Source organism: Buteo buteo, chromosome 13 (assembly GCF_964188355.1).
Source record: "Buteo buteo chromosome 13, bButBut1.hap1.1, whole genome shotgun sequence".
Taxonomy (NCBI): domain Eukaryota; kingdom Metazoa; phylum Chordata; class Aves; order Accipitriformes; family Accipitridae; genus Buteo; species Buteo buteo.
In genome coordinates this window covers 28753107-28893861 of record NC_134183.1, presented here as the reverse complement: position 1 = coordinate 28893861, position 140755 = coordinate 28753107, and the positions used below count along the sequence as shown (strand labels likewise).

Here is a 140755-nt window from a genome sequence, read left to right as displayed (position 1 = left end):
GCTTGACTCTCCCTTCCTGAGTGTAAAGTGTTCCCTTTCTACCACTACAGGCTTAAGTACTGTTGAGTTTCATTGGTGTTCTTAAAAAAAACCCCAAACAAACAAACAAAAGCCCCCAAAAACTTCATTTGCACAAGATGTGTTTTTAAGCTGCATTTTGTTTCCAGTTTCTAAGCTCTTCCCACCGCTTTCATCCAATCTCAAAAAAACTACCACACCACTTCAAAACAGTCCCTTGCCTAGGAGAGAGGGCAACCAGCCATGTCCTCCTCCCTACAGCCCTGTAACATACAAATTGATGTGGCTACGTAAACCTTCAGACACCATGCCCTGGAACATACACTGTGTCCCATCTCCCCAAGTGACCATTTTCTGCCATTGAGGAAGGGGCAGCTCCTTGTGGTAGGCTAGCTGCAGCTGTGCTACCTGCCAGAGGAGCAGGGGAGGAGGGATGGAAAAATTTGGAGGAACTAAGACACTGTCATGGAAAAAATTGTAGGAGTTTGCCAAAAGATGTAGCTTTATTGTACAGCTAATTAGCTCCCTCAGGAATGGTTCTGACAGGAGGAACTGGCAGAGAAATACATACTGTTCGTAGGGCTTGCTGCAACAGAGACCCGAACTGCCCATTCTGAAACATCCCATAGGAGTTACCTGGTCCTGCTCCTGAAATTTCCTTGTAAAAGTGCTCCAGACAGGCTCTTGGCCGACGGACCTGCATGATTACCTTCACTCCAGGTTGCCAGCAACATGAAGGTGCTCACAGTAGCTTTTCCACTTTAACACTGTTCTGTCTAAAAAGTTGATAAACCAGTAATGCTCACTTATACTCTAGAAGTCAACTATAGTTTCAACAAAAATGGTTATTGACATTACTGTACTCTGACACTTTCACAGCCATACCATTACAGAGGATTTTCTTCAATACAGGCTGTAGGCACTGGGACAGAAGCGTACTTCTCGAGCCTCCTTCCAGGGTGCTGAACCCCCAGCAGCACTTCTAGGGTAGACTGGAAGACAATTTCTCATGCTTCCTTGAGCACCTTGTATTAGGGAGTGCAGGCAAGCAGGCCTGCCTTCACAGTACAGCCAGCTGCACTACAGTAGCAGCTCTTTATCTTCCAGTGTACAAAGCATCAAAAAACAACAGTCTTTTTGCTGGCCATGTTTTTATTTGTTTTTCATTTTAAACAGGGGAGCCAATGATACATCCAGTATTCCAAAAAATCAGAAGGTAAAACAAATTTTCAGAAGACCGAGATGCTACATGCTATATTTAACCTAATTTTATTCATGCTTGCTTTTGAGGGGGGTTGGGATGTGGGACAGGAATCATTCAGTAAAAACATACAGTAAAAACAAAATGTCTCACCATATAGAACTTTAACCTACAGTAATGTTGTACCTTAATTATTTCCATGCACACAACTAACATTACAAAATTTTTTAAAAATGAACACAATTAAGACTTCTAGGAGCATTTGATAATAAAGCAATTCCTAATTTCTTTTGTAGAGATCAAGCACCTCCAATTACAAATTCCTATACACAGTGAGTGCTTTACTTGAAATGAAAACTAAAAAATAAAAATAAAAAAAATGTATTGGATAGCCTCAGAATAAGCCGATGTTAATATATATCCAGCTATGTAGGCAATAAAACCATAGTGCTAAACAAAAACTTTTATCTGAAAAGTAACTCAAAAAATTAAGTTGACTTTCTATAATTACAGAAATATACTTATTTGCTAAAATAAATAAAAGTGCTGCATATTAACACTTCACTATAAAGAATGCATACCAGAACATTTATAAATATTGAATGATTTTCAATAAGAATAGCTACTACAATAATGCTGGCTAAATAGAAGTGCATAATGAGAAGCACTATGGGTGGTTAATGTTTTGCCACATACTGCTGTTACCTTGAGGTAGATAACACATGCGTACCAAATTCTGCATTCATTTCAGTTGCTGCTGGTATCATGTGTCTAAGAAATGTGTACAGTATGAAAAACTCTAAAATACGCATGAATGAAAAAATGTTTTGGGAAAAATAGATATTTTCATGCAATTATGTACAGTCTCACTGTGTAAATTTCAAGGCAAGGTTCTTTTTCTGCAAAACATGGACACTGTTTTACTGAGAGAATGTTTTTTACTTGGTTTAGTGCATTTTTTGTTACCTCCTGCATTTTGCATTATTTTGCTCTATTCTTTAATTTTGTGTGCAAACGACATGCCAGTTTAAAAACAAAACTAACTCATGTATAGAAAGTAATTCTGGATTGTAAAAACAATGGTAAACAGAAAACTAATGAAATCCATACTAAAATTACACTGTCTGATTCAAGTAAAAAAATTACTTACACTAGTAATAAAAAAAGACAAACACATCTCATGAATATAAAAGAAATGTCTGCTGAGTGTTTTAATTTAGATGTTTCAGAATGCTGCTGTACGTTTTGTGGGGAATTTGGGGAGATGATTTCATGGCAGAAGGCGTTAACGTGGCCTGTATTGATTTCAGTGGCGAACCAACAGGGCTGTGAAACTGAGGAATACCTATAGCCTCAAGCTGCTTGTTGAAGAGGAGTTCTCCACTGTTACTGAGAAAGCTCTCTTCTCTTTCCTTCTCCCCAAGCTTCCCCTCTTCTACTGGCTCAGGTTCTAGCATTTCAGCATCTTCTTTCTTACTAAAAAATTTGTCCAAATAACTGGTGTAAGTATTTTCTTTTTCAACTTGTTCATCTTTCCTTACTTCGCAACAAAACTGGTCTATGAGGAAGCACTCCTCCCCACTACTCACAAACTGACTGTCCCACGAAGTTTGGTACAGAGCTTCTAACTGTGCCAAATTAGCCATTCCCTTCTCCTGCTTCTCTCTGCTTACTGACTTTGATATTAATCCTTTCAACTCTATTTGAGACACTGAGCTATTCAAGTCATTTAATTTATCAACATCAGTAGACTCGTGTTGTAAACTAAGCTGAATGGTTTCTGCTATAAATGAATCAAAGTCAAATCCTTGATTCTTCTCCCTTTCTTTTTCAACGAGTTGCTGTGATGCTTCCTCAAGTGCTATCTGAGCTTTCACCAACCCATTCTTTTCACATTTAGACTTGCCTTTCTTGTCAGACTTTTCCTTGCTCTGTTCCTTCCAGTTCGAAAGATCTATAATAAGCTTGGGCTCATAATAATGGTTAACTTCACTGTCTCGCCAAACTAAATTATCTAGGTATGAAGATGACCTCATTTTGTAATTACAAGTGTGACTACATTCCAGATCACAATACTTGTTTTCATGGTGATCTGAATACTGCCAGCAAGGCTCAGTAGAGAAGTGGGTGTCAAAGGCAGGATCCTCCAGATACTTTTCACGATCTCCATCCAAATATTTGCGAGGATCTACTTGCACTTCTTCCTCATCAGTAACATCAGAAAGAGCCCTTGGATCACGCTGAACTTCATCAGCTTCATAGTTATTATGAATAGGCCAGTCATGGTCTGAAAATTGACTTTCATGGTATCTGTAAAACAATTTCCTAAGTGTTAGCAGCTATAAAACAGTCTTCTAGCTTCCAAGACAGAGACAGTTATGTTTAGAAATTCCCTTACAAAATAATGACAATTCAACACAGATAAAGTTTTTCCTCAATCCAATTGGGTACCTTTTCTGGGTTTTTAATTTAACCTGGCATAAAGCAGTCCTAATATGCACATCTGAAAGACTTGAGTCCAGAATTATGTACAATAGCTCACTCCATTTACATAACTCTTCCTTAAAATGAGATGACTACAGTGAATCTCTTTACTATTATATGCACTAAGCATTGGACAAGACAATCACACTTAAAACTCTCTTCATTTAAAGTTTTTTTTTTTTGAGAAATATTTTGGGGAAAAAAGTAATGGAGAGATTAACTTTAGATTCTAGAGTCCTGAGTGCACTAGCATATCCAAGTCAGTCTAATGAATTACAAACCCAGTGACAATGCACTGCCTATAAGGTAAAATTTCATTCTCAGGTCAACTTAAGAAGAAGAAACAAACAGAAAAGAAAGTTATGCCCATGAAGCAACATCACTTCAAGCACACAACCGTTCAGTTATGTTACATGCCACAGTAAGTGATAAATTTACCTTTCCCAATTATAAATATGGCTGTGACTTTCATCCATCAGCAGAATATCATCAACCTCGTCTTCAATGTGAAAAGGATGACTTGAAATAGGCTCATCCGTTGGAAAGGAATAAATGCTCATATAAGGATGGGACAAAGCTTCTTCTGCTGTCAATCGATCCATGGGACTAAATGTCAAAATTTGTTCCAGAAAGTCCAGTGCTGTGGAGAAAAAGTTGTCATTTTTCTCCTATTTAATGATACTTCAGACATCTAGACTTTAAGATTAAGGTGCTTTGCTCTAGAGATATGCATTTGCTTAAAAGTAGCCACCTGTGAAGTATCAGCTACTCACAGTATACTGCCAAACATGCATTCTGTAGCCATAGGAAAGCTGGAAGAGTACAGGTCAAATCTAAGATCAACTTAAAGCAGGAAAAAATACTAAGAGACAGAATGCTTCAAGCTGAATCAGTATCCACCAACAGCTTGGCTGTCAGTTTGATTAGGGGACTTTCTTTTAAAAACATTTGAAAGACAGTTGTTTTACACTGACTCCATTCCAATGTTCCCTTATATTTAGAAGGCTAGTGTCTCAAAATAGAGCAATTCCAGTGCAAACAGGTCCAGCAAAGATTTACAATTCCAAATACTCCAAAGATGACCAAGTAGCTATCATGTAAGCACATTTTTTTATTACAGCAAAAGACAAACATTCTTCAGAGAATGCACAGATTCTTCTAAATGAAAATTGCTTTTAACGCACACATGCACTGTAAAGTTGTTCAGTATTTTATGATTTTGAAATACAGGAAGTATTTTTTCTGAATCACTTACCTTCAGGACTGATGCCTGGAAGCAACTGAGTTAAAGGTTTGTGTGGCTCAGTCATATCATTTCTAATGTAAACTGGAATTACATTGAGAAGCTCCTGACGGTCCTCCTCATGTACAACAGGAATTGATTCTAGAATCAACTGCATCTGTTCAAGTTCATGTGCACCTATGCACCAAGAGAAAATACAAGCTGCCATTTTAACTTCAAACAATTCTGAACCCTGTATGAAAGCATGTGAAAATTTTGTGCTCTGAGCAGCTATTTTCAGTAGAAGACTATTATCTCCTACAACAGAGGAAAGGCTGAAGTTCTAAATTTGAATGATAATAAATCTGAAGAGCTCTCAAAAATGCTGTAGTGTATGAAGACTTACAGAGCTGCTACACACAGATAAAGCAACCTAACCGTAAGCTTTTGCAAGGATGTTTTCACCATGAATGAGGTACTCTACAGCAACACCCTATTATTATTATTATTTTTTTTAATATGTACACTATATACTGCAATCCTCCCCTTTCAACTGATCCACCAAATTAATTCAATATTTGACCTCACTTTGAATTATATGTCCCTTATTAATAAAAACAGTAGTGGTTTAGCTCAGCAAGAGATCTTACAGGCCAGAACCACTTATTATTAATATTCTACTCTGAAACCCTGTAGTACTGTCAGGTTCAAGACAAAAATCACCTGCCAGTTAAGCAGTGTAATCTTGTTTAAAAAAATAATAATTAAAAAAAGAGTACTGTATTATGATTGAAATTATAGTACAGTTTTAGCACTACCTGAAGCTTCCCTGGGTAAGAACTACAAGGGCCTATACAGCAGGTCAATTTTGAATAATAAACAGCATCCATATTCAGTACCAGTCTAGCTGGAGTACGTAGAAATACAGCTTCTCTACCTCAATTTATTGTTCAGCTCCAAGAAGCATGTAGCACCCTACAGATTGAAGTAGCAGATGAAACTATATAGGATTATTTGCATAGTAGTGTTTCCCTCCTTCACCAAGCAGCTCTGGACAACCACCAGCAATACTGATGCATGTGACATTAAATACAAAAATAAATGGGGCTAGAAAAGAGATTGTATCATCTCAAATTCTATGTGCTCTCAGTTCACTTCAGCAGTTTGCATGGCAGCCTGCACTGGGCACCCTATCACACATCTGCCAGATGACTTAAAAGCTGAGGCAAAGTCACTACAGAAAATCTGACCAAGACCTACATTCTCCAAACGAATCAGCACTGCCTCATGTTAACATATTTGCTGGATTGAAAAAGCTGTTTTGTCCTCCTACTGTATCATTATTTCCATGCTAAAAATTAATCAGCTTTCTTTCCACTATAAGTGAAATGAGCATTTTAAAATATTCATTTAGAAGAAAGAATCAGCGAAGTTGTTTGGAACAGCTACTGAATTCCTCTGCCTCAACTTCCCTCCCTTGTACCAGGTATTCTGCAATTTTAACCTGCGTTCTTCCTTCCCATTCCTGTCAGCTTTCCAGACAGCAGGATTCCTAAGGGATGGTTCAGAAGTAGACAGGAAATTGCAAATTAACCAAATCAAGCCCTCCAAACAACTCTGCAAAAGAAATCTATTCAGAGTCTCAGAACAGGTTAACTTGTCATATCTCGAACCATTTTCCCTTTCCAAATGCACGACATAAGAAGTCCACTCTTTAAAATCAGAAAACTACAGCAGTGCCAAGTTTTCAGAGAGACACATCCACATCTAAAAAGAATTTTCTAAGTATCTACACAATGCAATTAGGGCACATAAATGAGCATACAAACTTAGGATTTTGGTTACTAAGACCAAGTTAAAAAAAAAAGTCTAACTCACTGCACAGCTATTAGACCAATAAAAACTTCTGGCAAATACCAATGCTACTCAAAAAAAGCCAAAATGCTACCAGTTGCAATCAATCTATGCTAAATGCTGAAATCTGCAGACCTTCTCCCATTATTTCACTATTTTCCAGCAGAAGTGCTCGATGCAATGGAAACCTAATAAATCTCTTATCAGCCGAGCATTTAATACACTGGGGACATTACTCCAATAGTTATTAACTCAAAGAGTTAGCAACTCACTGCAAGTTAAGAAAAGCCTCTTTGGATATTAATTGCTGATTTCTACAAAAGAATGGTTTCAGGGTGACAGTACTCCATTAACAGTACTTAAAGGGAAAAAGCTCTCAATTTCATTACCTTGATGTACAAACCCAAGAATTACTGCACAGGTGTGCTTTTAGTCCACATATATCTAAAGGAATGTCAACTTTGAAATGCAAGTTCTTAGTGGTTTTATCTGTATTACTCTAGTAATTTGGACAAACAGGAACAAATCCAAGAGCGAGTCTGAATGAGACAGCTGCTGCTGAGGCCCCAGGGTGCACACAAAATAAGCATTTCAGGGATTTACTCTGGACTAGCTCATCTGCTCCTATGGACTGAACGCCTATCAGCAGGTAGAACTCATTGGATGATCTCCTACAGTGCAAATGACAATTCCATTTTATCTAAAAAGACTGGTTTGTGCACTGAGCTAGATCAGCAATGTGGTACAGGATAACCATCAATAGATTTGCTTCAAAAATTTGCTCCTGATCCTAACCAAAGCACTAATGTAGATGCACCCAATGAGACCAGAGCATTGCTTCCTATCTTACCAGAAAGATTTGGAGGTTACACATCTCCTTGGTGTGCCACACTAAATTTTAAATCTTAAGAGTCGTCCCTATACCACTGAAACAAAGGTCAGGTCAAAACAGTCTGCAGATGACAAAAAAGTTTGGAATGGGGAAAAAAGGGCTACTCTTTCATAATTTAAAATATAAAGAAGTGAAAAGTGATTAGGTTGACTACATTAAAAAATCTTTATGAATATGATATTCAGGGAACGCATAATCCTCAAGTACTCCCTGGATACATCAATTCACTAAAATACATGTATTTAGAACACTTCTTAGGCATCCAATAAATTTAGCTTAACCTAATTACAGACAGATTTACCATATATAAGTACTAAATTAAATTGTGATATTTATCTAAATACACACTGGTATGAGTAATAAAAATTAAAACGTCTTCTGCTTTACAAATACATTGATTTATAGTTTGCTTATATATTTGCATAATAATATAGCATATCCTGATAGTCAATGACTATTGATAGTAACCACGAGAATCAACCTTTCTTTAGAAAGATAATTAAGCAGTCCCACTCCTTTTAGGAATATACACACACATTTTTTTTCTACCTACCTGCAAAGAGGGTTTTCCCAGTCAGCATTTCAGCAAAGATGCAACCTGCAGCCCACATGTCAATGGCTTTAGTGTAGTTGTTAGGAGAAAGCAAAAGACGGGGCGATCTGTACCATTTAGTAACTAATCCTTCAGAAAGATGGCCCTAATGAAATTAATTAAAAAAAAGAAAAAGAAAAAAGCTTACTTAGATTAAGACATACTTTTTAAAATTACTTGTTTCTTGTTTTTTTAATGCACTACTACAAGATGTTTTGGTCTCGGGGCCCTAGGGATAGTACCACATGCCCCCTACTAAGCCCTTCTACCTTTTAAAATGGAACAGCAATCTCTTTATGACTGAACAGCAACAATATAGAAGTATGACACTATTTATTAGTCAAATGAGGTACTGCAGCAAAACTTTCTTATTCCCAGATGTCAAATAAATGCAGAGATGATAACAAACCCTCTCGTGAAACACCATCTAAACCAGGAAGAGAGTATCTCTAAATCAATCCCAGTAAGTAGCCACACTTGCACAGTATGAATGCACCACTTACAAACTTATCTAAGGCTTCTATAGTTATGCCTCTAAACATGCTCTTAATCTCAGATTCTGTATTCACTGTTAAAAATCTGCTTTTCTGAACACATCTAGTAAAAAAAAAAATAATTATTTTATGCTTGCAGTAGTCCTATCTGAGACAAAACATATCATCCAGAGATCTGTTTTACTCTATTTGCAAGCATTCCAGTTCTACTATATGATCCCCAACATGATATCCCACCTGCTAACGAGGCCTTCCACAGACTATCTACCTCTGCAAAAGGGACAAAGATGCTATTTTAAGACGGCATGGTTGTCAGTGTATCACTTTAATATTCCCACTCTTCACATACCTTGTGGGAATAATGAGGATCCATGATTCGTGCAAGACCGAAGTCACCAATCTTCAGCACCAAGTCTTCAGTATTAATGAAAAGATTAGCTGGTTTGAGATCTCTATGCAGAACATTTGCAGAGTGAATATACTTGAGCCCACGTAGCAGCTGGTACATGAAAAGTCTGGCATGATCTTCCAGTAAAGGGCCTTGCTCTAGCAGATTAGCCAGATCTGTCTCCATGTATTCCTGGACAATGTAAACACAGTTCAATTCTGTAAGGGAGCCCACGTCATCTGTTAACTGGCTTCCACTAGGACCAAGAATTTCAAATACTTTGACAATGTTATCGTGGTCAAGTCTTCTAATAATTTTGATCTCACGTAGAGCATGTTTAACACTCTGGGGATCTGTAAGGACAATTTTCTTGACAGCCACTCTTTTGTCACAGTCATTATCGACAGCAGAAAAAACTAAGCCATTTCCACCACAGCCCAGTGGTTTTAAGTCCATATACCGAGAGCCCAGATCAAAACCATGAATGTTCATGAGACTTTCAAATTTTTCTGCCATTTTTAAATTCTTTACGTTTCTTTTTCCTCAAACTACTAAGCTTCTGTAAACACGCAGAGACACTTCCACTGGTATCTGAAGGAAAGGTCTTACAGAAAGGGAGAAGAAACACTTGGCTTTGACTGCAAGATGGTTTCTTGACACTCTCATTTCATTATGAGCCAGCCAGGCCTGTTGTGTCCCCTTGAATTTAGAGCCTGTAAGCTCTAAAACTCAAACCGAGCGTAAGATAGAAAGATTGCAGCATTCATAGTTCAAGAAAGGTGCAGCATTTCTGCAGACATTAAAGAAAATACTCACAAGAAACTCAAACGGAATGAAATGACATACTATGCACTCAGCTCTACTGTGCTAAACTGGTTAACATTTAACAAAAATGTGAATAAATATGCACATAATAGGCTTCTATTAACATCCTCCTCCTCACAGTGCAGATACATTCAGTGTTGGACTGGTCCTGAGCAGCGTCATTCTATGGTGCTGGTAAGCACTATTGTTTGTTTTTTTTTTTTCTCCTTCTTCCTCCTTTTTCTCTCTTTTGTTTACAGTCTAGTTAAACAGGAAACTGGCAGCTCTTGATTTACAAAAGATGCCTTCTGTTAATGATCAGGTGGCTCCAGCTCACCACAATCACAATCAAAGCTACCATCCATTTTACTCCGTGACAACCTGAAAAGGAGAGAAAAATACATCAGTATTTTGTACATACAGAAGTCTTCCTCCACACCCAACTCCTTAAGTTGTCCTAAATATATGACTTATTTAGTGTCCAGTTACAAAATAAGAAACCATCACAAAAGCTAAACTAACCAGAAATGACATATACCTTTCATACTTGTCGAGGAAAACTGGCAATAATCACCAATCACCATTTCTAAACATGTATTTAGAAAGTTTTAGATATAACCTACTGAGAATACAAGGCACACAATAAAAAATCCTACTGAATTTTAATAAAGAAGGGAATATCACAGAAAACTTGGTAATTCCTCAATACAGCTGTTAAAGAGACAAGTCAGAAACAATAATATCCTGCACTTCAGCCACTAAATTTTGGAGTAATTCTTTCCACAAAACTTTTACTCCAAGACAAAATCAGGGTTTTAACTATTTCACCGTAATAAGAGATAACTGGGTGCCGTTCACAGGAAAAGGGTGACATTCGTGCACTCCCAGTATTTATTACTTTCCAGAATATACAGCACACATCCAACACCACTTACAAAGCTTAAATCCTTGTGATTTTGGATAAAGTTTACTAACATCTCAAATCATAATTTTGCCTCTATAGATTCATTGTTACTGGAATCACAGGGGTAGTTCCTACACATTAGGCAAATATTATTACTTAATCAATTACTTCTACACTTATCCAACCTAGATTACAGAGAAAAACTAATGGCGAATACATTTTGCACAGTAACCGATATATTCTACAACTGTTTCCCCTAACATATGGGCACTTTCAGACACCATTTATTTTTTAATAGTCTAATGAATGCAACTACTATTTATGGAAACAAAAGTGGTAATTTTGTCAGTAAGTTTCCCTGTCTGCAGCAACAGAATGTCGTCATAAAGACAACATGTTGCATTTTTGCACAACATCCTCATTTCTTTTAAAAGCTCAAAGATGCCACAAAGAGAAGAGTCAAAGGTGTACCTTACATGCTGTGGTAAGGTTTGGGCAATTCCATTACAAGTCACTTGTATGTTTTTCCCCAACAACTATAGGTCACATCAAACCACTAAATATCTTCTCTTCAATCTTAGATTAACACATTTCAGCTCTTCACCCAGCTCTCTAAATAAATGTAAAGTTCTCCAAACTACCCCAACACTTCAGAATTAATTGTACGAGTGTTTTCCTTTAAAATTGTGCTAGCACTTCAGCGGGACAACCAGGACCAAACAAACCAAGTCTCCCCACTCCTCACAGGGCAGCAAGAGCAGCTGACAAATTATTAACATATTCTAAATAATGGCCTCAATTCACTAAAGTAATCAGAATTGCACACAGGGGAAAAAAAAAAAAAAAAAAAAAAAGGCAGGCACACTGGCAAACAGAAGCAAGACTGTTTCAACACATTTCAAGTGTTCCTTAGGCTCAAGCCTGACTGCCACCAAGGCACACAGCCCCAGTGCCCTGGCTCGCTCCCTCCCGCCACACACCACCTGGCTCCAGGTATTTGTACAGCCACATGACAGACACAGGGAAGAAGGGAACATGTGTTATCCTCTGCTGGATTTTTCTTTTTAAAGCAAGATCAGCAAAAGTAGTATTTCTAAACTGAAAAGCATTGAGCTGCCCTCCACCAATGTGGTACAGTACCCTCCCAGAAGGGCGATCTTCAGAACTTTCTTTACTTGGCATGCATAACTATTGCCTTGAGATTCCTTTCGTCACATACTGCCAAGAGTCCTAATTTTAGACAGTGTTTTACATGGGTTATTATAACCTTAGTACAAGCACAATGGGGTAACACTGTTACTTTTCCCCAAACTCTCTTGAATTTATATCAGTATTAAGACATCAGCGTGAGGACCCTTCTTATAATACCCATGAATTTACTTAAAGAACAAATAAGAAATTTCATCCTAGAGTTAATGAGGATAGCATCAGTTGACTATCCAAGTCTTTGTTCACAATTATAAAAAACAGAAGTCTAGGCTCTTGATTTTTAACTTTTCTTTAAAAGTTTTAAAATATTTTCTCATTCACATGCACCACTTTCAGGTTCCCTCATTCTGAGCTGCTGCCTGTAAAAAAGTTTACACCACCCCAGACCATTTTCCTTTCATCCCCCCCATTGTTATGGAAATTATTTTTTCTAGCTTATACTAACACTTGAAATTTCATGTTAACTCAAGGTCTAAGGCCTCTGTTCAAAGACCCTGCAATAAGCGGTATTTTATATCCTTGGGACTATCTAAACTCAGTTGTATTCTTCCCCATAATTAGTCTTATTGTTTCACATTGCTGATGTCTTCAATATGTGGCCATACGGAATCGGTTTGCACCAGCTGGGTGACACATCTGGAACCTCTCTTTTAGCTAGTTCCATTAAACAGCACAGGAACAGATTAGAAAAGATGCCCATCAGTAGCAAGGAGTAAGATCTGCTGATCTCTTCACCGTAACTCAGATCTTACCCCTTACCACCATGAGTAAACAAAGGCAGCAGCAGAACTACAACATGCAAGCAGTAATGACATTACTGCTTCAAGGAGAAAGGGAGTTAATGGCCCACTTGCTTACTGAACTAGAACTCCTAAAACTTTCATTCTGTATCTCTGAAATGATGCATTTTTAATCATCAGCTTATACTATACCCTTCCACTAGGTGACCACTAATTATAAAGTTTTCAGAAGGTATGCAATGATTTTCAGTAATTTAGCTAAGAAAACAAACGTTGACAAGAGAAGCAATCCACTGCAGCCTTCAATTTGACCTGATCCTGCTACAAACTTCCTATATAACTATCAGCAAATGACTTAATCCCAAAGCCACAAAAAGCAGGGCCCAGCTATCATTCAGAATAGGATCTAGACCTAGGAAGCTGACCAGGAGGCAGCCTATCTACCAAACAGATACAATACCTCACATGAGTATGGTGAGAACAATTAGAGATTGTCCTAGCAAAAATGCCCCACTATTAAAAGAAATTAAATTAAGATTCCATAATTGAACGTGATCTTTCATTTACTGCCGCTGAAAATTCTACTTTGGAAATGTAACAGATGACAATTCTGTACCAGGTTCATACATTCTTGTCTAAACAAAAAAATATACTTCTAAACTAACCCCACGCATTAACTACACTTACCTCCTCTTTCACATTAAAGGCATACTTCTTTCACTATGCCAATCTGATCTCTCACCTAGCATAGCCCTTTGCTCACATGTGACAGCTCCTTCACTGCCCTTGCCTGTGAGCTGGCCCCTCCGCCAGGACTGCAGCTCCCGGAGCACAGCTAGTGCCAGGGGCCAGGGAAGCAGCTAAACTCGTTTCCCCATCCAGGAGTTAATAGCAAACAGACTATTTAAGGCAAATAGTCCTGTGGACCAGAAGCAGATAGGAGGGGGATGGAAAATAAAAAGTTAACCCCAAGCTTTCTTCCACTCTAGAGATAATTACTTAAAGGGTAATCAACTAGAAGAAATTAAGGCTTTTCTCAAGCTGAAATGAGCTCTAAGTAACAAATCTTCTTCTTTGCATTTTATAATAGTTTTTAACTTTGGAAAAAGATGAGGTGGGTTTTTTAAAACACTAATACTTACAAAGAGTGACACCAACACCCATTAAGTTTATACATTTTGAGTTCCAATGAAAATCATAACCATCAGTCCAACTGTCTATCTTGAAAAAACACACTAAATAAACAAAAATGACAAATTCCTCTTCAGTTGTGTAACATGCTCTAACCACCTGAAACACATGATGGACTATAGTATTAAAAAAAGGGGGTGGTTTATCACCCCAATTTGTGCCAAACAGGCTATTCACACAGGCACTGATGTTTTCATTTAGGCTGTCACCTTTTCGAGACTACCTGTTTCTTTAAGCAGTACTTTTATTCCTTCCTCCCACAAAGTTTAGAGAGGGAAACACAAAGATACTAGTTTCTCAAGTGTTTTACAGCTATGCTTTTAAAACAGATGAGCTCTCAGGAGAGGGCAACTGAAGTGACCCACAGAAGGGCTGTCGTCTTTGAAATTATTCCTAGTGCTGACAGACAACATCACACATGACCAGCTTCATGCATTATGCAAGGAGCCCCTTCAATTCGTGCTCAACTTCTGCACGTGGATTTATCACAGTTTTCAGGAAACAGGATGTACGCTAAAACACAGTTAAGTATGAGACATTTACTTTTTCAGAAATACAAATAAGACAGAAAGACACCAGTTAATTTGATTATGCAGACCACATAATGATCAAATCATTACTCACAAGAGAAAGACCAAGAGTGACTAATGACATATTATACAACCTGCTAAGTACTACCCCTTTGACTATAAAAATACAGGGCACAGAAGTATTTTTTTTTAGATCAGCCACGTTGCAGTCAGTAGGCAGAGTGAGTCATCGTCCAACTCACGAAACTGCCGCTCTTCTAAAGCCTCCTACTTGCTCCCCACACTGTTTAGGGAACTCTGTGCTGGCAGTCAGCAAATGTTACTATTAGTTTATAAATCTTCTGAAGGATCTGTAAAAGCACACAAAAATCCGCTGCGTTTTTCTGTATCATAAATAAAAATGGTTCGGTCGGTCCTCCCTTTGGATAAGTCAATGAAAACTCACCACTGAAGAAGCCTATCATCAGCTAACCACAGCCTTCTGCACCTCGGCAGATCTGCTACCGTCTGCTGTTCCACTGAACAGTTAACCAGTCAAGAGTGACTTAAAGATAACAACTGCACAAGCAAGGACTGAGCCTGAGCGAGAGATTGAAATGAAAGTTCCCATTTTAGCTTTACAGCACACATTTTTCTGAACCCGATTACCAGACTAAAACCTGCCTCTATTTTAAGCCACGACTTTCCGGAATTTGTAACTTGTTTATAAACACATCATGCTATCAAACGTTATTTTTATGCACACACACATACATATATATATTTATATATATATATTAAAAAAAGGTGCTTGTTGGCAACAGCGGTTTTATCGACGTTTGTACTGGCCATAGGACAACATGCCAAACAACATCACCGTTTCTTTCTCCACAACACAATTAACTTAGCCATTGTCAAGCTGATCCAAAATGGCACTGAATTAGCCAGAGAAAGAGATGCTCATCGTACAGAAGCCAAGCGTGCGCATCCTGCCTGCCTAGCCAAGGGTACCTGTTCTTCCAAGTCCTGAAACTCGACGGCCTCTCTTCAAGCTACGTTCATCGGGCGTTTCGAGCTACTTCGCAAAGTACTAAGTCGCTTTTCCCACAAAAGATGTTACAGGGCAGCCTGCGGGCGCCCTGGCAGCAGGGGCGAGCGGTACCTGTCCCCACGTCTCCCGGCACGGCACCTGGAGCGCGGCGCCGAATCCCCCGCGGGCAGCCGCCGGCGAGGCCCCGCCGGCACCGAATTCGGCAGCAAAACTTCCGCTGACTTCGGGGAGGCCGGGCTCCCCCGCCACCCCCACCCGCCGCGCCGGCCGGCAGCCGCCAGCCCGGAGCCCTCCCGGCAGAGAACATCCTTCCTTCCTCCCGCCGCCCCTCCGGCAGCCGGGCCGGCCCGCGGCCGCGCCGCACCGCGGCCCCCGGCCCCGTCGCCCCGCGGGGCCGCCGCAGCGCGGAGGAGCCCTACCTTCAAACGCCCTTCAGGGCGCCGCCGCCACCGCCACCGCCGCCCCCGGCCCCGCTCCGGCGGGAGGCGACCCGCAGGGCCCGGCGCGGCGCCGCCCGGGCCGCAGCCGTTGAGCGGCTGGCAGCGCCCCCCTCGCGGCGCCGCGCGGCCGCCGCCGCCCCCGCCCGCCCCGTCAGCGCCCGCTCGCCCCCCTCAGCCCCAGGGCCGCCGCCGTCCTCGGGCCGCAGCCGCCGCAGTGCGGAGGGGCCGGGCCCCGGCGGAGAGGGGCGGCGGGGAGCGGAGCGCAGCGGGCCGGGCCGGGGGGCGCCGCCGCCGTCCGGCGGGAGGGAACAAAGCGCCTTTGTGCGGCGGGGCCGGGGCCGCGCGTGCGGCGGCCCGAGACCCCCCCCCTCCACTTTTCCTCCCTCCCCGCCCCCCCCCCAGCGCCTCGCCGGCCGCCCACGCCGCACTCACGGGCCTTCCCAGGCTCATCGGGGGCTGCGCTGCTCACACGGCCGGGCCCCGCGGCCCCGCCACCGGCTCCCGCCCGGCGCCCGCCCGCCTCGCCGCAGTTGCCGCTGCCGCAGCCGCCGCCATGTAACCCGGCGCGGAGGGCAGGGAGGGGCGGGGCCGCCGCCGGCTCCGCCTTCGAGGGGGCGGGGCGCGGCGGGGCCCGGGCGGGGCGGGGCCGGGGGCGGCCCTCAGGGAAGGAAGGCGGGAAGGAGGGAAGGAGGGAAGGAGGGGGGGTGGAAGGGTCGCCGGCCGCGCTCGGGCGAGCGCCGGCCGGGTCTCCGTGCGGGAGGCTCGGGCGAGCGCCGGCCGGGTCTCCGTGCGGGAGGCTCGGGCGAGCGCCGGCCGGGTCTCCGTGCGGGAGGCACGGCCGCCCCCGCCGGCGTGCCGCGCCCTCGAGTCCGGAGGAGCATGCGGGCCCCTTTCCCCCGGCAGGGTTGGGCCGGGGGTCCGCGGCGGGACACCCTCGGCGCGCCATCACCTCACAGCCCAGCCTGTCTTCATGGGACGTGGCGGCTCCCAGTAGCCCCTATGTGCGGTTAGCCGGAGTAATCTAGCAGAGTCTCAAAAGTCCAGCTGAGTCAAACACCTCAAAGAAAGGGCTTGGTGGAGCTGCGTGCCACCGCAGCGAGCACACACGAGAGGCCTACAGGCGCTAATGGTGGCTCTCTAGTGCTGCGTTAACACTCACAGCTTCAATTAGGATTGCTGCTTCCTCCTCCTGTTTGTTTGATCTCCACTGCCTCCTGACAGATTCCCTGGAGTCAGGCTTCTGCTTTTGAAACCTGCGTTCGGCCCGGGCCCTAGGGCTCGGTTTCTTCAGCATTTCCCTTGGCTACAACACAGCACGCCAAAAGAAACCCCAGGGGCGGAGAAGGGAGCAGGAATGCGGGTTTTCCACAGCTGGGGGGATGGATGCGGGGAGGAGAGCCGGGCTATGCCTCCGTGCCCAGGTCACAGGCCCTGCAACGGCTGCGGGGAAGAAGGGGAGAAGAGGAATGGGGCACGGAGGCCCAGCATCGGTCGCCACTGGGCAAGCACTGCTGCTGCTGCGGGTGCCGGCGTGTGGGAGTCCGAGCGACGGCAGGCGGGGAAGTGGTTGCGTGGGCCCGGTTCAACCCTCCTGGCTTTAAACATCCCTTGTGGTAGAGAAACAAAAACACGGTTGGAAGGCAGCAGGCGGGGAGTGATGGAGGCAGGCTCTCCTTCTCCAAAGGTGACATCTGGGCGCAGATGTTCTGCAGTCTTAGTGTCACGGGGGACCTGCATGTTCTCCCCACGAGCATCTACAAACTACTTGCCATTGCTGTCACCTCTGCAGATGTCAGAAAGGATTTCTCTCTTGCTATTGTACCTCCCTTAACGGACATAGGCAGGGACAGTAAAAGTCTGCTTTTCCCTGAAAATCACGACTAATACAACAAAATAAAGCAAAAGAATTAAAACTTTAAATCTTTTCCCCATGAGACTTTTATACAGCAGTCTTAGTGGGGAGAGAGAGGCATGAAAACACCAGGCCTGTAGGTATCAGAAGAGCCTTACGTTTCCACTAACACGGTTTCAGTACAACTCTCAAGACAGGGTGTGGTTTCCCTAGGTCCCTCACATGCCTTTTCAGTGTAGGATGACTCAAAAGAAGATAAAACAATTAATACTCACTGGTTAAACAGAGATTATTTACAGTTAGTATTAGGATAGAAGTCACTGACATTGCATAGGGCTCTACAGCTTGCTCTGCTGCCATCTGGACAGAAGGATCCAATTGACCCTTGCACTCTTAAATCACATAACTTTATTTTTTTAATAAATGACTCATACATCAACATCCAAGGAGCTCCCTACCCAGCTTCTCTGAAGCTATTTAAATAGCTTTTATAGCTTTTAAAACCCCTTCAATTATGAAGCCAAGCATTAACTGTCTTAATTTAGTCAGATGCGTTGCTAACTCTGACATTGCCCCCACTAGCAAGAGAGGTGACTTGGGCATTTGGTAATACAGCACTGTACTAACAGCACACGTACAGGAGTCAGTAACTAAACTGGCATTTTACATCACAATATTTGCTAATTTATCAGCAGCTAACCATGCTGCCAACAGTGGAGAAAAGTCAGAAACAAAGTTGCAGTTCTTCTGCCCACCCAGCAAAAGAGAGTTGGAAGATTACAGCACTGACTGCTCCAGACGGCCTGTATTTAAATACAGCCTATAAAAAAAAACTGCAGGAGTGCATATTTGGAAGAGGTGATGTTAGGACGGCAACCAGAGCCAAGCCACAGAGGAGTATTTACTTGCATTAAAGGAAGAGATTCGGGACTTAAAAAAGGCAGGAGCAGCAGTGGTTGTATGTCTAAATCCAGAGCTATTTAGTTAATTAAAGAATCCTTTCACCCATACAAAGTATTTTCATTATGAGGGACAAAAGAGCAAGCTGATCCTGGGGTACTGCAGTAAGAAAAAATTTATATTACAGCCTTGCAACAGCACCTGGGGAGCCTATCATCATACTGTGTCCATTGGGACTATTTGCCAATACCCACATTGCCATTTCAGTCAGGTGGAGAAGTTGCACATCCATGGGGTTTGCTCTGCAGCAGCCCAGACAGTTTGAAAAGTAGTTTACCAAACACAGAGCATACTTGCAGCAAGTGGCAAGCTTCCTTGCCTGGGTAGCACACGCTCACTCATAAATCTCTCATAGTCCAGAAGTACCACCATTTTTCTGCGTTCCTAATTAATAAATCAGGAGCTACTCCCCACCCCGCCCTGCACCCAAATTCTTTTCTGCCTAAGAGCATAGTCTGTGGTAGGATCTAGTGAATGAGATCCTTCAATCTAGAAGAAAAACACGCAACAAGGAAAAGCATGGTGCGGGAATGTTACTTGTCTTCAGCCTCACTATTTATAGAATTACAATGCATGTGAGAGAGAGTTGCTCAGAATTTAATTGTGTGTCACATGGCAATTTATAGCTATCTAATCCTGCAAATTGCTAATCTGTTCTCAGATTTTTAATATCCTATTGATTAGGCTATAAATTACTGTGTCAAATTGTTTCCCTATTCCCCACAAGAATGCAAATACATAGCATGTAGGTGATATGCTATATGATACGAACCCATTCTAAAACATCTGCAGATATTAACTGTCAGTAAAATGCAGAGTAAGAAAAGAACCGGACTTCAAAGGTCATAAAGCTCAGCAATTAAAAAATAATTAGAACTGAAGCAATGATTCATTTATTATATCCAAGTTCAAAAAGATCAAACAGTAAATTCCATCTTTCGGTCCTGTATGTGAATCATTACTTGTGGCGTAAAAGTGAATGAAGTATTTTTAAGTGTCCACACCCATTATGATTGGCAAGGGAAGAAAGATTTGGAGACGATTTGAAAAGGTTGCCCAAGGTGACTTGGCAGCTCCAGGCTTTTGTTTCAGTTTCACTGCTTCACTGGGGTTTTCTGTGGGAAATCTTTGTTTTCTGGCTTTATGCAGCTCGCTCTAATGATTCCAGGTATTTTCAGAAGAGGCTCAACCTAAGTGTGTACCTCACATCAAGCAGCCTACACCCCCAGTGAAGATTAAAGTGTTGAAGGTGATACCTGTTTTTTGGCCTGTCCTGCAGCATCAGTCCCCTGGGCAGTCAAATTTGATAAGACACACAGGGGAAGACTGACAGCAGAGAGTACCCGGGGCGCCTGCCGGACTGCTCCTGCTCGACTTACATGTCCTCCTAGAGGAAGGGAAATGTGTCCTAGGATACATATTTAAGGACTGATTGTGCTTCTTACCAGAGTCTAGGATTCATTTTGCATGGGGATAGGGACGAGTTTAGAGACAAAATCCAACATATGAAAAGGAGATGGGGAGAGATTCAGGGAACACACAATTTCTGCTGCCTCCTTGGCCAGTTCCTGCTTACCTGTGTTCTGCAGGGTGATCTGGGCCCTGAAGTATGATTTGGTTTTCCTGGCACAGCTCCCAAGAGTTTTTAATAGTCTGTTCTGATCTCCTTTAACTGCTGCCTTCTCCAGTTAGCCTAGTTCTCTGCAGGTGTTAAGCAAAGCCTTTACAAATCACTTGCTCTTCCAGCTTACAGTTTCATAGTGCTGACGTTCAGCACGAATAGTCCAGATAAATTTGAGTTTCACTGACAACCCAACAACTCAGGTAGCTTCACTTCTTGTGCAGCTCCATTTCCTGGAAAAGGTCAGACTATACCTTTCCATACTGGACGTAGGGTTTTTTTTATTTGTTCTTTTAAACACAAACACATTTTCCTAACGAATGCTGTCTGGGTTTGCAGACTTTAAAGTCTTCCCAATAAATCTTAAAGTATACTTCGTGCCAGCATTATTAGAAGGTAACCACACAGAAGTTGCCCTCTTAAAAACTTTTAACAATTTTTTGCATCAAAATCCCTTTTTAGTTAAAGTCTACTTGGCGGTAGCCAAAGCTACCTGGGCACAGGCAGCATGGTATCACCTCATTTCACTCACTTGTGGAACTGACTTTGCTAGAGCAAGCTTTGTACCGGCTATGTTCTGATCAGGAAAGAAGCTATGGAAATATTAGGGGACTTAGAAGAAAGGAAAAAGGCAAACCCTAAGATCTTCATCCCTGTGTGAAACAATAGAAAGACCGGAAAAGCACAGGCCATTAACAGAGACCAATTCAAGCCAAAGGCAGCAAAGTACAAAGGGCAAATGAAGGTGGAAAAAGACAGTCACAGAAGATCTTCAACTTTGAGGTTAGAAATAAATGGGTTCTGTGACATACTTTGGAAATTCTTTGAATCTGCAGGAAAAAAAGTCATTAAACACTTAAAACAGAACAAGTCATTCTTCCCCCTTGGTAGATCACCAGCAATCTAGGACACTTCGGTACAGCTAGCTGCATGCAGGCTCCCCGCTTAATATCACACACTTTTATTAAGTCAGGCAATTCCATTGCCTACTTTTTCTATGTCTTAACCAAGACTTAGCACAGGGGACAAAGCAGCTGCCTAAAGCAGGAGTTGGCAAAGCCATGGCAATACTGGAAGAAGAGGAAAGCTTAGAAAACTTGCCTTGTAGCTGGGTCATCGTTGAAAGCGTCAGCCCTCTGTGTGAAATACACTTGCAGGGTTGGAGCTCTCCCAGATTTCGCAGCTTTTCATTAATTCCTCATTAGTTGACCTTGCAGAGAGGTAGCTATCAGTATTTCATGGACAGAATAGCAAACATGTAGAAAAATTTACCAAGGCAGGCAATTGAGGCAGTATGTGTTAGGTTTAGTAGCCTTTTAAAGGATAACTAGTACCAACATTTTCACACTCGGGTGCTCTAGGTGACCCAAGTTGCTTCTAACTTCCAAGCGCGGGACACAGGACGTGTGATGGAGCTAGGCTGTAGATCCAGTCAGTGGATGAATCTACAGCTGAAAAATGTTCTACAGAGAGGAACAGGGCTGTTGTGACACGGCAAAGCGTAGGATGAAGTGGAAACAAGAAGCACCAAATGTTTTTTTCCCAGCACTTCAGGTACAAGAGAATTCTGTGTGTGACAGTTCTCCCCCGTTCAGACCTGCAGGAAGGCACCACTTTCATCCCCACCTCCAAAACCTCAAGTGAAGTAGTTAGGAGAACACATCTGCCCACTGAAGTGGCACCAGAGCAATTGTCTAAGGCATCTCTGCGCGCTGCAGTGCTGCTAGAGTTGTAAGGCAGCGTATTACTGTACAGATATTATTTAAATATCTGTAATCCCTTGAGTACTCCAATGTGGGGAGATGCCCTGGAAGCAGGGTGGGGTGCTGTCAGCAAAAAATGCATTTGGTTTTGGATTCCTACTGGAAAATACGTCAGCTCTTAAGCAGAAGTTATGAAGGCCTGATGATGGATTTATGTAGAACAATTATATGTTTTTGTAGAACTATTGCATTTAATTGCAGAACTATACATATTGCTATGTAGAACTGTTCTTATTCATTCCTATAGAGCAGTAAACCTTCCTACATGCAGCATTTTGATTGCTATTGCATTATAGAGATAAAGCCTCTGCTGTGCAATTGTAAACACAGCTGGTGCTGCAGAGCTTGTCATTTACAGAGAAAAAAAAATATTGGACTAACATTCGCTAACATTTTCACCAACACCAGAATCCTCTTGAAATACGTTTACAGGGGGCAAAGCTCAATACAAATACATGGGCATCAGCTAATACACTGGTTTAACAGCCTGAGGCTACATAGCTTTTACATATCAAATAGCAACAAATGTTATCTACAAGCTTACAAGGGGAGGAGGAAGGTGCAGTGAGTTGAGGCATCTCAAACACTTTCAAATATTATTTTGCAATAAACTACATACAAATGGCATGGCCAGAAGCAAATCTGTCAGCCATCAAGAAGATGATCTGTTGCTGCCACGAGAAACTTGGGGCTTGGAAAAGCAGTACTAATTGGTCGTAGTGGAAGAGTCTCAGACCTCTGCTGCTACTTAGACTTGTACCCTGCAGAGCCCTTCATGAGCGGGACACGGACTCCAATCCCGGCTAGGCCACCTGCGGCTCTGTGGTACTTCTCACGGTGGTGTGTGAAAACAGGATGAAACAAGCTGGACTGGGAGACACGTTAAGAAATCGTGTCTTTGTGACTGCTCAGGCAAAGGCCATCACATCCATTCACTTTGCCCTACACACAGTGGTCTCCAACATGCCCAAAGCTCATGGATGCAGCTGTTTCACAAGCAAGCAGCATATTGGATGGCTAAAGATAAAGAGGCAAGAAGCACGGTGCCAGCAGGGTCGAGGCAGGCCAGTGGGAAGCCGATGTGAATGCTGTTGCTTAGGCTGCCTTTTGTCTGTGGCCAATGCACTTTTTCAGGATTCCCAAAATAGCACTTATCATAAACAGCAGATTGACTGGGAAGCACGCTGCTGCGCTTAATGCCTCCTACTGTCCCTGCCAGACTCCTACCTCAGTCAGTCTCTTGAAGCTAAAGAGATGGAAAACCTAAGAAATATTGAAAAGTAGAAACTTTTAATAGAACACCTACCATCAAATTATATGGCAAATACTCAGCATTGCAAAAGTTACCTTGAGTCACTTTTGTTGTATCTTCAGACATCAACCCCCCAAGTTTTTATTTTGCTAACAAATAAATTTTGGAACCACCTCCTCTCCCTTAACACTCTGTAACTTTTTCTCAGCGCATGTTGCACCATCTATTTCTAAAGATTTCCACTACAAATACATGGGACTATTCAATTCCCCATATTCCCCAACCCCATTATACCTTAGCTGTCATTAAGATTTTATAGGACGTTTCAGGTTTTCTCAATGGTTTTGAGACACTTGCTGGGAGGGAATACATTTCCAAACTATTAGTTTTCTCATGAAAACTGGGGTTTGCCTGTGTGCCAGAATCAGCAGACATTTTATAAATAGCTTTGGACAGATGACAGGAAATGATGCAAGATCTCAGGCCACTCCACAGAGGGCAACTGTCTGAAGTGCTCAGGAAAGAGGGACTTGCACCACTGACTACTACACAGGGGAAAAAAAAATAATGCACAGAAGCATCATTTACTACAGAGGGTATCAGGCTTATGAAACACAAGACCTCTATCTTATTACAGCTCAAGCAAAAAGTCTATTTGTTCGCAACTACACTACAATGAAAACCAGGAAAATTAGATTTTCCTTTGAAGAGGAAAAAATGACCAGAATTGTCTAAACTCACTTCGTCTTTTACTCTCAAGGAGGAGCTTTCCCCTCCTAACATGCTGTAAATGCCAACACACGCATTGGAGATTCTCCAGACTCCGCCTGGTGCCAAATACTGGGATCATCTTCTTACCCTGGCATTTCCCATCAGCTTCAGCAAAGGCTCTTCCAACTCAAACTGCTTTAAATGGGCTCCAATAATAGCTACTTAGAGGTTAATCTGTGTCTATTCATCTGATCCCAAGAACTATCTGTTCCTCTTTGCAATAGTAATACAGAATGGAGCATCAATTCACTGTCTCATTTTGTTTCTATTGGCTTCCATGAAGATAAAGCACAATAATTTAACCCCAAATAAATGATTTATTTGGAATAGGGGCAAACCCTCAGCATTCTTAAGTACATGGCAGAACTCTCAACAGGTTTAACTTCAATGCAGTGACTCCAGCCTTCTCCTCCACTACCAAGTTGGCTCCTCTTCCTAACAGCAGCAAGCACCTCTCAGCCCACTCCTTACCACACTTCCACACCACTGATAACTGAACAGCACGCTATACATGGAAGACTACAAGTATTAGTGAGAAATAGATAGTGTACCTCCCCAGCAGATGTGGTTTTTGAGTCATTCAGTCCGGAGAGTGATGCATTTAAGTCCTCTACGTTCCCGCGTTGCAGTTAAGCATTGTGCGGGGCCAGAAGAGCTGGCCTCGAAGCAGCCACAGACTGGTCTCCTTTCTGCACTGGGCCCTAGAAGTGGGTGACCGTGTAAGCACACAACTCGTCTGCACGAGGGCATTGGCATAACCACCTACAGCACTGTCTCCCACAGACCCAGCATCGGGGAGCCTGAGACTTCTGCTGAGATTTTACTTTGACAGAGAATTGCATATTTGATCCCTCTTGTGACCATACCTCAGAGGCATCCTGCTTTCAGGGGTGGATGGTCTCGCCCCATCATTTGTAAGTTATCTGTTCCCATGACAGACAGAAGAGCCTAGAAGCACTCCTACCTATGAAAGGAGTAAATAATACATGACACATTTTTTGAGCTTTTGTACTGAGTAACTGCTTTCACCCATGGTCTACATTTCTGTAAGTCTAAAGAAGAACTTGATTTTTTTTTTTTTCCATTAAAGACATTAAATCCGACTGAATCTTTGTTACTTTGGAAATGTAAGATTTGTTACCTCTATTAGAGGTACAACAGTGCTGAAACTGGGCCATCCCAAACTTTCTCAGTTAAAGGCTGTGCAAACAGAAATGGAATACATCAGTCCACATATACATTGCAGGATGTAAAGCAAATCCACTTGTTAGTGGGTGTTCACGTACTGCGTGTGTGCAGGAGAGAAGGGTACAAGAGCAGGTGGACAAGGCTGTCCACCTTTGTTCAGTGAGAGCTCCAATGCATGAGATCCAACTGTCCTTAATGACCACAAGCATAAAAAACCCTAAGATTGTAAACCCAGACTTCATTCTTTTCTGCACTTGGAAAGAGATCTTGTATATCTTTTTTGCTTCTTGACCTACGAGGAAATGTGTCTCACATGCCTACTTACTGCACCACTGGATAGCCTCCTCCACAGAGACACGCTCTTCTTGTACAGGGCTCATGCAGACTGCTTCTCAGAAATACCTCTGTAGGATACCCTGGTGCGGAGGAATCACTGAGAAGCAGTCCTAAAACCAGAAAGTTATCTCATATAGGTAAACATTTCACTGTATAGTTATGCCCAGAGGTTCTTTCATGATCTGAATAGGGAGATTTACTTTGCAAGTGAGCTGGAATTAAGAAAGATAAAGAGGTAGAGAACCCTTCTGCTTTTTAGTGCATCAGCATTCTCTTATCTCCAGCATATCTCTAAACAGTTTTCAATTGCATTCAGTCAAAAACTGTTAAATAAAAACTTAAGAGATACCACATACATCTAAAGCTATATTTTGTGACAGGGGAAAGGTATTCCTCCCTCATTCTTTGTGTTTTATGAAACACTGGGGAACCATTTAAGCCTCAGTTAAAATAAAATCAATTCCTGATAAACGTATTTTAGTAAACAAAAAAAGTTGCTAACCATTATCTCAAATTTCTTCTTATTGTTTAATCTGGACACTCCCAAAACAAAAGCAATCAAGATGATTCAAAGAAGAGGAGTTTCAACCTTTGGACCAGCTCTAATTGCAATACTTAGTTCTCATGATTGCTGCAATTCAACAGACTCCAACACTATCATAGCATTTACGTATGCTGTGCGACTTACGCCAGCATTGCCCTGGATGACAGCAAGAGCTTCCACGTGGTTCCTATCTGTGATCTGACGTCCTCAGTGGCTGACAGCACCACAAACCAGCTGAAAGGCCTTCTTCTGTTTCCTTGCATCCATTATCACAGCAGTTAGGTGCACAAATCCATTCACTCATGTTCAGTAGTGGGAGACTTTGTGACAAGGTCAGGCTGTGCAGTGGGATATCTCACTGGGCCACCCAAAGCAATGAAGAATGAGGCTTCAGCCACCAGACACAGTGGGCAAACTCTTCCTGGTAGCCTGTGTCTTGAAATGGTGGCCCAGAGGGCTAAGACTGCAGCTCACAAACCCCTCAGCTTTTCCTTGCTGTTAACTTTTCCAGGACAGACAGCCTCTCTAGCTACAGACTGTCTTGGAAAAGGTATATCCCAGAAATCAAAGATGGACACAAGTCTTAGCCCTTCCTTTCAGAGTCGAACCATCCTGCCGGGGCTGGACTAGGAGTCTCATTACCACTGCCCAAACCATCCTGCTCCAAGGGCAACTCCAAGGAGGACTTAACACTCTCAAGCCTGTCTGTCAGAGGCACTTCACGAAGACTTCAGAAGACAGTGCAATATTCATCAAAAAAAGGTGGTAGTTTTCCCCTCAGCCCAGCAAAGGTTTCGAGATGTCAGCTGCTTATTTTTTCCTGACAGACTACCCAAGCTGGTATTTCCGCAGCTGCATGGACTATCTAAATACTTCCTAGAAGTACAGAGTAAACTGAGATTATTATGGTTTGTGATAATATCCCTGTTTAAATAATTAAGGCAATTCATTTGCTTGTAGTAAAAATGATTCAAGGACTACATGTACAATTTGTGATCAAAGTACTACCCTGTACTGCATGTTTATCATCCTAGGTCCAATGATATTTGTTAGTAAACAATACAAATGTAATCATTGCTAGGTGATGGTAAATCAGTCGCAAGGCTTGAATAGGCTGTTGTCAAGTAGAACTTCAACCAAGAACCTGCGGTAACTGCCGAAATCAAGTGAAACAGCAGGGTAGTAATGGAAACTTTTGAACCTTTTCGCCCAGAGGAACAAGAAGATTTATCTTCCTGATTGCTCTAATGTTTCAGATAGCAGGAGAACATGGGAATATGGGCCTTAATGTCAGCTAGTAAACTTCTCTGACCTTTGCAGGGAACTCCATGTGACATGACAATCACAGTAATCAGAACAAGCTCTATCTGCTCTGATACAGCTTTACTGCATGAGCAGATACTCCTTTTTCTCCTCACAAGTGCTCAGTGCTCCGCTTCATTCATTGTACAAGACATGTACCTCATGTGCTCACCTGATTACCAGTAATTGGATACCAAGGAAAAATAAAATCAGTGTACTGCCCTATGTTTTATTCAGCACATATAGCCCCAGTCTGAGGACAGAACCGCCAGGGTTTAAGGGCTCTGCAAATACCCTTTAAATTAATTTCTACAGTCTGCAAGAATGTCAGGGTATTATCATTTCCACTTTCCTGAGCTGAGTCACAAAGATCAAGGTCACAGTAGCCCTTAACAGCAGATGCACAATTTAAGATTGCTAGAACTGAATTTTGCAAGGGATTGGTACTTTATTCCACTGTTCAACTTTTCAACCCACTTTTCAAAGTGATTGGTGCTTCTTGCACCAAGTGCAGATTCCCAAAGCTCTGAATTCTCAGCTTTTGCAAGTTATTCTAGGCTTTGTCCAGGCAGTTCTGATTTTCCCCAGCACCAGAAGCCCCCGAGTAGCTGTGTTTGTACACCTCGAGTAGCTGTGTTTGCACATCCTCCACGCCAGCCTCTCCACTCCCTCTCAGCTGCTCATCTAGTTTTTCCAAGTCTCCTCCCATTTCCCAGTTTCTATTTTCTTTTCTCTTTTCCAGTTCAACTCTCATTTTTACAAGCTTTTTCTCCCAACCTACTCCTTAAAAATTTCCTACCTATTCGGTCCTTGTTTCTTTGGCACATGAGTCAGGTAGCTACCTCCAGCTTCTTAACTGGAGCCAACAGGAGCCACTAAAAGCAGTGTATGGGAGGAACAGCCCACTTCTATTCAGTTAAGGTGCCCAAACCCAACACAGCCTGCAGCAGCCCGTGGATGCAGTCACAGGAAAATTTCTGTTCAGAAGTGACTGGGCTGGAGCACACCCAGGACTGACAGACAGTGTTGGAATTTATCTGCTACCACATCTATCCAGTCTGCAAAACATGAGGTCTCCAGTTCACAGACATCAAGAGATTTTCCACAAAGATAAAATGCGCATCTTTGATTCTGGATTTCTAGAGTGTCCTCCTCTTCTGGAACAGGCAAGAGCCTTTTAAAAACTTTTTTTTGTTTGCCTGTTTTTAAGTAGGGCAGAATCAATGCTCTCCTCCACCCTAGTTCTTGCAGAATGACAAAATATTTGAGCTAAACGTTCCAGTAAATTTCAGATTTGGAAATATACCTGGCACAAAAATGTTTCCATCCAAAGAATTAGCCATCAGCAGTGTCATGGTCTGTCGAAACCGAGGCAAGCACTGACATCAAGGCGATCCCAACACGAGAGCTTCCCAGCCTTGCCCGAGCCACCAAGGGGCTGCAAGTGCCACGTTCTGCTTTGCTATGCTACTGCTCCCTGCACGTACAGCCTCTCTCCATCACTGCTCCTCTGCCTGGGCAAGGGAACAGGCACATTCAGAGCTTCTCCCCCAGCAGAAGGGACCTAGAAAGCTAATGTGGACTGCATCACCTCTCCAGGCAGCCTTCTCCTGACATCCCTGGGGCTGGAAAGCTGCTAGCTGTTGGGGAAGCTGGTAGTAAAAGGGTCTTCTTACACAGGAACGCATTAGGGAGAAAAAAAAGTAGACCAGAGAGTTTCTGAGAAAGAGATGTCCCTGTCAGTGTCCTCCCTGTGGGTCAGTGAGAGGTTGCTGGGGGCGCCCAGGAAGCCCCCCAGGGGCACTCGCTGCTGGGATGCGGAGAGCCCTATTCAAGCTTCTCTTCCCCTTTGTAAAGGTATCTTGGGAAAAGGCTCTCAGCAGTGGAAAGCAGGAGGCCGTTTCCTGTAGCAAAATATCCCCGTCTCCAGGACAAAGTTTCTTCCTATTATTTTGATCTGACGTGCAGTCACACAGTCACTCTCCTACCACCCAAACCCTGCTGCTTCCCCTGCATTCTGGGCGCAGACCCTGCACCCCCAACACTGCAGCTGCCCTTACGGGGCTGTGGGGCAGCCAGTGTCAGGGCGGGCAGGAGACCTGGGGTTACAGGGAGACACCCCAGGAATTAGGGGAATGCAACGGTGAGGAAGGTGAGGAGATAAGTGTTTAAATAATCTCCATCATCAGCTTCTCCATAATCTCACTTTTTGGCTGGCTGGAGGGACAGACAGAATCCACACGTAACTGTGCGCAGGGGATGGGGACAACAGCAACATTAGCCTGACTTTCTGATGGTTACAGAGGCTGTAATTTCTTTTTATTTCTGCCGTATCCTATGTGAAGAGCATTTCAAGACCTGCCCCACCCCCCAGATCCTATGATGAAAAGCTGTCTCACAAAGCTGTTTTCCAACACGTCAAATTCAAGTTTTGTGGCTCTGTTTGACAGTTTTACGAAGACAGCATTAGCTCCTGACTGAGCATAAGCAACCAGGTCACTGAACACCAGGACTGCATGACTCGGTGCCCCGATGCCTTGCCTGGGTTAGATGTGCTTCTTGAAGCCCCCATCTGCCTGCAGCCTCAGCAGAGTCTGTCCCACCGCTCCATCGTCCAGCGGCAGGCACAGCTCAGCTCCCAGGACCTTTACCAAGCTATGGTCATGAGCAGGAGACCCAAACGAGAGACAGCTCCGTCCCACTGCTCCCGCTCGCATGGACTAATGCCGCAGCGCATCAGGGAGCCCACCCGCTCCCACGCCGCCGATGCCGGTGGAACCTCTCCTGGGCTGGCCCCACGCCGGCCGCTGGGCACCCACCGCTGCGGGGTGGCCGTCTCACCTGCAGCAGGTACACAAACTGCCTGGGGTCCTTCAGCATAACGCTGGCAGCTGCGGCGGGCAGGATCTAGGAAATACATGCCCGAATCCGCCCCTGTGCTTTTTAAAACAAATTTTTATTTATGCCGCTGGTGGTGGCAAAAAATAGCCTGAGTCTCCAGTCTACCTTCAGTTATATTTTCCCATGTGCAGAGCTGAAGCTCTGAGGCTCCTCTCCCTCTGCAGAGCAAACACAGCATTTGCAGGAATAACGTTGTGCTTATATAAGCTTCTGAGAATGCCAAGTTGAACGTCTGACAGAGGAAAAACTTCTGGTAAAAACCTATTTTTCGTCTTTTCAAGAGATCTAATCTATCTTCTGTGCATTCCTGACCTTCAGAAAGTATTTTCATCTCACACGTTAAGTATAACAATCCTCTTAACAAGGGAACATTTTGTTAGAGCTTTAAATTGGGTTACGTAAATTATTTGTAGTTCTGACAGCAGGTTTCTCTTCCGTCCACGAGAACAGTTGTTATGAGATTGCTACAAGGTTCATTCGCAATCAGTGCAGATGATCATCTGAAGGGACTGTTTAAAATGAGATTTTATCTGGGGGATATGCTACAAGTTTATCCAGGCTTTTTATAAAAGCAGCATTTTTGCCAAATAATTTGCAATACAGTAACCTGCGTGAGAATTAAAAAATCCCTGATGTGAAAGGTAAATTGAGGAAAAAAAAAAATTCCAACTCCCACAAACATTAGGAGGAACAGAACACAGAGGGGAAAAAAACCCCAACACATATGTATGTATATAGTGGTACTGAGCATGTCTCAATCCATGACCTTACACTTGTTGATTACAGTGGGAATTGCAAACAGTCGGGATTGGGCTCTTTGTTTCCACTAAGTACTTGTTCAGAAAAAAGCAGACTGGAAAAATTATTCAAGAAGTAACAAACAGCACTACTTTTAGCATTACGTCAGAGCAGTCAATGACTTAGAAAAACATTTTGCAGCACCCTCTTTTCACTCTTTCTTCTCCCCAACCCCTAACCAGGCATGGGGTTAGACACTGATTTTGAATGGGAAGAGTTCTCAGGCAGCAGAAGCCTCCCAGCTCCCTTTCTTTCATCACTGGTAGGGCTGATTGGGAAAAAAATTTCTACCAATTTCTTCAGGAGTGGGAAAAGAAGGGCATAATTTATAAATTTGGATTAATTTTTTAGGTTCCCCATTATATTTATGAGCTATTTTAAAAACCCCAACAAAGCAATAAGCCAATATTTTATTCAAAAGGAAAACATTTTCTTTGACTTTAAGTAAAACAAAATTTTAAAATGAAAAATTTCAAATCAAAATGCGGACATTTCATTTTAAAATCTTTGTAAGAGCATTTCAGATTTTTTTCTCCCTAAGTAACAAGAGCAGTGAGTTAAAAGTTTCATCCAATGCTAAGTATGAGCAATTGAGCAAATGCAGTAAACCTGATTTCTACACACTCCTGCTGCCATTAAGTTCTCCACAACCGTGGTCCAGAAACCAACAAACCCAGCCTCCCCTTCTGCAGCATGAAAGTACTCCAAGGAGTGACATTTTCAAGGAGGAAAAACCTGTGGGTTTATAAACCACACACACACACACACATGCACAAACACAAGAACCATGCAAAAGGTGCTCAGCAGAGGAGGACCTTTACCCACAAAACTTAACATCTACTAACATTTCCAAATCTGCCTGGGAATGCTTTAGCTTGGTATTTCCAGTCATATCGAGCTAACTCATGGTGTTTTATCTTTCCTTCATATTTCCTCCCCTTCTTTGCTTGATGCCAAATATTTATTTTCAGCAGTCTATACAGAGTTGTCTCATGATTTTATTAGCAGGCTCTCCTATAACACTGTATCTACAGAGAATGCAGTGCATTAGTACTTCTAGGTACAATGTTAGGTATGCCCCTGAATTATCTAGAGACACTAGCTGATTAATATACAATGATTTTATTTATATAAAAGACAATATATTTTGGTAATTCTCAAAGAGAGAGAGATGTTTTTAAGTGTTAGTTAGAAAAAATGATCTTAATCTTTTATACTTCTTTCTCTCTAAACAAACAGATCTCATAGGAGAATGCACACAGACATTTAACTTACCATTACTGAAGCTATCTTTTGAATTCCTCAGTATCATTAATATTTAAGCAGAAAGAACAGAACAAACAATTATCCTAATGATACCACACCAGAACTAACAAAGTAATTTTTAAAAAGTCATCCAGAAGAAGTGAGAAGGTCGACCAGAAAATGCCAGTCAGGAATAGCTGTGCTCTGATGAGGAGGGGAAGGTTATGTTGCTGTGATATGAGTAGTGCACAGCTGTTACTCTAGTAATAATTCATCATATTAATATTTAAATGAGAGGAGGAGGAGGGCAGGAGATTGTGTGTGACTCAACGGTCCCTCCCTGTCCTTAAGCAGAAAAATAGGCCACCAATACAGAAAGAGCATTAGGAGCTATAGAGTGGGAAGGTTTGTTTTCATTACCTCATGAATAAAAGTGGGCAAACTGGTCCCCGAAGAAGTCTAGAAATTATCCTGGTTTTACTATTGCGAGTTAAATTCAGTTTCCACTCTCAGAAGCAGCCATTACCTAATGAACGGATTGATCCGGCAACCGGTGCTCTAGCTTTGTACGTGGTGTTTCTTGGGTTTCAGTGTATTTCCAGCAAGCTTCTACGCGTCCTGCAAAGAGCCGCCCGCGAGAGCCTCACCTGGCGGTTCCTTGCAGGGAACTGCTGAATCGCTGCTGTGCTTTGCCATTTATCTGCAGACACACTGATAAAAAGCATTTCTTTAATCAGGGCTTGCTTACCTCCAGGCTCGTTCCATTATCTTGACCCATCGGGGTCTCTGGTATGGGCAGGCTCCGGAGACTTGAGGAGGAGCAGGAGTGGCTGCCTGCAGGAGGAGGTGTAGCAAGGAGCAGAGCCTCAGCCCCAGGGAGCCTGGGGGAGCTTCAGGAGGTAGAGCAGCAACACCCAGCAACAGCAGGCTCAGCACAAGGTGGAGGGCTAGAGGAAACAGCTGATGCAGGCAGAACCCAGACAGATGTGGGTGGCATCCCTGGCAGGAGAGGCAGCCTGACCACGCTTGGTTGCATATAGGGTTGCACAACTTTATCCAACAATTCAATACAAACACACCTCTCACATGCCACTTTGCGGGGGGGGGGCTTTTCTTTTTAGTTCTGTACGACTCCTCCTCGCTAGCAGAAAGAGTGTTACTATGACACCCCTGGCTGAGCATCGCCTTGTTGACTATATAACTCTATAAAGGTAATAAGCAACCATTTAACCAGAAATACAGACGCAGACTCCAGAAATGGCCATGAGGCTAAATAACAAATAGTTTGTAACAGAACAAGTCCACAGGGAAGCATTCAGCTTAGCGCTCAGCATGAAAATACAAAGTACACAAAGTACAACCATTAAGAGATGCCAAATTCATGCAGTAACATCAGTTCTCAGCACACCGCGGTAAATTAATCAGAAAATTTCTATTTTTTCCTATTCAAGCAAAGACATTCTCCTCCCCCTTCATTTCTTTAGCCTCATCCTTCAAGATCGAGTTTGCAAACAGCCTGAGTTAATGTTGATATTATTTTTAGCTGACTGATACGGAGGTTTCATTTGCTGCATCCTGTACGACAGGATTCGTGTTATTAATACATTGCAGAAAACACCACTCATCAGATCTTCTTCATATCCATTGTCAGTGTCCCAACAGAGTGACCATTTAAAACTGGTTTTCATAACTTGCTACAAAGGGTTGTACGTAAAGCAAAATCAGACCCCTGGGCACATTGGAGAAATGGGGAGTATTGATCTAGACTGCTCACAAGAGTAGATGACAAGCGTCTGCAGGAAGATACCCTCTTCTCTGTATTAGTAATTACACTAACACAGGAGAGGTTGGGCTTTTCCTCCTTGGATTTTGGAAGTGCTGGAAGAACAGACCTGCCACACTGGCTTTTATCCCCGGCAGAGCCCTCCCTCCAGCTCCACCACCACTGCTGCCTCATGGGTAGGACAGATACACAAGGCTGCAATAAGCCACCCACCCCGTTAGCACTCCTAGCTGGGACTCACATGTTCCCAGCCACATGCAGAGGCAGAAGCCGTCCTCCAATTCCTTGAGCTTCTGTGTCAGCCTCTAGTGACAACTCCAGCCCCAACAAGTATCACGCGATTCCTGTGAGGTTGAAGACCATTTGCACTCCCAAAGCTGCACCCTCACTAGTATCCTCAGTGTCAGAGGGCTCTGTCTTCAACCAGCTTGGATGCTGAGTTGTGTCACTGGCCACAAAATAGTTGAGGAAAAATGCTGGGAGAAGCAGAAAAGTTCCTAAAGTAGAAAACCTCTCTTTCTATGTGAAGGAGTTGGGTCTGGTCCACCAGAATGCAAAATATTTGCTGCTTTCTATACTCGTAGTACCAAACGTGATTTAAGATAAGCCAAACTCATTCCCTTCTTCCTTGTACATCCTCCTCCACACTATATACACACATACTATTGCAGAACCAAAATCCTCCTTGTGCAAGTAGTTGTCCAGATTTCAAAGCACTCATGTACAATTGCTAAAATAATCTGTAGAGCAGCCTCCAGTTTTCCCATTGATCTTCAGTAGCCTGAAAAGGTTAGCAGGCCAAAGAGGTCTCACTGCTATTCCCTCCTTCCTTTTAGTCTGCATTTTAAAAAGCAAACTCTTTAACTCTTTTAACTCTTTCCAAGTCTTAACTTTCAATCTACCTCTTGTGTGAATTTCTATAAAGGAGCTTTTTGCTCTGCAGGGTAAATGGGATATTTACGGGTGTTTAAGATAGAGTGTTTTAAAGTAGTTGTAGAGATATGTTTCTACTCATGGCACTTTATATAGTTATTTCTTTGTGTGGAATTGTTCATAACAATAGAAGTCGCAGCCTTGTGATGTACCTGTAACCCCACCTCCCCTTGTTAGTATAAAAGGAATTAACTGCGCAATAAAAGCCGGAAGTTGGCGCTCACACTGTGTGTGTTATCTGTCTCTTTCCCTGGTCCGGGCCGACCAGTGATCTAAGCGTGGCACCTTGATATGTAGCGAATGCTACATGCATTTTAAAAAGCAACCACATGAAGCATAGTAATACACATTAACAAGGAGAGAAGGCTAATGTATCATTTTGCATCAGAACAAAAACAGTGGACAAAGGTTAAAAAGTCTTTGCAAGCACTGAATTGTTAATTGAAGGTGAATGTGTGATAGAAGATAAACATTTTCAGGTCCAGATTGGGTCAGCTGACAGATTTAATAGCTTCCATAAAATACCACATTGCAACAGCTTTTACACTGTCTTTATGGGCAACCATCAATTTCCAGCTGGGCTTGGTGGCAGCCAGATCAATGTACAAAGTTTGAGGAGGCCCAGAAGCTCAGACTCAGATTTGCTCTTCCTTCAGTGACAGAAGAAGGTGCTAGTTTAATCCAAATCTATGGTCTTGGTTCAGAAGAAGCTCCATCCTCTGTTGACAAGTACCTTTGAGGTCAAGGCTTTTTCAGGCTTTGTCCAATGTCTGCCCAAATGTCACGCCATTCCAGCCTATGCTCTTAGTCAAAAAGGAAAAAAAAAAAAAGGCAAATTCACCCAATTCTTTTGTTTCTAAAATACAATATTGACAAGGAAATCCTGCCCAAGAAGGCTACCACTAATTTTGTGAGTGCTCTTGGGTGCACTTTTGTGCTGAAATTCCTCTTCTGTGGATTTGGGGGTAGCCTCCATTCACCTTGGAGAAGACATGTGCCAATTAAAGAAGGATTGAGTACAAAATTCAAAGATTGGTCAGTGGCAGTTAGCTCCGTTGGCAAGTCTCATTTCAAGTAACCTAACTCCTAACTCAGGCGGTATCGTACCATTCATTCATTCCTCTTAGAACCAAGCATCAGGCCCCCACCATAGTCACAGAGCAACTCACGGACGTAGAAGAGTTCACTGCAAGGCTGGCCGCTGCACTTGCCCTAGGAACAGAGGGGTCAATGTGAAGAGCCATGCTGGCACCAAAAACCCCAAACCCTCATCACATGCAAATTCTAATTTAATTAGCAGCACTAGGGTTTGAATGTATGACCATCAGATGCACGCTGCTGGGCCCAGCCCCTGGCATGGTCAAACACAGCCTGCACCCATGCCCAACTTTTCCTTAACCAGATGGGTTCCACAGCTTGGTCTTTCTAGATGAATCTGGACAGTTGTGCTTCCTGAAGGCCACACAAGTGGACAAACTTCCCTCTGGCTCTCCAAACATGGCATGTTTGAGGAACTAACAAATGCTCTCAGAAGTGCTGTGTCTAACTTAGATTTCTGTAACAGCAGCAAGGCTTACATAGTTGTTTATCAGTCAAAAAAGAGGGGTAGGCTTTTTATAGTCTAAACTTTATTAAGTGATAAAGATCTATGAATCATCTAACATGCAATTTATCTACAGACAAATAGGATTAAAAATAGAGCAGGTAGTTTCGTCTCCTTTTTTTTTTTAATTGGAATGGAAACAAAAAGAAAGCTGGCAGATGAGGAAAAAGAAGGCTGCTGAGATTGCTGAGCACGAGGCTATGGCTGAGGACTGCAATGACAGCTTCCTTGGTTATTTTATCTCCCTGATGAGGGGCCAGATCTTAGGTACTCTCAAGTGGCCCTTTTCTGTAATGAGGATCTCAGTATTTGGCCTATTCGTATTTTTCATTTCTCTGCACTTGGTCCAGGAAATCACAAGGCTTGGCATTTTACCACTGGAATCAATGCAAAGACATCTGTCTTTTAAGTGCTTGGCTCTGCCTCAGAGTTTTTTAAACTTTCCTTTCCTAAATGTAACTGATTGACAGGAGTGTGCATCCCTGGGTCAGTTTTCAACTCATGATCCAAATAGCTCCTCTTAACTTGGAAGAAATCCCAACAGTTTCCCAAAGAATTTTCCTTGGGACAGTCTGGAAACCCTCCTTGTCAATAAATAATTTCTATCAAGTGAAACACTGACAGAGCTACTCCGCTCAGCTAACTATACTGTGAAACATTAACCTCCTTTCCTGCCCCATGGTGGCAGAGACTGTGTTTTGCTGCTTTGTGACCCAGGAGTGACCTCACTGTGGACTCCTGTATTTTCAGCACACCTCCTTGAGGTTTGGGATTGAGTTACGTGGCACCTACATTTAAAGAAGCAGATGGGAAAAAGCAACCTTCATTTCTTCCTTGTCTCGGCTGGGCATGATATACAGTGAGAGGGGGCAGATAATGCCAGGACCACCTGTTCCTCATCCAAGGATGCTCGGTTTCCCCGACGCACCCCCCACCTCTCCGCCAGCCTGGCAGCGGTGCTGCCTGGTGTAAGGGGCTCTACCTGCCATCACCTAGGCATCTTGCTGCTCCAGCACACTCAGAAGAGCTGTGGCTCCGAGGGCTGGGGAGGAAGAGGAGAAATACGCTGCCAAGGAGAGCGAGGGCAGATGTCCTCAGCAGAACCAGATGGCTATGGGACCACAGGGGCCACCCTCCCATGGCACAACGTGTGTCCCTGACAGAGCTCCCTGGACACAGCCATGCCCAGCAGTTGGTAGCACAGTTGGGCAGCACCAGCAAGTTGTCACCTCGGGGGTCTCTGAGGCTGAGTGACATGGGGGCACATACTTGAGTGCCATTACACGTTCAGTTGTGCCTGCAGCAAGACAGGGCACAAATTTGTATCCGTTGCTGCTGGGCAGGAACCGTGACACTGGAGACACCAGGGCTGTCGTTCCATGGAGCTCCAGGATATGGAGCTGATGATAAATTCCTGAGGGTTTCAGAGGGTGAGATGCTCTGGGAGACCCCTCCTCACTCCAACAACCCCACCAGAGAGGGTTTGCCCAGAAGATCACGCATGATGCCGGAGCAGCACATAGGCAGGAGCCACCTCACCAGTATCCCAATTGACACCTATGCCTCTGGCTCTTCCCTATCCACTCCTTCCAACCTCACCCCTCCACTGAGTAGTTTCTCTACACCCACACTTCTCCACACCCACAATTCTCTCTCCTCCACCTGTCATAATATGCAGCCTGGCTGTACTGACAAGCCCACGCCACAACATTCACTCTCGCTAGCAAGCCCAGAAGAGGAAGCCTTGTTCAGGCCCCTACTCTTGGGGTACAAACCAAGCAGAGCACCAGCACCAGATCTCCCTTCCTGCCTTGTCTCCAGAGGAGCTTTAGGCCTGGTGGCATTGACCTGCACAGGTACCCATCTCGGGAGGGCTGCATGGCTTTGCCAAGCCTGCGCCAGAAGCCCAGAGCTATTTTGTAATTAGGATGCTTCACTCGAGCAAGAGAAGTTGTTAAAAGAGACAAGTATAGAAGAGTATTTTGTGGAAAGGGCTGGGTAAGGAAAAATAAGCCAGTTTAATGTTCTCACAAAGAGCACTGATCCAGAAAAAAAAGGAAAAGATTTTTCTTTTCATTAAGAAACAAACCAAAACAAACCCCACTTTTCCTTCAGTGCAAGTAGAGCGCACAGCCTCCTGCAGAAAGGCTGTTACAGCCCTGCTAGCTGGCCCAAACTTGACAGTGCTGCACTAGGAGAAAGAAAAAAGCCAAACCAAACAAACAAAACCCCCACTCTTACTCAGAAGTCAGCCCTCTGCCTGCAACCTGCACTCACTAGTCACAGCACAACCAGGACAGCCAAGGAGAGATTAGGTCAATTTATGGGAACAAGCTCACACAGCTCAGAGTCCACAGCTCCCCGGAGGGCCCCACGCTTTCACCGGGGCTGGCCAAGTCCGGCATGGGCATGTCCCCTCTCTCCGCCTTGTGCCCTGGCTTCTCTTTGGAGCTTGTGTTCCCAGGGGCCCCAGGCAGCTCCCGAGGGACACAGGGAACAAAGTACGTGCCACGTCCTGGCCAAGCTCTGCCAGGCACAAGGTAATCAAGGGCCCTAAGCTGCCCTGTGCTTCTGATGTGAGACTCTGGTTTTGGGCTGCCCAATGCATGCTCATTAAGAGGTTTCCAGTACCAATCTGCAAGGCTAAGCAGATGAAATCCAAAGGAAAAGCCACATGGCCCTCAGCTGTCTTGACGTCCGATTAGCACTTCTACTTCTGAGAGCTGCTACTGCCAGGGCAAGTACCTCAGCCCGGAGTGCCCACCACTGAGGCTGATAATGCTGCAGATTTGGCACCTGGGCCTCGGCACTGCCACCTGCGTGGACTGCTCTGCCTGCTGGGTGCCGGCCACCCCGTGAGTCCTCAGCCTTTTGCTGGCTCAGCATGAATGAGTTGTCAGCGGAGCTATCTATGGGATATTCTCTTGGCTGGCATCTCCCTCCAGAGCTTGTGGCTGAACTCCTGTTATTTTGCCTTCAGCACCGGCAGCTCTCATACTTTCAACAGAGATGCTAAAGTAGGCTGAGGTACTGCTTGAGAAACCCAGCTCTCTGCTTTACCTGCTCAGTCTCCCTTACAGCCCTTGCTTGGCCCAGCTAAAGTAATCTCGGCAACTTGGATGGTAAAACGCTTAGCCTTAAGGTTGGGACAAAGCTCTAACAAGGCAGCATAGACACAACCATGCTCATACAGTCCTACAAGTTCTGTGAAGATAGGTGGTTGCACATAAGAGATGGTGTTAGTGCCTGCTGTACATGCACAACCATGAGAGGTAAATCCATAAGGAGCAATTCACCCTGCTGCCTACTGACTTGACCCAAGAGGTTTGGATGTTTATATTCAGAGGCTAGAATCATAACATCCACAACAGATGCACCACCCCAAACATGGAAATATTCCTGCCACATCCTCATTGTAGCTGGCTCAGCCTTGACCCTGTAAATGAAGAGTGCCTAAGGCTAGCGAAGAAGGTAGCAAAATCTCTCTTAGGAGCTCAAACTCTAGAACAAACAACGGTTACAGGGAGGGGGAACAGGGGAAAGAGGAAAGGGAAAGAATAAAGGGAAAAAATGCAGCAGAGGTTATATTGTGCATGAGGATCAGGCAGCTTGAAGTGCTATAAAATCCTTTATACAAATGTTATTGCAGTCAAATGAAATAGCAGCTATTCTCAGGGAAACCCTAGCTACCCTCAGTGATTATTACAATAGCCAGAATGATGCAGTATTTTTTCCTTTTTGAACCAGATGCTATCACTAGTGGTACGTACCTGTATACTTACAGAACACTTTAGATCAGCATATCAAGTTCAGATGGAAACTGTTTAATACATTGATACACCCAGGTTGGATAGGGCTTTGTTCAATAACCATTTCTCATGGTGAGATAAGGGACAGAACTGAATGCAGCCATTAACTGTCAATCAAAGCACACATCAGTTTATTCGTGGCTCTCCTTACCCCTGGGAAACAATAAACAGTTTAGATATCCCTCAATTAAATCTCTCCAGGACCACCTAGTCACAGATTTGTTTTTGATATCCTACTTTTAAAACCTCTTGTCCCCGCCTACGGAGTTCACTACAGGCAGAGTTGGTGCAGCATTACACTTTTTTATTTCAATCCTTGCTTTTGCCAGAAAGTTAGTCAACATCTTGAGTCCTACCCCACTTGCTCAGACAAAATCTCACTGATCACAAAGATGAATGGGGCTCATTTCCTCATTTTGTCCCATGGGACAAGAAACATACTTAATAATGCTCCAGGTTACATATGGCTCATATATACTGCCAGGGCCTTCCCGCGCTGCCTGTTCCGGAGCAGATTTCCTGTATCCCAGACAGCTTCCCATTGTAACAGGCACACGCTTCCTTCCCACCGCACAGGTGGGACCGTAAGTACCTACGATCCTGCATTATTAAGCCCATATCTTCTGAGCAGGTCACAAGGGCATATTGGAAGCAAAGACGTAGTGTTTAAGCTGCCAAACAACTATTCTTTCATCAGAGCAGCAGCAAAACCAGCACTGCACGGACCCAAAGAGGAAACTCTGCCATAATAAGCTTAGATCAGAGTCCAAAGTAGGTGGAAACATGCCAGTTAATGACTTCCAGCTCCAGCATGGAGAGCACGCTGGAGGAGGACAAATGGAGCAGTGTCTGTCCTCAGCTTGAGAAGTCACAGAGCTCCTTTCTTCTAGATGCTCCACTTGTGTATTTGGAGAGGGGGTGGCTGTAGGGGTGGCCACACACAATGGCAATTAGAAACGTGCCACACATTTGGATCTCATCCAAATCAGACAGGCTCCCCCAACATTTTGTGGTATTAATAGTTGGCTCTTCATTTCACCCATTACAGGACAGAGCTATTACATGAATTCAGACATTGCACTGAGTCTTAAGACTGGTACTGCTTCTACCTTGGGGTTGGGAAGGCAGGGAAGGGAGGGAAGGCAGGGAAGGGAGGGAGGGCTGGGAGCCCCCCACCCGCACTTGGGTCTCTACTTTCCTTACTCACAAATTTCAGCCCAGGCACTTCCAAAAGATATTGAACTTGTCATAGAATGAAGGGCACAGCCACAACCTCATCCTTCACAGGACATGGAGAAATCCTTCAGCTTGCAGCCAAGGCATCCAACCAGGACTACAGGACAAGGGAAGGGAAAGAAAATTACATCTGTGACCTGCCAGTGGATTAGCACTGAAGTAAAGATTGAGCTCAATGATATACAGCCCTCTCAAAATCTAGGCTGGATAAGAGCCCAGCGACTACCCATGCAGCAGGACCAGTAACTACCTGGGAACCAGCAACAGGCCCACAGCCAAAGAGAAGCAGGTCAAGAGTCTCTAAGGTTCAACCACTATGTTCAACACACACAGTCAAAAGGGCCAAAAAGTCTGCAGGACCATACAGATAAGCAGTGGGACTGCTGCAGGCCATGCTACCATTCTGTATTGTCATCTCCATTACAGAGGATTGACCGTTCCCATGATTCTCAGATGTGCAGCTTTACTGTTCATGGCTCCCATGGTCAGAGGGAAGTTTGGGACTGAAATCCCAGGCTCCCACCCTTTTTGCCACTAAAGCACCCAGCCATGCAATTCCCCTGGTCTTCAGCAGGCCCTCAGATTTGACCCCCCCCGGCGGGATCACCTCCGCTCTGTCCTGCCTCTCTCCTCTACCACCCCTCCAGAGGCTGAGCAGCAGGTCCCGTCAGCCCCATCTCCTCAGCCATGGCCACCCCGTGAGAGCTGATGGTCAATGCATTACCAGGCAGCCAGGCAGCATGTGCTGTGGAGTCTCACTGCCACGCACAGCGGACAAGGTTAGGGTGCCCTTGCTGATGGAGCAATCCAGCTAGATGCTGGCCAGAAGCCCCTCAGATAAAACCTCCTGGTGGTAAGGCTGGAAAGGAAGAAGGGTAAGAAGCAAAAGTATGCATGCTGCCTCCGCTTTTGTCAAGAGACCTTTTATGCTCTACCACCCTGGGAACCGAAAAGAGGGTGTTCTGGGGCTGAACATATCTGAAACGTTAACTTTCAGAAGTTTGTGTGAATGCTTCTTCCTGGTTCTTTTGCAGCATGCAAACCTTGATTTGAGTGCAGGTTTCCACCCAGAACTCAAAACAAAACTGCTGAAACCACAGGCTTTGACAGAATCTCTGCCCAAAATAACTATCTTAGCACAGGTTTGCTCAAAATTAAAATCTCTCTTGTAGGCAGGGCACAGGGTTTAAGGCTGGTGAGGAAAACGGCAGCTGGGGGCTCCAGGGGGAAGGACTGAGGCAGAGAGAGAACGGGCAAGTCAGGACCCCAGCCCTGCTTATCTGAGCAGCAGCCCATACTTGGTGCAGCCCAGCAGCTCTGCATATCTATCACTTGAACCATCAGACCTGTTCCTGACCTCTCAGCATTTCTGAAAGTAAATCCCTGTAGGAGACGGTGAGGTTCTTTGCCTTAATTACCACATCTGTTTGCTGCCCACTAGGAATAAGGACTGTAAACCCTTCCAACACTTGCATGGGCGCTTGACGAGCTTTCTGCTCCCCCCGCTTTGTGGCCACTCTGTGGGTTGAGCACTCCGTGGTCTGCCCATGCTCCAGCCATGACCTTGTGCCTTCCCTCTCTGTTGTAATCCAAGCTGGGAGCCTACTTCACTTACTCTTTTTAGCAGCCCATTCTCCTTATCTGTTATAAACTCAGCGAGGCTAAAAATGTAGGACACAATAGCACTTGGATGGGACGCCTGATGTCAGGAATAGCTCCCTGGCTCCTTGAGCGGGACTGCGGCTTGACAAACCTTGCTTGACAAACACCGTTGCAAGCCTTGGAGAATGTGGGAACAACTCTTCCCTCCCGCGTGTTAGATCTGCTGCTCTCCTCCCTGGATAAAAGGCCGTTCTGCGCCTTTTGGCCAACATTCAGGGCTGCCAGAACAGGCAGAAGCTGCTCTCTGCCTTTTTTTTTTTTTCCCTATAAGCCACAGACAGAAGAAAACCACAGAGGGAAGAAAAGCCTTAAATCAGCATTGGAGATTTGGCTTCAGTTCTCTCTTTTATTTTTTAACCAGGGAGATCTATAGCAGAGATAAGCATATGCTTAAACAGTTTGCTGAATCAGAATCAAGAGAGTCAGATTCTCCACTCAAAAGTTGCTTTGATACCTCAGTTATGCTGTTCACTTAGGCAGTACATGTAAGTGAAATAGATCTTCTTTTTTCCCATGCTTTTGATGCTGATATTTCTGTAGGAAAGACTATGTATCCCGTCTCTAACAGAATCCTTTTTTCATTGGCAAGACTGACACTGCTGGGTGGTACAAACAAGTGTCACCTTGTCAGAAGTGACGCTGACAGTCGACAGGGCTTAGGTCCCCAGAAGTCAGGCTGCTAAAGGCAGTTTGGCAACTACCTGCTATCCAAAATACTCTTAAATCTCTGGTCTGAAGACAGAGTCTAGACTAAAAAAGGCCTTGACATAACTGCCCTGTCTCTAACACCAGATTTTCTCAATGCAGTAAAAATGACAAACTTTCCTAGTAAGGGTACTTTTGCTGGAATAGCATCTCCCAGTTCGGTGAGTAAAATAACCTAAACAGGAAAAAAACATGTTGATTTAATTATATACCTACAATGGGATTTTAATGGTACAGAAACGGCATAAAAGAAATAATTTCTTTAACCAGCGTTTCCTTATTGCCATAAGCTTCTAATGTAGGCCTGGCTTTAGGGACTTGTGGGACAAAGTAATTCGCTTCATGCTGGAAAAATCTGTAACCATTATCCTTTGCAGATGCAGAAGCCAGTGCACCCTGCTACACAAAGCAAAATCACTTGCTGTGGTTTGTTTTTTTTTTTTTTTGTTTTTTTTTAAAGAGGCAACCGTTCCCTTGATTTTAATTTTTCCCCTTACAATAGAGAACAAGGCTAAAGAGTTTTGCAGGCAGCTTTTCAAAATAAACAGGCAAGGTCATGCTGCTGTGGGGAGGAGGGAAAGAACAAGCTCTGCTTCTCAGAGGCAGGAAATGAGCGCCGGGGGAGCAGGAAGGCCCGCAGTGAGGACAGCAGGTCCCCGCGAGCACCTGAGCCAGGGCCGGGTGCTCCCAGCCCCACGCTCGCTGAATCAGTGCAACGGCGTGTCCCATCAGACCAACAGCTTCAAAGACGGCCTTTGCGGTTCCTTTCTGAAAAGCTTTTTATTAAGAAACAACCAAACCAAACCAAACCCAAAGCAAGGCAAGGCGTACATTTGAAGTTACTTACACATGGCTTTATGTTTTAAAAATCAGCGCAGGAACAACAGTACTGTAAAATATGACCCACTTAGTTACACCTATGCTTCGGTGGACTTTAATCCAACATTGTGTTATATATCTATTTTTTTATACATATATGAGCCGAAACCCTATGTTAATTTCTAGAGGTGATGACTGAGAGGTTAGCGAAGGACAGCAAAAGCAGCCTCCATTTGGATAAATGCTCATCTGAGTGTCAACACTGGTCAAATAGGAAGTTTGCAAAGTAGGCCTAGAGGAATAATTAGAAGAGGTTGACCTCAGTATTAAAACATCCTTCCTTGCATTTTCTCCTTGAAGGGCAGATGATTGCATGCAATCAAGTTGGAGCAAGTAAAAAAAATTACCATTCCAGCAGCTCAAAAGTACCACCCTGATCAGTTTAAAATCCCTGCAGCAGGTGACTGGAGGTGTCCTGTCTGATTACGCACTGAGAACACAAACAATGCCAGTTCACGTGTCCTTGCTGAGGAAGTCAACACTTCCCTACCACCACAGCTAGTTCACGTGTGATGGGCAGGCCATCCTTTCTGCCTGCGGCATAGGCTCTTCTAGGGGGCCCTTATAGCGTAAGATACGGGACTTCCCAAACTGGACAGGGACAGGGTTGGCTTTCTGCTCTCCCCTTGGCTGTGCTCTGGCAGCAATGAATTTGGCATCAGTGCCAAAGCAACGCTCAACATACTGTGCTGCAAGGAGGTGGGATTTCTGGGCACTGAACCAGCTGAAGAGCAAAATCTCCATTCCCAGCTACAACACAATGCAGCAGTTGGGGTCTGTTTCTGGGGAAAGCATCCCCTTGCAGAGGGGAGAGCCCTTCCCAGTGCAGAGTGGCAGCAGCCTGGGGGTGCTTGGTGGGAAGGGGAGATGTCTTTCTCTTACGTAGACTACCACAGCTGTATTAAAACCAGTGAGCAGTTCACTCCAGCTAAGTTGCCCCCAAAGTAATCAAATATCATCTTGCCCTGGTCACGTTTGTTTTGCTTCAGCCTCCTGCTCTTCTCCTGTGTTCTGACAAGGCCAGGGCGAAAAGAGGGAAAACATGTTTTCTGCCTTCTTTTGAACAACAGAGGATTCTGCAATACACTGATCTGTGAGGCAGCAAATACCAGGAATGGCCAGAACAGCGTGAAACCCCTTTGGCCTGCTAAAGCCGGCAAGAACTTTACCGTTGACCCTATTAGTGCCGTATGGGTAAAGCCCAGGGACTGTTTATGCAGTAGTGGGTATTTTATGTCTGAGCAAGGGGTTTAACTATCATTGATCATGCCAGCCATAGCAATGATACTATATTTTTTTCTGTTTAATCAACTAAAAAACTCACCCCTTCCCAAACCATTAAATTTCATCAGAATAAACACTCATTTGGAGTCTATACTTAGTTTTAGAAAGAGGGGGAGGAAGCCATTTCCCTTGACATTTCCTCTATATAACCTTAATACAACGTAATAAAGGTTATGCTGCCGTTGTTACTAAACCTAGCATCGAGATGCTGCTTTTCTAAGAGGTAAAAATCGAGGCATAAATTTTCAAGTCGTATCATCGCTCCGCAGCTTTCCTACAACACCACTGAGCCCTTTCCTAGACAGAAAGGCTAATGAGTCCTTTCAGAGAATGGCACTGCTTTCGGCTCATTTCCACAGAAGCAGAAATAGCAAAGTCAGTGGCAAGGCCAAGTGGGTAAGAAAGGCTCCACATTGCAAAAAGCTGAGTAATCCTGTGAGACATCGAGCTGTTCTGGGTAGGGGCTGCGGGCACGCGGCCCTGGGCAGAAAGGCTTTAGCATCCTGCAAGATCAAGCTGTTGCTACTGAATTCCTCTCTATTGCAATCTGTTAGGGAACAGCTGTGCCAAAGTGGAAAAAATCCCGGAAAGTTATTGAAACATTCTTACTATTAAAGACCTCATGTTTCCACTGCAAATGGATAAAACTCCCAGTGAGATTTCTGGTGTCTTTTAAGGTCAGCGTTTGCGGCATTACAAAATATCAGGCGTTCTGTGATGCTGTACTCATGGATTTTGGGAACATTTTTAAGTAAGACTAGAAAAAATTGCAACTTGCTTGTGATCTACACCACTGCTTGCCCGTAAGCATACGTAATGCTAATTTACTGTCATTCCTGCCGCTTCTCAGTACTGATCTGACCTCCGTTTCCTTGTGTACTTCCCTTCTGACTTTGCCCCAGTTTGATCTAGTGACTGGGGCTACTTTAAAACAATATTCCATTGCCTGCATTTGAAATCCCTAATGAGAGGGCCTGCAGTGACTTTCTATGGGACTGCACAGCACTCTGCTACCTTTGGCTGTCAGGATAAATATTCCATTCTTGTTTAAACTGGCAATCCCAAAATGAAGGGTTTAAAGAGAGGCATCACAGCAACCACTGTGATCTTCCTTCATCTACACCAGTATCCCCACCGAGGTGGGGGGGAAAGGCTGCAGACAGCAGGATTAGCTGTGCTGTCTCTGAACTGTGTTGCTTCTTTTTTTCCATAATCACTAGTATATAATATCCCTCTTGGGAAACAAGCGCTTTTACTAACATAACTGAGGATCGCTTCAAACTGAGAGGGTTTTTCCCCTTTTTCATCGCTCTAGAAATGCACTCTGGATCGACAGATTTTAATATCTCTCTTTGGCGAGAAGAGATCAGACATTAAATGGCATTCCGTGCAAGTGAGGACTCATTACTGTGAAGCTGTTGTTTCTTGCCCAGCCAGTTAATTGAAGCCTATAAAATTTCCATTGTTCAAACCTGGAGTATCTCACAGGGTATGCCTGGACAAGGCAAATCCCAAACCCTCATCCACTGGACTGATACATGGGTTCCCAAACATGCACAGGATGGAAAAGCAAACCAAGACTGTGCCATTTGATCAGGTTCTGTCCAGGGATCTCCAGTGGAGGTTTTAATCCCGTCTGTGGAAGTAAAGACACAGAGGTGAAGTCACTTGCCTTCAGGCATGCAGCAATTTAGTTGCAGAGCTGGAAATAAAACTGAGGAATATGAACATGCTGGACCATGCTATAATCAGCAGATGCTAGTGCTTCCAAGTTCTAATTAAAGAGCTGTCATTACACAAAAAGCATTTGTAGTTTGCAGTGAAACTGATAAAGCTCGATAGTCTGGAGTATTGGACGGGAGGCATATGTTTTTTAAATCTCCCAAAGATGATAATGAACTCTTTTTTCCAGTCTGCCTCAGCCTGTGTAGCTAGCTGATCCCAGCTATGAGGTGTCTCTCTGCTTTAACGAACCCGGGATCCTGCCAGTCCAAATTAAGTCATGTTAAAAAATATATACTTTGCACTACAATTTCCTACCTGAGACTGTTTGTGTGAAAGAAGCTGCACTGTAGCACTCTCCCGAAATAGACAGAATAACCAGTGGGAAAAATAACAAGTCTGGGAGAGAACAGAAGCGGCTGATGTGCTGCAGCCATCATTAACACAGCTGGCAATGTTTAAATGCATGAAAATAGGTGGTAATCCAAATATAAATGAACCAGTTTGATGTCTTGGGCATGCGAGCGCACACACAGACACACATGAATACCCACATTTCACTGCACAGGGAGCTCCCGCTTCCAGCTAACACCGTGCCTAGCACCACTCCAGCAGGCGCTTGGCATTGGATCCAGCCCCAGTGTTAAGGGTTTGATTGCCTTAGTGCTGGAGCAGCTGCTGGATTTACATCCCCAGCTCCGTAAGCCAGGCAGAGGCTCAGCGCTGCTGCTCCTGCTTCTGCTGGGACCTGCCTCACGGGGCCGTGGGGCCGGTGGCAGGGCTGTGCTGCGGCCAGGTGCCAGCCAACACATGTGCAGGCAGTGTGTTTGGGTTGGGGGGAAAGGCGTGCCCAGGGTTGCTCAACACCAATGCCTCCAGCTGAGCGAGGAGCAACAGAAACCGTCTCTCTAGAGTCCTGTCCAGCCCCGCTCCTTCAGACAGACAGCAGCTTAGCACAGGCCGTTGTGGAGGATGAAATGACGGGGCAAGTGTGCTTCTCAATGTTTCCCCCAAAATGAAATACCTCAAAGATTTTCCTACAATCCAATGATTACTTGGGTTTCTTACCTGGTGGGCACATATTGCTGCGAATACCGGGGCAGGGTGTGTGCGTGTCGGTGGTGGTGGTCGTGCAATCACTGCTGGGAGCACAAAGAAGCTTCACCTGCAGCCAAAGACCAGATGAGTTTGTGTGAACTGCATCAAGCCACGAGTGACGGAGAGCTGGTATGTCCCATAGCTTCCAATATCAGTTTTGCTAAGAAAAAAAAAAAGTATCAAAATGAGGCCTTCAGCTGAGCTTGTTTTCAAGTCTTTTTCCCCTGTGTACCCCAGGATCCCAGGTATTACCTTCCTGTCGCCAAAGTCTGCCATGGCACCTGAGCACGGTGCTGGGCTCAGACCCAAACCATGACCCAAGATGAGGACCGCTTTCTGCAAGGCTGTTTGCACGCTGTTATTGTGGGCCCAGAGGATAGCCTAAGGAGGCTGATCCTTTATTTCTATCGCTCCCACCCTATGAATGTTCATGGTTGCTTCTGTTTGCCCCATGCAATGACATCTGGAGGGTAAATGCACAGACCCTTCAATTCTTGAAGCAGCAGTGGCTGCTTTCAGTGAGGGGAAAGACTATGTTAACTCAGGTGGGGGAAAGTGCCTGCTGAAACCTGAAGACGGAACATTTTTACACGTCAAAAAGCAGCCAGGCCACTAAGCCAGATGATAAGCAGAGCTGGCATACAAGTGAACGGCACTGGGCAAAATACAAACCCAAAGGCAGAGAGCTAGGCACCAGGAGCTGGCTGGGGACAAGGCAGGGTGCCCTGAGGAGGTGAGAGGGCTTGGGAAAAGCTCGCTGCGCAACTGCGAGTGCCCAAACGTATGGGGCAACGTCTGCGGCCACGTGCAGGGAGAGAGGGAGCGCCAGGCCCGGCTGGAGCCCCTACCCGGGACCACGTCTCTGCCTGCACACCCCTCTGGAAGAGGCCGTGCCAGGGCAAGGGCAGAGCTGGCAAAGCAGCCCTGTCCCCATGCTCCCTCACGGCAGCAGGCCTGAAGCTGCTGGAAGGGCTCTCCTGCACCCCACCACCCCTCTGGGACAGCAGGCGAGGGGGTAATGGGGGAGCAGCTCCTGCTCCCAGGGAGGACGGGCAGCCCAGCTTAGCGCCGGAGCGCTGCGTCGGCAGCCTTGTTGAGCCTGGACAGGCAGCGCCTCGGCAGGCTGCTGGTCTCGGGGAGCTCGGGCCTGGCGCCCTCCTGGCTGGACGGGGAGGAATTGCTCTGTGCGGGACCCCCTGCCTCCCGAGAGTCTTCCACCAGGGACGACTGGGCCCCTCGTGGCTTGCAACTGCTAAATAAATTCCACTGGCAAGGAGCAACGCCAACGAAGATCCATCCTCCTCACGTCCTCGGCCTGAAAGCGCAGGGCCCTCACACCCTGCTGCCCCGTGGGGGTGAGAAAAGCCGGCAGCAGCTCCCAGGAGTACCCCTCCCGGCCCTGCCCGGCCAGGGAAGATCCCTGCCTCCCCGCTGGGAGTGGGAACAGAGCGTGTTCTCTGTCCTGCACAGGGAGGTTGGAGACAAGAGACCAGACCTTGCTGTTCCAGTTGCTGAACAGGCTGTACTACAGAGGAGCGAGCAACCATTTCCCTTATAATTCACTCTTTCTTGCCTTCTGATTCACGGCCAATATCTCACCTGCATCGGGAGCCTGCCACCGACGGCCGGCACGGCACGGCACCGGCACCAGTTCCCGGGAGGAGGCACAAAAAGCCCCAGGTTTCATGGGCTGAGCTCCTGGGGATCTCTGCCCAGCCTCTGGCAATAGCTGGATAGGGGTGAACAGACCAGGCCCTCGCAGCATGGAGAGGAGAGCTGGGAACCCTTCTGCCACCTTTTCAAACTGAGTCATCTCCACAGAGGCATTGCTTATTTTAATGGTATAAAAGTGAATAATATAAAATGCGAACCAGCAGTGCCACGTTCTGTGGCACTGGTAAACAGGGCTGCCAAATTCTCTCTCTGCAGACGGCTGTCAGAAAATGTCTGCACTTGCAGTCTAGAGCCCAGCAACGTCTCAGCTGCAGAGAAGCCAGCCTCTGTCCTCTACCTCTATTTTTTCCTTATTTGATCAAGTTTGACAAAGGCTGTGCCAGAAGCAGGTTTTAACAGTGACTCAAGTACACGTCAGCTCTACAGAGGTGCAGCACAGGTGTGTAGGCACTGGGGCAGCATTCAGGTCAAAACCAGCAAGCCCCACATCACTGCAAGTTCAGTTACTCACAGCTGAATTCCTTCTACCTCCACCTTACTTAGGATTTTGTTACAGGCACTTCTGGAGCACAAGAAAAGACATCTTAGAAGGGTTTCTCCAAAAGCAAAAACTCATACTGGACTAGAAGTTCAGCCAGTGTTTCAGCAGACCTCTACCAACATTTACCACAAAAAGAGAGAGAGAAAGAGGAAATGCCTTGAAACAACACAACCAGAATTATCTGTAAGGTGCTTGGTGATCAAGGTGGTGTCCTAAGAACAAGGGGCCAGGTGCATAAAAGTCTCTAGGAGGTAAAGGGGAGAAAAAACACCCAACCAAAAAGGATTCCTAGGCGCAGTTGAGGTCTTCAGCAAAAAATAGCAGATGAGATAAATGCTTGTGTCATTGCTCTTCAGACAGCAAATCAGGGCAGGTTTCTGGAAATGTGAAAGAAAAGCCAATTCTGCTGCAGTGCCTGAGAGGTGAGGCATGGGGTCTTTGCCCTCTGGGACAGTTGGCTCCTGTGACTTTGCTCTGTTCGCAGAAGCCAGAGGCAGCCAGTTGGCAGGTCAGAGTATTCTCTGGAAAGCAGCAAGGTACTTGCCACAGCGCCTTGCAATGTGCATGCCATTAGTGCGTCATTACGAACAACGGAGTTGAGAGTTATATAAGTTTCTATTCCCAATTAGATCTATCATAGTGGCTATTCGATCTATACTTGGTCAGAAATCATCTTTGAACTGCTAGTTCCAGGGCTTTTTCTGACTCAAAATTGACCATAAACATGTATATAGTCGGGTTGCAGCCACTGGATTTCTCATAGACTCTGTTGTGGACCTCAGCTGCATCACTGCCTGCTACAGCCGCTGGCAAGGTGGCACAAACCTTTGTACTTTCATTACGCACAAGAGTAGCACTGTACACATGTACTGTGAACAAGTCAAGGCTACCTGTGGGGAAGTTCATGCTTGGCAAAGAGAATTATGAATTTGATTCTAGCAGCACTAAACAAATTGTTTGCCTAATCAGATGAGGCGGTCACACAAGTTACCAAAGGATGCAAAAGGAGAAGTTCCTGGCCTATACCCTAACCAGGATTCTTCAGGGTATGTTGTTGACATGTGTTTCAGTCCTGACGGGGTGAAAACCAGGTACTATATTTAAGTTGGCAAGCCATGTGCTATGCATGGAGAGCACAGACAGACCCAGTCCTCCTGCTCCTGCCTTCCCAAGCACAGCTCACTCGGGACAGGGCAGGACTGCAGGACCTCTAACACCTTGCACGCCTTCTGCATGACCAAAAGCGGAATATCTACACAGTCTGCGCTCCAAAAAAGGCACTCAGAAAGGAAAGGACTTTTTCCTCTGCCCACTCAGAAATGAAGAAATCAAGTGAGAAATCCTGACTCAAGTAAAACAAGCAGGACTTTGCCACTGATTTCAACAGGCCCAGCTTTTCACCCTGAGAGTCTGCTCTGCTGTTGAGTAAGGAGATAAGCTGCCAGCAGCAACAGTCTGGCCTCGGAAATCTGGAGGGGTTTGTTGGCTGATTGCAGAAGCAGCAAATGCACAGCTCACCCACAGTGCAGATGTAACTTGCATGCCTCCCGCTTTCAGAAAAGCTGAGGGCTCCGCGTTGTTTATTGTGCAATAGGAAGACATTAATAATCATGCCTGACAATGTTTAAGAATGGAGATAAAATTCTCTATTATCATGGATTATCAGTTTGTCAAAGGGGATGCTGGCAGACAGAAGCTTTACTGGGATGAGGCTTGCATTTCAATGAGCGATCTGCACAGAAAGCTTTCAGCTCCTCCACACATCAGATCCAGGCAGAAGCAGAACTGTGCTGAAGCATGCTTCCAAGATGCCCTGCAGTGCTCAGAGAGGTCTGACTCCAGCCAGGTCACGGTCAAGGCTGTCAAGACTAGAAATTAGAGACTGCCTTAACTGCAGAAGAAGCTGCGCTGCAGGGTGAGTAATCAGGGTTTTAGAAAAGCACGCTGAAAATGACCATATTTCCTGCTATTTATAAAATGCCGCAAAAGCACAAACTGGAGGCACTGGCATAATGCTTAAACCTCAGCACTCCCTCAGACCCGAGGTGCTCAGATCCTCTCATGAAGAGAATGGTAGAAGCACTCAATCCAGCCACCTTGAAAGGACTTTAGGGGCTTTGCTGGGAGCTGGAGCCAACCCCAAGCGTCCAGGTAAAGACAGAGAGCAAACGCATAGGTGAGCAGTCTCCCCTTGTGAGGACTGCACTGAGCCCCACAGACAAACCTTGCTGCAAGCGTGCTGCTGGCTGTCTAAACCAGTGGCAATTACAAGGGAACCCAGAGTGGTAGTTCTGTCCCTCCCGACCTCTTGCCAACACCATCCTTCTTCTCCCGTCACACTGCTCTAGCCCACAGCCAGCCTACGAGGCAGGTAAAGGACCTTCTTCAGCTTGCCAGACAAGCCTAATGAAGGGCCCTTCTTTTAGCAGTAATTTCCTTGCTGTTCATTAGTCTTGCATGATGCCTGGGAGTGGAATACTCTGAATTAGGTGCTTTTGAAGAGGCAGTAGTACCAGTATGAAACTTTGCACAGATCTGAACTTAAAACCAATGCTCAGCATGAAAAAGAGATTATGACCCCTTCACATTTCAAATCTCTTTCTGCTAGCACAGGACCTAGAAAGATCCCTCCTTCCTCATCTCCCTTTAAAAAAATACTCAGGTTTCCCTGAAATACTGCGGCTGTCTCTTTGCCAAGCTACCAAGTGTCTTGAGACTCACGATGGAGTCTCAAGAGCTGATAAAGCTGCCTGTGTGTGCGGTTGAAGAGGCTCTGGGAGATGAAGGGCAAGTCACATGCCTGCTTTGGGCCTTATTGCTACCATCCACAAGACTTGCACGAGAGACAACGTTGATTGCATAAATTCTCATGGCCCCGAGGAGCTCAGTGCAGGAGCCTGCTGACAGCAAAATCAAATTCTTCTTGTATACAGCACCAACCCTCTGCCACGCTTTAAAACAGGCCTGAAAATGCCAGCAGCCACACTGATACAGTCACAAGACAAAACACCGGCTGCTCTCTGTTTGCTCTCCAAGATGCAGCCACCAGGCTTGTGCGGCTATACATGCAGGGAGCATCTGCTGTGTGTGCAGGGAGTGCCATCGACTTGGGCACACGCACACACACACACTCCTCATGTACGCACATGCTCACCAGCTACAGCCTTACACCGTAAACACAAGCTGCTGCTCAAGTGCAATGCTTGGCTGAGCTCCCTTCCACCTCTACAGCACTCAAGTAATTCAGAAACAAGCAGATTGCTGGGATAAAAGCAACCAGCCATTATTTCTTCTGCTGCAGACCTGCTCCCGCAGGTTCATACCTAACATTTGCATAGTGTTCTTTCCCATAGGGCCCCCATGTGTGATGAAGACATGCATGCAAGGAGGGAAGCATCGTTATCCCCGTTTCTCAGGTAAAGGAACTCAGTGCTTTGCACATACTGTGAAGATGGGATTCCCTGCAGCAGAAAGGCAGGAGTCCAGCCCCAAGCTGTTCCTGCCTCACGCCAACTCTTCTCACTGCAGATTCAGCCCATTTCTTCTTGTGCAATCCACCACGGACCTGGGGCGCAGGTCCTTTTGTATGGCCCTCACTTTCACACTTGAAGCCTGTTCTCTCTCTCTTTAATTCTTTGTAGTTTTGGCTGGATAACCCTTATTTCAGTTGTGCCATACAGAATATGGGGCAGGGGAGTAGTGCTGCTGTTACTTTTGCCGGGGTTTGCCACTATTATTTTTGCTGCTTTTATCTAGTGTGATCTGCCACTTTCTGGCACGCAAACCCCAGAGCCAGAATTTCAGCTGTAGCTGTGCCTCTGCTGAACATGGCTGGAGAATCACTTGTCCAGGTCTTAACGGCTACACTGCTGTTTATCTGCGCCAGTGTGGCAGTCCCCTTGCATAGTCCCCTGCTATGTAATGCAGAAGTACAGTTTCACTGCATCTAGGCAAGGCAAAGGCAGTCAGGAACTTGGGGAGGCAAGTGCAAGGGGCGCTCCCTGATTGTATCCCCATTTCTCTCTGTGTCCGTTTCTACATGGCAGGGGAAGAGGAGGTTTGAAAAGCATTTCCCTTTGCAAGCCACAGGGTCCTGAAAGCCCCCCAGCAAGCACAGCCCCAACACAGTTGCCTGCACCGAACAAAGGGCTGCAATGGCTGCGGCTGTAAACAATGTTCGGAGGCAGCAGAGCCGGCTTGCATTTGACAGACAAAACCTTAATAGACTAAGCACGCAGCGTGGGTTGACACAGCTGCCACTCTCTCGCTGTCTCTCTGCTCTCCACAAAAATGCACAGTTTGTGCTTTGCTGCCCAGGGCCTCGGCTGAGCCGCCCCAGAGCAAAGGGTCGAGGTTTAACCTGCCCCTCTCCACCTCCCCTCACTGCCCAGGGGCAGGGCTTGCCCTCCCCAGTTAACACTGATCATCAGCACTGGTTCGACACCACTGGTACACAGCCAGGCTTCACAGATGGCCGTGGAGTGGAGATTTCAATACAAGAAACAGTTGAAACAACAAAAACCCTGCCGAGGCTGATTCAGCTCGTGAGCCTGCATCCCATTAAGCAAGTCATTTTTTCCAGTTTTTCGGTGCAGGAACGGCGTGGTCGGGTACGGCTGGCCGCACTGAATCACCTCTTCCAGCCAGGCTGCTGGCAGCCGACTTACTCCAAACTGGACCAAAGTTGCTCCTTCTACACTAGGAAACAAGGCCTTGTGACAAGGACTTCCAGCCAATTTTATACTGAAGCCACACTGGCAGTCCAGCGTGTTACATCCACTAGCAGCCCTCTCAAGAGCGTGCTACTGCATTTTGAGAGGGATTCTGGCCGATGGAGACCTGCCCAATGCAAAAAGGAGGGAGTTTTTTAACGTCCCCAGCTGGCACCTCCCAACGTCTCGCAGGCACCGCGCATGGTCTGGAAAACAACGGAGGGTGCTGTGATGCTTTGTGGGGTACGAGGGACAGCACAGCTCCTGAGGAGCTGAAAGGAGGCAGACACCAGCTGCGGCTCTTGCACACAGATCATAACAATCCAGAGCCAGGGCAGACAAATTAAAACCACCTTTCCCTCCTTTGTATCATGTCCTGGACTTACTCACACTGTCTCGCAGACAACTTCACACAAATCTTGTCCCTTTGAGACATCCTAACTCAGAGTACTAAAAAATTCTCAAAACCTGGTAAAACCTACAACTCTACAACTGTTTTCTCCTTGATCACTGCTGGTTTTTTTGCTGTTGATGAAGTGATGCAGTCTCTAGACAGGATGTGGTTTGTGCCATTCTGCATGTCATCCACACAAGATGCTAGACTGAAACAGTCATCAGCTGGGAGATTTCAAGCAGGACTTTGAAAAAAAAAAAAAAAAAAAAAGAAAATTTTTAAGGTGGGTAGATATCCCCAGGGACTCACAAAGATCCCATAGTAAATTGGGAATTAAATTGCCATCCAAAAGGATAGGTGATAGGAACTGAATGTAGCTGCATCTCTCAGGGGTTGGCTGCCTTTGAAAACACATCCTTTAATCATTTAGCTCAAGCCACAGTTGCTTTTAATTTAGCTTGGGAGGCTGTAAATCAAGGAACAGCTCGTAATTACTACTGACATATATACTGCTTTCTAAAGTAAGACACACTGAATTGTGAGTTTTAGTAACAATAGGATAAATATTAACTGGCTAACCATTTTGCAATTGTTAAGCAAAGTCTAGAGATATGGGAGTTTGCTTAACAAAACAGTTCAGAGGAGTTTGCTGTAGTCCTGGACATACTTTCAAGTAAAAGTCATAACCAGCTTGCGCTGGAATCACATGAAGATGACAATGGCAGAATTACCAAACTGTTTGAAGATTTGACCTCTGGAGCAGACTGATGAATGGCTTTGGATTGAAAATGAAGGCTCTTGTCCACTGTGCAAACACCTACTTGTTGGAAACATGAGGAGTCATGTAACTGATAACGCCAAATCTGATAGAGATCATGGAGCTGATCCAGAGGCACGGACACATGCAGGATCCTTTCTGTGCTCTGACACAGTTACAAGTGTTGACCATGAAGCTTTGGATGACCCTTGGGTGTTTCACCAACTCCTAACCTTTAGAGAAGCACAAAACATCCAGTTCATTTTCATGGGGCTCAGCCTCTATACCTAGAGATTTCTGCTGCTTTTTTTTCTATTTTGTTTTACTTTTGACAGTTATCAAAAGAAGATACTTATTTAACAGTATGAAGCAATGAGCACCCACGTAATGAATGTTACAGGCATTTCTGTACTGCTTACAGGCAGAGTTTCCCCAAAAGCACCATCAAGAGCCCGGTGCTGCACTCATGTACACATGTTCACTTGTCGTTGCCTTCCCTGGCAACTGTGCAGTACCCATGCCATGGCAAAAAATTGGCCTTAGCTCCTCATTAAACACTGTGTTCGTCTGCGTTTTGTTTTTGCCAGACTACAATGTTTTGAATTTGGATGAACGAGTATCGCATTACAGGATAGTGTCTGATCTAGATAATCTGAAGCCAAAGCAGCACTAATCTTGCACCGAATCCATGTCAACACGCTTACTCACGTCTCCTGGGTTAGGGAATGAAGCACTTTCCCTTCAGCCTGAGGTTGGACCAAAAATACCGAAGAGACGCTGGCAGAAACTGTAATTATAAATGAAGACATCATGAAACCAGCCTTGCATAAAACCAAGATCGTGCTCCAGCCTTGAGCTGGCTGCTGTGTTAGAATTACTGAGTCAAACAAGTACAAAATTTATCAGTATCACTGGGAGACTTTACCGTTCTTTCATACCCCTACCACAAACCATTATAATGAAGCTATAAAGTGTTACAGTAAAATAAATCTTGGCAAACCATACACATCCAGGATTTTTTACTTAAGGAAATTTAAAACTTGGTTTTACCAGTTTCCTGGTACAGGATAGGATGTTTTTAGCCCACATAAAAATGCACATTTTCATTAGCTATGAACTACATAATATTTAAACACTGACATAAAAACTGAATCACCTCAGATATTTTTCTTCCTTTGGGCTAAGTATATATTTTGGAGACAGTCCATTGGCTATCCGGTAAACAGTATACTTCACAAAATGACCCGTTTCCTCCCCGTGTGGCCAGACCATTTAAAGGAGATGTTCATTCGCTTCCTGTAAGTAATGCTTGTAGAAGAATTTTCCACTGTGAAGCAGAAAAGGCCTTGCCTCTGTGTAAGCACTGCTCAGCAGTAACTAAAACATCCCTGTGTTATCAACACTGTTTCCAGCACAAATCCAAAACACAGCCCCATACAAGCTACTGTGAAGAAAATAACTCCATCCCAGCTAAAACCAGCACAAGCAGCTCAAGAGCCAGCAAACAGCCCTGGATCTCTGTGCAAAACCTGCAGAGCGGAGCAAGTCAGGGAGAGCGCACACCGAAGCAGTGGAGATGGGAAAGCTGGAATGGCAGCGCCTGCCCAGCACCAGCTGGATAGATTTTGCGTGACAGGAGGCAGTAGGAACAGTGTAACGAAAAGGTGTTAAGAGAATCACATTTTTTTCTTAAAGCCCAAAGGCGCCAGACTATATAATTGCAGAGTACCTCCTATAGCAGCAGGCTTTGAGAGCTGAATCCCCAAAATATGCAGTCTCTGGTGCCCAGTGCTGTTACGCCAGGCAAACTCTCGCTCCTGCTGCCCTCTCCTCCTAGCAGTCCTCTCAAGTCCTGTTTACTCTGTGGGGCCATTTGCACCCATTAGTTTCTGCAGGGTTAGGTTCACATTAAAGAAACCCTGCCTCCCAAATCCTCCCAGCTTTCAAGTGTTACAATACGAACAAGCGAGGACTTCCAGCGCAAGAGCAAAGGCTATGGTGTTAACAGCACTCTTTAAGAAGAAGAGAACCACCGTAGTGGGTCAGACTGGATCAGACCAACAGTTAATCTAGCCTAAACCTGTTTCTGACACTGGCCCATATGGGACATCAAGGAAAGAGCAGGAGAAGAGGATGAAATCGGGAAGAATTCAGTGGCAGGTTTCATCATTCCCTTGGAGATGTTGGAGAAGACCAGGACTGGACCACAGACAAAGGTGCACGACAGAAGAATGCTATCTGTGGAGCTAGTAAAATCCTCTATTTTCACCTCACCTGTACCCAACACTCTTTTTGTCAGAGAGAGCAAGGCACCTGCAGCTCACTTTCCTTGTCTTTTTGAGGCATAACTTGCCTCAAAGCACCAGTGTGTTTGGGAGGTACCCAACCTACTGAGAATGCATTTGCACATTTTGCAAAAGTGCAAAATGGCTGACATACCAAATGTATCAGATTTAATACCTGTAGCCTGTCTCTGCCAGAAAGGTACAAGAGGTCCAAAGCAGCCAGAAAACACTGAAACCCGGGTAAGCACTTGCACACCCTGGATTTCCAGACATCCAAGAATCCCAACAAATGTGCAAAATGTCCGGCTTCCCCTCAGATAAAACTTGTAGGTGGAAGAAAGGACACGTCTAGACAGAAGTCTCCTGCTTAGAGTGGGGATGGAATCTTGTTATTAGACCTAACTGAAAAATGCCCGGCAGACATTGAACTATATGACTTCATAGCTCTCTTCCCATTTGTGGGAATGTTTTGTCAAAATGATTAAATGACCCAAGACTTCATGCCAATCCGAGGTACTGGGAAGAGTGACGAGTGGGTGCTATTGTGAGAAAGCTTAGCAGCACTGTGAAATCCCACAGTACTCCCGAAATGCAGATGGTGTTCAACCAAGGACACCACACCTTGTCTTAAGACTCTTCAGAATGCTTTCTTCTGTCCCCGAGAATGCTCTTTGTCTGCCACGGCAGCTGGTTTTCTTCCATGAGCTGATCTCATGCAAGCTATAGCCTCACTGTGGGTTGTGGTGGTGGTCAAACATGATGAAGAACAGCCACAGCAATCTCTCATCGTGATCTTACTGGCATTTGGGTGAAGATCTCCATACCAGTTCAGCTAGTGGCTGATGGCTATACTAAACAGTAACACGGCTTCTAGAGTCACTGATGTGAGAAGGAGCTGGTAGGTACTTTTTACAACATTTTGAGGAGACGAATGCTGACTATTAAGGTCAAACTTTTCTGAAGAAACATAATGTAAATAAAGATAAGCGGTCATATAATAAAAGACAAGAAAGCAGCAGTCTTAAAAACTACTTGTATTCAACTGTAGCCACTGTTAACATCAGAGCTCTTTTGCAGCTTTGTTGTCTCAAACCCAGAGAGGTAAACAGTATGTTGTGCTATAGCTGTTTGTTCTTTAGGACAAGCATGGGATATTATATTTTCATTTAAAGATATAATTTTCAGTGCTTATGGGGTGTTACTTACTTACAAGGAGAAAGCATCCATAGTAAAGAAAGCCGTATGTTACAAATAATAAATAAAGGAAATAAAGCTGAAGTGTTAGCAAAGACTTGCATTACTACAAGGACTTAAATCTTGAAGTCATTTCTGAAAGACTCTTAGAAGCATGCATACAGACAAATGCATCTGATAATTCAGGAATCCTGTTCTTGGACTGTTTCATTAGGTTTGGCTCCTAACCCCTCTGCACTGCCTTTTCCAAGTATAATTTTTTCTATGTAAAGTATCTTCTGAGCAGCATCCTTCTAGACTTCTTTAAAAATAAGTTTGAAGTAACTATTCAAAGCCTCTGAAAGATGTATGCTTTTGGAGATAATCCAGCTTTTTCGTCATCACAGGAGCAGTTATAGTCAAAAGAAAATAAAAACAGAGCCTATCAATGTCTGATTTAGGTAAGAATTAATCAACCTCACATTCACTGCACAGATGAGTTTTATCATTTCTTTTATTTGGACCATTGTTGCCTAGCTTATTCACTCATATTGCCTTCTGGAAGAAGACTGATCTGGAATATTTTTACAAAAATGCAGTGTTTACACAGCACTTCTTGATATGGTCTTTGAACCCACAGAATCCAGCTGGATCTCTGCTGTCTGCGACATTTGCCATGCGTGGTTTTAGAGACTAACATCAATAAAAGTAACCTGCAGTTCTCAGCATCTCGCATGGCCCTAGCTGAGTTGAAGGGCTTTGTCAGCTGGCATAGCTTCAAAGCACTGTTAGAACAACTTCATACCAAAACAAGCTAATTACCACAGTCTGGATCCAAGATGGGCTCTCATATATTATTATATTGTCAAGGAAAAAACTGTGGCATCCCTAAAGATCTGAAGAAATTCCCAAACTAATCACTGTTGTATACACCCAGTTACATAGCAGAACATTAAAACACCATGATAATACAAAGCTGGGGGAAAAAAAAAAAGAGTTTAAAAAAAGAAAACCAATAAATATCTAACATTATGAAAATTCATTATAAGGGATCAAAAGCAGCTTTAAATTTGACGCCACTTCACTGTCCTCCCACATGCCCACCAAGCACGAGCAGCCCCTTCACTGCCAGCCATTGTCCCAGACCCCACCCACCAACATTTTTATATGCCCATCTTGAAATAGCCTCCTGTTGCATCAGATGCAAAAGCTACACTACCAACCACACAGAAATCACAGCCCTCCCTATTGCAGTCTACATCCCTCCAGAAGAAATGGCAGCAAGAGCTGGAGAGCCTCATCTACCTGCACCACTTGCCATTGACTGCCACATCTCTTGGCTTCCCACCCCCCTACTCTTCACCAGGTAAGGCTCACGAAGCACACTGCAAGAGACACATTTCCCAAAAATACATAGGCTCCGCAGTAAAGGTAGTTACAAACATATCTCATGTAACACATTTTCAGATGAGGGAAGCGATAGGAAGGCATAGCTCAGATTATTTGTGAAAAATTATGAACTTCCAGATCAGAGCTTTCTATTTGTTCTTAAGCTTCAACCCAGAACTGCCTCTCTCTCTGGATCACATTTCTATTTGTTTTTCTTGGTAGTAACTGATACCTACTTGTAGGCTGACTTTAGTATTCAGTAAGAACAACACATTTATGTTTTTCACCAGAAAAAAACCCCATCGTTCACAAAGTCTCAGTTTAACCAATCTGATTGATAGCTGTGAAGCATTTCAATGGTTTTAAGACTGCCTCATACTGCTAGCCACATCTTGAAGCCAAAGCCAATGTTGCTTCCACAGAGGACGGGAGTGTAAGACTGGAGAACCCTCTGCGATCATTTACCTTGATTTCCCCAGGCCACAGGACTTGCTTCACAGTTTCAGTTTGAAGGTTCAAACTTGCATGTCTGTTTATCTCTAACACTTAAATTGTAACTAGGTTTTACAGCAGGTGCCCCCACTCTGAGGATGGGTGGAATCAGAAGGTCCAGGCTGGCTTGGTAAGCTATCTAAAGGCTCTCCGTGGATAGCTTTACATTTAAAACAACACAAATATCACTGGATCTCTCTTACCTGCTCTCTGAGCAAAAAGGAGTGTCTGATCCTGACATTTGGGTAGTTTTATAATGGGCAAAGAGACCTTATGGTTGAGATTCCACCCTCATGGTCAAATATCTTACACGAAAGGGCGCTGCTGGGGGGACAGCTAATAGGATCCCTGGCCAAGTTCATAAGGCATTTTGTATTCTTTGCATGCAGAGATCAAGGGTCTCATGCTCTGCAACTCCCTTTGTCCCACAGCCAGGGCTTTGCTGAGGGAACATAATGCCAGCTATAGCTATCAAATGTAGTATTTGGCCCAAGATAGTTCCCTTTAGGGAGAGTTATTTGCCACAGCACATGGCAAACAGCACTGGGGGAAGACAAAATCTCTCCCATTTATTCTGACTTCAGCCCTGATCATCCACAATCAAGAATCAAACTGGAGTTGGCAGTTTGGTTGATGACACATAGCTCCAGTTAAAGCACATCGGTTCTCTGCAGGGCTATTAAAAAAAATCCTATACAAACAGAAGTAAAAAAACCCCCACCACCATGTCTAACCAGCAAACAAATCAGACAGGAACTGGGTTTCCTCACCAGGGCACAGACATCTATCATCAGAAAATACCAACTTCTTAATCAGCTATTTGACCATGCAGGGTTTTTTATTTCACTGGAGAGAAAAGATTCAGGACATTTTCAAGTCTCCTGGTGCGTTTCTGTAAGAAGCAGGACATCCTGCCTGCTTTGTATTTCTGTTTCCCTTTGTTTGCTTCGGGTTACGAAGACTAGCATTGCCAGTAGATTATTTGCAATGCTGACTAAAGATGATCACTGTAGGGACACCGAGAGAAAAAGGATCCTCTGCAGCTGTCAACAGCCATAACATAACCACTCTGGAGTTATTACATCTTTCAGCATAAGTAGAGCGCAGCAGGAACGCTGCTTGTTCTAACAGACCATGTCCACGGGTAATTATTTATAAAATATGTGGTAGTTCAAGCAGGGGACTGAAGACTCCACGAATTCATTGAATGTTGTTGAAAATCATCTTACCAACTCTTAAGTCTTCTGCATTTGAGCAGAGACAAACATTACTACAAAGGACTTATTCTAATGAAATTATTTATGCAACTGTCTTATTTTATGGCCATTAACTTTCATAAAATTAATACATACACAATTTTAATCCGTGGAATCCAGGCTCATAAATCCAATGGGATCCACTCATTGAGAGCAAAGAGGAAGTTTAAAACTTACATTAATAAGCAGATGATGAAGCAGCAGTGCTCTAGGCCCCAACCACTCTATGTGAGAAGAAATATGGAAATCCACTGTTCTTGCCCTTGAATTGCCTCTAAATGTCTCTGTCTTCCTCTGTTCAGTAACTTTTCTATCCAGGTTTACTCCCAAGTGAAATAGATCTAAGTACACCTCCTATTAAAATGAGGCAGGAGTGAAACTGGTAAAAATTACTCTCTTCCCTTTTTTTAAAAAAAAATATTTTCAGGTCACCCTTCAAAGCAATAAAGTAACTCTGTGAGAATTTAATTTTACTTTAAAACTTAAAATCAGTGAGTGGACTTATTTACTAGAAACATGCAAAGTCCTGTTTCCCTGCATGCTAAAGGAACGCAGTAGCAGCAGTTGGGTTCTTTGCACCAATTTTCTTCCTGGGATTTACCAATTAACCCCAGAACTTCTCTCTTTTTTTGGGGGAAGTTAATTCAAATTGAGGAATACTACAATTTTAAAGTGAAATAGCTGTTTTTGATGAATGCTACAGAGACTGCTGTTCTAGAGCAAAAATCCCTTTGGAAATACATTAAGCTAACCCACAATAAAAAAACACTCAACCTAGAATATGTTTATAAAACAAGTTAATCAGAAATAGTTTTAGTGGGACAGCCATTCCAGAATAACTCTTTGAACTCCTGCTACAGCTGTGATTACTTTTCTGCCCCCTCTCTCTTTTCTCTGTTGCTCTGTCTCCTTCAAGCATACACAATGCATGCATAAACAAATCCTTTCCACCAATATGCCCTGATTTTCACGTGGTGATGTGTGTTAGGTAGAGGGATCAACTGCTGCTTTGTACAGGACTTAACTGTTTCTGACAACCTTCTTAATGGGCAATGCCATCCAGCCCAGCAGGGTTTCTCTGGAGCCCCAGCAGCAGCAGTGTCCCAGCTTTAACAGAAGGAAACAGAGATATCAGAAACTCAGTTTAGATAAAGTGACACAACAAATTGACGTCAAACAGGATTAGCACCTTCGTATCTTGGTTCCTTGGTAAATACTTTAATTCAGCAAGTTATTTGCCTTGATTCCTGTCCCTCTGAAGATATGAATTCATTTTTGCTTTCAAATCAACTTTCATGAGAGATATTGAAGCACTTGGGGATAATTCATGACGAAATTAATTTAACACAGTGTAAACCCTGAATAGTAGCATACGTACATACCAGAATACAGAATGAGGACCCTAACATTAATCTGCTAGTATCTGAAAGCACCAGCAACACCAAACCCTAGCTCAGCGCATCTTAAGATCGGACACATCCAGCTGGACAGACAGCACATGGTTGACTAAGAACTTCCATACAACCAGCCTTAGAAGAGTTGAGTGCTGAAGCCATGGAGCCAGGTCATCTTGCAGAGGCTGGAGAGAAAAATGCTGCCCAGACTTGATGACCCAGAACTGTCCGGGGGGAGGCCAGTAGTGCTACAGACACACAGATTTCTTCTTGCTTTTTCAATTTCATTCACAAGGTTAAGGTTGCTTGTTGCTCATATTTACTATAAGAATATTGTCCAAGCACTCCCTACCCAAGTGGCAAAACATTATTCTGTGCATCTCAATTCATCCTTATTAGGAAGAAGCTGGAACAAGTTTCTTATGTAAGGAACTTCCATTGCTACTGTCTTTCACAGAAAATGGGGCAAATTTATTTTTGCTTTTAAAAACAAACAAACAAAACCCCAAACAAACAGAAAAAAAACCCACAACCCCAGCCTAAAAACAAAGCAATACCAAAATGAAAAATTTGCTTTGAATCACCTAGAGCACACCAGGTAATCCCCAGAATTTCCTTGATTAGAGAGTATAGTCATGGATTTGCATAGAGACACACAAAAGGGACGCAAGCTAGGAAGAAACACTCCCTCTTGAATGAATACCAACTCTTGATGCATGTCATATGAACTGTGAGATACAAATGGATCTCAAAAGACTGTGGGCCCATCTGCAAGCTATTTACCCTGCGGAGGCAGTGACTTGCAGCAGCATTTGTTCTTTTGCTGGGAGAAGAACAACTCACAGTACAACCATGTAATAACCCTGTGTTATAATCCTTCAAAACAAACTCCCAAAACCCCACCGAACTAGGACTTGCAATGAAAATGCCTTCATCTCACCTGTGCATGCCAGAGCAGGCTGGGGTGCAGGCAGGACACTGCCGAGTTACACCATGGTGCCCTGGTGGGGTAAGGCTTGCTGCTGGGAGGAACTCTGAATGCTCCAGCTGCTTTCACATCGCAAATACATCACCAGAGCCCAAGGAAAGTGCTGGACAATGGGATATTAATTTGCATCCTGACATGCTGCAGCCAAGCAAGGGACTAGGAGGGCAGTGAAAGCAACCAGAAGGAAGAGTTGCTCAAGGATGACTTGGAGATGTTAAGACTTGAAAGTCCGGAGGGAGCCTCACCACCAAGTGGCTGTCTGCACAGGGAATGCACCCGAGGAGAAACTGAGAAAGCCTGGGAGTTAACGAGCTACAGGGGTAAGGCAGAGAACCGAAACAAACCGCCTCCAACAGAACTTGGTCAGCCCAGCTAGAGCTCAGAGGAAGCTAAGTTTTAGCTTTAGACTAAGATTTACCTTGCTTTTTCTCCCACGTTTCTGAGTCTACAGAAAGCTTACCCCATTGCACTGTGTTATTTCTTCATAAAGTGTTTAATACAGTTTAGCTTGTCTGAAAGCAAGGAAGAAGACCAGTCTCATTAATTCAAACAACAGCGAAGGCTCATGCAAGACCACATCACATCAGCGTTTCTCTGTTCAACGCTCTCATAAAACTCGGGAAAGTCATGTTGACTTTAACAGCCACATGCATTTCTCTTGGTTGTAGCTGTATCAGGTTGCTACACGCCACAGGAGAGTGAGGTAGGAGGCAATGTGATGCTTGGTGTCACATTGTACTGCAGTTCAAAGGAAGTCAGCTTCTGTACAGGAGAAAGCAATTAGCTGGGAACAATGGGTATGTCCCGTAGTGGCAGTCTGGGGTGGGAGCGCTGGGCTGGATCCAGCCGTGGCTGGGAGGGCTGACCGAGTAGGCTAACGGTTGGCTAACTAGGACAGGAAAAATAAACTGCGTTATTTTATAGCTTTACCTCTCACGGTGTCTAAATAATAGGTCTAACTCATTTAAGTTTTCTGCTTAAACACAGTTAAAATTAGAAAAAAGCCAATTGAAACAGCTACCAGAAGAAAACACAGTGAATGAATCAGAGTTGCTAGACGATATTCGCAGGCACCAATATAACTGGATGCAAAGGCAACTGCAAGAGCAGTAATCTCAAAATAGCAAAGTTTTACAGGACATGATGCTCTAGGGCTCACTTACACTTCTGACACCTCTCACTAAAGCACAGCTGCTGGGGTTACAGTAGGCATTTACCTGCAACATCATCAGGTCTTACCACAGACTAAGTGTATACTGTGTTGAACGTCATGTTGTCCTGATGAACTGGAGTGCTGTCTTACCTGAACTAACCAGCACAGAGCTGGTCAAGGTATGCCTGACATACTTAACTGCCAGACTTTAAATCTGCTGACCTACCAGAATACTAGTCTTTTTATTTCTTTTGCCTGTCCAGACACGTTACAAGTGACTTGCTGCATTTCATACCACTCCAGATGGGGCTGTAACAGCAAAAGAAGGAACTTAGTAATACCTGGGACCAAAGACTACTCTGTAATCTCAGTGCAATGCTCCTGATTTGATATATTATCTAAAAAGATCACTCACAATAGAGAAATCAGAGATCAAGCGATTTCCCTTTTCTTTCCATTTCTAAAGAGCTCCATGTGACTTCATCCCACAATGACAGTCTGTACTTAGTAACTGCCGCCTTGAAGTATGTCATTATCTACAAGATGGATTCAGTGCCACAGTGAGGGAGGCATCGCTAACCCTATTTTACAGAAAGGGAAAACAAAGCACAGAGTCACGAGGTCTTTTCCCCAAGGCCATCTACTAAAACCAGTGAGGATTCTCCTGGCAAGAGTGGAGCTCCAAGCACATGCTGAGTCCCAAAGACAATAAAGGAAAAGACATGCTACCAACCCTCCACGCAAACTGGATAACTCCTTTAAAAAATTTTTGTCAGAAAACCTCACCACCACAGATTACCCCTGAAGATGCCCCCACTGCAGATATTTGCAGTAGGCAGAACCACCGCTCTTGGATGGAGGTCGGTGCCGCCATGGGGCTCCTGAGCGGGCTCTGTTACACCAGCAGGGCTTGCAGCACAAGGCTCGCTTTGAAGCGTGGATCAAATACAAGCCGTGATTGTTCCTGCAGCACTGAGCAGGAAACCTCACTCCAGAGACTGGAAATAAGATGTTAAAGCACAAATTTCAAAACCTGTTGCCGCAGGAGAGGCCTCCAATATGTAGCCCTTCAAGCTGAGATATTATTAGGGGGCTGTGAAACACTTGGCAAGTATTAGTCTTTGTTAGCGAAGGTCGCAAGCAACATCTATAGGAAAACAGTTGCTGTAAACTTTACAAGTCCAGCTGTACACAGAAGCTATATGTATAAACATACAAACAGTAGGTCCAAAACCAGTTCATTTTGACTGGAGGATGTTGGGCAACTCCAGTGGCAGATCTGAGGAAACCTCTGTAAAAGCAAATGGTTCTGCTGTGAAGGCAGGAGCTGGAAGGCGGCATTTGTCCATGAGCCATATCCAAAGCCCTCCCAGTCCAAGCCAGGCAGAAGTATACCACTTCTCAGTAGGTGAGTGTCCAGACAGGACTGGTGCTGTATTGGTTTAAAGCCACTCCTTCAGCTACACTGGTGCAAAGCTGTTTGCAGGTCAACCCTCAGAAAAGGTACTTCTAAAGTGCAGTTTCACCTGAAGAGCCAGGAAAAGGGGATTTACAGCACCATGCTCCTCTCACTTGGAAGATGGTATTCCTAATCCCTGAAGCTCTGCTGCCTTTTTCCTATTATCAGAGCTGCCAAGGAGTCCTCGGGGTACAGCCTGCAACCTCCACACCAGCTCCCCCAACCGCACCCAGGGCTTTTCGAGCTCCTTTAGACCCCTACAACTTCTGTTCCTAGCAGGCACAGCCTTGACAGGAGCACACCTCCTGGCAGCGTCCATGAGGAGCGGGCTGCCCAGCTCCCGATGGCCAGCTGTTCCTCATCTAAATCTCCACAGGGCTCATATTGCTTCTGAGAGGGGTTGATCTTCATCAGCAGTTTGCAGGGAGGATTGTCAGCCGACAGCTAGTTTTCCGAGGGCAGTTCTCCCAACCCTGGCACAGAGGTCACGTTGGGAATGGAAAGACATGCGCATGGAACTGAAACCTGTCCACATCAGCTGAGGTTTGGACCGTGGAAACGTGCTTAGGTGGCAAAACATAATCAGCTTCAAGTGTCTGCGTGACACCGTGCAGTCAGAAGCTGGCACAGGAGCATCGCTCCTGCCTGATGCTTGTCAGTGAGCCACCTCGGATGCACCACTGAGGGGTGAGGAGATCTCTGCAGGCGTGCTTTGCTCCCCCGGGCAGTTCCCTGGAGAGAATTCGGTTCCCTGGATTCATCCAAACTGTATCTGCAAAGGCTCCGCTCCCAGGATTTCTTCTCATCTCAAACATCTGAATAACTAACTGTGTCAAACACTTACATGCAAGACTATCAGCAACACAAGCACTTCTTTCTGATGTCAAGGTCATCTGAAGCCATGCAAGTTACGTCGGTTAGCTAGAAAGCTTGCTGGTCATGTTTGCATGGGGAAAAAAAGAAGCAAGAATGAGGATGCATTCTGGGAAGGATTACTGAACTGGCAGAGAAGAAAGTGCAATTTAGTGCTAAAAATAATGGTAACACAAGGAGATTCTTGGAGAGATTCTCCAGTTATGCCGATGGGCACTGGAGAGGAATCAAAGAGATAGATTCCTACAGGAGCAAATCATGCCGACTGCTGAACACTTTATGTAAATTGATCCTATGGGCACAAACACAGCTACTAAATGCTAAACGTTTGCAAAAATGCAAGCTAGAGCTCTCTAAGGCCCACAGGCTGACTACAACCTGTCCAGGACTTACTCAGTGTGGCACATAGCCACTAGCACACTGGGTTCACAAACCGGACTTGTGCTGGTGGTCTCAGTGGAGAATTGACAGGCTAAGGACACCTGCACTGTCTGATGTGCTTCAGGAGAACGTTTCCACGCAGCGTCTCCTCAAACACGGGGATATTTACAGCTGTTACCCACATCTCTGTGGGCTTCCCCTGAGGGTGGAGGAACGAGGACAGAAACTTCAATGGAAACACAAGTGGGACTTTCTGTGATTAGTAACACTCTTAGTCCAAAAGCAAGCATAAACCTGGACAGAAATCTCCTCTTGGACCACCAGCTATCACCAGCAGCTCTCTGCGCTGTTCTCTTTTCCAGATCCCAATTAACGGGCTGAATTCACACCCTAACTGGGTAATTTTTTTGTCCTTTACAAAATGCATCTCTGAGTCTGGTGGCTCCTTGCTCTAAGGGAGAAGGTCCTTCCTTTCGTCAGCCTCTGTACAACCATTTCCAGGGTTCAGACAGGCCAGTGTTTTTCCTAAGGTCTAAATGGAAATGAAAACACAGACAAACTGCCATTTGACCAGTTACGCGAAACAAAACCTCCTTCAGTGAGGTATGATTTGTGGATTAAAGTTTTTTCCCTTGAGCTCAATGCAACCTAAAAATCTCTTCCGGCAGCTTATCACAATTTAGCTAACCCCAATCCTTAAAAGACTTCTCTATCTCAGCACGCCAAGGAAGGTCTTTGTCAGGGACTTTCCAAAAGCCCTCGGCAAACCTGCTGCACACAGGGTACAGCACACGCTTTAGAATTTCACAAAACATCTGAGATGCCAGAGTGAGAACTGGGGGGGTTGGATGTCAGGAACAGGGCAAGCCTGGGCATTACTTCACTTTGAAACCTTTTGCCAGTCATCTGGAAACTCATCATGTTGTTTCAGGAGCATGGAAAACAGGGGGCTTCAGTTGGAGCACACTGCTCCTCACATCCAGGCCTTATGTGGTCTTGGAGAGGTGGCAGCAGCTCCCTTGGGTAGACTGGAACTGGTCAGTGAAACAAAAATGACAGAAAAAAAATTCATAAAATACCTCCTGATTCCCAGCTTCTTCTACACAGACTACGCTTCTTTCACCCTCCGAGACATGCATGAACACGAGACTAAAACGTGTGCAGTCCAAGGGATTAATCAAAGGATACCACAAATTTGTTGGGAGAAAGCAGACTACATGCCTGCAGTAATGAAGGACATAAAGAGGTTGCTATTAAACACTGTCACAGGCTTCTTTGGTAATTTTTGTCTATTCGTAATAGCTCTCTGTTGTAGCCCTCTTAAAAACCAGAAAAGACTATCATGATGTAATTACCACAAACAAGACCACACTTATGAAAATACCTGAAAGCCTGGACAGGCAAACAGAATATTTCCACTATATTCATCTAAAGAGCAAGATAAACTCCACAACCAGCAGAAAATGCAGTCATGTTAACTTATTTGTAATGGAGCTACATCTTGCTAAACAACCCCAAATTAGCTGCTGCCTGGAGCTTGAGCTCTATGAATATATATCTATGCCTCCTTGAAAAAGTAGAACATCATATACAAGTACTTACTGGCACACACAGAGTTAACTGTGCACTGCCCTCTTAAACAGAACTGGTTTTGAGATGTATTTGTTTAAACAAGTTAACAGAAATGTCAGAGGCCATTTCACCGACTGCACATGACGACAGCCGCCTTCCTCCTCTATCAGCAGAGAACAATTACACACCGGGAAACAAGGGCTTACTAATGTTGAGTCCGAGCGGGAAAATCCGTCCAGAAAATACATGCAAATGAAAGAAAGAAAAGACAGACTTTGCATTCTGTCTTCCTCCTCTTCCTCCTCTCTTCCCTCAAATAACACGAGCAAAGCAGAGACTGCCTCTCCTACTCTGGCTTGAAGAGCCCCATGGAAGAATTTGGCACATCGACAGCCTCATCTGTTCCCACAACTCCCGCATGGGTACTGGTAGTAAATGGGATGTCTGGATAAATCCTAGCTAAGGTTAACGACTTCTGATTATCTCAGGGCAGAAAACTGTTTTCCAGGAGTATCAGGAAACAGCATGTCCTTCCAAAGATGGGCTTGTGCGTAAAGCGCAAGAGCTCTTGGATCTACTCCAAGATGAGAAGCTCTGGACTTTCTATTACCACACGGACAAACCACGCTGGTGTTTCCCTCCAGCCACAAGCCTGACTGCAGGGGACGCGGGAGGCTGCCTCCCTTCACCTTTGTAAAGGACTCAGGGCCAAAGGGCTTGTTAAGTTGAGCATGATAAGGGCCTGCAGAGAATTCAATTTTATTTGACTGTAAGAGCCATCTCTTCACTGTTTAACTGTAAATGCTCGCTAATAGCTGTGCACAAGCAGGAACTTATCAGCACCAAAACCGACTGACAAGATCAACTGTGAAACACCAAATTGTCTCCTGTGTACAGCCCTCCTCGCTGCCTCTCCCCTTTCCCACACCAGAGTTGACTTTTGCAAAACTTCCCCAATGTCCGGAGGATCACCCGTATTTCCTCCCCACTGTTGCATTCCCACATCAACACACTCCATCGGTTCTCCCTGCCTACGGGCAGCAGAGTAGCCACGGTGCCAGCACCGGCAGGGCCATCCGCGCTGTACCTGGACTTCAGCCAGCGGCAGGGGGGAGAGAGCTCTCGCCCGTGCCCCCCACGTTAGACCTGGCCCAGCAGGCACAGGCAGTGCTGTGTACAAGGCGCTGTTTGAAGCTGAATTTAAGGTCAGTCCCAATAAAGGACATGGCAGTAGCCAAATCACAGCACCCAAAAAGATGTTGATGCTTTTCTCTTGAATGTGGATCATGAAAAAAAGTTGCACCTGAACCAGGCACAGCTGACAGCTCTCCCTGGCCAAAGCCCTGCAGTCATGCCTGCAGCACTACATGTGACAGAGCCCTGGTCTGACAGCCGGGGCACTAATTCGGTACAAACAGAAACCGTAAAGGAAAACAAGGTTATGCCCTACTTTGCTTTGGAGTTGATTTCCACTTATGAAACTTGCTTGATTTCCACTTGTGACCATGACACAGCGCAAGGCTTCAATGCCAGTGCCTCTGCTTTGCCATCCTTTCCCAGAGGGATCTGTTGCCTGTTGGAGAGGCTCTGCAGCACCTCTCCATGTTTCAAATGGACAAGCCATTCTGAAACCGCCACTAACTTCCTAACACTCCCTAGTTTTTAAGAGCGAGACTTACTCAAAACAAACTAACGAAAGAAACACCACTTCTGAAATTTCTGAGTACACGTTTAACTCTTTATTTTCAAGAGAGGATAAAAACCAGGTGAGATGCAATGAGTTACTCTGGTATAATACCATTTCATTTCTTTCAAAAGACTTAACCATAAATAACTGAATACTCCCACCTCTTCCAGGAACACCAGTCCTGCTCTGCCTTCCTCTCCCTCAAGCAAAGATGTCATGCATAGATCACTCCTAAAGTCAGGAGACTTCAGCTATTTCTCATCGAGGAAAGTACAGGGTTCTACCAAGTCAGAAAAGCTACAGAATTCAATGGAAGTCTCAGCTTCATTTTGCAAACAGACCTCTTTATGTTGTGGCATTTCTAGATGCGCACTATAAAACCTAGCCCTGACGTGCACAAAGAGCCCTGGAGTAACAGCCTGCGAAGGCAGCGCTGCACGGCCCTCGACGGTTCGGCGCTCGGTGCGCACCTGGGCCTCCCGGAGCGGGGGTCGGGTCCTCTCCTCCCTGCCTGGCTAACACGCAAGAATGGCATTCGTCCGACTCGCACGTTTCACTTTGGGTTCTTCCATTGTGCTAAAATGGTCACGCAATAAGACATTATCTACCTTACCCACTTAATTCTCCCCCAAGGACCTGCTCTGCTTTTAACACCCTCTCCCCGGTCTCACCTCCCTCACTGGGCTGTTGCGCCAATTAATTAGTTAATGTTTGCAAGGTGCTTTGAAGATGAAGAGTGCTAAGTACTCAGCATTAAGCATGATTATTATAAAAATACTACAGGCTCTGGCAATACACTTCAGGCAGGCGAGTATTACATTGAAGTCACTTTATCCTTTTGCCTCAGAACTACCATCACCCGCAGCATGTTTCAGTTACCCAGAAGCACATGGCATGTCTTGTCTTATAGCTTAATTATAAAACAAGTTCTAGTCAATTCCACGCTGTGCAGCGGAGCAAAAAGGCCAGCCGTCATTCACTCTGCACAAAACCCACCACCGTGACAGACCAAACAGCAAACTCTGCCTCCTGCCAGAGCAAACGATTTCCATAACGTCCCCAAATGTGGTGAAGGTTAAGCGAGGGGTCCCCCTGCGGCAAACAGCCGGGCTGCAGTGGGATTGTGGCAGATGATAAAGAGACCAAAAATAGGCAGGAGAGACAAGTTACAGGAAAATTCAAGAACAGAAAGTGCAGCAGCAAGAGCCAGAAGTGAGGGAGAGCAGCCTGACTCTGGGCTCCAGCCGATGAGCTCCAGCGGAGCCGGCTGCAGCCCCGCAAAGACGCGTTACCCTCCTTAGCCACCTCCCTGGTCTCTCCTGGAGAATGCCGCTCCTGGGTCTGCATCTGGGTCAGCTCAGTTCCCAGTTCAGCAGTCAACTGCCACCCACGACGGGTTTGCACTAAGATGCTGGACTGGGAACCGAAGTCCCCAGGATGTGGATGCACGTCCCCTGCCGCCCCGAGAAGCCCGATGGATGGCTCGAGGTGACGCTGCACAGCTGCAGCCACTTGCTCTGCCTGCGGGGCAGGAGGGCACACGTGCTGGCCGCTGCCGCTGCGCAGCGGGCTGCAGGAGCGACGAGCGCTCTTCCTGGCGGGACGAGACCTGGGCGAGGCTGAAGAGTGCCCAGAGCCCTCTGCCTTCCAGATCCACACCTTGCTATTTCATATATCAAAAATACAAAACCATACAGTTTGGGATTTCCTCGGTAATCAGGGAATCCCATTCAAACATTTTTCTTCTCCCTGCCTGTGCAAGACTGTTGCCTGTTGGTGTTTTGTAGTCAATCCCTCTTTTCTATGTATTTTCTTTAAACTTAACTCTCTTAAAAATACTACAGTTGCTATTCTTTACGTACAGCATATACTCCAGAAGGAAACAAGCTGCTAATCGAGCCAGTAAATAGGTACGTCTGTTACCCCATCTATACTGAAACGAGCTAGGAAGCTTGTTTTTCAGAACCGTGATCCTACCGAGGTCCCCAAGCACCAGCCACCTTGCAGCAGAGGCTCACACTGGAAGCCTGCTGAATTAATGACAGGACAAGCAAGGGGAAATTTATTAACAAATGAATTCCTGCTATTACAAACCACTTCCACTGCACTACCAGGGCTTTTAAAGGTTCACGGCAGGATAAGCCATCTCTTTTCATTCCCAAGAGTGCAATTGAAGGCTCGATTTCCATGAGTGCTGAGCTCTTACTGCAGCTCCCATTAGCTGTGGCAGAAGCTGCGAGCGTTTAGCTCTTCTGAAACACAACAGTTTCAGGAGGGGAGCTAAGCACTCCTGCTCCAACTGAAGGCTCAAAATGCATCCATCCAGTAAGCTTCCACTCCTGCTGTGAGGGGCAAGTGTGAGTACACGCTCGGGGAAGCCTGTTACGCACCGTGTCCGTGGGCTTTGAGCATGGGGCTGCCCGGAGCAGGGATGGGAATAGGCTGAGCCTGCCAAGAAAGCTTCGACTCCAGCTCTTGCCCTGGTACCTGCAGCTAAAGGCAGCCAGGAGTGGGGAGAGCATGCCAGGTCTGGGGTACTTTGGGATATGTCTGATCACAGCCTTAGCCTGCACCAATCCAGAAGATGACTGGAGCAACAAGCTGATGTGCTCACGGAGGGCTGGACCTCCTGAAGCTCTACAGTAGAAAGCAATTTCAGCCCTAAATTTAGCTGGCAAGAGAAAGATTTGGTAGGCATCTGCCCTCAGTTAGAAAGTGCTTTAGAAAGACAGCAGATTCTTCGAAGTAATTCTCCTGCATCACCTACAGTTCCTCCTTCTTATCCAAATGCGGTATTAGCAACCCAGTTATTGATGCTCCCCAGAGATTTAATTATTTGCAAGAAATCACTGTTTGCTGCAGCCAGCAGACAGTGCTGGGTAAGGTCTTCTGGGATCAGACTGCAGGCTCCTTTATGGCTTGACATTAGAAGGAAATTGCATGAAAATCAGTCGTCTTGTACATGATCAGATAAATGCAGGTGTCAGGCACAAAGCTGAAAGCTCTTCAGTGAAGAAGGGGTAGTGGTTTTGGGTTTAGTTTTTTTTGTTGGTTTTTTTTTTTTTTTTTTTCAAATGCTGATATGAACTATTAAGTCAAAACCAAATCATGAAGCACTTATTCAATCTCTAGTGTCTGCCAGACTCATACAGGCTCCTGTGGGAAGTCTGTTTGAACAAGACTATTTTCAGCTATTCACCGGGGGGGGGGGGGGAGAAAAAAAAAAGAGAAATAAAGAGGATTTTGTTTTAGTATAATCTAGTCCCACCATGTGATGCTGACTGATCTGTGATAAAATTTCCAGAGCTCAGCAGGTGTTTGGGGAGTGACTGCAGCCGCCCATTCAACACAACAATACACAACCACAAGAGAAAGATCCGAAACAGAGGTCAAAGGAAAAAGAGCGTAGGAAGTTAGGTGTGAAGATGAATGATGAAACTAGATGAAACTTGTGCCAAACATGATTTACAGTAGAGAAATGAAATTCTCTTTCCAGGTGAGGGCAAGTTGATGAGTCCCTGTTACAGGGTACTTCTCCACCACACCGATAATCACAGATCTATGCATATTCAGCTACACTGGGACTACAGGTTGAACACCCCAGGGTTTCCAGGCCAGAACGGAGCTCACAGCACACGCTGTCCGCTTACTTGTTCCACATTGTTACTACTGCATTCGGCAAAGGAAAGAGATTTTATTCCTTCTCTTCCAGAGCTCCTATTGTCACAGAGAAGCTGAAAATCAACAATGGAGTGATGACAAATTAAAGCAGAACCAATTCTTTGCTGTTTATGTAGCCCAAACACTGATGACACAGGAGAAAGTTTCAGCTTGCTGTTGATACTCAAAAGCCAAAGTCCCCACAACCCAGACCTTTTGGCTGTCAGATGTTTCAGAATGAGGTACTAAATATAGTCATGACCCTAAATATACCCCGTGTACTGTCTGCATAGAGTAAAACACTATAAGTGGATCATCTAGACAGATTTATTTCAGTGTTGGTGTCACGTGTAGGCTAAACAATATATGCTTACGCAAAACTGCTCCACTGCTATAAAGGCTGCTATACTGCAGAAACTTAAGTTCAGAGTTAAGTATACCAAAATAGGAATTAAAGCAGCGAGGTTGCTAAGGTCTAACAAGTGCAGACTAAATGACATTAAGGAGATAACATGGGGTCAAGTTACCAGAGAGGAAAAAGGCTGGATAAAGAGTCCCCGCATGTCTCTGGCTTCCCCCTCGGAAAATAAAGCAAGCATCGTTCTGCACAACTCCCTCCTGACTCTTCTGGAGAGTGCTTCCCGATACACAAGCAGAAAGGCTTGTGCAGCCGCGGGCAGGAGGCACACCCCCACATTCCTAACACGGGGAGCCAGCCTCCCTTCCCCGTGGGGGGACGATCGGACCAAATTAAAAACTAAACATTTCCCAGCAAGACTTTCACATACCAGGAACTTCTCGGTCAAAGGAGCAGCATGTTAACCTTGAAGTTTTTTCCCACAGAAGCTGGGGATCATGGGTTTATGAAAGTTAGGTCCTTTTACTTTCTGTGCAAGCTGGTTTTAATTCTTGCAAACTCTACCCACTTTATTACTGAAATTGGAGCAGCCTGTTCCAAGGGGAAGCACATACTCAGCAGTACACCGAGCTTTGCTTCTATAAAGGGAAAGAGCAAAACCAAATCAAAAGAAAACTCCTTTACTACAGAAAGTTGCACTTTGTCTGTGTATAGATATTAAGTACTTTGGAAGATGTCTAAGTAAAATTGCTGTGGAAAACTGACAGTTGGAAAATTACATTAAAAAATTTATTATTTTTGTCTGAATCCTCAAAATCTTGTGCACTGTTCTATTTTTCTAATGTAAGGAAAAAGAAATTAAAAAAACCCCACCACCATACACCACAAACAAACCAAAAGAGCTGATGGCCAAGGTTTGTCCAAAGAAACCTGCAACAAAATGGTCTGACCAGCCTGTACGAACACTGCACTGGTTGCTGCCATGACTTGCACATACAAGGACTTTAAACCTGATCACTACTGTAATGGTGAATCATTGCGTAACTGAAGCCTCACAACCAAAGTATCGTTTGCAAAGGGATCACCCTCTACTGGTTTTTCAGTTCCCTGTTAATTTTTTTCACCGCTGCAACTCTAGTCCCTAGAGAATGACCACAAACACCCCTAAGGTAATGACCTAGCTAAACACAACTGTATTTATAATGCTATTATTTCCCCTTTGGTACATTTCAGAGCACAGAGAGAGCAATCAGACCCCTTGAGAATTATAGCCTAACATATCTACTATAAATATTTATCCGACTGGCTTAATTTTAGCTTTACCTAGGTCTTTCAGGGACACACAGTGGGCCTTAGCTTGGGAAACCAGAGAAGCAACACAACATGACCTTCTCATGTTCGAGCCAGTTTTCCCTCACTATTGCTGGGTTAAGTAACCTGTGCGTAACCTACCTGGTATGGCCTTGCAGCATCACTACTTTTCACAGAATGGATGCCAGGACTCACAGTCCTTGGTGGATGCTGCACTTATTGCTGAAGTTGATGATGGAGAAGGTAGCAGATTTCATCTCATTTTCATGCCGCATAAGACCCTTTGTTGTGACAATGAAAAACCTGGCACTGCCCAAATTAGTATCAGTCCAGAGAGGTAACGCCTGTCTGCCTAGTACCATACATTCTCGTGAGAGAAAGATGTTCATTCATCCACTAAGATAAAAGAAAAATAAAATCCTGGCTGAAGTAACATCTTGGAAGTAAGTTGCAAGTCCAAATAACAACATACCTTCTGGAGTGTGACTTTGGATGTCTTCAGCGATGTCTGCCTATGTGCTTCACACCTTGTCCTGTAAACTTTAGTCTTGCAAGCGGGTCCCTTCTCAGGCATGATTTCTCAACAGAAGCCGGATCCCACTTCAGAGCCTCCAGACCAGCTCACCTGGCACATCTGTGTGCCACGCTTTGTCCCAAGCATTTGATTTCAGGCAGCCTTTGGGACCGGCAGAGCCACCCTAACGTAAAGGCTGTGGGAGAAGCCAGTGGAACCAGAGGAGGATCCCTGCTGTGACTACTGCCCTCACTCCACACGTGCTGCTGCCTCCGGAGAGGGAGACCTGGCACCGCAGGGTGGGACAAGACTGCGTGGCAAAGGGGCAAGTTCAACAACAGCTCCAAAACATCTACCTGAGGAAGCAGGGCATCAGCTCCAGCCTTGACGAACCACCGCGGTGCTCATCTAAGCTCACCTGCCTCATTTACCAGTCTAGCCTTAAGAGTGGCATCACAACCAGGTTTTAGAGGGATTTTCCCAACTACGACCAACAGAGTTAGTACCGCTCCCTAGGGATGCTGAGGTAGTCCAGCATAGTCTCCTCAGCTATTAACAACAAATTGACCCTAACAATTGAATGCTTGCCGTGCAACAGATATTTAAGCATCGCTTCACCGGCGGGAGGAAAGATCAAGAAGGATTGTGATAAACTGCAGAAGTAAGCAATATATAAACAGCCTCAGATCTGCATCCCTGTGCGGCACTGCAGAACTACCACGAGGCTGGAGGGAAAAACAAAAAACCCAAATGAACTGAATCACTCAGATTTGGCCATTACAGGCAATTTGTCTCAGCAGAAAATGTAAATACATGAAGGAAGCTTTGCCAGAAACACAGTGCCTCCTCTCCTCCCCCGGGTTTCAGGGTGGAGACAGATTCCTCAGGCGCGCACTTGCAAGGCCAGTAAGGCCCTCTACTGCTTTACAAAGCTGCCAGATGCTGAGGGACAATACAGTTCACAAATGAAGGAGTTTTTTAGTTCAGTAACAAATTTTCCTCTTTTTAAAAGGTTTGGGTTTGGTTGGGGTTTTTTTTTTGATGTCTGATTATTTCAGTACTCCCACTTACGCTGTGGCCCCACAGGTTAGGTCTATCAGCAAAGTGGCATGAGGGAAAGTCCAGGCTGTTGGAGCGGCAATAGTTTTGTCAAGTGCCTTTGGTTTGTTTTGTCAAAAGGTTTTGTTGCTAAAGAAAACATGGCACTGAGCTGCACCTTGAGTCACATTTCAGTACGTGAAACACCCACAGGCTGCAGCTCCCCCTTGCTCTCCCCACACAGTCCAGCGCATTAAGAGAGGGCTGAATCCCACCTCACTAAGAGCCAAGAGGCACGTGATGAGTGGTGGTTACAGGCACTGAGGTAACGTCAGGAGACATTTAGCTCTTGGCTCGTGACTTCTAAATCCTTCCTTCGCCAAACAATTTGCTGAATTCTCAGTGCACAAGATGGTATGAGCAGGGCAAACTGCCATGGAAACTCTCACCGTGAGGTCCACCTACCATAAGGTCCACGTAACCTGGGGATCATCAGTCACCAAGCAGATGAAAATCCCGTCTGGTTCCGCAGCGAGGTAGAGTTCACCCCACTTGGGCAGCAGAAGGGGCTGACATCTCCGTCTCACCTCACACCAGGCTGCCCCTTGGGCTGTCAGTGACAGAACTTTTTAGGGGGCTTCACGAACTGAGGAACAGATCTGGGTCTTAAAATTAATCACATTAAAAGCAAGAAAGATAAAACCAGTTTTGTGTTTGCTTTAACTGCAGACCCGCTTGGCGCAGAGTCCCACGCGCAGTTGCGTCACCACGAGGGGAGGTTCGCTCAGTTCCAGAAGCCGGGACGAGAAGCCAAGGGTGGAGTGGGGAACATTGCCACCAGAGCGCCGGCACCGTGAAAACACACCCACACCAGCCCACTGCAAGAACAGCCCTGTCCTTCGCCCCAGAACTTCCCACCGAACCACCACGACGGCGGCGGCAGCGCTGACGGGGCTGAGGAGCAGGCTGCTCTGCAGGTCCCCAGCTGAAGAAGCGCCCCGAGAGCCCTCCCAAGGCAGGCGGCGAAGCAGAGCCTTCAGACCACAGCGCATCCTGGAGCCCTTCAAGAGAAGCCTCCTCTCCCCCCTTCTTCCATGTGAAATAGATGGCCACGGAAAAGAACAGCCTCACGGGAGGCGATCCTGTTGACGGTGCCTCCTAAGCTCCACACACCAATGACAGCGTCCTGGAGCACGGCCAGGATCACGGCTTCACATTCTCTGCTCACCACAACCTTTCTTCGTGGATCTAAGGGGACCCACATCTCCGTAATGACTGTTTCAAAAAGGATGCAAGAGTGGATGTATCTAAAGTACTGCAGAAACCAACACTTCCACTGGCGACCAGCTAGGAGGTCTCTCGACGCCAAGGAAACAGTGCTGGGCTGGCAGAGCAGGGGTTAACCGGCTGCTTTGGCCACTCACCATCCTAAGAAGCGCTGGGTTAAAATACTGCAGAGGCTGCCTGGAGAAGCTGTAGTGCTTGAGGGACAAGGTGGTGCACAACAGGCAAGGATGGGTGAGGGGACGGCGGGATGCCTGTGGAGAACAGCCTGCCTTCCAGCCCTTGGCTTGTGAGGAAACCGCATCTGCAATGCAAATTGACCATGCACAGGCAAGTTATCATCCTAGACAGATTTGCAGGCCTGATCTTTCACTTCTGAAAGGGAAACTGGGATTTTCACTGTAGATGTTCATGCGGTAAAAGTACTGCCCAGCAGACAACTACTAGAGGAGGGATAAGCCAACTATTTCAAATGCAGTTCTGTAGGGTTCGGCGTTGGGAAGATCTCGCGATGTCACGGAAAGTTAGAGGGTTAGTCGCAGCCTTGTGATGTACCTGTGATCCCGCCTCCCCTTGTTAGTATAAAAGGAATTAACTGCGCAATAAAAGGGGGAAGTTGGCGCTCAGACTGTGTGTGTTATCCGCCTCTTTCCCTGGTCCGGGCCGACCAGTGATCTAAGCGTGGCACCTTGATATGTAGCGAACGCTACACAGTTCAAAGATTTCTCTGGAAAAAAATCCAAAGTCTTGGGGGTCTCCCTGCCACTCCCAACATACCTGTCCCTGTTACTGCCTACCTTTACCAAGATCAACACCCCAGCCACCCACCAGCATCAGAAGGTGTTTTGATGTTGCATATCCCCAGCAAACCGACTCCAGCACTGGGGAAGGGAAAACGCTGCTCTCGTGGGGAGACCCTGTCAAATCTGGCAGGTGACAGGGACAACTGCAGGTGAAAGATAACAAAAGATCTTTCTTCAGTGCACTTTTACACAGTGCCCTCAGTATTTGATATATAATCCATTTATCAGTATCATAGAAGGTTTTACTTGTATAATTAACCTAAGCATTAAGTGAATAACTTACCTGGCCCGGAAAACAAACAAAAAAAAAAACCCAAAACCAAACCCCACAAGCCCTGACACAAGTACAAATGTGTCACATCAGACAGCAAACAAACTTTCTGTAGAAAAACACGAGACACGCAATCTCTTCGCCCAAACAAAAAGACCTGCCACGCACTTTTGAAACTAAATTTCTTGATTTCTACAGCTGCTGTGGCAGGGGGCAAGAATGGATTACTGGAGTGCAGGAGAACTTATTAAACTGGTTTGTTGCTGGTGGAGCTGTGTGCAACCCTGTGCTGCAACACGGCCAGACGCCCACTCCCCGAACAACCGGTGGACCTGCTGGCTTCTACTGGAGGTTACCTACCGCTCCCACGGCTCTCTCGGCCCCGGAGGTTGCGCGAGCCCAGCTTTGGGCCCAGCCAGCTGGTTTACCTGAAGTCACCACCCAGCGCACATTCCATGATCCCTTCTACCGGCACAACTGTGGCAGCGTCTAACTGGTGGGCAAAAAGGAACGGTAACATCTTTAACGTGCGCTGTTAGTGGCTCTCAGGGGCTCTCTATGGCTTCGCTCACTGGAGGGCTCCAACTGGGGATTGTTTTAAGAGGACTTCAAGCCTTTGCCAGACCTTCCAGGCTCTCACCTCCCCACCTCTACCGCCCGGGAGGAGCACAGGAAACCTTTGTACCTGCACAAAAGTGAGTGAAGCAGAACAGCCCCCTCAGCAAGCTTCTGCACAGCAGCACACCAACCTCCAAGTGGCCAAACACATTATGTGATAAGAAACGGCAACAGTCACTGAATTATTTATGTGATAAACTATTTCTGGAGCATTTGATCAGCTCTACTGGCTATCGATATTTTTGCTGAATCAACAGCCCCCATCAACGCATATGCTCTAGCAAAAACAAGCAGCACTGTGACAGGTTAGGAAAGACATTTACTAAATTAAATGCACGCCCCACTTGCTCCGCTGAGCCATAATGCAGTACATACATGGAAATCTAAGCAGCTAAACGCATATTCGTCCTGAAGTGGCTGTCTGAGCGTACACAATCTGTCCCTTCAAGGTTTTTCCATTAACATACCCACGCGTAGAGCTATAAATCAAAATGAAAGAGAACAGAGCAGGCCAGCAGAAGAGCAAGAGAATACATTACAGGCTGTTTTGCAAAAGGCGGTGATTAACTATTATCAGTTAAAAGCAGTTGCGGATAGAGCGATTCTGCACCTCACGGCCTGCAACAGAGGACTGGGCAAGTGGACGGAGGTTGGAGAGAAACAAGGTGTTTAGCTGCTTTTGAAAACGGAAACAAACATGACAACATTTTTGTAAAAGAGATTAAAACTATTGCTAAATACACACTTCGATTCAGAATTTACCACAAGCAGAAAGCAGACAACAGTACTGACTTCTGTAGAGACGTCAGAGGACCCAGAGCAAAGGAGGGGAACGCAGCGGTGAAGCACAGAAAGTGCCCTGGCAAGAGGAGGGTCTGCACAGCTGCCCTGGTACCTCCCTGAGGCCGCTCAAAGAGCTGGTGTAGCGCAACTGGCTGCCCACATCCAACATGGGAATGGAATTTGGGCAAGTCATCCCTCCACTTCAGAAGGTAGTACCTGGGATTCACTGCGGGGAGAGAGGGGGAATTATCAGGTTTTTACTACAAACATTCCCCAGGGACATCCCTCACTCCTCCAATATCTGAAATCCTTCCCTGCTGCCACCTTTCTCCAAGTGGCAGCTGTGAACCACTCTTCTTGTGTACAGAGTTGGCAGATTTTCAGAAAAAGAAAGAAAAACTGTCATGAGGTGTTGCTGTTGAACAGATGATAATTTGATCAGCACTGGGATTACAAGAGTCGCTTTGCTAGTGGAAGAGCATGCATGGTACACAAGCCCCCATACTTGCACCAAACTCCATGGAAACACACCTGTGGGATCACCTTGGTAGATGTGGCAGCAATAAGAAAAATAATAAAAAAAAAAAAAATCACTGCCTAACTTGTTCCTTTGGACAAGAGGAATTCCAGCTTACACTGGGATCTTCAGCTCAAAATATGAATTCCCCTCATATTTGGTGTTAATGATACACAAACTCCCAACTACCAGCTGCATGCAGAAGGCAATCTCATTTTCTACCCTTGATCATGCTGAGATGCCAGTAGGGTTCACAAGAACACCCCGGACCAGCGAGTTATTTTGGTCCAGTGAATCAGTTCACCGGGCAGCAGAGAGCGTGCCAGCGCGCATGATGAGGCAGGAATGCTGCCAGCTGCCCTTCAGCTGCCGGAGCAGTTCCTATCTGCACAAACACACTGGCACAACACCCACTCGCTATCTGGCAACAGGAGATTTTACACTGCTCAACACTGCTGTGAAATACAGGAACCATTTTAGAGCACAACAACAAAGTCACACATAACAGGTTTAACCAAAGCTGCGTATTTTCCTGCTATGGAAACCGGTCACAAGAACCAAAAAGCTGCCCAAAGACAAGAATTTCATGTGCTGCTCTCTCCTAATCTGCCCTGTTCCCTTCTGAAACCCTAAAACTGATGAACGGCGACACAGACTAGTTACAGCCGGCCCAAAGCAGCAATCTAAGCTTTTCACATCAAAGCTCTGCCAATGCATTATCAAGGGTCACACCAAAGCACAAAGATATTTCACCTGCCACCTCCAAACAACCTCATGCAATGTGCAGCCTCGCTTCATCTTCACAAAATGGACTTCCCACGTACAGACAGACAACAGACCTTTAAGTTGTAAGGCCTTAAGACAACTTTTTTTTTTCCAGAAGCAGGAATAAATCCAGAAGTCCAAGCAAATGGGAGCTAGCAAGAGCTTGGTGGTCCACAACTGAATGAGAGAGACACCACAACATTTAGAAAAAAGCTCAAAAAGCAGCTATGAAAATTGCAGCTTGTCCTCATCCACTAAGAGTAGAAAATACACTGACTGAAGCTGTAGCAAAAGGTGAGCTGAGACTCAAAAAACTTTTGGAAAACCGGAGACAGCTAAGCAGCACAATCACCACTGGGAATTTAGAGGTTAAAATCTGTCAGGAAGGCTTACATCAAGTTTATCCTGTCTCACAACATGGAGGTCCACATCCAAACCTGTTTTTCTATGAACCTAAAACTACTGGTGCTTCATGCCGAGCAACCCAAGAACCAAAGCACTCCGTATTCTGTACTGCAGAATTTTGGCTTCAGATATTTGCTAACTCTATACATCTCAGCAAACATTTTCCTGCTTTCTAAACGTTGAAGTATACTCTTTACAAGATTTGTAAGCTGTCCTCCCATCCCTCTAACAGCAGCCCTTCCAGCTGGTCCTCCCCTGCCATGTCACACCATGGCCCTAAACTCACAACCCGAGCCTCAGAGAGGCTTCACACAGGCTCAACCCCGATGCTATCAACAGCCACACACTGACAGGATCCTTCCCATAAACTGACTATCCTGGAGCAAAATAAATTTGCACCTTTTCTGAAAAACATTTAACAGACCGTAACTTATACGACAGCCAAACATTCCACACACAAAAAAGTGCAGCCCTGCCTCGCAAGAGCAGGAACACACCACGAAAGCTCAGCCCCCGAGATGGAACAGCAAACAAATGCCTAATGGGGAAAGACACACACACGGCAGGCCTGCACGGGACAGCGGGGCACGAGGAGCCCTGCCGCACAGGGCTCCGTTTGGGTTAGTCTGCTTTGCACCCCAGCACACTGCACACGTGGAGATGCACAGCTTGGTCAAATCGGCGGGGTGCAAAGGCACCTAACCCCTGTGTCTGTATATTTGTGAAGTATCACATACTTTTGTTGTTGATTCCAAATAATTTTTCAGTCTAAATTGCATTGGTATGTGTTCTAAATGTGTTTTGGTTTTTTTTTTAAGGCAAGTTTTCAGTTTATTTTACAGTCGTCTTCGTTACCAGTTTTAAAATACATATATTTATATGGTTTAGAAAGAACCATCTGGAATCACGTCCTGAAAAACACATCCTTCTGGCAGACAACTTGTGTACTTCTGAGAAATTAGTGTGTGTTTATAGAAAGACAGGGCATGCTTGGGTTTTTTTTATTTGTAAGCCCACTCTTCATTAATTACCACATTTTCCAGACAGCGAGAAATAACATTCTGCTTCTCGCAAACTCAGGTGCAACAAAGCCCTGCGTACAAGGCCAAGATATAATACACACTACAAACAACTGCGACTTGCGCCTTCATTCCCCCACACACCTTCTGCACATTCCCCTTTGCGTGGTCCTGCCCGGCTCTGCCCCAGGGGACAGGCAGAGTGCCTGCAAGCACTGCAGATTCAGACAGCTGCAGCTTCATCCAACACCTGCTAAGAGTTCTGCCATTTCTCTGCTTCCAAAACAACAGATTTTTTTCCCATCTATTCCAGACATCCTTTAATTTTAAAGCTTTTCAGGTTTTTGAAACACCTACACGACCTGATTTAAGAAACATCTAAAAACTGGACCCTTTCAAGATCAAAGGCCTTCAAAAAGCCAATTTACCTAAAATCTCTAGTACTTTTGAGAGCTGTATAGTCTTTTTAAATTTTACAATCACAGTCTGCTGAAAAAAAAGTGTGTTTGCTCAGAGTTCAGCCCCACAGCATGCAATGCATGCATCTTAAACTACTCTGAGATCCCCAACTCAAGTGTGACACCTTGTTTTCTTAACTGTGTCAAAAAGCTTCAGGTCTCATTTCTAGCTCCCCAACAATAGCAGCTGATCTGCCAGCACACCTTGGATGATGTTGTGTAACAACAAAAAACTGGCCTAGGAAGGTCTGAAGAGATTTAATATGACATTGTGAAAGGAAGGCAAAAAAAGGGGGGGAGGGAAGGGGATAAAGATAGGCTCAAAAGGAGTTTATGAACATGACTCAAAATAGTTTCTTCCCTTAAAAAAGCCTCCCTCCAGCTTATCTGGGAATTGTTCTTTCTATGCAGCCAAGTGTATTTCAGATGCAAGCTACTGTCATATCCAGTACTACATACAAAACTATGAACCATCCCAAAAGTCCAGGTCAGCGCTCTCAACCTCCTCCAATTTGCAGCCTTAATTCTTAACAGTAGTATTAGCTCTTCTGCATATCCAACATAAGCCTATTCACAACTGGCCAGCTTTCCTTAGTTACGTGGTGTGGATCCTTCGCAAATAAGTTCAGAGGCAGAAATCAGATTTAAAAACGCTGCTCTACACAGCTGAGTGACTTACGCAGAGGTGCAAGTATTTCTAATGAACATATTGCAACCACAATGCATTACACATTTATATAATTCACATGATGTAAATCCAGAATTGCCTTTAACAAGTGTCATTGTCACTTGTATTAAGGACATTTAAATGACTTGACAAAGCTCAGATAATCCTGCTTACTCAAAAACTTTGGTGGCTAAGTGAAGTTGTCCTAAAATTTAAAAATACAGGAACAGAGGTAGTAAATAACTAAGGAAAATGGTAGCCCTGAAGTCCAGTGAAGTGCCAAATTACAAAACGACTCAAGTCTTCAAACTGGCAGTACAGCATTCACAAATTTAGTTTCCCCCACCATCTAGTAATGTCATGCTACGGAAGGACTAAATCTTAAGACAGGCAACCACATACATGGTGCTGCCTGCTACATGCCAGCAGCTACTCCAGATTTAGTGTTTGCGAAAGTCTGAGAGCCAGAATAATCCTACTTAGTTCCGAGAGATCAAACAGGATTTGTAAAAGGGTAACATATCCACAGATTAGTGAAATGTTCTCAGTTTAAGTGTGGTCACTTTGCAATTATGTTTAGAAAGCATTTTCATCTGTAGATATAAAGAAAGTTTTTGACCATGTCCAGAGACACTGGATTTACATGGAAAATATACACTCATATATATGAAAAAACCTGGGAATGGTATTCATAAAACACCAATGCCCCCTTATCTATCCCTCATACAAATTTTGACTCACTTACTGATACAGGAAGGTTCTCCCACAGCCACACGCACTATCAACAAAGGGAACACGTCAACAGAGCACAGCAACTATTTCTTAGCAAAGAAAAGCCCATCAATATTCTCTAGTTATCAACTTTTCTAAACAAGTTTTTCTTCAGAAGAGAGAAAGTATTTAAAGATACTATCAAAATGCCAGTTGTTTAAGCAAAGTCCATGCTGATATTATCTGCAATTACTTCATAGTGCATCTAAAATGATGCACGACGCAAGTCTTACAACCCAGCACACAGCTATATGCCGAACCATACCTGCAATTACAGCAATTAACAGTTCTGAAGAGCTTCCCAGAGCTTAACAATAGCTTATATATGAAACTTCCAAGTCTTTGCTCTGCCACTACTACGAAAACAGCAGTATCATGCAGCTCACAATGGAAAAGCCTCCACCCAAGGCAACTGTGAGTGAACTGCTTCCAGAAGAAAATGCAATCCACTTACATGACAGGAAAATACAGCTCAGTGGACTGAGCTGACTGTTTGCAGCATCAAACCACTGACATCTCCTGAAGGGCAGGAAGGGACCCTTCTGAAGGACCCTTCTACCACACTCTATTCCAAGAGCTGAAAACCAGCCACCTGCTAGTGGAGATCCTGGGAAAATACTATCTAAACGGCTACAGCAGACACAAACCTAATTATCAACCAGACAAGCATCATAAATAACCTAAATAGATGCACAGATGTTACTTCTGTGATAAGAACAGGGGCAGTTAGAGCTGCAGAAAACTCTGGATCTCATTCAGCTAACATAGGACAACTGCTGCTATCCTTGAATATTCATTCCCCTGCCCCATAATTTTTTCACCCCATTGCAATTAAGTATATTTAAACTCAGACACGGATATTTTAATACCCATCAAACTTCCTTATTTACAGCAACATCCTCACCAATGTGTCTACAGAGTAAGGGCAGCCAGATCAAGTCAGCTGGCTGTCAAGATAAAAATCAATATATTCTTTATGCATATCCCACTATCCATGACTAAACATGACTACAAGAGAAGAAAGTGCTCTTGAGTTTAGCTAAAGATATAATCCCATACCGGAATACTTTGACCCAGTGGATAGCAATGCCTTAAGGGTGCTGCACTCAACTGAACTTCTCTTTCCTAAACTGAAGGTTAAACAAGCTCATAGAAACTGACTGGGCACCAGAACTCACTACCTGTTATAATGCTGCATTCCTTGCTCCGGGCTCTGATGGACCCTATTCAAAATCTGCCTATATGGCAGCTGTATTGCTGCTTGCTGGCTTGTTCTGTAAATTCTTGGAAAAGTTTCAGTACAGACCTGAAATTAATACTGACAGTGACCAGGCACATCCTGTAACTGCATGCTTCATTGGGTGCTGAAATGAAGACCAATTCATCTTGATAACTTCAGAGAACAGCTAGTAACAAATCCCTGTATTTTCTACTGAAGATACTTGTCTATAATTTTCTTCCCAAGCATGCTTTATTTGCACATCCTACTTAAGAAAACTTACTTTCTCAGGGAATCTGATCCCCCTCTTACCTGAAACAAATAAATATTTTGTTTTTATAGCAATGCCTAGTCACACAGTGACAGGTCAAGGCTGAGTTAGTGTTTTCACTGTGCAACACATTTCTTGAATCTTTTACAAACCTACCATAAATACTCACCAGGGACTATAACAGGCTTTATACACCCTCATTAGATGAACAGACAAGATTTTTTCCTTAAGACAGCTTTCACATCCTAGACTGAGTGCCTATAGTTCACTGGGTTAAGGATCCTGTGTGGTTATTCTGGAAGCTGACCATTTAATCTCTACAATACTTTAGCTTGGGTTGGCTATCCTTCACCATAAGCCCAAACACTTCTGAAAGTGTCAACCCTTCTCAAAACCCACAGGCCTGTCAAGTCAACTCGCTGACTTGAAGGTTGTTCCTCTCTAAATTGATTTCCATTCATTGTTACATATAGACCACTGCAATGTGGGTATATTAGGCCATAAATACATGGCCGGACTGTTACAAAACTCACATACTTTCCTGAAACTATAATTTGAAAGTTTAGCCTTCATCAACTTAACTCTTTTTAAAATACAGGAAATTGCTATGGGATTAAATGTCTTTACTGTAATTACTGCAAGAGTTTGATCTGTATCCTATGTTCTACCACCAGGTTGATCTAAATGTAGTTAGTCTCGACATAAGAAAGTGTCCTGGTCATTTTCAGAAGACTGACTTAAGAATCCAAACAAACATATTTGGGCCCAAATTTGCAGTTCTATGAAACCATGATATTTTTACATTGGACTAAGACTGTCTATGTTCAATAAAGCACTGGTATAAGTTCCAAGAAGAAAAGAGGAACACCATCTACATCGCAAAGCAATTCACAGAACTGTTGGGAAGAATAACAGACAAACATTTTTAGTCGGTAAGCTAACACTCCACTATTTCTGTCCTTGTTATTTAAGCCTCTTGTTTCATCATCAGACATGAAGCTGTAAATGATCACCAATGCTTCTCAAAGTAACAGTAGGTATTTTGCATTTTTTTCCAGAGGAAGAATATTCTCATTTCCTTTCCTCATCACCAGAAAAACCTGTACTGAGAGAAACAACACAGAAAATTCAATCCAAAAGACAAATTACTGATCTGACGTACCTAATGTAACAAAGTGGGTATGGAAAAGGGGTAATAACTCAAGTTGTGTTAATGTTAATATAAAATGAGGTATCCTCTAAGAAAAACGTGAAAGATCTATCTTTACTTAAAAAAAGATACCTTTCAGAGTCTAAATTAACAGCTTCCCTTAAACCAACACAGATTAACTTGCTTGCAAGAAAGGAGAAAGCCCCTAACATTATCAGGTGTGAATCTGGCAATACGCAAGGTGCCCAGGGTCAGTTTTAAATTACACAATTGTGATTTTGGCATTTGAGCCTTTTCCAGTTACTTTTGAGAAGGAAAAACAAGGAAAAAAAAAAAAAAACAACCCCCCCACGTTTTAGCCACAACACTTTGGCTTGATTCTCCCTTATCTTCTCTGGGATATACTCCTCCCTTCACAAATCCAAGTCCAAGCAACAGTTTATTTTAAGCTGAAAACTAAGACTAGGAGATAGCAAGCTCACGCAGTTTACATACAGTTACCTTATTCTATACCAGCAAACAAACCTCAAAGCTGCAGGCAGTAAACACGGTCAGAACCAACCCTGGACCAACAGCTACAGGAGGATTCTAGAGCTCAAAATTATACCCCCCCAACCAAGTGCACAAACGCTACATGCAAGTGTACTAAACACCTGAATGGAAGGGCTGGTACTGCTGTTACCAAAACCCTAATGTTTATTTCCTTTACATATTGGGAATGAGAGTGCTTCTTAGTATCCATGTAGATTTTCCAAAAATGGGTTTACCATAAGATCAATAATGAGTCTTATTGTAAGATTCTATCCTGTACAGAACGTTTATGATACATCTTCACACTTGATGGAAAAAAAACTCAGAAAACTGCCAAATTACCAGGCTAAGATTAGCACCTCACTTCCACAGTTACATTCTGAAGTGATGTATCTGGCAAAGAATAGGAAAAGCATGAAACAATATAAGATGAGACATCATCTGACTCAGTCATAGGATATAAAAAAAGAGGGTATGTTAGTTAGTACTTCCACTGTTTTATAAGATTTTATTAATCTTTAATTTATAATAAATAAAGAATACAACATAGACATGATTCCATCACTAAAAATAACTGCATGAATGCTACTGCTTCCCAGAAAGTTTCAACATAACCCAGAGATACAAAGTTACGTTTGTTTGTAAACTGGCTCTACCACCTCTCATTTCTTCAAGACTAAGCCTTAATGGAAACAAAAACCAGACCAAAACAAAAACCACTTTCTGAAGTTAAGCTTCCACTTTTATAACTGATTTCTTCCAAATATCAGCCCAGTAAACTAAGATTCATAGGCTTTTAAAGCATAAAAATACCCTTTAAAAACAACCACCAAAACACTCAAGAAACCAAGTCTTGTCAAAGGATTTTCTTTTTTCAAAAAGGCTAAAGAGAATCATTTCAGCCTAGATTTACTTAATGTTATTTTCTCAACTAGTTAGCTTATATAATTCCTTGGAATGCCCAGGAGTTTTAAAACAATTAAAGATACAAGCTAGTAATCAATATCAGTTTGCAGCTCTTCTGCAAGTCTTTCATGTCCAGACAAGTATTGAAAAACCCCAGCTCAAGTCAAAGGGCATCACTAAGCAACAGTAGGTATTAGTCACATTGCTCTCCAAGAAGCACTTCCAAGTCAAGCCAGACGCAAGTTCGTGAGCATTAAAATTAGCCTACCTAAGTGTAAGACATTATACCTCTTATAGCAAAAATTAAAAGAACATTTATCAGAAACAAATCATCTTCTCAATCATTCCCATGTAACAATCTCTATACATTCAACACCACCCAGAGATCTTGATTACAGTCTAATGCTGTTAAACAAAAGCACTCTGCTAGAATTGGCTGATACTGAGGAGCCCTGTGCCTACTGGCTGAGAAATAAATACCCATGACTTCAGGGGAAAGTCACCATCTCATGTTTAACACATTCCTCAGGCTGCTGCTTCGTATCAGAGCTGAGCTAAAACTTGCTGCCACATACACAATCTGTCCTGCTCCACCTCTGCTTCCCCTTGCACCAACTCAAGGCACAGCTGACTTTTCAATGTGCCAGTTCAGGCAGCTACATCAGTAGAAAACCATTCACTTCTTTCTGGACAGTCAGGGTAAGTTTTCGAAAGAAAGTCAAGTTAATGTTTACCTCTGCCAAAGAGGCCCTTCCCTGACATCCCGCAAGTCATGACACCAACTTACTGAGCTGGCTCTGATGCTCACACAGGCAATAAGGCAGTTCTGCAGGCACGCCTGGCAGAAAACACAAGAACTCAACAAAAAAAGGACATTTCCTGACAGTTTAGCAAGTTGACTCACTGAGTTGGGCTAGTTATTGCCAAACCTGCTGCTAGGAAGAGCGAAGGACTGCATGAGCAACTGCTCCTTTCAGCGGGCACTCCCTGATCCATCAGGTGTGCTGCAACATGAAATCCATGACAAGCTGCATGGCTAGGATGGAGAAAAATGGCTGGTGGAAAATGCTACCAGGTACTAGAAAGAAAACTCCAGATCAACTACTGGAAACCAGGATACAGTTGAAGGATATACTTGAAACAACAAAACTCTATAACCAAGAACAGCTTTCAGTAACTGTTCCGTAAGAATATATCCTACATCCAGCCACTAGCCAGAATATCTAGTACTCGCACAGCTTAATACCAGCTCTTCAAAGAAATTTTTCTTTGATGGAAGTTGTTCAGATCATGCCCTTTCTGGAAGAAGTATTCTGACCAGTCAGTATAAGAGTACACAGTTCAATCCACATTCTCTTTCCATTGGGTTAATATTTTTAATTTTGGTAAAATGAAACAATCCAAAGTCATTCTCTCATACTTGGAGGCTGGAAAAAGGGATAGCAAAAACTGTCTTTGAGTTAAATAAAACTATACATTAGAATAACAACTGAAAAATATTGTGGGTAAGGCTAAGTTCATTCAAGTGACTTTAACTACAAGATGACTGTTAAACCAATTTAAACTGAGAAAACACTTTCTAAAATTCCACATTTAAGTAAGACTTTGAAAGAGCAATTTACAAAAGAAGACAGTGTAAAAAATTTACTTCTTTTCATCTTTGTAATCCACAAAAAGCCTCATTTTTGGAAGCTGAAGTGGACCACTTAGTAAAGGCTTAGTCAGCATCAAACCTATGGAAGTGATTAAAACATTTTCACTCTTAGGAGTGTAGTAAAAATAAAAATAGCCAACACTTTTATTAAAAACTGACATAAAAGCAAACATATCACCAGTGAATTGGTGGTGTGTTTCCACACGCCAAATTTGTTGTTTAAGAGGTATCTGGGATGATTTTACATCAAAATACAGCATGTTAGGACCATATAGAATGAGTCCCTTTCTAAACGGCTAGCTTCTTCCTGAGAAGGTTGCAAATGGAAAGCAGGTAACCGCATGTAAAGAACCAGTCTCCCAGCAGAGGTCTAACTAAGAGGATTACAGGGTCAAAATTCCAGCAGATGGAGAAAGGTTTTATCTGCACATTAAAGAGGCACAGGAACTCTTAGATAACGATTTAATTATAGAAAAAAGAACAGTTTCTCAGGCACTCAGACTTCCGAGTTGAAATTCTTCACTTTGTTTTCATACTTGCAAATGTCTACGCTGCAGTCAGCTGCTCAGCAGAATATATTAACACATGCAGAGCTCCGTCCTGCTGCAGCTAGAACACTTCCCATACCTTCCAGGCAGGAGAAATGGAGGCAGAGCGTTTTGACAAATTACTAGCCTAATTAAAGATGATGAAAGCAAGATGTCCAGGTTGAAAGCTGTATCTCAAAGAACTAGGGAGTGTCATGAGAGCAAAATGCTCACTATGAGGCACTTGCACCCTTCTACTGTTTTATAAAAAAAGCAGAATTCAGCTGGGCAGGAGAGAGATGGGTAACAGTTCTTCTTATGTAACTATCAGCTACTTTATTTCATCTTATGTAACACAAATCCACATAATAATCTTTTCACAGCATCAGTCAATGGTTTTGTTTAAAGAAGCATTAAGCTAGTTCTGTTTTCCTTCTGTTACCTTTTTCAAGTTGCATCCAAACTCTGTAGGCCTGTGTGAAAAGTCAGTTAAAAAAGCAGCACAGATAACATCTGAATGCTCTCTCACCAACGAGAGACCACTACATATGGGATACTTCATCTTGGAAAGAACGTATGGAAAAGTTCAGGTATTTCTTCTAGCTTTTCCCCACTTTACAACTGGTATTGCATAATCAAGTAAGGTATTTAGATACAGTGTAAAAGCAGCAGTCATTCTGTCCAGAATCTTCTCCCCCAGTGACTTCCCAGCTGAACAAACCTATATATAAAACCAACCAGGAACAACAGGAAATAGCACCATAAGGATTATATAAGATTATGAGACACTATTATTAAGATATATTTTTGCTGACAGAAATGTCTTAGTTATGTTTAAGTAAGTGCTTTTACTCTGACATTTACATCACTAGCATGTGCCTATTATTACTAATGACGCTCAGGCAAGATGCAGATTTTCATTCTGGGCTTCAATACATGAAAAATAAATGTCTTATGTGATCAGTGAACTACTCTAACTGCAGGAACTTCACAGTTTACTCAAACGTGGTAAAAAATATTTTCAGTCATCAAAATATACCAGCATAGTAATGTACTGTTCACAGTCAACAGAAAATAAGGAACACCTAGGAAAAAAAACAGAATTGTACTGTAACACTCATACATTCTTCCAACCCTTCCATACAGATGGTAAGCTAAATTACCATACCCTTGGTCAGGCAAACTTATCATTTAAGCATTCTATAAAGACTAGAACGGTTTCTCCTAATGAACTCGGTAAAAATCACTGATTAATCCACTTGGATAACCAGATAACAATTCTCAAAACTGAAATGTACTGTGCAAGATAAAAAATGGCACTGTGATGATCCCTGGTGCAACAGTTGCTGCAATAAGAGAAAAATCTTGAAAGTAAAAGGAAGTCAAAAAACTTTATTCACACCAGAAATGCAGACTTCAATGGAATTTTCCTTTATCAAAATAACCCCATTATGGTTACTTACATCTTTGCTGTAAGAGAACTGTACAATATATATAAATATATATTAAAAAAAAAAAATCAACTTTTGTGCTTCCTTAATATTAATCGTCATCTTCTTCCTCTTCATCGCTGATCACATATTTCTTATGCTTCTTACTTGCTTTGTCATCATCCTCTGCTTTTCTCTTTCCAGAAGGCTCACCTTCCTAAAGGCAAAAAAGGACAAAAATAAACCAACATACTCCAAGCTAAAATAAAAAACTCAGAAGAACAACAAAAAGACCTCAAAGTCTTTTTTGTAAGAAAAGCAAAATTATTAGTTCCGGTTTTTCCATTTCATGCTACTGTAATGCAGGACTGCTTATGTATCAGTAGTTCTGTCAACATTGCTACCAGTCTCAAACCTCAACCTGAGAGGGTCCGTGATGTAGCTGCAGATCCATTTATCTCAATGGACATGCAACCATATCTGCTTCAAAGTGAACTATGGCATGGAAGTAATTTATGTCTTAATCTGGATTTATGGCATGTGCAATACCATTCTCAGCAAGTCTTACAAGCATTGGTAATTCCTACAATTTGTAGTGAATTTTTCAACATGCAGAAGCTTCCCTTCAGGGAGCCTGTATAGCTTTGCCAAGTTTTCTGACTATTGACATTCGTATGCCCTAAATTAGAGCTACTGAAGCAAAGAAGAAATTCAGTAAGTGGGTAGGCATTTTGTTTGTTTGTTCATTTAAAAAAAACCCCAACAACCTAAACCACTCTCTGGCATAAAGGAGAAAGACTTATGAGAAACCACTAGTACCGAGAATCAGCACCACAGTTTACAGCCCAAGAAATAGAATAGTTTAGGAGGCTTCAAAGAGTTGGTCAAAGGAACTCAAATCATTTAGTTAATTACCTGTTTGCAAGCAATACCATAATGATTTTTACAGGCTAGATGCCTAATTTTTAGCACCTGAACATAGAGTCAACAGGTTTATTTTTATTCCATGTTCATTTACACGAGTTCAGTTTAAATTATCCTTCCAAACAACATTTTAAATCAGAGTGCTATGAAAATGTTTAATCAAACTACAAATCACTAGTTGTTAATGCAAAACTTACCAATTTTGACATGAAGAACAAGTGGTAACTCAATTACTGTTTAAAAAGAAGAGTATCTTTACAAATACCCTCAGGTCTAAGTAACCTCATCCCTTTTTCCATTTATTGATTTTGTTTTTGCTTTCGGGGATTTTTTTTGTTTTGGTTTTGGTTTAAGCAACAGATATTACTTGATTTTAAGCAGCAGCAAAGATTGAGTTTCAGAACTTTAATGAATTATTAGAGTTTCAGAACTCTAATGATTAATTTTTTATTCAAAGCATTTTATTCTATATTAACATGTTAAGTTAGTACAGTGAGAATCTCAGTTAGGAAGGAATTTTAAGCATGGAAAACAGAAATTAGTAAGGGTGGGAATCTCAATGTCGGCTTCTTCCTCATAACAAGCATTCTCTTGTAATCTAGCTAGGCTATTGTTAAATGATTCATCTTTCTGTTTAGCAGAATATCCCCATCAACTACACTAACAGTAAAACTACTTGCCACGTGGTGATAATTATTATTATTAATAACAGATTGACGTTTTCAATAATGGTAACAAATTGTTATCAGAACAAAGATTTGTGCTATGTTGTTGACTGACAGCACATAAAAGCCAGTCTGTGTACTGTGTACAAGGAAGCCTGTGTTTCACATATGCAGATACATATTATAAATACCATACTTCCTACGTGGTGCCTGAAAGTAAGCAGTTATACATCACTGGTTTTTTTCCGTAATGCTGTAGCACCCCTCCGTGGCCCTGATGGGAATGTTACCTTTAAATCATATAATTTTAAAATGGAGGCTATCGTTCCTCAAGCAGCAGAGAAATGCTGTTGTAGACCATTTCTTCTGAGACTGGAATTGCAAAGTCCTGACATTACTATATCATGAACTAGCAACTAGTAGTGTCTTATAAATAAACAATTCAATTTCTACTAACAAACACTAACAGAGCTCACAAAATTAGTTTTGTATACATGCCTCGCTATGGGTCTCTCCAGGATTACTATCCTATTTTCTGAAATATTCCATTTTCGTTAATGTATAATAGAAAGCCAGAATCTATGTCTTTAAAAGAAAAACTAATTTTTACTTCTGCTTCATATTAAAATCCTATTACTGTAAATACTCAGCTGACAGTGTAAGAGGAGTAGCGTCACAGCAGCAAGGACATGCATTCAGAATGTAATAAGCGTAAAACAGTCTGGGACATAGGACATGCCTTCTGAGAAGTTTACAGGAAGCACAGTACAGAAATGAAAATGAGAGCAAACTTAGTCCTTCAAAAATTAAGATTTCTTGCCTTATAGAGGTATGTGTCATACTGAAAACTATGTCCTACATCCTATATTGGTCATTTAAACACAACTTTGGAATTTCAGCAGCTGTGATTACAGAAGTCTGACATGCAGTCATTCACTAGGACACATAGCAAACTATGCTGCAGAATTACCCTTTTAAGAAGAAAAGGATGTTTTACCATGGAAGCCTCTAAAATTCAAGAATTGGGTTCTAGCCATTTCAGCAGCTATTAGAGTAGCATGCTAGATATGACTGTAGGAAATGAACTGAAAGAAATCTTAGGGCAATCTTTAAAATTATTTACAGTTAAAATAATCTCTTAAAGGAAATGGTGACGTAAAGCATTAAAAAATATTCCATAAGCTTGCACTGACCTACTCAAACTTCCTTTTTTTAAACTTCTGCATGATATTCTATGCATAAACTTCTAAATAAAATATGATTTAGAGTAAAACAGGACAGGAAGATTAATCAAACTAGCATGCCAGTGTAAAAACACCTCTCTCAACCTACAAAGTAGTAATAAGAACTTATTGAGCCAAGTTAGTTTGTATTTATTATTCTGCCACATAAGTGAAGGTGGCTATCAGCAGAGCTCAGGTGTGACCAAACTACCACTCCTAACCCATACCTGGCTTAAGAGAAATATAAGCACAGCTGCAACTCAGGGCTGCACTATACTGATCAACAGCAAGACTACAGTAATGCAGAACTGGTGATGTCTAAAAGAAAACAAACTAATGCGCTACTAAAACCAAGTAGGCCAAACACCTGACCCAACCCAATTCCCTCTTGAACAGGGCAGTGGGAAGCCAGGGAGCCAGCGTCAATTACCATTTGTCATTAATTCCAAAATCCCCTCTTCTTTCAGCTTCCCAAGGTACACAGTAAATGTCCTATGGCTCTTTGCCACAGAAGCATTTTACAGTGAGGAGCAACGGTCAGGAAAATAGACTACACAGGTATAGGTGATATAGGACAGAGTCCACGTACTTCCTGGTTCCACTTCCACCACTGGATGAAAATAGTTAAGTTTTAATCTCAGAAAGGATATCTGTCAATTTTGAAAAGTGTTACACTGCAGTGCTGTAGCAGAAGTGGTGACATTACTTGAAACAAACTAAACCTCAAGATGTGATACAAAGATTCATTTGCTTATACCCAGAAGTGATAAATTACAAACCAGTAAAACACAATTTTAGAAGAGGAAACAGCACTACTGCTGTAGCTAACAGTTAACTTGATCATGGCCTAATGTTTAGGATGATGCTTGGGTAATGGATTACGTCTATTTAGCAATGGACATTAATGCTTTTTAACTGAGTTTTTTAACTCTTTTATTTAAAAACAGCAGAAATACTATGTGAAAATGCTTCCGCTATTTCCATAATAAACAGGAGAGGACCATGTAACTTAGGAGACAACACTGCCCTAGGATTCCAATATTAAGTCTTACTCCTTGGATAATTTTGGTAAAGTCATTTTACGTAACTGTATAAATTTTTCCATCTTTAAACCAGCAATAACAATAGTGACCTCCTTTGGGAATCACTCATGTCTATGAACTAAAGCAGTGTATAAGAAATTGGTGATTAATGACCATGGAAAGCATGCCAAGTTAAATAATACATTCATCACGGCATAAATGAAACTACGAAAGTCTCAGCTTTAAAAACTAGATTTAGTGCAGGAACTGTTCCTGACTGAAAATGAGTTGCTTCAGAATGAAATCCTTTTCTTACCTCATCACTAGTAAGTTTCTTTGCCTTGAGTAGTCTTTGTGTTTTATCTTCATCTGAGCCTTCGTCACTGTCAGAAGAGTAGATTCTAGCACGTTCCTCTACAGAGAAAAATGAAAAGACAAATACTTACCTTTATCTGAAACTGGTGAGGAAGACAGAATATTAAAAATAATTCTCTTATATTTAGTCCCACAAAAAGCTGGCAGAATCTAACTCCAGAGTAAACAAAAACTTATATGAACTGAATTCATGTCTCCTCACATATCAAATCAAGTGGCAAAATAAAATACAATCTTACCAGGACTCTCCTGTGAAATTATTCCATCTGAATCACACAGGCCCTACTTACATGCCGTTAAGGTTTATTATTACCTCTGATGCCACCTTTGTATCTGTTTTTGATAGCTGCTAGACTGATTGCATCATCTCCCTCATCCTCTTCATCATAGCGATCGGGTTCTAAATAATTTGCACTCAGACCACGCTGATGCTGCTTCTCCCGCATTCTTCGCTGCTGAGATTCTCTACGAATGGAAGCTCTTAATCTCTCCTCTTCTTTCTGTCCAAAGAAGCAATATATAAAGACTGAGGACGGAAAAAAAAAAAAAAACCAAACCAAACAAAAATACCCAAACCAACTCAACAGCACCTTGTATTCTATTGTAGCTTTTGAAATAATTTCACAGCAGAGTAAAGACTGTACACATTCTGATTTTTTTTGTAATCTGTAAGGTTAAGCAAACCACACCCATGGCTAACAACTCTTGTCTGTAACTCCAGAATACGCTCTGTTTTTCATAAAGTCATAACATGTTCAGCTATATTACAGTTGTGATTTTTTAGATTAAATCAGAACATAAAAGAGTTCCACACCACAATACCTTAATCATTTCTGTGCGCTGAGACTCTGGATCGCGACCTGCCATTGGCAAAATACGAATTTTCTGGGTCTTCGAACATCTGTCTGCCAGAGACAGAGTCATCTTCCTGTGAGTGGCACTGTCTGTAGAGTGTGGCCTGTTAAAAAATTGCAATGGATTAAATAATTCTTCAAGGGACATACCCATTTTTGAAGTAGGGCCTGCATACTTAAGGTTTCAAAGATTGATCTGCACAAAAGTAAAAGCATAATCCTTTTTTTTTTTTTTTTTTTAAATTTATTTAGGTGCATTGTAACAGCTACCGGAGACATCAATTCCTCTCTCAGCAAACCATCTGTAGTCCATTACAAACCTAAATAATCATCTTTACATTTCACATCAATATCCCAAGACGTAATCATCATCTTGATAGCAACTTTTCATCAGAAGAAAGGTTAATTTCAGGCAATATTAATATTCTTCCTGATTCAGATGAGGAATTGCACTTAAAAATGCAAATTAAAATATATACATAAAAAATACATGTAGCCTACATATAGCAGTGAATGGCATATTAACCTTTCAAACTGAGACACCTAATTTAGGAAGAATCTTACTGAAATACTGACTTCAGGAAGTAGCGCATCCTTATTAAACAGTTAAGTTCTGAGTGTTTATGAATTGGTATCTCTAATCTTTGTGTACTAGTTACAACACTTAATTGCAAAAGTAGTATCAACATTTGCTATAGAATAGCATGTTTACCTGAAGGTTAACTTTGTCTTGAAAACAGCCTGTCCTTGTAGACCTGTCCCTTGTCTGATAAACAAATGGTTGTGATCTCCCTGTAGTGGCGCCTTGTACACATCGAAGACCTCATTGCCCAAGTGGAGAGACATGCTTAAAAGAGATTCATATATCAGTTATTTGATAGAGCTACTACAGCCTATTTTTTTGCTTCATTTATAAATGGAGAAAGCCGTCACATTTCCTTTTTATATATAGCTGACAATTATATTTCAATCCAAACTAAGCAGAGCATAAAATTTTCAAAGCACTGAGACTAAAATAATTTCTGCTGTGCAGAACTGACATCAAAGTTTGTTGACCTTCCAATTTTGCATGCCATGGCATTTCACTGTAAGAACAACTGTATTCCTTCAATAACAAAAAATCCAAACTAACCTTCCATCTGACCATTTGACTATTCGTGCATTACTTTCTCTGATCTCATTCCCTTCCTCATCACGTCGCATCCGCCATCGTATTGTGTTTTCTACCTGTGGGGGAAAAAAAACCAAACCACTTTTTCTAACTCATAGTAAGGAATACTGTGGTAAAAAATACTCTGTATAGGTCAAGAATTACAGTTAGAAAGGCTAGATAATTTGCTGCTTGATGCAAAGAAATGAAGGTGAAAGGTATTGTATTTATGGGTGAAATGCAGCTGTCAAGCTTTTTTTTTTACTTTATTACTAAAATGGATCAACTTTCCTCAGTGCTGAACTGGTCCACACTTTCATAATCTGAACCACAACTCAAAAAACCATTCTAAAATACCTGAAATAGACTTTGAAGAAATGTGGCTAGATGATTGTAAAAGAGAAAAGGGAAATTAACATTATACCTTAAGCTTTAACCTAGTTCTACCCTCTTCATCAAGCATCTCCTCATCTTCAAATTCATCTTCATAATATTGGGGATCAAAAGGTCTGCAATAAATTATATAATACAGTCTTTATTCTTCCAAAAATTAATCCAGATTATTCTAGAGTTGTGCAACATAACAGGTGCTTGAACAGTTTAAATTATACACTGCACACAACAGTAGGCACTGCAGCTGTGAGACAGCCATTTCTGCAGTAATGTAATTTACTGCACTGATTCTACACCACAGGAGGCCTACCCAAGTGTCTTCACTACCATCAATTACAGCCACTTTAACATTCAGACCCTCTAAATGGCTCTAGCTAAAGAAAGCAAGTCTGCCTCAGAAAATACTGCTTCCTTAGTATCAGGATGATGAGGTCAGGGTTAAGTCTGGAACAAAACATATACAATATCGTACAGAGAAAATAAAGAAAAATTATCATCTTTTAAGTGTAGTGAATTAAGGATTTTCTAAGAGCACAATCATGGTAATTTTTTACTTGAATGTCAAAACCAACCAAAGGGAAAGGAAGATGAGATTGTTTTTCCTCTCTTCCTTCAAAAAACCTGACAACTAGGGTGGGAGTGCGTGGGGGAAGGCCATTCCCTAGCCTCCTTCCTAATAGTTTCCAGGTTGCTGCAAGGGAATGAAGCGCTAAACAGACTCTGCTACTGTACAATTCTATTTTCAGTCCTGTCTGACCCACAAAGATCCCGAGGACTTCTCTCACGGATTACAACCACTAACCAGATTCTTAACAGTTCTCTCCCGAAACAGATTACAGCATGAAAGCCAGGAAGAATGATTTAACTCATGTATAACAGAAACAATGCTACACTGCCAGCTAACAAAACAGTATTAAACAATGCAATAAAGTTGCTTAACAAAACGCTCGAAGAGACGGATTTAACAGCAATTTGCTAGAAGTGCTGAAGGTAGGCTTTAGGACCAAACCTAACATCACAAACAACTCTAATAATTTATTTTGTTTCTCCTTACGAATTCCAGAAAATTTCTTTAGCTTGGGTTAGGTAAATAGGAAAATGAGTAACCAGCCTCTTCATAAATAGTACATTTAGCACACAAATTAAAAAGGGCTTATTCCAAAGTTCGAAATGATTTTTTTATCCCTCAAAGTGCATAAAGATACCGTGCATTTGGCTTTCACACCTCTGAGAGCCTGAACCTGTGCTTAAAATTCAACTGATAGCACGTGCTTTCAATTAAATTATATTTTTGTTTGGTTTTAAAGACAAAAAGGTTTTCAACCAAGCTGAAACCCAAGCTCATAAGAAAATTACTCAGCACGTGATTAGATAACAACAATAAGTATTACTATTGACTGATCACAACCAAAAGTGCATCTTAATGTCAACCATGTTAAATATGGCCAACATATTTAATTGTATTACTAAAACAAAAGCAATACAGGGAAATGCTAAAAACCCTTATCATGTATTTAACATGCAGTTACCTGGGCTCCACGCTAAGGAAGTTGGGCAGCTTCACAAAATACAAATCATTGCCCAAGTCTGTGTTTACTTTTGGTATTTCTACCTCTATTCTAGTTTCTGGAATAGGCTCTTCTTCCTGCTGTTCTTGACTCAGTCCATTCTCATCCTAATGAAAAAAGCAGAATAGGAGCATAAGTGAAAAACATCTATCTGGCTACTGTTGCTCTAACAAGCACATTTTGCTTAAAGAAATGTCATCCATATGCAAAGGGAGAGATCAGGAAGCTTTGGGTAAAAGAACTTGCACATTTTCAGTGTGTCGTGGTTTAACCGCAGCCAGCAACTAAGCACCACGCAGCTGCTCACTTACTTGCCCCCCACCCAGTGGGATGGGGGAGGGAATCGGGGGGGGGGAAGTAAAACTTGTGGGTTAAGAATAGTTTAATAGAACAGAAAATAATAGAACAGAAAATAATAATGATAATGGTAACACTAATAAAATGACAATAGTAATAATAAAAGGATTGGAATATGCAAGTGATGCACAATGCAATTGCTCACCACCCACCGACCGATGACGCCCAGTTAGTCCCTGAGCGGTGATTCTCGCCCCCCAGGCCAACTCCCCCCAGTTTATATACTGGGCATGGTATCACATGGTATGGAAAATTCCTTTGGCCAGTTTGGGTCAGCTGCCCTGGCTGTGTCCCCTCACAACTTCTTGTGCCCCTCCAGCCTACTTGCTGGCTGGGCATGAGAAAATGAAGAATCCTTGGCTTAGTATAAACACTACTTAGCAACAATTGAAAACATCAGCGTGTTATCAACATTCTTCTCATACCCAACTCAAAACATAGCACTGTACCAGCTACTGGGAAGACAATTAACTCTACCCCAGCTGAAACCAGGACACAGTGAAAGCAATTCAATTCAGCATTTTCATATGCCACTTAGAGTGTTTTCAAATACCAGTGCAAACTCAAGAGACCAAAGACAGCAAGGAGACAGCAAAGCAGCTGACATACAGTTTTCAGCTAAGCACTGGAGAGTAAATGGGGGACAACTTTTCCCAGAAAAAAAAAATAAATTTATGTATTAACATCAAGACCCAAAATGAAAATATTTGTCAAATACCTGTATTAAGGTACCAAACACAGCTATGACTCTGTATTTTACTTGATGACAACCAAAACTACTCATTATATTTCTTTCAAGTACAAAAAGCAGAGCAGGGATGGGTGAAGGCAGATAAACAAGTCCATCTGATATTGCTATGTATAAAACTTTAATAATTCTTTTAGCTAGGGCAAAATTATCTGTAATGTTTACTTAACACCATGACTCTTTTTTTTCACTAAAATATTATCAAACTCAATCAGCATTCTACATTTCAGAGTGGAATGGAATGTTAATAATTTCAAAAGTCAAGTCTACTCACAATGGGTTGTCCTGGAGTTGGTGGCTTGTCTTCTCCATCACTCCCTGAGGAAATGTCATCTGCACCTCCAAACAGATCCATGACATCTGCATGCTCTTGAGCGGAAAAATTACTATTTTAAAATATGCATATATGCGCACCCCCCCCCACATGCAAGCACATTCACAGAAAAAAAGATTAACGCATCCTTCACTTTTATTATCACTTAAAATCACCTACAAAGGTTAAAAGTTGCAAAGGTTTATGAAGCATACACTATTCTCTTATCCTGAAAAACAGTTTTTGCATGTAGTTTTAAGCTAAGGATTAAAGGTATGTTCTCCTGGAAAGGTTCTATCAAATAAGAGAATCTAGCTGAAAAATGGCAACGGAAGAATTAAGAGTATAAGACCATCCTTTACTCAAGTAAACAACTTAAATATACATAAACAGCAACTTCATTATGCATTTTGGAGGTTTTACTTCTCAGAAGAATCAACACGTCTTTCTCAGGCAGCTAAACATCACAAAAACCAGCAGAGGTTCTCTGGGCTGCTCTGATTAGAGGCACCATTTCTTAACATCTTTCAGTAAAAATGTGTGAAGCAACATTCGCAAAAGACAAGCTCTGTCTCTCATGGAGGAAACTGAAAAACTGATAAAGCTAACTAGAGATAATCAGCAGAAATACAGCACGTACTTCCCCACACAGAATTCTTGCTGTGCTGTTTTGTTATTTTCATGGCACTACAGTTACACCGTATAGCAAGCGCTATCAATTTTATCTAGTTCTGTAGCAGATAAACGGTGTGCTTAAGATGAGGATTAAATGAACCAAAAAGCCACAAAACAACGCCACCATTTACCTTTCTGTCCTTCTGTCTCACTGTCCACTTCTGAATCTGATGCAATTGGTTTCTTCCGCTTCATTCGCAGAACTTCATCTTCGCTATCACTGCCCCTTGCAGACTCTATTAAGGAGCATAATTATTCTTAGCAAACTAAAAATTTTGTTCCACATATTTTAAAAATTCCTTTTTATTAATAAGCTGATTCAGATGAATAGGAATTTAAGTGCTGCATAAAAAAACTGTTATAAAGATGACTACAGTTGAAAGCTACGTGATTAATTCCTTTACATTGAAGCCTGAATCTTTTCAGGCCAATATAAACAAAGCAACAAAGAGAAATCAAACCAGAAGCAAATCATTACTGCTGTATTCACTCATACCAGATTTATGCTCTTGGTCCTCCTCATCGGAGTGCTGGGCCCTTTCGTCATCATCCGAGTTCTGCATCTTTTCCTCATCAGAAGGCTGGGCCCTTTCATCATCATCCGAGTTCTGCATCTTCTCCTCATCTGAGGCCTGCGGTCTCTCCTCATCATCGGAATTCTGCATTTTCTCCTCATCTGAGTTCTGGAGTCTTTCCTCATCATCAGATATCTGTGGCCTTTCATCTTCATCAGAGTTCTGCACTTTTTCCTCATCATCAGAGTTCTGCTGTCTCTCTTCATCATCAGAGTTCTGCTGTCTCTCCTCATCATCTGACTGATCGCTTTTGTCCTCCTTGCCCCACTTCTCATCCTCTGAATGTGCTTTTTCAGAACCATCTCCCTCTGAATGATGACTGCCTTCATCTGACCCATGCCCGTGATCATCCTCCTCGTCGTCATGAGCAGCTTCTGAAACACTGTGCTGGTCCATGTCTGACTGATCATTATCTTCATGCTCAGAATGTCCTGAAGCTTCAGAGCGATTGTAGGATCTTTCAGAGTGGTTGTCACTCCCCGTGTGATGGGATGCCCCTTCATCCTCACTATCGTCTCCAAATAACTCCTTATTACTAGGTTTTATTGCCTCTCTGTCATCATCCTGGTCACTGTCGCTTCCAGAAGCATTACTACCAGAGCCAGCATTCTCCTGATCAGAATCAGATTCAGAGCCAGAATCGGAATCTGCAAAACAAACATCACACTTTCAAGAGTTAAAATGTCCCTACAAGAATGCACATAAGACGATGGGCATTGCTTTAAAAAAAAACGCAAAAAACCCAACCTGCAACCAAAGACCAAACCCACCCCCAAAACCCAGAGAGAAAACCTACAGAGAGCTGTAAGAAAGAACTATAAAAGTTACCTAGAACAATAAAATAAAATGTCTACTAATAAAGGCACAGCCAATGAAAGACACAATGAAAAATGATGGATGCCACAAAAAGTTTTGAATCACAAGGTATTATCTAAGATTCTAAAGTTGTAGAAAGAATAAGCAATTACACAAAAGTAAATAAAATAAAATTTAACGTAGTGTGGGCTTAAAATAGGTAAACGCATACATATGGCTTATGAGATCCTACAAATCTAAAGCTGTCACCGTGTCTTTAATCCAAGTTAGCCGTCTTATGTACCCTGACACGTTTGTTACAACGGAGCTACTCCTGAATGCTGGGGTTGGTGAATGCCGTTTTAAGCAGGAAAAGAAAAAGGAACGTCTGCCATGAAAAATAATTCGCAGCCACTGAGACAAGCACTTTAAAAACACACAAATGACTTAAATCGGGAGGCGTCCCATCGTTCTCCACCAACCGATATCCAAACAGCTCTAAGCAAGCACACAGCGAAGCGTCACCAAATTCAGAAGTACGCTTTGCTTTTGTTTCCCGTCACGACTTTTCCATGGCTGCGGGGACGGGAGGCGGCCGCTACAAACCGCTTTTCCGCGGAGCCCCGGCTGCCAGCCCAGGGCCTTCTGCTTCAGCGCACGGAAACGGACACCCCCCCCGCCCCCCGTGGGCATTCCGAACGGCGGGGCAGCTGCGCCGACGCCGTTCGCTTAGCTTTTCGGCCAGGGAAGCGGGGCCGCGAAGGAGGCCCGGGGCAGCGCCCGCCGTCTCAGCCACGCCGCCGCCGGGAGGCGGTGCGGGAACCCCTCGCCCGCCCGCCCGCTCCCTCTCCCGCAGGCCTGCTCCCTCCCGGCGGCCGAGGGCTGCACCTTTCTGCTCGGGCTCCGAGTCGGCGTCGCTGCCGAAGAGGTCCTCCATGTCGGCCATGGCGACGGAACGGCCCCGCCGCTGCCGCCCCACGGCCGCGCGCCCACGGCCACACCGCCGGCGCCGCTCGGTGACGCAACTACGGGGCGCCGCGCGGCCCCGCCGGGATAGGCGGAGGGGTGGAGCGTGTGGGGGGGAAGCGCCTCCTCTTAAAGGGGCCGCGCCCCCCCCCGGCGGTGAGCGATGGCGGCGGCTGTCGCCGAGGAAGCGGGAAGCGTCCGTTAAGGCGGGGAGCGGCGTCGCGAGACAACAGCGAGGGCGGACTCGGCCCCAGCTCCCAGCGGGCAGGCGGTCGGGGACTGGAGACGACGACCCCGACCCGCCGCCTCTAGGAAAGGGGCGGCCACGTCTGCGCCCTCAGCCCGGGCCTTCCCTACGGGCGGAGGCGGCGTGACAGGGGGCCGCCGCCGCCGCCGCTGCTCCTTCCGTGGGCGCCAGGACACCGCTCCGGGGCCTGCTGTGGGGGAACCGAGTTGCCCAGCAGTAGCCCTTCACTCCCCAAAGGGCCGCTTGGGCACTCGCTTTCCTCACGGAGAAGGAAGAGTCACGGCTGGACAGAAACGCAGGGGTCAGCTTTCAGCAAGTGGGTGTACTAGTGAAAACAAACAAAGGCCCTAGACCACAACAAGGATACAGTACTTTAATCATCCAAAACTTTTACTGGTTTACAATCTGACAGCATATAGTGCTGATATGCTAAAACACTCAATTCACGTTTCCTCAACGGAAATTTAAATTGAACACTTGCGCGTTTGTAGCTTACAAACAGTATTACTCGACCTGTAGAGGAAATGAGGCTATTTCTTTAAAATACAAAAGTAAATAGATAACTGCTTTGGAATATAAACTAGTTTCCATGCTTAGCTTGGAACCAACAGAGTCAACGTACATGGTCATTTGACTTCTGCGTTAAGCCAGAAAAATAATCAAGAAAAAAGTATCGCCTCTTTTGGAAAAAAAGACCTTACGTTTATGGTAGCCCGTTATCAAAGCAATACCACTTTTGCACTCAATAAAGTCATATACGAGATCTCACTCCACTTGATAGCATTACATCAGAGTATTCACTTTGCTTGTTGAGACTGTTTATGATTCCCGGCTACAGACTAAATTCCTTCATTTATTCCAAAAAGGATACAGACTGTAGACACAAAAGTGATTTTTGATACTGTTCCATGCACAGTGCCAAATGTCTTGCAACACTTGGAGGGCCAAACCCTTCTGGCTGAAAAAACAAAACCAAAAAACCATGCCCAGCCTGTCAGATACCTGTCCTGAAAGTGCCAACAAGCAGTCAAATACTTAGCTGTTGTCTACAGAGCTAAACCAATTATTAAAGTCCACTACTATCATCTGTGACAGGACACCTGAGAGTTGCAGCTTTAAAGCCCCTGCCTTTGATTGGAATATAAATCATTAAGCAGCTAAACTTGATTTAGTAAAGGAAAGGATAGGGGCTATCATTTCCATAATCCGGCCTTTCATTTTTCTGCTTCATCTTCAAGTAGGAGATAATTGCCTAATCTTGTTAGATAATGATAAAATGAATCATCATAGAATCAATACACAAACAGATTCCATGAACGTGCAGCCCTTCAACAAATGAAGGAAGACATTACAGCCTGTTTTTTTGACACAAAATTATTACGGTGCCTAGCAAATAAAAAGTACAGCTTTAGGCAACTCAGCACATGACATGCTTTGGCCATGTTTATACAGCACTGTCTGTAAAAAGACACTTAACTTGTGAATTTATGCATACTACATAAGAACTTAAATTTCAAAATCTTAAAAGTTCTTGGAAATTTACAAAAGCCAAAACCAAAGAAGCCCTTTTTGTTACTAGTCAGTTCACTTCTGGTTGTTTGAAAGTTAGAGTATGTATAGTCTTTAGTTTTAACAATTAATTCTGACTTGCTTTTCAGAGCACACATTTATTTGTAATTATAAGAAAAGGCCAATTTTGAAATGGGAAAAAAAATGTTCTTCCACAAGTATGAACCAGTTATATACATCCTCATTGAAGGCACTATAGTTTAAAATTCTCTGTACAGTTGCAGTAAAATTCAAAGTCACCTCCATAATAAAAGTCTGTCTTTAAAGCTCCAAAACAAGATTTGCAGCAGATTACAACATGGGCACAGTGTCAGGGAGTTGCTCTGTTAAATTTTTCTAGTATATACAACCTGATGCAAAAATCTCAGTCAAATATGTTTTCTATATATAAAATGCTCACCATATTATGATCCTTTGATGAAAAGAGCTGTCAGTTGAATTCTCTGTTGCTATAAATATAGCTGAGCAGTCCTTTAGAACATTTTTGTGAGTTTATGATCTCATGACAACATTGAGCAAACTAGTACAGTACAGTCCAAACAGACCTACACCTAAAAGCCTCTAGATTTTCATATTATTTCAAAGAAGTCTACTGTGATTATGTACAGAAGTTGAAGTGATTCTTGATGTCTTATTAGTTTGCTTATAGAACTTTAAATACTTTAATAATTACTACACCATACAGATTTGACACTGCATACTGGTTAATTTCTGCATGTCTTATGGAGTGTTTCAACATCAAGACATAAGTAGAATACAAAAATCCTTTCTTAAAAGTGTTAATTCATTGCTTTATTAAAAAAAAAGATAGATTTACATTAAGTACTAATAGCTTAATGCAACAGCTTCTAAAAAAGGATTTTTCCATTTGCCAGCAACTTAGGACAGTGGTTTTACAGTTAAGGCTGCTTTTCCTGTACAGAATTATACAGAACTTAAAAAAAATGCATGTCCACTACTTCTAGCAAAATTGATACTTATGAATGTAGATAAGGATTTTTAAGCAAAGAATATAAACTAAATAATGGTGATGAACACATGAAATCAGTCCAAAAACATATCCAGTTTAGATACAGAGCAAGATATAGTTATGGAACCTTTTGAAAAAGACTTTAAGAGTTTAGGTGTAATAGAACAACTCTCATTTTGCAAGGCTCCTACTTCCTCCCCCCCACCCCACCCCCCCACCCCAATGCTTCCACTTCTTTATTAGTCCCTCAAATCTCTTGGGAGAAGTCCTTAGCCAATTTATTTTTGTTTGGTTTAAAGGGATGTCTTTAAATTTAATCACAGTATCAAGAACTACTAAAAAATAAAAAAGTAGACTTACAAATAAGATAGCTGTGAAAGATTTCTCTTCAGTGCATATGAACAAGGCTGAACAGCTCTACACAATGAGTCCAACTGTTGTGTGAAGAATCCCTTTTCACTAATACATTGTTTTCAAGAATATACACACCCCTCCATGTAAATAAGCACCCCAGATTTTGTAACAAACATTTCAATTGGGTCATTATCTGCCCAATGATCCTGAATGTCCCATTCTTTGACTACAGACAATTATACCATTGATTTGCAATTACATTTTTAGTAGAAAGTACAGCCAAAGTCTTGAATACAAAAAAGTTCTTAAAAAAACAATCAAAAACTATGGTACAGAGACTGGTACAGTTACTGTGTCTCAATCTGAAAAGTGTGATGCATACCAAAAGATTATTAATATAGCTTTGCTTTAAAAGGAATGGGGTTTCCAGTCTTTTCCCTTCTAACCCAGGTAAATGTAGTCCAAGATTGCCAAAGCCCACGGTGATGAGCATGCCTTGACAACCCTTGAAATCTCCACATAGTTTTGACAATAAGATTTGCTAGTTGTCTCCTTCAACCCTTCTCTTGCGAACTGTAACAAGAGAGGAAAAAAAAAAAAGGCATTTTACTATGTTATCATTGTAACTACTTTTCATATTTCTATAGCATCAACAGTTACCTGACCACATAAAGTTTCACATAGTACAACTTAAGGTAATTAACACTTAGTATTATCCATCATTTTAAGCTTATGCTTTAGCAGTGCTTATTGCATTATTCATTAAGAGCTTCAAATATTTGTGAGGAGAGACTCGGGGGAAACATTAATCATTTTCTTTTGTAAGCAAATTTAGCCAACACTTTTTTTACATTGCAGTTTTTTAGTGGTAGAGAATTAAGTTTACATGGCTTCAAAAGAAACAGGTCAAGAGTTTCACTGTACATCTAATATGATTTATACACTTTATAAAAAAAGATGTTACATTCAATAGCCTAAAACATTCCATTTATTAATAAAAAATATTCAATTGTCAGAAAATCCAAGAGCAGCAAAAATTTGTGAATAAAATCACTAAAAGCTCACATGCTGTTTAGACTTAAGAATATGCAAGATTGACTGAATGACTGGAGTTTTTGCTCAATATTTGTAGTATTTTTAATTGGTATTTTCTTTTTCCCCATCAAACTGTTTTCTGTGCAGACATAACAAATGAGGCTAAGGGTCTTAGAAATTATATAGAGCATTTCCCTTTTCTTTAAAGAAGTCGAGCAAGCACATCTATATAAGAAGAAAGCGATTCTGTTCTCAAATCCACTAATTGGAAATTATTGTTTTACAAATATTTGCAATTTGAGTTGATCTTCTTTATCTTCAAATCAAAATAAGAGAGAAACGTGTTTTGTTTTCCTTCCCTCTTCCTGTCTCAAGAAATGCTTTAGATACAGTCTAAAGAAACAATCAGAATAAAATCACACTAGTATTTTACTCTTTACAAAGCCAATGTATTGCTCACTTTGTGACTAACCCATAGATGTATCTCCATTTCAATCCAAATCGTTTTCAAAGACAGAAGTTATGCATACCTGCTTTCATCAAATTGTAAGAACAGATGGAAGAGTTTCCAACCTTAGACTTCTCCAATCATGCAGTTAAAAGCAACATGTACACAGTTTCAGACAAAGGGAAGTCGTACAGCACAGTGTAAACAAGGGACAAAGAAGATGTAGAGTATTGTTTTAGAAGAAACGTACAAAGACAGAAGTGAGAGACTTTGAACATCTCAGTTTTCAGTGCTCAATACCCAACTGGGTATTCAGAGTGACCTGTCTCTGTAGCTTCAGGGCTCGAGAGATGAAAAGGTATTTGCAGAAACTTTTACTCGTATACTCCAGACTAAGAAAGCAAAGAAAAAAAGGCAAGATATCAATAGAAACATAGATTTCCAACAGTCAAACACTAAAATGAGAACTAGTGAAAAGGGAAACCTTAAAAGGAAATACAGACACACCTGAAGTGTTATGATGAAAAAATAACTTGTTTCGAATCTATTTTTCGGAAAGAGTTATGCATTGTCTGAGTGCTGCCCTTCTCTCTATGCTCTATTCTGTTACTCTTACTCCATCTGTTTCAGAGCTCTTCTCCTCTACTTTAAACTTTACTCAGAGAGGAAGCAGATCTTTAAACCAAATTCCAAATTCCTATGTCATGCCCTCTAATGTATTCCTGAACTACTACTACTACTAAACTACCTGGCCCATTTTTGCACTGATGAGATGTGGAATCCTTACCACAAAGCACCTAAACCCATAAAGTTTAATTAAATGGAGTTTTAAAAATGTAATTCTATTTAAATAGATGGACCACATTATCTTCTTGTAGTTGAGAGTTCCAAGTATTTGACATTATTATACAAACAATCTCCATTCACATGTTACGTTATTAACCCATTTTCTGCTGGTCCATTTAGTTAGGATTCTAACAGATAAGCTCCAACAAAACTTACTGCAGTAAATAAAGATGCCACTGCTACCAGCTGCCGTTAAGAGAGTCAGGGAAGGCACTGGTGCATGAACAGAACCATAAGGGAAGAGATGACCCAGTCCCAGCCTCTGCACATGACAGTACATTCAGTTTCCTTGCTCAAGCAATCCAGATGAGACTGGCCACACTGGCATTGAGAAGGGCATCTCGCAGTATAAATTTTAAGTACTGCTTTTAAAGAAATGATTAATCTTAACCTGAATAAAACTGAACAATCAAAACTATTATTTCCCCTCTCTTCTCCATAACTCACATGGGATTTGAATGTTCTTGTTCTAGACTGTGCTAAAAATCCTCAACTCATACACCTGAACACCCTGCAACAAAGTAAAAGAAGAACATCAAGCAGCAAGGGAAGAGTAGGAGTAAAGCACAGGAGAGATCTGAAACTGATCTACTTATATTTTGCTACCTGGTTATGTCAACAGAAAAACCAGACACCTTTAAAAGCTGTGCCACACACACATATTCATTTAATAGTTGCTCTCCACTGTGCTCTCCACTGACAGGTCTTACCCAAATCATTATTTTTTGTGATAGCTGCAGCTGCCCTGGCTCGAGGTCCCTGTTGTGTGAAATGGTATCCAAATTTGAGGATCTTGGTGTTTTCTTCAAGCATCTTGGCAATTTCTACTTCTGCAACTGTGCCCAGCTGCTGCCTCTGTTAAAGTAAAAGGTATACAAAGACAACAGAGCTTATGGGTGTTCACCCTAAAAGAGATCCGAAGACTTTCATCATATTAGTCAATAAACACTTATCTTCATTTTGATTAATCTAAAAGGCAGAGGGTCATAAAATACGTTTGTGCATTTTAAAGCACAAGCAAGCACAGAAGTGACCAGGAATCAACTTTAACCGGATGCTTCTAAGAATCTTAAGGACAATCATTCATTGAGTTAAGATATTTAAAAGTAAAATATTTTGGAAAGTTTATCACAAGCTGCCTTCTAAAAATATTCAGTCAACTAGGATAGACTGATTTTAATTATGATATTACCACCACCTCACTTACCTGATTATCAATTTTGATCTCTGTCAATGTTTCATTATCTTTCAGTGCATCAACCAGTGCCAAAATTCCAACTCCAGTGATGAAATTTGATTCTATGTTTAAACTTTTCAATTTTGTGTTTACTCTCAGCATATCTGCAAGAGCCTTTGAATGCAAGAAAGCATCATTAAACTTTTGAATTTTGCTACAGTACATCATCGGACACAGCGATAACCATTTCCACTAACTAGTTCAATAGGAACAACAAGTTCACAGATGCGTGGTGTAACTTCGCGAGTTTTCACTTATTATTTGAGACTGAAGTGAGTCTTCGACGAGGCATTTCCTATATTCCCTTTTTAAATAGTATTTAGTGAAGAAAAGGCCTTTCTCTTGTTACAAACTAAAAAGCTACACAGAATATAAATTGTCTGAAATTAGCATATTGGACCAATTCCATTTTGTAAGCCTTCACAGCGTACAATGAGTAATGCAAGCTGCTAAGTAAAGGCCAAAGAAAGGGCACTAGTCAACTGAAAGGAGAATTAGATGTGGTTAATTTGTAAACAGGAGATCTGACTTTCAAAATGCTTGTGTCTACAGATTTGGTAGGAAGAGGCAAAATTCAAAGTCCTAAGCACAGTACCAGCATGTAGCTAAAAGCACTCTTATGGAAGTGGCATATACTTGATTTTATTTCTGAGAAAATAAGAAAACAAGAATAGCTAACTGCTGAGGTTAACTGTCATAAAAATCATAACGTTTAAATTTTTTTCTTTCAAGTCACAATGCAAAAAAAACCCCACCCAACAAAACCCCACCCGAGAAAAGAAGCCTTTATAGATTTTTATTACAAATGTTTCAGTTCTACTGAAAAGGAACTTTTTAACTGACCCAAACCAAAGCTTTCAAATGTTCATTTAATGGAGTATTTCAAACTAGTTTTCTTTCTAATGTGAAATTAAAACAAATGCAAAGGATTGTCCTGGCCAAACAGTTAGTGTTGTTTTCTTACCTCTTTATTTGCAAATAAATAAGGTACTGCTTTTGATTCAACATAGTAAAAACAGGACCAGATGATAAGTGCTTAAGTTACAATTGTGTCAAACTAGATACCTTGACTAATATTATGCTTTATATGCCAATGCTTTAAGCCAGTCTTTGGTAGCAGGGAGAATAGAGAAACAGGTATTTTGCAGCTTTCTTCAACTAAAACTCTAGTTAGTTGAAAAAGATTATGAGCTTTTTCAGTCCTCAAATGTGCTTCTTTTAAAGTTAATTTTGAATATACTATTGGCTTGTGGAATGAACATCAGGTACTAAACAATTAGAAAAGACAGACAGGAAGGAGGTTAGCAAAATGAAAAATCAGGGGGAAGGGATTGGAATAAAAGAATTCTCACTCATCTCATACATCTGATGCATTGCTGCGTATTAGTCAACTAGGAATCATTTACCAACTTTGATACAATAAAGGTTTGTTAAAGAAAACATCCTTTACTGTGTAACGGAATTTAATAATTTTCACCCCATAATATTTAAACAGGATTCAATTCAATCCTTTACCATTGTCTTTCCATCCAAACTTCCCTTGCACCCCACTTAAGCACATCAGTAAGAGTACTTACAACAGCAACAGGATCATTGCTTCGGGTGGCTGCAAGGCTAAAATTCTTCACATGCGTGTTGGTTTCTAAGGCTTTTGCAAATTCTTTCAGCGTTGGAATTGGTATGTTCTTGAATTAAAAATAGCACTTCACTCTCTTGAGATACACAAGTTTATCCCCTCCCCCCCAACTTCTTCCGTTATCTTATTCTCTTTACAGCAAAATGTACTATAATATTGACTGTCACTGGTCTCCAGCAGTCTCACAGTAAAGGCCTACAAGTGTAGCAAAGCCATATGCAAGATACAATGGCTATTACAGTCACCAATTCTATAAAGCAAAGTCATCTTCACTACATTGATGCCATTCCCAGAATAGAAGAGTTAAAAAATATTTAGCTAACTTGGAGCGGTTACTGAGAAAAATTTACATGAACTGAACATTCTGCTAACTATCAACATCAAATTAACCTCTCACAAATGTAAAAAGATTTAGAGCTTTAGACTGGTGAAACCATTAGCATTTCATTCTCTGTGTTCTATTAAGAATAATTCCAGAATTTGCCAATTTATAGTTTGATAATTTTTACAGTGTAGCAGGAACCAAGCTTAAAAGGAATAATTTTAGGTAATTAATTAGGGTAGCAAATTTCTGTTTACTTTATCAGAAATTTTGTTCTGTTGCCTTTTTGGGCATCTATTTTGGCTAGCATTTCTCTATCGTACAATATTCCTAAACCATGTATTTTATTTTCTTCCTTTAGTAATGTCAACAAATAGCCTAGGCTGTTAGCAAGGCTGCAGCTAGCAAGCAGCCTGTCACTGCTGTCTGCACTGTAAGCCAAGAGTGCTATAGTTCTGTTTTCTTTCACACAAATATACAAGAGTTTTAGTCATATTTAAAAACAACTGTTACACTTATGAGCAGAAGCTGCACTAATTGCTGACAGCTCTTTTGTACAAGAATCAGACGGATGTCAGGTACAAACATCACTTTGTTTGCAATAGCAGTAACTGAGAGCACATTGCTTCATCAAGGACAAAGAATTCAAAGAAGTAGTTAACTCCACAACGGTGAACTGCTGGAGCTGTCACCAACTTGGCAGCAAGAGAAGTCTGGGCTGGCAGTAAGAAAATCTAAGACCTTTTTAAATACACATTTGGCAAAAGAAACCAAGATGGCTTATCGGTTTAGCTCCAGGTTTTTGAGATTACACACACTGCAACATTTAGCAGAAAGGCTGCTGTACTTAAAATAAGCCTATCATGCTCTCTTATAGAGTTCTGCAGCTTGAAGTGTCTTCTACTGAGAAAAGGCAGCATATTTACTGCAGACTTTAGGCGATTACCTTAATGTTATTTAAATTAACTTCAACAAGACGAGAATCGTTCTCTTTAATCCTTTGCAGTGTCTCCTCCACATTTGTGGGATTTGGCGGTTCATCAAAAACAGGCAACATTTTTTCACCTTTTACTATATCTGAAAAGACATTTAAATGTAATCAAACAGATCACATACATTCACTGTGAATAAATTATACACATACTCAATATTTACTGTATTTAAAGATCATTCATCAGTCTTTACATCTTTTCCCCACCCAAAAAGCATACCATCCTCTCCTGACCATATTTTCATAAAGTTCAACTCTTTTCCAAAGGTCCTCTCAGCCTTTCTGCTTTTCTTGCACACCAGCTTTTTTCAGAAAACATATAGGAGTTGAATTACAAACACAAATATGAAACCTAAAAACCAACACACACAAATGCATGTTTATGCCTACTTTCTCCCCAAAAAGTGACTTTAACTGCAGGATAGATTTTAGTGTACATATATTTTAATTCCACTCTTGCCAGAACTCAATTAGCAATATTATAGACATGCACATTTCCAACTCAAGACTGAATAGTCTATAAAGAATGCTAGTGCGACAGAAAATAGTTAATGCTATGGTAACTGTGTGCAGTACAAAGAACTCATTTATCTAGCACTTGCGTACACACTTACTTGAGAAGCTGTCTTTGTCAACCCCATTACTGCTTCCTACTACATCACAGAACTGATTGTTTGTTATCAAGTTGGACATTCCCAGTATAGCTGTAAGGAAAAAAAAGAAAAAGCAAAAAAACCAATTTTACTGTTCCTGACTAATTCAGCACAGATGCAGGTTCCTTTAAATACTAACAACTGATATTCGTAAAACATGCAGTTATCAGTACAGTAAGCCATTCAATCCCTTAATAATTTAAAGAAAAGTAGAAAATTTTTTTAATTAATTATAGACTTTAGTTGGCTTTCACATCTTAGAAAGATTTGACCTCACTAGGTTCAAGCAAATTTAAAAGTGCAGTTCAGTCACAAAATTCTTGACTGAAGCTTTAGGAATACAGGCACATAGCAACACATTCTTATACACAAGAAAAAGCAATAATGTACACAACAAAACCCGGCCAGTCTGAGGCATGAATGTAAAGGTTTTGAGTTTGAAAATCAGATCCCTTTGGCAGGCCAAAATAATCTACCTTCCTATAAATTATTACAAATCAACAAAGTTGACACGCTGCAAGCAAACTGGCATATAACATGATCTAGTTTCTATCACAGCTACAACTTCCTATAGTCACATTTCAGATAACAAATACACTACCACATTAATTATAGATCTTTTTTGTCCAAATATGCACCAGCCCCTTCATACTTAAAAAAAACCAAACAAACAAACAAACTAACCTGCAAGGTCACCTAATTCTGTGTCTGTGGCACTGGTCAAGGCTTCCTCCAGTTCTGGATCAAGAGAGAATTTTTCTTCTGTGTAAGACTGTACAGGCTTTTGCTTGGGGATAAATATTTTCCCTGGTGTAAAGAAAATGAAAAGTCCGATGTTACTTTGTATTATATAGCTACTTATCATTAAACTTTTCTGTACTTAAGGAATACATGTTACATTTAGTAAATCCTGAGAAAAGCACCAGGACAACATAAAGGAATGAGGCGTCTTCTGTTTGTTCTTGAAAGTCAGAGATGAGGAAAGAGCATAAACAGGAATATAACATTACTTATTCCAAATTTTCAGGAGTCTGTATCATGACTCCAATCTTATTTGTTTCTCCTAAGGATTAGAAAGTAAAATATAAGCCTCCGTTATACATTTTAAACAGCCTAGAAAAAGTGCCTGTAAGGAAAATTTAGTATTGCTAGAGAACAATGACCAGTAGCCTCTCAAGGGAGAAAGGGACCCAGGCAGAACTGTAATCTGAATGTGTCAGAGAAACAGAATATCAAAGAATCATCTGAAATCATGGACCTGAGTAATTCACTGCACTTTTACAGCATACACTATATTTCTGATTTCAGATGTTAACTCAATTTTGAAGTAAAAAAGGAGATACCTGAGCTGCTTGAGAAAACCATGGTTTGTGAACAGCACAAACCAAGATAATAGACTTCTCTGCCAATGACACTATTTTCTAAAATGAGGCTTAGAAAGCTCACAGAAGATTCAGTGGGAAAAGAAAGAGTAGTAATATCACATTCTGCACCAACTTTTTAGTCATTACTGACAGGTAATGGGAAAAGTTACTTCAGGAGATGTGTTATAAATAGAGGTCTGAGTACTTAGCATAATTCCTGCATATATCTTCAGCTGAAAAATTAGGGGAAGAAATCAGAATATGAGAAAGCTATTCTAACAGTTATTCTGAAAACAGTTCAGATTTGAATGATTTAGAATTGGCCTTTCAGAACAAAGAAGTCTACCACTAGGTAAGAACCCAGGAGAGGTAAGGGGTGCTTAGGTTCAGGACAAATTAGCATGGTAAATAAAAGCTCCGGTACTGTGTGAGAGAACAAAACCGATGCATTTGATAGAAGTAATTCACAACTAGAAAACTGTGAATGTCATCTTAACAGTTATTCAAAGTTTTTCAGACTTTCCAAGTTGCCTGAGCTATCAGCAGAGCTGTGGGAAAGGGGTTCCAACTTCCTTTAGTTATTTCCCAGGGTAGGAGGTGGTGTTGATAATCTTCCTATGAAGTGTCAGTGCTAATCCAGGAACCCACCCTCTTCCATATTCATAGCTAAAAAGCATTTCCACACACTTACCACCCTAGCTTATCCCAATTACACTAGGAAAACCCACCATGCACCAGAATCAGACTAGCTGGGCAGAAGTCAGGAGCCTAATTTTTTTTCCTCATACTGCATACAAGTGTATCTTGTTACATGTTTGGACTAAGACTAAGTTTAGCATTTTTAAATACCTCCCAGTGACAAGAAGCTTTATAGGGATGTTTCGGTTTCATTTCTGGGAAATTCCAACAAAGCAGGATTTTGGTTTCACCACTTGTGGGAAGCAGTGCCTGAAGTCAGCTCCTGTGTCCCACAGCAGACACAGGCACAACAAAACCCATCCACCTTTTCTCTCTTTCCAAATTCCCACCCTACATTACAATAGTTTGTGGTTCATTTTCTTTTTAAAGGAATTTAATGCATTACCACTAGCACAGATTACAAAGAAGTGTATCAGGTTTTGCTCTGACGACATAGTCTGATGACCAAGATCTGTTGCTAGCAACACAGTATTTTTGTTCCTGGGTTGCTATCTCTCTGGAAAGTTGTGTAAATGGTCATTATCCATATTTAGAAGCAAAAAATAAATCTCCTTACGTAACTGTACTGACTACAAACAGTAGCTGAAAGCAGCTGACATGCATTACTAGCCATACCTCACATTTGATGGACAGTGCAAAAGAAGCTATGTTTGTGGTGATTCAGGATTAAAAGAAAACCTTCATAAATTGAAGGCTTAGTAAATGTTTAGGATTATTTTGATATAACTGATACAGTACATTTCTGCTCCCATTTTATTTCACCAGCATCACCTACTGGGGAGAGAATAACTTTCAACTTAAATTGTAATTTTCAGAAGAGAGATGAGAATGTTTGACGAGGTTTTCACTAACACATGAAATGCTCTGAACAGCATACACGTGATCTAAAGCCCTTCATTAGCTATGTTTACATTGTTTTCCCTCAGTAATACAGGCTAGTAAAAAACTGAGCATTTCAGAGTACGAGGAAGGAGAAGAGAAGGAAAGCATGATTTGAGCACCTGAGTCTTTGTTCATGTCATCCTGTTTGCAGCATTATTGCAGCAGGCAATGAGCAGGAGAAGGAAACTGATCTCAATTAAAAGCAACTTTGTAAAAATGTATTTCAACCTAGATCAGCCTCCCATCTGGTTCATCACACAGTACTCGCAAAAAAGAACTACTTTTCCTAATGTTACTTTAAGTAATTCTTAAATTCATAGGTAAGGAACTTCAGGTTCTAAACATTTGCCTGACTCTTAAGATAACCTAGAGAGAGAAGTATATTCAGTTTTTATTAAAGCAAAAATGTTAAAAGCCGCTCCCCTCCAGAAGTGTTCATTGCAGCCAACTCCAGTCACATGAACTGGGTCAGGAGCAGGTTTTGTTATAAAACAGGTCACACCCTTGTGTATATAATCTCTCATTCATTGGCTTCATCTCATCCTAGCCCAGAGTTCAGAAGTTTACAATGCACACGCAAAAGCAGGTCCTTTCCCACTCCTAGTAACGAAATTACTTCAAAAAGGCAAAGACCCCTGTGTCTCTGGGGTCAATGATCTAATTCAAGGCCTGCTGCCAACAGTTTGGCAATTCCTTTCCCCCCCCCTTAGTAAGCTTTAAACAAACAAATGAAAAAAAAACCCAAAAAACCCAAAAAACTACACATCTGTGCAGCCCATGAGATGAATAGCTTTCTCAGCCCTCAAGTGGAACATTTCCAAATAGCAAGGATTTGATCACATGAAGGAACACGACATCCTCCTTTTCAGCCAACAAGGATACTGCAAAGATTAAGCAATACAATATGAAGAGGCAAATTTCAGAGATGTTCACATCATTTCTGTAATAATGATGTATTCAGGTCTCCTATGCCTTTAGCTAACATATTAAATGAAGCACATCTCAGGATTAATTCACAGGCTTTCTTTGCTACAGAATGAACTTTAAACTGAAAGTTCCACACAATTGTATTGCTCAAAAGGCAGAAACATTGGATAACGTCTGTTGAAGTGCCCTAGACATTTCATACACAGACTCACAGTATCTAAGGTGGGACTGAAAATCTTGAGGAAATCAGGTCTGTTCAGTGTGGCCATTGCACTGCATACTGCTGGTACTATTCTCACATATCCCACAGTCCTACCCCCATGCTAGGACGCAGCAAGTGGCCACAACTTGCAGATCAGAAGAAAGTCTAAAATCCACTTTGCAGTACCTGTTTGCAGAAAAGGAATCAAGTGTCACCTGAGGACAACCAAATACAAGCTCATCTCATCAGTGACTTCATGAAGAAGAGCAAGATGTAAGGAATATATCAGATGTTGCTTATGTTCCTTAAAGTTTTATCAATCCAGAAATTTATATAATCCACAATTCAATCACCAGTTCTTACCATGTGACAGACTTAGGTTCATCAATTCACTTGTAAGTTGAATTAATAAAAATAGTATTAAATTGTGCTTACAAGGGACTTCCTCACTGTCTTACTGTAGAAACAGTACTGTTATTCATTATCTGATTACAGAACACATAGCAGTGAGTTAGAAAACTGTTTTACATTAAGGATAGAGTATCACATGTTATTTTGTTCTAGTGGTCTTGTATGGAGAATGTCAATTTGACATGTTGTTTCTCCAAAGCTCCTAAAGGATATTAGTTTCATTTTACAACATGTAACACACTTCCTTTAAAGACCAGTGATTGAAAGGCGAAGAGAGAACACAGCACCCCAAATCCTGCTGCAACAGAAGCAAATGGTGATCCAGAGCAACAACTGAGCAGGGTGGCAACTACAGTTTCAGCCTAACAATATTTTCTGGGTGATAGAGCTGGAAAAAACCGCCACCAAACCAACATTTAAGCATAAGTTACATGAAATGCAATTCTACACAGAACAAACATACGCAGGCAGGAATGAAGAGGGAGAGCAAGCCATGATTAGAGAAGTGCAAAGGCTAGAAATGCAAAGCTTAGTTTACGTAATAATTTGCCAATGCCTTGCACTATACAGCACAAAGTACATCACTGATGTTAGCTATGTTTATCTCAGGTGCAATTATTCTCATCTTTTGCCGTTCCAAGAGAAGTGAGGACTTGGTCAGATGTGTGGAACACACTCGAGGGCAACAGACTCCAGTGCTGAAGCCTTGCTTGTTTAGATGAGAGATCCTTCTCCTTGCAGTATGCCTTATAAAACCTTTATGACATAATTACGTACACAGATTGAGACAAAGCTAGTTTTGTTGAAATTTTTACCACATTGCTCTCATGAATCTCTTGAACAATGGTTTACTGTATAGTTCAACACTTAATTGGAACAGAATGTGACTTAAGTCATTAAATCACGTTTAAAAACAAAGTATGTTCTTAAGGATGCTTTTAGAAACAAAATCAGGCACTGGAAAAATGCAATAGAATATAATTTAGGGATGGTCAAGCTTTACATTTCTTTAGCACTGTTCATCTCACCACATCAGGACACTATCTCAGATCTTCCACATTTAATAGCACACAGCAAAAAAAGTTCCAAAGATTTGGAGAAATCACATCACCTATCAGCGAAACAAATGCAACATTGTTTTAATAACAGGTTACCCCCAAATGAGGTACTTGGGACAACTGGAAGAGAGGATTTTCCTTTACACTGTAGTAAGGAAACAAGGTTACCAGAATCAGTAGCAAGCCAGGAAGTTTAAAATTAACAGGGTAAGCTTTGGTAAACCTGCAGGCCAAATCACCACGCAGGACATCAGTTCTACTAAAATAGGAAAAGGAAAGAGAAAGAGAAGGATAGATTTTCCCCTTCTTACTCCGTGAAATGAATAATTGGACCAAGTTGGAGCAATGAGACCAGCTAGGCACACCGAAATATTTTAGTAAATCCTGACCCACAAAAATGGCACCAATAGCTGCAACTCCAATCTGTCTCCCCACAAAACCTCTAGATCTGAAGGTTATGATTATCAGTTTTCTTCTGAATTAACAGCATAATCAAGCAAGATTTTCACCTACTCCTATTCTACAATTTGTTAGCATTTCTCCACAATACATTTATCTAGCCAAAGAGAAAAATTGTAAGTCAGCTTAGTTGTCTGTTCAGTTTTTTAATATTAAAGAAAAGTACACTAGGATAAGAGCTCCCTCTAGATTAAAAACATCTTACACAAGTATTAAGTTTGGCTCCACTCCCTTTCCAAGCTTTACATCTGGATAAAGATCATGATTTCTTGATTTAAAAGATTAAGTTACATAGGTTTGCCATTTTTGTGCAAAACGGCTACAAACACGGCAGCAAGTCAAAGCTGAACCATAACGCTTTCATGAGGAGAAGAAAAGATTATCCTTCAACTACTCCAAAATGACCTTAGCCTTCTTGCCTCCTCCTCCTTTCCATTTAACAGAGCAAGAATTTCCATACTGAACATTTGTTTCCACATTTTTAGTTTCAATGAAAGTAAGCTACATTTCATTTTTCATATTATTTTCTCTTCTATGGTACTAAAATAAATGGTAGAAAAAGTTATTAAATATCAACTTTTTTTTTTAAGAGATACAGGAAATTTTACTAATTAAACTGGTATGACATATTGCAACATCCAGACAGACTGCTATTTAGTAATACTTTATTACATAAAGGAAATGACATTTGATCTTTCTTAACCAAGATCTGCATTACAGCTGGACCCTTCTGTTTTTCTACATGATTCTCACAGATTTTTGTCTACCCAAACAAATAGTTTTGCCGTGTACACGTATACGTAAGCTGACTTTGAATGAATGAATGAAGCGCTAGTACTCAGTAGAAAAAGAAGTACTAACTACAGCAAATCCTCCAGGCCCAGCCTGAAGGAGCAGTGTACAAGCTAGCCGGGCTGCAAGGGACTCCCCAAATGAGCTATGAGGCCCAAATATACTTGAACTCACTCATGTTAAACCATTAGGCTGTCTCCAACATACACTAGCAAGTATGTCAGGCAAGAAGCAGAACAGGGGAGGAAGCAGCGGGACACTACAGAGGCAAACATGGGATCAACAGGTACTTGCCAGCAGCAGAGGTACCGTAAGGGTACTGCTGCTATAGGTACCTTTGACTGCCTTCTACATTCAATACGTTGTGTTATCCTTAACTCGGTTACTCTTACAGATTCAGTCAGCAAACTCCCATTCTCCCGTCAGCAAAGCAGTGTCACAGTTATATCAATAAAAGTGGCATTAAACTACACAAGTAAGGCAAAGCATTGTGTATTAAGGAAGTAATACATCATATACAGTGCAGTACTTTATAAAGTCACAATCTCTCTATTACTTCAAGGGAAAATGCAAATATCCCCAAGAAAATTTTCACCAAATATACACCACAATCATATATACAAACTCAGTAGAGGAATGAAGACTCAAGTCTGAAATAAGCAATGATTCACACCAGATAATTAAGTAGAATTAAAGGGTTTCAAACCCTTAAGAAAAGAGAAGCCTGTTCATCTTGGGCAGTTGGAATACAACTTACCAAACAATTTACTGAAGTCTTACTGCAGCAGATCTGCCCTGCTGCTGGGGAAGGTTCAGACAAGCTAGGATTCACAAGCAGTACACAAACACCGTGGCGACAGCTAAAAGCCACCTCCTGTGCATATGTGTCCAGTACAGGACTGGGAGTTTCTGTCCCTACAAATAGTGGTTAGTAAGGCACAACAACTTTGGGAACTCTTGTTTTGGGGGGGGGGGGGGGGGGGGGGGGGAGGGGGGCGGGGGGAGACGGGACGGGAATCTATTCTTACAATATTTAAGATGCACATTCTTTTTTAATCTTTTTCCTGGAAAGGAAAATGCTTCCCACCAAGTCAACAAGAAGACTAGTTCCAAAACAAAGATTTGAAATCCCAGGCTTTAATAATGTGTCCACTCATTGGATGTTTCCATGGTTTTTAGACCACAAACCACTGCCAGATTTCAGAGCTTCTTGTGATAGTTGACTATGTAATTAGATAACAATAACTACGCAATCTTATTAAACCTCTCAGTAAGGATACTAGAAAGACAACATCATTACATACACTGCTTACTTGGCCTTGTCAGCTACAACATCTTTTAACATTATTAAGTATCTACCATGACATCATTCTACTGCTATTTTTTAAATTCAGCGTAGTATTAACAAATGTTACTGTCTGTACTCAGCACCACAGGGCATAAGCCACAGGCACAACAGCATTTGTTATTGACATAAATCAGGGGTAGCTCTTATTTGGAGGATACCATACCCATCAGAACTTTGCAATCTTTGATAAAAATCTGAGTCTTATATCCTTCCTGTACTACATGCAAACAGCAGAACAGCCCCAGCACCACAAAACACTTAAACAGGAAGCATCCCACCTCTGCACAGTAGCACTCATTTGGAAACGCTGCAAGTTAAAAAGCATTCCAGTGCTTCAGTAAACTTTGGTTCACAGTAGTTCTGGCTAGGCCACTTCAGAGATTTCACAACCACCTACACCAGAAAGGGTGGTGTTACCTTTCTTTTCTCTTGTAAAAGGCACATAGTCTTCCCTGTCTTTGTGCTCAAGAGCCTGCTTCTCTAAATATGCCAGGAGTCGTTCCCTGTCGAAGGGACCTGAAGCCTTTTTAGCAGTCTGGTCTTTCTGTCGGAAGCCTGCAGGGAGAAGTGCGTTCTGCAAAACAAAATGGAACAAACAAGTACAGCTTAGAAAGTCTGAGTGAACACCTGTTTAGTTTAATTTCCCTCTTCCTTCTCTCTCACCAAGGTTCAAACCCAATACATCATCCTTTTTAGGCAATCTTTGATCCCTTGCCAGCTTCCTTTTTTTGGGGCAAGGGAGGAGACAAGGTAACCTATTTTTTAGATACCAAGAATATAATTAAAAATAGAGGACACTGCACTCTGAATAGGGCTGAAGCAATTCTTTCAGTACAATAGCCCCCACCACTAGACTCGCTAGTTACTTTGCATTTCTTTCCTAGAATGAACACTTTAAATTAGTAGTAGTAAATAAAACTCAGCTATTTACAGTTTAGACATTCAGCAAGAGGCTGCTTCCTCCATTGCTTACATCCATGTGTTTCTAAGTCTTTAAGACAACTGCCTATACTATTGTCTGGCATTTAACACAGAGTATTTATACTTTTGACCTGACTCAAGGTAGGGTGGCTTTTTGCTATCACCAACATATTTCAGCTAAAGCAAAAAAAAACCAAAACAGAGGATATTAGTATGGAAAGAACAGAACATATAGAAATTCAGACTGTCATAAAAGACAACCAATCATTTTTGCCAGTTCTCCTCTGTTAAAATGTCTATAAAGCCAAAGTCAATTCAAATACCAAGAATATCTTGCAGTGCAACAAATTAGGTGATGATAATATTATTAAGTGATCCCTGAACATCAAGATTAAACTTAATCCTGGTACTATTAAAGCAAGAACAGAGAATCAGGAGGTGAAAACACAAGTCTTGGATTCTGACATTAGCTGCCGCATTAGTAGAGGACAAAACTCAGCTCTTTCTAACAGAAAGCTAAAATATTTCTTATTCAATACCCCATGCCGACATAATCATTCAGGAGCTGAGTAATTATTTGCCTCCTCTTTGCAAAGTCAGCACAAGGACAGGAATAGATATAGACCATCAGGTACAGGGCCAGGAGTCTTTAGAAGAGGTTAGCACCCTCCCTCTCCCATCAAACTCGAACAGCAGAAGCAAAAAAATAAAAAGGATGCAAAAGGACTGTTCACCAGACAACACTGGAAACAGGAAAGTTAAACAGGCTCTTCTAAATAAAATTTCTTTTCAAGAACATGACTACGAGCAATTTTTATTTATAAATAAATCCCGGAAAGCTCCTCCTGACAATCCCTTCTTCCATTTTCCTCTATTGCAGTTGCATTCACCTTGCAAACAGGAAATAAACAGTTGAAACATTATATAAGCATATATATCTGTCAATAAGATCATTAGCAGACTAGGAAAAAAACCCTCTGTACAAAAGTATATTGTTCAAGTAAAAAAAAGTCTCAATTTATTTCAGACTAGTTTCTGAACAAAAAAAAAAAAAAAAAAAATCAAACTTCTCTTGGTTAATACCCACCTCAGGGTCAAGATCATCCAAAACAGTTTCCAGTTGTTTCAGTTCTTCTTCCGAAAGTTTGCCAAGAATTTCATCCTCATCAAGATCTTTGTACTTGTCCAAGTCCTTTCGAAATGGGAGTGTCATGACTTGGGCAGTAGCAAGTAGCAGAGCAAGTTGCTCAAACACTTCAAAATCCAAGGTTTATTCTTAACCAGATCTATTAAAAAAGTTTTAAAAAGAAATAACCATAATTAAGGTAAACATCCCAACTACAAAGCATCTTCAACCTCCAAATACATCTCTGAAAGGAAAGCTTTTTCATCCAGTATTCATATCTATCTGTTATTGTACAGCAGACAAGGAGTGCTTGGAAGCTGTCTACACCTTGCTTCTTCACTGACAAGAATCCCATCCCGCCCATGCCCTTCTCCATCAGTAACTAAGCTATATATATAATTTTCAGATGAATGCCAGCACCCAGTTTTCTTGACAAGAACTCCAAGGCCATAATTTCCACGCAGCAGCGCAGGCTGTGGGGTAGGAGAGAGGAGATACCAACTATATCTAGTATTTATGAGTCCAGCTTAACACCACTGGTTTTTACAGATACTGCAGGCAAAAGAAGAGTTAAGATGCTTTACATCTGTTGTTGCTGCTACTGTTCCAGGGCAGTAAAGAACTGCACTACAAACAAGCGAATTGGTTACTACTGACTCATATCCCAGTGTATTACTACAGAGGGAACAAAGGAAGTTTGCCTCCCAGTTAATTATAGCACTACCATTGAAGTAACATTCTGTTCTGTCCGAGGAAAATTAAAATACCTTGATGAAAGGCTTAGGAAATACAGCTCCTAAGTAGCAGCACTCCAGTCAATCCTACTACGAAAAAAAAAATTAGAAATACAGAACAGACTGTATAACTGCTCACTAAATATTATACTTAGAGGAAATTGGGGTCCTTCAAAAGATGTACAGTCTATACAGTATTTCTCACGGACAAGGAAAGCACAGGGAACCTTTTTTCTAACAGTCACTATTTTTGAGCATTTGGCTTGGAAAAAACAGTTGATCATGACAGCATTGAAGCAGACAAGTTGGTTTCTCTCATTTTTCTGTAAGAAGTTCTGGGATTCTCCTTTTCTTCAGCTACATTCTTGCTTCAAGTTGAGAGCGCACACAAAAAAGGTAACTTGAATGACTCTCTGTAAGTGAGCAAGAGTATCCGTAATGTATCTGGGGAGCAAAAGCTACATCTGTACATTCAGGCTCATTAGCCTCCCTAACCCTTTTCTCGGCTCTATAGAAATACTCAACACAGATCAGACATACAGCAAACGTTATTTGTTCTCCAATAGCCGACATTCCAGGTCAGATGCTCACATCACATACGCTAACTGCATTACTTCAAACCTGCGGTTACACTGTATTTCAAAAACAGGTCAATTTAAAGTTATTGCCTCTTAAGTAAAAGGAAAGCAAGGGCCTTATATACAAACTATACCATGGAATCCTGCTTACAGGATTCCTTCACCTCAGTTGTTTACATCAAGAAAGGTCTCCCTGGCTGTCACAGTTACATACGGTGATATTTTAATTCAGAGACACTGAAGAGACATGAGCACATAAAGGTTCATCCACACCATTCAGTCAAGTTTACGTGTGAAGTAAAGCTGGTTTTAACAATTGCCTTTGCAAGAATGGTAGATTTTCAGTTCCTACCAACATCCACAACTGAATGAGGAATATATTTACAGCTATTTTCAGAATGTCTGTTTTCAAAAAATATTACTGATATAAACACTAGAGCTTACTTGTAAACCACAGTTGACATTGATAGGACATAATTCCAAAGCTGAACTTCAATAAAGTTCTCTCAACATAACAAGGAGGAATTCTCAATTTCATGGTAAGTTACATCAAAAGAACAGTGTCTGGCTTCCTCTGAACTAAAACCAATCACATTGGAAGAGCCTGGACTTTTTGCAAGAGGCCACAGAGCTGAGAACATCAGAGTGTAATGGCTGCAGAAAATGCAGAGGGTAGCACACCTATGTTTTTCAAAGCCATGTTCCAGAAGTAACTAAAGGAGTGTCTCTATGGTCTCGCATGCCACCTCCTACAGTTTTCATAGTCTCATGGTATTTGTTTCTCCAGGTGTGTAACAGCTGAAGGACAATTAGCTGATAGCTGCAGCAGATGCCACACAATCTGCATGCAAACTTCTCATTCCTAAAGCCTCAATGTTTTGCCCTTCCTTACAGTTTAAGCCATTACACACTATCATAAGAGAAAAACATTTCCTGCAGCTGATTACACAGCATTGTTTGTGACCAGGCTGCACCATCTGAATCCTACATCAACATGCTGCTAATTACCACAGTTCTGCATGTCCATTTGCATTGAAATATTAAAAGATGTAGTTTTAATAGGTAATTAAAAGAAGCAGAATAGTTAGCGTACTGCAGAATAATGCTCCCCTTACTCTGACAGGGAGTAGCACTGCATAACCATATATTACATTCACACAGGCTGCATTTCCTCTCCGTGAATCGCTGCAAAATGCTGTCACCCAGAATTAATTACCTTTTATTTACTGCACTGGTATGTTTTACATTGGAAAACTACTCATCCTTTATAATACACTAATTAATGTTCAGGTCATAGCCCTTAGTCTCACTTGTTTCTGTAATACGATCAAAGTAGCCATTTCAAATGCTGAGCTACAGTGTTCACACACACAAAAAAGTGAAAAATAAAGCAGGAGAGCAAAAAACTCACTACTTCTGTAACTGAGTCTTCACTTCAACAAGAGGAATAGAATCACATGTGGCCTGGCAAATTTAAATTTAAAGAGTTTTGGACATGTTTTCTAATACCTATCAAAAGTTTTTTAAAATATGAAAGCATATTTAACATGAGACACCTTTAAAAAGTTACGATGGTAGCACTGATTAGCATATCTGTACTCCACAGAGATTGCTTGGTAATGACATTCAGAAACATTCCCTACAAAGAAACCACAGCACATATGACACTTGTATATAATGTTAAAAATCAGGTTTTAAAACATGGTGTCAGGAATTCTCATTGTGTAAAAAGGGCATAAAGGCCACCTGAAGCCCTAATCTAATCAAACAAGCCCCTTCACCTTCCATTAAATACATTTGGTACTCTATTTGCTTTCCACCACTCACTGTAGCAGTGCAGCACAGAGAAAGATACATGTGTAATAAATCACAAGTTTTTAAAAGGGGCAGTTATTTAGACTGTGAATATTTGTGGCACATCTTACTGCAAAATTGTAGGCAAAACTGTAAGCATCAATTTTGGCTTTGCAAATACTTTGCACTTTTTTGATGAGCAGAGCTAGTTTTCTTCTAAGTATCCTTCTTAGCTTTACCATGAAAACATTATATATGTTAAAAGTCAAAAGCGCTAGTATTATTTTTTCAGGTATGTAACTATAAGGTAAAGTAAGTTCTTCACTCTAGCAAGTTCACAGTCACATAAGAAACATTTAGGGAAACGGAAACAAAGCCATCACTTCCAATCAATCAAATTTCAATTCTCTGTTTGTTAAGCAGAAAAGAAGTTGAAAAATCAGAAATGAAGGTATTCTGCTGGACATCACAGAGACAAAAATCTTGCCATTATTCCTTCACCTGAGGAATCAATGAACAACTAAAGAAATTAGAAGACAGCAGTAGCTTTACTTCAGGCCTTTTTATAATTACCTGAATCATCCCCTGAAAGACTGTCAAGCAACTTTCACACACCTCTTATCCACAAGTTAAAATATTTTTGTTTTCTCCTCTCTGAAATAATATTTTTAAAAACCAAAAGATTCTAAAAATAGCTAGCTTCCAATTTTCTTTCAAAAATTCACCCCCCAGACATTTCTATTATACTTAAGAACACAATTTCCTGGGACCCTAACAGGAGTAACTCTTTAGAAGTATCTTGCCCACAGGAAACTACAGTCTTGTTAAAAGTCCACTGTAAATGGTTTCCGTAACTTGGATTTTAAAATAGAAGTGACATCATGAAAAACAAACCGAGCTGGTTTTGGCCAGCACATTTGCAGAGTTCACTTTAATCTCATTTGTTCCTTCAGAGCCCCCTTCCACCCAGCCTCTGGGTGAACCTGACCCAGAGCAGGGGGGGTCTGGAACAGAGGGGGTCCACCGGTCTGTCAGCATTCCTGCACCAGTCAGGGCCCCAGACCATCCCAGCTGCTTGGAGGAGCCAAACCCAAGCATTTCCCCAGGGAACCCCTATGATGGCAACAATTTTTTTTTCCAGTATGCAAGATTACACAGAACTGTTTATGAAGAATGTGCTGCACTTGAAAGAGCTATCTTTATTTACCAAAGCTAGGAGAAAAATGAGTAAATATAAATATTACCATAAACACAGCAGGTTCCTTAGGATGTTTTTGCAACGCCTTACAATAACTTTGCTGAACAGCCTAATGCTGCTCAGCAGAAAGCTCTCCAAAACCCACCCAAGCCTTCCAAATCTCCAGCCTGGGGTAGGGTACACAAACCAGGTTCTCCTGCCCAGGGAACCAGCAGACATTCCCTAGCCCGAAGCCTACGGAGCCAGCAGGTGGCAGCTCATCTTTGCCTACGCTTTTTGTCAGGGTAAATTGTGTTTTCCAGGCAGTAGGGAATAGCTATTCTGGGCTGTTTTCCTACAAAAGCAAGCTTGAGGCTTTGTTCTGTTCAAAGAAACAATTCACTAAGTTTTATCCAGGGCAAACTGAGCTTCCCCAACTTCACATTTGTCCACACAGTGACCCAGGGAGTGGAGGGGGACAGACAGCTACTGCAGGGTAACTACATGGACTATGAAGATTCTTCCATGATAAAGGAAATCTGAAAACACCTGTATTTCCAGCTCCTCCTCTGTATCACAGGGCACCTGGAACCAGACAAAGCCCATTCTGCTCTTTTATACGTCCTGTATACAACCACACAGAACTAGGACACAGCTAACTTGCAGGCAGGGTGCTCTGAGTGATGGCTAAGCTGCCAACTTAGCATCGTCCTGTAAAAACTGACTCCTGTGTGCCTGTTCTTGAAAACCAGTCACCCATGCTGCAGGGTTATGTGGACGCACCCACCCAGCCCAGACAATAGCACAGGTGACAGAGCCAGGAGCCCTGAAACACGCATTCGGCAAGCTGGACGGGGCACAGAAGCGGCAGCCTCGGCAGCACGGGATGCAGCATTTCAGCACACCCATCTCCACGACACTTCCAGGCGTACTCATTGAACTAGCTGCAGGGCAGGTGTTATGATCCCAAATAAATACAAGGCTGAGATAAGCTAAAAATCCCAGGTAGCACAGGTACTGCCTGCCCTGAGAAGCTCCTCTGGCAGAAATCGCCACTCCAGCTGTCCATTCCCTCTCCCAATACACAGGGCAGCACCACTGTGTCAGGAGTTACTGACCAGCCAGGACGAGGGATGTTTTGGCACCATTTTTTTTTCAGACAATGCCTGGATTTTCTTCAATAGAGAACTACTGCCCATGGACATTGACACACAGTATCTCCTCCTGGAGGAACTGCCTACAGGTGTTTCAGTCAAAACCAAACATCAGATGCAAGGTATCCGAGCATTTATAGAAACACTCAGGTACTCGTATGCGTTACGGAAAAGTGGCAAAACTTACAAGCCTAGAGCAGGACAGTAGAAGAAACTCACTTTATTCCCATTATGTTACTTAGGGAAAACTTCCGAGTACTAGCCAGTTCCAGCTTCCCCCTTACATCGCAGGCTGTCTTTCAAGCTCTGTACGCCTGACGCAGTAGCAAAGCATTAGTCTTGAGGATACCTTCAATACATTGCAGCAAACTTAAAGCATTCGGCAACCTCCCTAGAACAGTGCTTTACTTACGCTCAACATGACTCGCCCCTACCCGCAAAGAAACAGGCGGACAGCCTTCCGAGGCTCACGGCGAGAGCCATCGCGAAAGTCCTTCGGGAACAGAGAAACCCGGGTGCGCGGGCGCCCACGGGAGCCCCCCGGGCCGCGGCCGTCCCCTCGCCAGCGGCTCCCCGCAGCTGCGGAGCGCAAACCCTCCGCCAGCCCCGGGTGCACCGGAAAAGCATTCTTCCGTAATTAAGTATCATCAACTTGCACGCTTCGTAAGTTGTGGAAAAACATATACGGCAAGTCGAAAGAATTACGCTAACCGGGTCTGCGGGCAAAGTTTTTAAAGGCGCGGCTGTCGGGTCTCGCAGCAAAGTCGGGCGCTGGCTAAAAAAAAAAATAAATTAACCCACGCCCCGCACCTGAGCGCCCCCCAGCAGACACCCGCCCGGCTCCCCTCAGCCCGCACAAGCCCCTCGGCAGCCGGCGGCAGGGAAGCCCCGCCGCCACAGCGCCCGTTTCCCAACGCAAATACGACAACCCCGCCCCACGCCCTTCGGCGCCGCGCTAACGAAGCCCTGACCTTCCCACTCCGGAAAACCAACCGAGGTTTTGGGGGGAGTCCCCCCCCGCCCGGTGAGCCGCGGGGTCCGGGGCGGGCGGGCGCCGGCCCAGCCCCTTCTTCTTCTTCTTCTTCTTCTTCCTCCCGCCGCCGCCGCCGCGGCCCCTCCCGCCGGGCTCCCGCCGCGCTGCGGCAGCGGGCGGAGGGCTGCGCCCGCCGCCACCCACCCACCCTCTCCCCGGCAGCCCCGCGAGTTCTGCCCGGCACAGCCCGAGCGCCCGCGGCCCGCTCTCCGGCCCACGACCCCCGCCCGTCGCGGCCGCTCTCCGGCCCCGACCCCCGCCCGCCGCTCCCCACTCACCCGGGCGGCGGCGGCGGCGGCAGCAGCAGCAGGAACCCGGCTCCCTCAGCCGCAACCAGCCGCCCCCGAGCACGACGGGAGCTGTAGTCCGGCGGCGGGGCGCCGCGCCAGAGACCGCGCCTGCGCCTGCGGGGCGGCGCCGCTGCCGGGCGGCGGGGCCCGGCGTGCCGGGAGGGGCGGGGCGGCTCCCGCCTTCTCGTGTGAGGCGAGGCGGCGGCGGGCCGTGAGGGAGCGGTGCGTGGCTGCCGGTGGGGTCAAAATGGCCGGGCCCCGCTCGCCCTGCCGCACCGGGGGCGTCCCTGAAACGCCTGTGTGCCTTTACGGCTCGCTCTGCGCCCCTGCGGGTCTCTCTGGCAGCTTCTTCCTTCGCTGCTGAGGCCTCTCCAGGCTCCTCGCCTTCACCTCTGCCTACGTTTTGTTTTATCTGTACTCAAAACGTGCAGCCTCCTCCTGCGGGCTGTCAGGCCGGGCACCGGGGAGATGAGTCCCTCGTGGTTTGGTTCAGCACCCCATCCCTCTCTCACCCCACAAAAGGCACGATTACAGGGAAATGGTGCGAAATGGTGGCTTCTCCTGCAAAGCGCTGGGCCAAAGGCACCCTCGGCGCTGCCTCCCGTTGGCACGAGGCAGGAGACATCCAAACACCAGCGTACCCTGTTAAGGGCTGGCGAGTGCTTAATGACCATCAGTTCGGGATGTTTCGGCGACCGAACGTCATGTGCTAGTAAACACTGTGTGATAGTAAACGTTAGCTATGTACAGGTTTTTTAAAGCTTTATAATGCAAAAGCCGTCTGGGCAAATTGTCTTGAAAACAGTAAAAGACCTTACCTGATTTAGTCTGTGCTCTATCAAATTTCAGCTTACGTGGAAGCTGGAGCTGCTCAAAGACAGCAGTCTTCAGAGGTTTGGGTTTTTACCATGGGTTTACTTTCTTCTTATCTCGGTTTTGGAAACGGCTAGGCTTTCCACACCTCAAAACAATTAAAACTAAGGCAGTCGCCTGGCATGTGCCACTTAATTTGAACGGCTAAGTTTCAGCAACATAAAATAACGGAAAATACGGTTTTATAATAGAAACTGTTGAGTAACCTTCCTAGTAGACATTGCCATTCCCGCTTCGAGGATAAGGCGTTTGTAGCAGGAACGTAATAACCGGTAATCGTTAGTGCAGCTATAGCAGTTTGAACCTCAAAGCACTTTCCAGATATTGAGGGCCCTGCAAGACCACTGTGACCTAGAGAAAAATGATTCCAAGGCTTACACAGTAGGTAATACTGAGATGCCAATTTGTTCAGTCACTGGAGACTCCTGGTAGATTTGGGAAAAGAAACTGGGGGTGAAATGTTGACCCCCTCTGGCGTCTGTGTAAGTTCTGCTGTCTGCTCCAGTAGTGCCAGGAGTTCATTTCCATAGGATATATAGAGTGTAAGGCAACATACATAATCCATCTTATTTAATATGGAGTTTATTTAAAATATGTAAAATTCTAGAAACTTATGACTAATACATTAATTAAACATATTTTGCAAAGTCCTGGCTGTGCTGAAGTCATCCATAGTGAGGGTTTTATTAAATTCAGTAGACAGAAATTCATCTGATACATAATATTAAAATCAAAATTGTACAAACTTAAAATGGAACAGTCCAATGTGTTGGGCTGAACCGTCTAAGAGCGCTTCACTCCAAAGAAGGAAACTCCCAGTGCATGCGAAGGAGGAGGCTGGCAGTGGCCAGCGGGTGATGGAGCTGGGCTTCTGACCGCTGTGAGATGCTCATTTGTTCAGCGCTGGAGGCAAGAGACCCACACTGCCAGGCTGAGCCCTTCTGGCACCAAGCCTGTGGGTGAATGAAGAGACGCTTGTATAACCACAAGAGCACTTCTGCAAACGCTCAGCAATAGATTCATAATCCTTCAGTCATTAGAAGGCTGGCGTTTTCCAAGCTGACAGACCAATGCGTGTATCAGAGGGCAAACATAATGTTCTCAAAAGGATTAGTAGAGGGATTTCTTTTTCAAAGGCTGCGATATAATTTAAGACAGCCATACATGGGTGAGGGAGGTGTTGCAAATACGAAACCTCAAAGGATGTAGAAGAGACCTGGACAGCAGTGCAACTTACACTAGCGCTGAAACGATGCACGAGCAAAGCGAGAGCAGATACAGCATGAAGCATCCTCACTGCTGTTCCCTGAGCTGAGCTGCGCACAGCAGGAAAGGAATATCCAAAGCCTCAGACGTAATCCTAAACTGATTAAATCATAATATATTTACTTTCTACAATGCTGATGTGGTACAATGAAGACCATGGGTTCAGTGTATACGGCCTGAGACAGAAATATCTTCCTGGCGGGAGAAATCACACAGGATATAGACGGGAAGGATATTGTCAATAAACTAGATGATAATAAAAAGTGATGCCTGGACCTTCTATCCTGTATAATTGTCGTGGTTTAACCCCAGCCAGCAACTACACCACACAGCCGCTCACTCACTCCACCCCATCCAGTGGGATGGGGGAGAAAATCGGGAAAAAGAAGTAAAACTCGTGGGTTGAGATAAGAACGGTTTAATAGAACAGAAAAGAAGAAACTAATAATGATAACACTAATAAAATGACGACAGTAGTAATAAAAGGATGTGGTACAATGAAGACCATGGGTTCAATGTATACGGCCTGAGACAGAAATATCTTCCTGGCGGGGGAATTCACACAGGATATAGACGGGAAGGATATTGTCAATAAACTAGATGATAATAAAAAGTGATGCCTGGACCCTCTATCCTGTATAATTTTTTTTTTATGAGAGTGGCCAAACTCAGATTGAAACAAATTATGAGTGAGGAAAGTGTATTCCTTCCAGTGGCAGCAAAGAAGGACATGGTTCAGTCCTGGTTCTCTTGAGACACAACCCTAATGCTTCAAGAATTTTATGTTCTGACATGAAGGGTTAAGACGAGCACATTCCCATGAGCAGGCTAGCTTACGCAGCCTTTGGTAGGAGGCCACAGGGGTAGCTACCTACACGTGTTTTGGAATTTTTCCCTCTTCTTGCAGATGGCTGCCTTGCAGCCAGCCCAGGGCCAGCCTGCAGAGGCATGTCTGGAGACAAGCTCAAGCACCGACCGTCAGACTCGCAGCATTCTAAGCCCTGTCTGCAGGAGCCCACACACTGCCTAACGCGCTCTCTGCCCAGCACCTGGGACCACGCTGCACGGGGTTTTGTTTCTGGAGTGCGCCGTTAAAGACAGTTTACACATGTCCAAAATGATCCGATTCACTGTGAACTGGCTGTATAAAAGAAACATGTGCTAAGAGAAACATCCCCGGTGCATATTGGTCAGCTGCAGAGGGCCTTTGTCTGACCTTGGGCCTCAGGCTCTTTAAGTAAAGAAGGAAATCCAACACTGAACAAGCTGTCCTGCAGATCCGTTCGTGGAGAAAGAGGTGGAGCAGGAAGATCTTCACCATTAGCAGACCCTGTAAAGAGAGGAGGACGGTATCTGGTAGCTCCTGCTCCCTTCTGAGGAGCAAGCCACTTTAAACAGGACAGTTTAGAGGAGGTGGAGAATTGGCCTGTACCTCCGAAGCCTCCTCCTTCTCATACCAGCACAGCCAGCAGAGCTGGGGCAGGTGGACGAGCAGCCGTACCAGTGGGTAGAGCAGAAGTCACGTTGCCTGTATTCAGGGAAGCGTGAGCCAACCCAAGGCATGCTTTTGGACACGCTGCCTGGAGCGGAGCGGTGCCGCGTAGCTCTGTAAATGGGGCGTAGAGGATGGTGAGCTGATGGGGTCTGGTCCCAGGGTCAGCAGCTGTCTTCTTGTGTCCTTGGGCAATTGCTTCCTCCTCCCAGCCTTCTGGAGGCCCGTGCTCCTGTCCCCAGTGGCATGCCCACCGAGCAAGCCCCAGGCTTCAATAACTATCTGTTCTGTGTCTCGCTTTCCCCGCCTGCAAAATGGAAATACTGATTCAATTTGAGATCTACTGCTGCACATTAATTGGTACAGATGAGGTATTTATTATTAGTTACTACCACGGCAAGTGCAGTGTCCAAATCTAAATGCACTTCTTCAGGATTTAGAGTACTATGGCTATAGGAGGGTTCACAGAAATGAAGTTTGGGTGAAATAACAGATGACTTGAAGTCACTGTTATTTAATGTATTACTGTACTCTGCCTCATAAAACAGTTCAAGAAAATCCTATTATCTGTCAAACCAATGTAATTAAAAAATTCCAGCCTAAATATAGTTGGGGTTTGACCACTCGAGATGCTGCTGGCCAGCATTTTAAGGCCTGAACTACCAGGCTTTTATGAACCGGGGCTGACTACATACCTTCGTTCTCTTTCAAAACCGTTTCAGCAAGTGTCACCACAACTCGGTAATTTTACATGTGAACAAGGGCCAAATTATATCTCTACCCTAGGCCTGAGATGTGCTGATCAGGCAGTGAACCAAGGGTTTTTATATACAGGTCACCAAATTTGATCAACAGCTGGTCTTTAAGGGAAGAGATCAAAACATGCACAACAGTAATCAAGACCAGCTGTTTGT

The 140755-nt window shown here is 43.1% G+C and overlaps 3 protein-coding genes and 1 long non-coding RNA gene across 18 annotated transcripts; all 4 read right to left on the bottom strand.

Annotated features, from left to right (window-relative positions):
* Positions 1-1152: 1152 nt before the first annotated feature.
* On the bottom strand, positions 1153-33291 carry MAPK6 (mitogen-activated protein kinase 6). Of its 7 annotated transcripts, XM_075045274.1 has the most exons (7): positions 32557-32778; positions 21528-21636; positions 9107-10330; positions 8225-8369; positions 4959-5123; positions 4142-4343; positions 1153-3529 (listed from the first exon to the last, which is right to left on the bottom strand). In XM_075045274.1, the coding sequence occupies exons 3-7, from the start codon at positions 9659-9661 to the stop codon at positions 2431-2433; spliced, it is 2166 nt and encodes a 721-aa protein (XP_074901375.1). In that variant the 5' UTR covers positions 9662-10330; positions 21528-21636; positions 32557-32778; the 3' UTR covers positions 1153-2430. The 7 variants fall into 7 exon arrangements, with proteins under 7 accessions (XP_074901375.1, XP_074901380.1, XP_074901377.1 ...); XM_075045279.1 differs by lacking the exons at positions 21528-21636; positions 32557-32778 and adding an exon at positions 33275-33291; XM_075045276.1 differs by lacking the exon at positions 21528-21636 and having other exon boundaries at positions 32557-32794.
* A 2403-nt stretch (positions 33292-35694) lies between these two features.
* Positions 35695-84179, bottom strand: LOC142038514 (uncharacterized). Of its 2 annotated transcripts, none has more exons than XR_012652585.1 (3): positions 84070-84179; positions 49211-49400; positions 35695-36043 (listed from the first exon to the last, which is right to left on the bottom strand). It is a non-coding gene; the product is annotated as an uncharacterized LOC142038514 (long non-coding RNA). The 2 variants fall into 2 exon arrangements; XR_012652584.1 differs by lacking the exon at positions 84070-84179 and adding an exon at positions 58027-58100.
* Positions 84180-94471: 10292 nt separating this feature from the next.
* Positions 94472-108999, bottom strand: LEO1 (LEO1 homolog, Paf1/RNA polymerase II complex component). 2 transcript variants are annotated; one of them, XM_075045272.1, is made up of 12 exons: positions 108876-108999; positions 107114-107839; positions 106749-106853; positions 105904-105998; positions 104486-104631; positions 102988-103072; positions 102546-102640; positions 102126-102260; positions 101382-101517; positions 100873-101059; positions 100501-100598; positions 94472-96563 (listed from the first exon to the last, which is right to left on the bottom strand). In XM_075045272.1, exons 1-12 carry the CDS (start codon positions 108931-108933, stop codon positions 96495-96497), a joined length of 1935 nt encoding a protein of 644 aa, XP_074901373.1. In that variant the 5' UTR covers positions 108934-108999; the 3' UTR covers positions 94472-96494. The 2 variants fall into 2 exon arrangements, with proteins under 2 accessions (XP_074901373.1, XP_074901371.1); XM_075045270.1 differs by having other exon boundaries at positions 94478-96567.
* A 2958-nt stretch (positions 109000-111957) lies between these two features.
* Positions 111958-136316, bottom strand: LOC142039085 (tropomodulin-3). 7 transcript variants are annotated; one of them, XR_012652807.1, is made up of 11 exons: positions 136199-136316; positions 129412-129610; positions 127821-127977; positions 119946-120068; positions 119223-119312; positions 118564-118694; positions 117237-117344; positions 115630-115773; positions 115133-115277; positions 113827-113968; positions 111958-112666 (listed from the first exon to the last, which is right to left on the bottom strand). XR_012652807.1 is itself a non-coding variant. In XM_075045269.1 (10 exons), the coding sequence occupies exons 2-10, from the start codon at positions 129535-129537 to the stop codon at positions 112635-112637; spliced, it is 1056 nt and encodes a 351-aa protein (XP_074901370.1). In that variant the 5' UTR covers positions 129538-129610; positions 136199-136316; the 3' UTR covers positions 111958-112634. The 7 variants fall into 7 exon arrangements, 1 of the variants encoding a protein (XP_074901370.1); XR_012652808.1 differs by lacking the exon at positions 136199-136316 and adding an exon at positions 135859-136085; XR_012652809.1 differs by lacking the exon at positions 136199-136316 and adding an exon at positions 135881-136085.
* Positions 136317-140755: the final 4439 nt, after the last annotated feature.

Excerpts from the sequence above, each read along its gene's own strand:
- MAPK6 (XM_075045279.1), bottom strand. The coding sequence starts at position 9,661 with ATGGCAGAAAAATTTGAAAGTCTCATGAACATTCATGGTTTTGATCTG. Across the intron at positions 5,124-8,224 it reads TGGGAAAACCCTCTTTGCAG|GTGCACATGAACTTGAACAG; the intron begins GTAGGTAGAAAA and ends CTTGGTGCATAG. Across the intron at positions 3,530-4,141 it reads CATATTTATAATTGGGAAAG|ATACCATGAAAGTCAATTTT; the intron begins GTAAATTTATCA and ends ATTGTTTTACAG.
- LEO1 (XM_075045270.1), bottom strand. The coding sequence starts at position 108,933 with ATGGCCGACATGGAGGACCTCTTCGGCAGCGACGCCGACTCGGAGCCC. Across the intron at positions 105,999-106,748 it reads TGAGACAGAAGGACAGAAAG|AGCATGCAGATGTCATGGAT; the intron begins GTAAATGGTGGC and ends TTTCCGCTCAAG. Across the intron at positions 101,060-101,381 it reads AGCGCACAGAAATGATTAAG|AAAGAAGAGGAGAGATTAAG; the intron begins GTATTGTGGTGT and ends TTCTTTGGACAG.
- LOC142039085 (XM_075045269.1), bottom strand. The coding sequence starts at position 129,537 with ATGACACTCCCATTTCGAAAGGACTTGGACAAGTACAAAGATCTTGAT. Across the intron at positions 117,345-118,563 it reads TTAATTTAAATAACATTAAG|AACATACCAATTCCAACGCT; the intron begins GTAATCGCCTAA and ends TTTTAATTCAAG. Across the intron at positions 112,667-115,132 it reads CACAAAAAATAATGATTTGG|TTCGCAAGAGAAGGGTTGAA; the intron begins GTAAGACCTGTC and ends CTCTTGTTACAG.